Source organism: Molossus molossus, unplaced genomic scaffold, assembly GCF_014108415.1.
Source record: "Molossus molossus isolate mMolMol1 unplaced genomic scaffold, mMolMol1.p scaffold_m16_p_9, whole genome shotgun sequence".
In the NCBI taxonomy this organism is placed as follows: domain Eukaryota; kingdom Metazoa; phylum Chordata; class Mammalia; order Chiroptera; family Molossidae; genus Molossus; species Molossus molossus.
In genome coordinates, this window is record NW_023425403.1 from 3,444,689 (window position 1) to 3,585,420 (window position 140,732).

Here is a 140,732-nt window from a genome sequence, read left to right on the forward strand (position 1 = left end):
TGTCGAGTCCTAAATACCCCGTTACCATGTAAATTAGCATATTCACAGGTCCCAGAAATGCCATGGACACCTGGCGGGGGGGGGGGTGTTATCATTCCATCCACCACACTCAGCATTGCTCCTCTTCGAAAACTTTTCATTTTTCCACATAAATTTTAGAAGGCATTTGTCGAGGTCCTACTCTACTCAGCTCTCCTCCTCCTTGGCACCTCAAGGTGCCCTAAAAAATACCCAGTTAGACTTTTATTGAATATGTATTAAAGGCATAGCATGTGGCTGGGTATTTTATACCTCCTAACAATCAATGATGAAAACCAAATTTCCATGTATCATGTCAGAGGAATTACTTTTCCTTCTATATAAAGAAAATATTAAATGGTTTCATTATCATCATTATCATTATCAACTCTATTACTGATATGTGATGGTTAGTTAGTGTTCTAGACATGTCAGCTTTTTAAAACATTTGTTATTGTTGAAAGTATTACAGATGTCCTCCTTTTCGCCCCACTGACCACCTCCCCCGGCCTTCATTGCAGTGTTGTGTGTCCATGGGTTGTGCATATGTGCATGTCAGTTCTTTGGTTCAGTTCTTCCCACCTCCCCGCTCTGAGATTCGTGTCTGTTCCATGCCCGGTTCAAATCTATTTTGTAGTTGTAAACTTGCGTTCTTTTTCTTAAAAGGGTTCTCACTCCACCAGCTGAAAAGTTCCAGGCCCCACAGAACCTGCTTCCATTCCAGCAGTAGCTGCCACCGATGCCACCTGTTTACAGCCTGAACCTTAGCAAGCCTTCCTCGAGACCCCTCCCCCTTCCTCCTCCACCCCTGCTCTGACTCCTGAGACACCCTGCAGCCATCTCTTGCAAAAGGTCAGCTTTGCTTCCTTTTCTTGTCAGTTCTGAACTGCCTGTTACAGGTCCATCACCCCTCCCCACCCCAGCCCTCAGTCAGGGCCCCATCTGCCTTGACCTTCAGCTCCGACACACAGCACTGTGTGGGCGGGATACACAACAGGCGCCGATTTGAATCAGCACTTTTTGTAAAACCTCGACACACGCAGGACGTCCACCGCCAGGCCCTGCCTCCTCTCAGTCACGACGTCAGTCCTTTCTGGACATTTGCGTACAGGATATTGCTTTAGTTTTCACGGAAAGGGGGCGATGGCCTGTACTGCCCAGCAGCGTGCCTCTGCCACCTGAGTCTGCAGAGCGGACAGCGCGCCTGATCCGCGTGCTCCCTTCCCACGCTGCACAGTGTCCTGTGCCACCTCCCGGACGTGGGTGACCGTCCTGCTGCTCAGGCCCTCTTAAGTAGCCTTACTGACCAAAGGCTTTACATCTGTGCGCTTCCAGTCAATTCTGCCCAATTTTCCTCCAGAAAGGCTGCATGTAGGAATTCACCTCCTGCCGTCCACACGTGGTCACTGTCGAAGTCTCAGTCCATCACCTCCTGCCGGAGGCCTAGTGCCGGCCTCCAGGCTGCTCCCAGTCTGTTCTCCACACAGCCTACAAGAACCAGTTTTTCTTTTTTTTAAAAAAACTAAGTTAATCACATCACTTCCCTCCTTAAACCTTTTAGTAGCTTCCCAGGACCTTTGAGATGAAGTCTGGTCACTTACATGTCCCCTAAGACCCTGCTGTCATCTGCTTCTTGCCTGTTTCCTTTTCCAACCCAACCCCGTGACCTTGGTCTCCTCCTCACTCACTTTCTCTGCTGCAGTCTCCAAACTGGGCCACGGGGATCCCTGAAAATCAGTGACAGTGTAGTCATGAGAAGTTTTAAGGGACCCAGTCTTCTGGTGCTGAACTTTCCTGAAGCTGACCTGCTGTGAGCCTCCTTGGAGACCAGACCCCCTTGCATTTGGCCCCGCCCACTGGGCCCACCCCAAATCTTACCATATTGTACTGCAGCGGGGTGGAAAGGTGTAACAACCTTGAAGACTCGGAAAGATAATTAGACAATTTATTTAAAATAAGACACCATTAAGACAGGCATTTCATGTAAAACTTTACCTTTATTTACAGTAGTTACACATCAGATTTCGTGACATATGTTGATTAAATTATACTGCTAACAGTAGTAATAGCCCAATCCAGCAGAATTTCAACTCTTAGAACCTTGATGAAAGTCTGATCAAGGAAAGACTTTGAAGCTAAAAAGATATTCCATTAAGACCAATTCTGCGAATGAAAATGTTTTCAAAAAGAAAAAGGACCAATGTAAAATTCTAATTGGTAAAAATCTTGAGTATTTTTAAATGGCTGATTGTGGGTATTACATCACTATGGTATTTAGAACCCATGGGGTCCATGTAAAAGATTTCTGTCACCATTTTCTTTTAAAAATGTCATTTACAACTCATCAGAACTTACTTCTTTTAATTTTAGATACTGACTTAAAAGTGTGTGCAGGAAGTACACAGCCTTCTTTTCGGGGGCATCTGAATGAAAAATAAAACTGTGCGGCCCAGTGCAGTGCTCCCCAGGGGCTTCTCAACACCTCAAGCCCTTCAGGTAGGCTGTCCTCACCTGACCCTCCCCGCTCCCTCTCCCCTCCAGCCTTGCTCACACCACCCTTAAAGCTGCATCTCAAGTGTCACTCTTTGTCCCCAAAGCCAATGAGATCTCCTTAGTATGTTCCACTGCACCACGACTCCTTCTCATAAGTGCCCACAAGGAACTCCTTGCGGAGTGTAAGCACCGGGAAAGCCCAGATGGAGTCCGCCTTCCGTTACATCCGAGCGCCAGTGCATGCAGGCTGGTTAGTTGTGCTCCTTAAATGACCGCTGTGTAGAGGGGCGGGACAGGAAGTCAGCGTGCAAAGGTTAAAGCTGTGCATGGTAAGGAGGTGGAGGCAGAGGGTGTGCAGCTTCAGAGCGGGTAGAGACAGGAAGGGAGGGTGACTGCGGAGGAGCCCAGGGGATAACTGAGTAGGCAGGGACCTGTCTGCATATAACAGGATGAGAGACTTCAGTTCTCTGTCTCCCTACCAAGACAACGCACAAAAGTTCACAACCCGCTCTGCATGTTTAGGGCCTGCAACACCCTGATTGCTCCTATCTGATTCTTCTTGACAAAAAAAGTTAACAACGCAGGCAAATACGGGGGCGAGTCACCGGAAGTCACACACATGCACGGACCTCATCCACACAGAGTGCACCGTGAACGCTGAGCCTGCTTTACCTCTCCATACGCCTTTCCCAGTGCAGGGCTGTCTGGCCTCGACTAGAGCAGCATGAGCACTCTGGCTGCGCGTCACCCACACCCGGGACTTCCCCCTCCAAAGAAACCTGGTTCTCACCAACAGTGCATTACTCCCCTGACGGACATCGCTCTACTGTGTGATGCTTCTGTTGGCACCATCATTGTGCAAACGCTTGTTCCTGGAGAGATCTCCGGCACCTGGCTCTGTCCTCTAAGATCACCACCTGTCAATCCTGTTACACTCAGTATAGAGAGTCAAGGAATGTTGCCACCATCCTGGCCCTGATCAGAATTTTCCACTGAAATGCCTTCTTGCGTAAAGCTATCCTATAAGCTTCCATTAAGAAAAAAATGTTTTCACTTAAAGCCCTTGCCATTCTTTTTTTTCTTTATATTTTATTTTCTTTATTGATTTTAGAGAGAGGGAGAGGGGGAGAGAGAGATAGAAACATTGATGGGAGAGAACATTGATTGGCTGCCTCCTGCATGCCCCACACTGGGGATCAGGCTCACAACCTGGGCATGTGCCCTGATGGGGAATTGGACCAGCGACCTCTTGGTGCATGGGTAAATGCTCAACCACTAAGCCACACCAGATGGGCTGGCATTCTTTTAAAATGTGACTTTCTCACCCTGGCTTGTGATGCTCAATGGTTAGAGCGTCATCCCTTTGACTGAAGGGTCTTGGGTTCAATTCCTGGTCAAGGGCATGTATTTTGGTTGCATACTTCAACCTCCAGCCACGGTCAAGAGTGCATGTGGGAGGCAACCAATCAATGTGTCCCTCTCACTTCGATGTTTCTCTCTCTTCCTCCCTCCCACTCTCTCTAAAATCAATGGAAAAATATCCTCAGGTGAAGATTTAAAAAAGTGCAATTATCTCTGGACAGGGTTACATATTAAACCACATTTCCTGTGGTCCAAGGACAGGAGAAGTAGTCAAAGCCCCTGGATCTGTTTTCACATCAATAAAACAGCAGCCCAGCTCTGGCAGGTGTTGTTCAGTGGCTAGAGTGTCCCCCGAGCACCCAAGGGTCTCGGGTTTGATTCCTGGCCAAGGGCACATACTTGGGTTGCAGGTTTGATCCCCAGCCCTGGTCGGGTGCATGCGGGAGGCAACCAATCAAAGTGTCTCACACAGATGCTTCTTCTTTTCTCTCTCTCTCTTCCCCTACCCACCTTCCACTGTCTCTAAAAATAAATGAAAAAACAAAACAAAACTTGGTGAGGATTAACAACAAGAATAGCAGCTCTGCCAACTGAGGTTTTTGTGAAGGGCACAGAAGTTATCTGAGCACCTTATGTACTCCATGTGCACACGCAAAGCACTTTGCTACACAAAAACTAAGGCTCCTTATAAGAAAATCAGAAAAGTCCAAGAGCCAGGTACTTGGGAAGTGGAGCAAGGTGCATGGGAAAAGGGCTGACCACCAGGGTGGGAAAAGGCTGTCCCGCCTGTGTAAGCCTGTCACAATCATCGCTGCTGCGGTGGAAGAAGGGCCTAATTCTGCACCACCCTAGTGGCCAGACGGTGACTGGCCGCCGTCTGAGGGCGGCGGGCGGCCGGTCGGGGCGGAAGGAGCCGGGCGAAGACGGCGCGCGGAGCCGGGAGGATGCTGCTGTCACCGGTGCTCCACAGGCACTCCATGCGCACCTGCCAGGGAGAGAGGACAGAACCAGGAGGGAGAGGGTGGGAGCCACCTTGAAAAGGAAGTAACCTAGCAGCTAGGCCTGCCTGGCAGACGACCCGGGGCGCGAGATTTGATAGCGCTTGTCTCGCCCTATGGGAACTCCTGTGAGTCTATGCGGTCCTTCCCGCAGGGAGCCTGACAAATACTGTGAATGCCCGAGTCCCCTCCTAACTGGGGACGGCTCGTCTGCGGAACAGTAGAGGTACAGCGCGCACCTGTGCACTCCGATCAGGGGGCGTCTCGGTTTCGTGCGCATCACCGGCCCACAGAGCATGCAAGCTGGAGGTAAGCGTTCCTTCAAGCCAACCCGTGCCCAGGCTCCGACCGAGGGCACTGCCAGGCCCCTCCTCTGGCCCGCACCCACCTTCACCTCGCTCAGCAAACCGGCCGCCACTTGCGGTTCGCGGCTGCAGCCAGACCCAGCTTTGGAGCATGCGCAGAGGCCAGAGCCGGCGGTCCCCGAGCCCCCACGGCTGTTGCGCTTCAACCGTTAGCCGCACTCGACCAATCAAGAGTCGTGTTGTTGCCGAGGAGCCCCGCCCCCGACGGGGGGACCATGGAAACGGGCAGCCAATCAGGAGTCTTGTTGTTGCGCGGAGCCCCGCCCCCGGCAGGGGCACAGGGTGACGGGATAGGGTCATGGGGTGTGAGCGCTCCTGAGCAAGCCAGCCCGGAGGGCCGCGGCGTCCCCTTGCCCCGCGGCCGCGAGCAGCACGCCCGGCCCCGCACTCGCCCGTCCGCCAGCCCGCTCCCCCTCGGCGGCGGCGCGGCCCATGCGGCTGGGGGCGGTGGCCCGAGCGGGCGCGGGCTGGGCGTCTCAGGTGCGGCCGGCGGCCCGCGGAGGTGAGGGGGCGGTGGCGGGGCCGGGCCCGGCGCGGTGATTGGCCGCCGTCCGAGGGCAGCGGGCGCCGGCCGGGGCGGGAGGAGCCGGGCGCAGTCGGCGCGCCGAGCCGGGAGGATGCTGCTGTCACTGGTGCTCCACATGTACTCCATGCGCTCCGTGCTGCCGGCCGCCGTGCTGCTGGGCACGGCCCCCACCTACGTGCTGGTCTGGGGGGCCTGGCGGCTGCTGTCCGCCCTCCTGCCCGCGCGCTTCTACCAGGCGGTGGACGACCGGCTCTACTGCATGTACCAGAGCATGGTGCTCTTCTTCTTCGAGCACTACACCGGGGTGCAGGTGAGGCTGCGCGCCCCGCCGCACCTGCCGCCCTCGCCTGGGCCCGGGGCGCGGGCGCCGCCGGCAACGGGAGGGTCGTTAGTCCCGCCCCGCAGAGCCGCCCCGGGACGTGTGCTGCTCGCGCGTCCTCCCCGCGGGGCAGCGGCGGGCTCACTCCGGGTCCGGCCCCGCGCTGCCTTGCAGGGACCGCGGCACCTCTGGGAGGCGGCGGCAGCCGAGCGCTGAGCCGCACGTGGGGCCCCCCCGAGCGCCCCTCTGCCCCTCGGGGAGCCCGGCGTCCGCGTGCTTGGCGAAGTGGGTGCTGCTGCTGGAAGTAGGGCGAGCAGTTGACAGTTTTTGGCGTTTGGTGAAAGAAGGTGGTGCTGGTGAAACTCAAAAGTGCGCTTTCACAAATCCGAGACCTTCTGAAACAGATCGTCACTGTTTGGACAAGAAGCCCAACTTTGTTCCGCTCCTTCCCCAGTCTAAGTGAGGGCCGGGCGAGGAAATGGATACATTTGTTACTGAAGAAGCCCTGCCTTAGATAAAATTGTTGCCAACTTTGACTAGGCTGAAATGTGTGGCTAATCTGTTTTTTTTTTTTTTTTGGTCTGATTACTTTGTTCCTTTTTCTATAGAGATTGGATTTGTAGATTCAATTGTAAAACAAAAGTAGAAGGGCCTCCTCACTTTATTTAGTTCTTTGACGTGTCATACAAAAACAACAATTGGGAATTTTTCTTTTATCTCCCAATTTGAAAAAAAAAAAGAGCTTCATTCTTGGTTATTTAGTTACTCCTCTTTTGGTTTGGTGGCGGAAGGGAATAGGATGGCATTGTTTTGTCTTTTTGACATTGCTCCCCCCCCCCTTTTTTTTTTCATCAGAGCAGTTGTGTTCACCCTAGTGTCAGTCACTCAGCTACTATTTTGACTTATAGAGCTGCTGTTGATTTCCTGATGACTTGAGTTTGCCCCAGTTGGAGGTTGTTTTTTGGGCGGAGAGAATTAGAAGAGACCAGGGTCTCCATTTAAACCAGTATCACTGTTTACTAGGAGAGAAAGATAGCTCTTCCAGAAACTGATTTCCTGATAGTTGGCTTTTAAAGTGGGCCTCATTTAAAATTTTCACTGATGTAGACCTATCACCCCCCCCCCCCACCGCCCTGTGCTCTTCACATTCATCCAAATGTATAGTTTTATCGTGATTAAGTGTTTAATTTCACATCATATGACAGCTAGCCTGGACTCAGAATGTATTATAAAGTCAGTTACCTCTTAGAAAAATAATTCTACCTGTGCTGGGTTATTTTATTTTTGTTCAAAGAATGTAACAATTCCATGCACTATAATGTACAAGGTACCATTGAAGTACTTTGTGTTATGTAAGTTTTTCATTTTAAAAAATAATTGTAAAATTTCACAATGTTTCTGAAATTGTGTATCTTACCCCATGTCCTGTTCATTATAGACCTCCAGTTTTATTTTTGAGTTCTCAGCACATGGTGTGTGTGTGTGTGTGTGTGTGTGTGTTTAATTTAAAAGTTTGAATTATATTTGAAGGCCATCAGATATCCTTTTATAAATGTGGGTCCCTTGATGGAGTTTTTAATAATCCTAGAACTCATTGCCCACTGATCACTAAATACAGGTTATGAACATTTAATAAAAATGTAGGTCCAAGGGTTTCTTGTCCATGCATTATTCTTTGGCAAGGAGGTATTTGCTGGTTAGTAACAGAACAGGGTATTTTTGCGGGAAGAAGGGGGTCCTTTTTCTGGAATTTGAGGTTCCTAGGTAGACAATGCTATTTTCTAATATTTCTAATGGTTTTCTTTAAGATTAAGTCAATAGAGGAAAAAAATAGCTGTTTTTAAAGATGAACCCAAAGGAAAAGGATTTATAAGAATGGATATTCTGTCACCTTATTTTTACTTAACAGTTTTCATCAGTGACTTTGTCATTGCAAAGTTTCTATTAAAATTTAAACTTGTGTCTTGACCGGTGTGGCTCAGTTGGTTGGGCATTGTCCCTTGCACTGAAAGATTGCTGGTTCGATTCCTGGTCAGGGCACATGCTCAGGATGCAGGCTTGATCTCCAGTGGGTGGTATGTAGGAGGCAGCCAATCCATGTTTCACTCTCACATCAGTGGTTCTCTCTCTCTCTCTCTCTCTCTCTCTCTCTCTCTCTCTCTCTCTCCCCCTCTCTCTCCCTCTCTCCCCCTTTCCCTTCCTCTATCTCTAAAATCAATAAAAAGTCTTTTATTTATTTATTTATTTTTAATTAGCTTGTTTTTCTTGTTTTGCTAAGGGACCTCTTTTTGTTTTGTTTTGTTTTTTAACTTGAATTGTTCATCAGCTTTCATTTGTAAGGCCCGTGATGATTCTTTTTGTTCCATATAAAAGAATCATTAAATTATATACATTACAGAAGTTTTTTCAAATTAGATTATTTTTGAAATGACATTTTAATGCTTTTAAATTCTAAGTTTAAAAACTATGCTTCATAATAGTTGTGAGACAGTATTTTCTTATGCATGAAATTCTTAAGCTGAAGACAACAAGTAGGTTCATGAAGTTCATGATCTGTGCTTGGCAGGTAAACCTTCTTCCAACAAGTATACTTAGATATTCCACTGGATTCTAGGTAAACATTCTGTTCTTCTCAAACATTCTTTCCTAATTCACTACTTTATTTTCATATGCATGCACCTTTGAGACAGGAAAACATTTCAACCACTATTACTAAAATCACTGTTTATAACCTACTCTTCAGGTTTTCCTAGAATCTCATTAGTGCTGAAACCAGCTGCATACCTTCTTCACTGTTTATTCCTTTGGGATTTTAAACGTTTATCTCTATGTTAATCTGAGATCCACTGACAGAACACCTTTTCACTGTTTGAGGGAGCACTGATTTGAGTAAGCAATTGTATGAAGTTCCTGTGGCTGCCATAATAAAGCACGTCAAATTTAGTAGCTTAAAACAATAGAAATGTGTCCTTTTCCAGTTCTGAGGCCAGATGTTGGGAACCAAGGTGTTTGTTGGCCTGCACTCCCGCTGGAGGCTCTAGAGGTCAGTCCTGGCCTCGTCTCTTCCAGCTCCTAGTGGCCGCTGGCCTTCCCTGGCTTGTGGCCACGTCGCTGCACTCTGCCTCTGTGGCCACCTGTCCCCTCTGTCTGTCTCAGCTCTTCCTCTCTTTTGTAAGGACACTTGTCGTGGGGTATAGGACCCACCCAGACACTCTGGGGTGATCTCCCCAACTCAGAATCTTGACAATATGCACAGACTTGTTTTCCAAATAAGGTCACTGTCACAGGTTCTGCACTTAGTCTGGGGACACGGCTTTTTGAGTCATCATTGAAACCACCACCAGAAAAACTCCTGAGTTCTGCTTAGTCAGTGTTTTGTTGTTTCTTCGTTTAACTTTGCCCCATGTCTTTGGGTATTTTGAAGCATTCTGCTCTCTACCTTCTTTAACATGCTAAATAAAGTAAAGGGAGCCTGGGTCTATATGCCAAAGTTACTTTTAAAATAATTTCCCATAAGTTTTACTGTCCAATTTTCATATATATCTTCACATATTCCTAAAATAGAGCATTTGAATAATCTTATTTTCAGAACCACTCTTTATTCTGTATAATAATAACCAATTTATTATTCATGGGTTCTTTGAATTCTTAATTGATTTTTACATTACCATCTTGTGATAGCTCACCCCCCCAAATAAATAAATCAAAAACAAATTGAAAACCTGATAAATTGGAGGTAATATAACTTCTAAACTAGACTTTATTGTATACAACATGGGGAATACATTGGCATTTGGTTATGTTCGCCACTGTAAAACCCAGATGAGGTACGGGGATGTGTGATGTTGGGGACCCCGAAAGAAAAGGGGCCACATGGCTGTCCTGGAGCTGGAGGATAGCGAGGACTTGTGGACGTGAGGAAGGAGCCGGAGTGCTGGGGGAGGAAGTGGCCGGGGCTCCGGCAGGAGCAGTGGCAACTTGATTAGTGTAACCTGGAGCTGAGGTGAACCGGACCCAAGGGTGTCTGTTCTGCATTTCTACCCTAATGCTGAGACCATGGTATGAATGGTACTCGGAGGAGTCCAGCTAGCTAATGACAAATCTTTTTAACATGTTTGAGCTGATAAAAGTTCATGTAAGTTTTTCTTAAATGTCAGAATTCTTTAAAAAAATTTTTGCCCTTTCCCCTTCTTCCAATAGCATACACTAAAAACTGATCATTGAGCCCTGGTCTGTGGGTTCAGTGGTTAGAGCGATGGCCCAGGGACCGAAGGGTCCTGGGTTTTATTCTCTGTCAAGGGCATATACCTGGGTTGCAGGTTCAGTCCCCAGTCCTGGCTGGGGTCCTGTGGGAGGCAACCAGTCGATATGTCTCTCACAGTGATGTCTCTCTGTCTTTCTGTCCTTTCCCTCCCTTCCACTCTCTCTAAAAATAAATGGAAAAATATCCTCAGGTGAGGATTAACAAAACGAAACAAACAAAAACCCCCTGATCATTGATATTTGCAAGCCAAAAATATCTAGTGATGTGATAGATGTCTTCTCATCAACACCTAATACAGATTTTTTTAAATTTTAAGAAATCCTTTTTTAAAAAATTGATTTCTTAGAGAAAGAGGTAGGGAGATAGAGAGGTAGAACATCGATGTGAGAGACACATTGATCTGCCTCCTGCATGCCCCCCACTGAGGATCGAGCCTGCAACCCAGGCACGTGCTCTGACCCACACCAGCTAGGCCCCAATACAGATTTTAGTTACCATTTTTTTGCTTGAATTTGTTTGAATTTGCTTTAAAATATATTTTACTCTGATGGCTTTGCTTGCCAATTCTCTCTTCTCCAAATGCTAACATATACATTATAAGAGTAAAATGTGAAATTTGATATAAAATAAATGACATTTTCTACGGACCTACTTTGAGTGTAAAGTAGCAGAAGGGAGTTCTATGTACAGAATTTATTTTCCCTTTCATAAACTTGTCTAATTTTGTGGGACTGAATACACTGAGAGTTGACTCTTGTTAAATGGAATTAGAAGTTAATTTTCCTGTACTATTTTCTTATTATACTATGGTTTCTTAAACAGGGTTGATAGTAATAGTCCAAAACTAAATAGTAACTTCTGACTAAGGACTCCCTAGAACCTGCTCTTCATTCATTCATTCATTCAGTAACGGAGTGGGCGCCTCATCCCAGGCACTGTGTTGGATACTTCGGGACGTGGGAAAAAACGGGTAAGGCCCCTGCCCTTATGGAGCTCACCTCCAGTGGGACAGGACACAGCAAGAAAATGATAATGTTCTGTGCTCTTGAAGGCGCTCAGTTCAGTGGTGGAGGATGGGGGTGGGGGAGCTTCCTCAGCAAGGGACACTTGCCTGGAGTTCTGAGAAAGAACCAGTTTGGAAAGTGTTATGGTCATCCAGGGGCAGGGAGAGAGTGAGTGAGAAGAAAACGAACGAAAGAATCCCAGGTCCGTGGAGCCCACAGGGCTTTGTGACTGAATGGGAGGGAGAGGGAGAGGCTGGGGTAACAGCGTTTAGCAAGTGCAGCCTGCACACATTGCTCTTTCTGTGAGTCGGTCCACTCTGCAAGGTGCACCGTCCTTCCCGCTGGACAGCTGAGAGAAGGAGACGCCAGTAGCTCACGTTTCCAGTGGTCTGCAGGGCGCTGTCCAGGGCAGCCTGGCTTCAGGGCCAGTGTTCCGAAGGTGCAGTGCTAGATGGTGAGGTTATATCTGCTGAAATGAGGTCTTGTCTCTCAAGGCCTTATACTAGGAGAAGCGTGGGCAATCAAGATAGAAGATAACACTGAAACTGGAGTGTTTGTGTTTATTACCTTGTGACACAGAGACTGCCTGGGCTGTTCACACTGCCCATGGTTAGGAGCTGCTTGGACGCGTTGCTCTCAGCGGGGGGAAGTGGCATGGTGTGCTGAGGGCAGGGAGGCTCTTAGCCGATGATGGAAGGAATGTGAAGACTCGACCCTGCCCCGGCCAGATCTTCCATTCAGTGGTCACTCCACCCCACCGGCTGCTTCCTCCCAGCCTCCCCTACACCCTGCCCCCAAAGTACCAACACAGGCTCAGCAGCGTGCCTTCGGACTGCTTTTTCCCTCCACTGCCTCCCAGCTCAGGCCCCCGTCTCTCCTCATCTGTCATGATCTCAGCCCATGGCAATGTCAGGATCACTTGTATGTGACATTAACATATGTTTTCCCTTCTATAAGACTGTAACCCCTTGGAGGCGGCAGTAAAGGGGAGAATGACTTGACTTGATTTTTTCCCTTGTAGCAAAAGGGCAGAGCAGCCTGCAGGGGATTCTGGTCTGTGTTTGTGGAAATGTAGGTGAATATCCTTTTTAACGGTGGGGTTTTGAATGGCCTCAATAGTTGACAAGTTTTAATCTAACAGGGTCCATAGGTGTAATGAGTCTGGTTACATTCTTTACTTAAAGGAGGGAGAAACAAGAACTCCACCCTCAGAAGTAAGACAAAGGAATAAGGTCAGAGGCCTTATAAAAGCAGGAGGGAATTCTGGGACAGCCAGCAAGACAGAGAAACCTTTGTTTACTTGCCAATAAAAGTTTGTACTTTTTGCAGTTTTTGAGCCTATGCAATGCTCTCGGATTTTTTGTGTCTCCTCTGAGTCTCTGCAGGGGCTAGCCCTGAACATCCCAAGTAAGCAAGTGTCGCTTGGGTAGTTTAGGAGGCTTGTGTGTGTGTGTGTGTGAGAGAGAGAGAGAGAATTTGGAAGACAACTCTACTCTGTCCTGTCTCCAGTTGGGAATTCCAGGAGCATAAAGAAATGAGGGGGTGATACCTGGAAAGGAGACCGTGGTGAGTGCTAAGCACATGCTGGGCACTGGCATTTTGTTTGATAAAGTAGTCTCCTATCCCCAAATAACACACACTTAGCAGTATAGCAAGAAGTCAGTTAAAAGACACCCTGTCTAGTGAGATAAGTTACAAAATAAAGAAACGGACACAGAGCTGAGGGAGACGGAGGGAAGGCAGCTGCCTGTCCCCCCGGGAGGAGGTCTGCGCCTGCTCGCAGGTGGGGGGGCAGCTGGGCTGGGGCGGGCGTGGGCTCGTGGCACCAAGGCCTTGCTTCGCTCCTGCTCTCGATTTGTACTCTAGGAAAAGTTCTTTATGTCGGTTTTAGTTCTATCTCACAAGTTTCGTATCTCTTTTGGTGAGTGTTCAAAGTGAAAAAAAATCTATAAGCTTCTAGTACACAAGATGCCTTCTCATTTGACACTTTTCATTTGGGGTTATGGCAGAGAATAGTTCTGTAACATTTGAAACAGTTTTGAATCTTGATGTGAGAAACCTGGTGTAATGGCTACTTCTCTGCCACACTGTGTCAGCTTGAATAAGTCAACTTCCCAACTTCTGCACTTACCCTGCAACGGAATACTTGTCACGTAATCTTGAAGACTGACTGAGATGGTGCATGAAGCTGCCCAGCTCAATGACTGGTCCATCACAGATGCTCAGAAAAGACCCCTGTGCAGTAAGGACAGTGCCGAGAGAGACATGACGGAAATGTCAGGAAGCTTTGTGGTCTGTAAGGTCATTTAAATGTTGCATGATAATTACTTTTGCACACTGATATTAGACAGTGACTGTGTTTGCCTTTTGATCTTGTTTCAGAGGGCATGAATTGTTTCAAATTGGACAGAAAAAGATGATAGTTTTGTGGGTTTTATGGTAGAAACCTGGTACTGGGTAACTAGCGGTATATTCACTGGCATAAAAACATATTGAAAATATATTTAAAATAATTATGAACATAGAGTATAAATTATATACGCAGTCTTATTCAAACTGAAATTCTTTGTAGCTGCATTTCTACTTAATCAGAGACCTTTTCTGTAGGAAGAGACTTTTTCTTATTTATTAATCACTTAACCTAGTTTTGAATTTAAAATTTCACTTTATTGGACACGAATAACCATAGCAGTTTGTACTGTCTTGGCTGGCTCTGATGTTCCAGACATCAGCTTGTCTCATGGTATTACCACAGCCCTCGGAGGAGGGTACGATTAGCACAGTCTTTTAACAGGTGAGGAAGCGAGTGTGGCGAGGTTAGTCCTTCTTCTCAAGTTCACATGGTAAGGTGATGGGCTAGGTTTCAAGTTCAGGCTGTTGGCAGAGAAGGCTCCAGCCCCATCCAGTCAGCTAGACACCGTGGAAACTAGACTGTGTGACAGTCTCTCTTTATTGCCGTCCGCTGAAATTACAGAGTGTCCTTCCCGAAAATGTAACGTCCGAGTCTTATAGAGGGACAAAATCAGAATAGTCTCTTGCCTGTGAGATGCTTGTCATCCTTGCTCTGCATTTTGAGTTGTGCCATAGTTTTGAATAAGGAGTTTGTGTTGAATAAAATTTGTGGTCTCACTGTATCCCAGACACAACAGACCCCCCACCTTGGCAGAAGCCCCTCTCCATGACTTGAGTGTGGGCAGGGCCTGCCCAGGGCTCCCCCGTGTGCCAACAGGTGGGCTGACCTGCAGGCATCTGCAGGTCAGGATGCTCAGAGTGGGCTCTTCTCCCCATGTCCCCTGCCAGCCACGGTCCTGGCTGACAGACACCCAGATGGCCACCCCAGAGACCCTGGTCTCAGGTTTGCTGCTTCCTCCTCACTTGGCCCCGTCCTCACCTATGCAAGTGCCTGCTGAAAAGAAATTCAAGTGGAGTGTTTTAGGGCCTGTGCCCAGTGACTGTGGATCACAGTGTAGAGGAGGGAGCACTCCCCTACCCTGGGGTTTGGTGTCGGGCCTGTGCTCAGTGGCTGTAGGTTACAGTGTAGAGGAGGGAGCACTCCCCTACCCTGGGGTTTGGTGTCGGGCTGTGCTCAGGGACTGTAGGTTACAGTGTAGAGGAGGGAGCACTCCCCTACCCTGGGGTTTGGTGTCGGGCTGTGCTCAGGGCTGTAGGTTACAGTGTAGAGGAGGGAGCACTCCCCTACCCTGGGGTTTGGTGTCGGTCTGTGCTCAGGGACTGTAGGTTACAGTGTAGAGGAGGGAGCACTCCCCTACCCTGGGGTTTGGTGTCGGGCTGTGCTCAGAGACTAGGTTACAGTGTAGAGGAGGGAGCACTCCCCTACCCTGGGGTTTGGTGTCGGGCTGTGCTCAGGGACTGTAGGTTACAGTGTAGAGGAGGGAGCACTCCCCTACCCTGGGGTTTGGTGTCGGTCTGTGCTCAGGGACTGTAGGTTACAGTGTAGAGGAGGGAGCACTCCCCTACCCTGGGGTTTGGTGTCGGGCTGTGCTCAGGGACTGTCGGTTACAGTGTAGAGGAGGGAGCACTCCCCTACCCTGGGGTTTGGTGTCGGGCCTGTGCTCAGTGGCTGTAGGTTACAGTGTAGAGGAGGGAGCACTCCCCTACCCTGGGGTTTGGTGTCGGGCTGTGCTCAGGGACTGTAGGTTACAGTGTAGAGGAGGGAGCACTCCCCTACCCTGGGGTTTGGTGTCGGTCTGTGCTCAGGGACTGTAGGTTACAGTGTAGAGGAGGGAGCACTCCCCTACCCTGGGGTTTGGTGTCGGTCTGTGCTCAGGGACTGTAGGTTACAGTGTAGAGGAGGGAGCACTCCCCTACCCTGGGGTTTGGTGTCGGTCTGTGCTCAGGGACTGTAGGTTACAGTGTAGAGGAGGGAGCACTCCCCTACCCTGGGGTTTGGTGTCGGGCTGTGCTCAGGGACTGTCGGTTACAGTGTAGAGGAGGGAGCACTCCCCTACCCTGGGGTTTGGTGTCAGGCTGTGCTCAGGGACTGTAGGTTACAGTGTAGAGGAGGGAGCACTCCCCTACCCTGGGGTTTGGTGTCGGGCTGTGCTCAGGGACTGTCGGTTACAGTGTAGAGGAGGGAGCACTCCCCTACCCTGGGGTTTGGTGTCGGGCCTGCACATTAACCGGGCAAAAGCCGGATCACCAGGAGAGAAGTCGTACAGATGTTACTGCTGGTAAGGTTTTTACGTGCACTGGGACCCTCACAGAAAAGAGGGGAAACCTGAAGGTTTGATGCTCCCAGTGTCCAGGCCGGGGACCCCACTGCTTCCATTGCTGTTCCTCTGTGCACGGACATCCCTCCTCCACCCATGTTGAAATCACAGGAGCACAGCTCCTGTCCTGCAGGGTATAGTTCTTTAAAATAGAGTGTGCTCCATTTCCATAGCATTGGCTTGGGGCCTCGGCACACTCCCTGGGGGCGCACCTGCCTCTTCCCTGCCCTGCGGCTCTCGGCTCTCGAAGGAAGGTGCCGCTCACATTAGGTCACCGCAGTCAGTAAATGCTTGTATTTATCGCAGGAGAAAGTCATTGTGTTTTGCTTTATGACCGTTGACCTGACCTACACTAGCTACTTTGTAAACACATGCCATTGGGCACCTTTGAGACTAAGCGGAAGCTAATTTTTGTTAATCGTGTTGGAAATAATCATGACATCGTGTGTTTGTCAGTTTTTGACATTGTCCTATTTTGTATTTTATAGCAGCGCATGCTTTAAAATATTAAAGTGTTGTTTATTTTTGTTTTATCTTTTAGATATTGCTATATGGAGATTTGCCAAAAAATAAAGAAAATGTAATATATTTAGCAAATCATCAAAGCACAGGTTTGTATCTCATTTGCATGAATCTTGGGCTTTTCTACAGAAAATAGATGGGCATTCAAAGTTATGTTCTTACATATTTAAATGAAGATTTTTTTTGTTGTTGTTATTGTTGAAACATGAATTTTTAATGCAGATACTGTTCGTGACCTTGTATTTTTGTAATTTTACTATGAATTTTCCTGTTCTTATCTTTTCCCTTGGATGGGTATAAATAAGCTATTTTCTTTCTTTTTTCCCCTATTTCTTTGACCAGTTCTTTAAATGGTCTGTGCATTCTTCCTTTGGTAAGATACGTTTCTGGAAGTGGGATAGGCGAGCCACAGTGTGTAGACATTTTAAACTGCAGAAATGTGTGAGCCTTCCCCCTCAAGACGCAGCACTAGTTTCTGGCATCTGCAGTTCCTTTTGCCTCTTCGAATGTTTTGGTTTAATTACAGCGTGTTTTTCTGTCAGAGGAGTCAGAAGCCTGGTCTCTAAGAAAGTGCAGTGTGTACTTTAAATTAGGTCAAGGTACTTTTAAACTTACTTTGTAATAATTACAGATTTACAAGAATTTGCAAAAGTAGTACATCGAGTTCCATGATTCCTTCACCAAGTGTCCCCCACTGTTGGCATCTTCTAGAACTATGTACAGTATCAAAACCAGACATTCACGTGGGTTAAAGTACTTTTTAGTTCTCCAAATAGTTCAGTTAAAAAAAAAATCCCATTTCACATTATTTTCAAACCTGTGATTGCTTTTGATGTACAATTCCTAAATTTCATTTTTACTCTAAAAAATATAGTGCCCAGAAGCTGAAAGCTAAAAACAACCTGACCAGTGATAACACCTGAGTAGAAAGTCCCTTCATCTTTCTCCTGTCAACTGCGTCTCTTCTCTTCGTGACTTAGGTGCTTTTGTTTCCACCTCTGCTCTAGATAAGGTAAAGAAAGTGAGAGAAGGTCACATGCATCTTTCTCACTGTGGCTTATCAACGATCTCATTCAGTTTTATAGGACAGAAGTTGAGCCTACCAAGGGTGCTAGGAATCTCAATGTGTCTGCGTACTGCGTGGACTGGCCATCCTGGCTGGCCCAGAGGACTTGACTTCACTACATCTGACTTGAGCAAAGCCGCCAGCCCTGTGGGTCGGTCTGCTTCCAGCTCTGGCCTCTGACGGAGCCTCATTTCAGCCTATATTTGGCCTGTTTCTCCTGGCGAGTCGGGATTTTTACTGCTAACATGGTCTTGCTCTTCCTGTGCTGCTGCCGGTGGCATGTTTCTGCCGCGGTTCCATCGTCTAAGTGGAGAGGATTTGGGGGTCCAGGGTGGACATGGCTCATTTAACTGATAGAGTTCTCTTTCTGTTTAGCAGGATTCTCTCTTAAAATTCCTCGTCTGAGCTCCCTGCCAACTTGCCTGGTTCCAGGTTTGGTGGGGCCGTGCTCTGTCCAGAGGCGCTGGCAGCAGTGCAGTGGGCAATGACGGTGCCGCCGTAGCAGCCACCACTGCCTTCGTGTGCTCACTGCGCTGGCCTTGGTGTGCACCCTCCAGACTGAGGGCTTCTGGGGGAGCATCGGGAAGAAACTGATTTGTTTTTTCTTGGTTAATCCTCACGCATTGATTTTTAGAAGGAGTGGAAGAGGGCAGGGAGGGAGAGAGAGAGAGAGAGAAACATTGGTGTGAGAGAGACATGTCAATTGACTGCCTCCTACATGGGCCCTGACTGGGGCCAGGGGTTGAACCTGTAACCCAGTTACCTGCCCTTGATGGGGAATTGAACCCAAGACCCTTCAGTGCACAGGCCAACTCTCTAACCACCTGCCAGGGCAGAAACCAGATTTTTAAAATTCTTCTTGTGTTTGGAACTGGAAGGCGTCATGGGATATACGAGCTGCCCAGTCAGCCGCCCTGGGGAGGTCGCATTTCTCAGCACCCAGCGGCCGGGCCCCACCCCACCCTCCCCTCCTGCTGAGGCCCTGCCTTTCTAGGACCAGGGCCACGCACTCGGCCACTGGCATTGGGAGGGATACTTTTTAGATGCCTTTTTGCAAACCATAACTTAGGAGCACAAGTAGGTAGTGAGTTTGGATTACTTCAGGGGTACAGGCGCCAGCCAGATACAGGGTTTGGCAGAAGTAGGTTTACAGGTGTGAGTATACAGAACACAGTTTGTTCCTCTATTTATTATTTGCCATATGAACAACTGTCAACTTACTTTTGCCTTACCCTGTATGATAGAAGATTTGGAGCCTTTTCCCAGGGGAAAAAATGGGCGCATAAAAATTTGCATATAGTTTTAGTTTCCAGAGGCCCCTCCAGCTTACCCCTGGTCTTGGGTCATTGGCCTGTGTGTCTAGGTACCTTTATTAAACCCGGCTGAGATATTAGGAGTTAAAACTGAGCATCTAAAAATGTAAGTAGCAGAAAGATCATTTCAAGGACTGCTGTTCAGCTCAGACTTTCTAGTTCATCTTCTACTGGGCCAGCCAGAATGCACAAGTCTCTTCTTTGCCTGACCTTTAAAGAATTGAAAGTTTCATGCATCTCTCTCCTCCCTCATTTTCACTTGATATATCGTTTCTATCTCTGATTCTAGTCTCTGTTACCTTATTTCTGTCCAGAGTCAGTGAGGATATAGTAGCTGTTCCTTCCTCCCAGCCTTCTTTAACTATCTGCTTTGGACTCTACTTACCTTGCTAACCTTATGAAATGCTCCCTTTTCTTGGTTTAGGTGACATTTTTCTTGACTAAGAACATGTATGGTGAGTAGATCGTCATAAAAAGGTGTGGGCTTTGGGGTCAGAGGGGCCCTGGCTCATACACTGTTCTACAGCAGGCTGTGTGATAGTGGGCAAATTACTTAACTTCTCTGAGCCTCAGTGGTAAGGCATGAGGAAGAGCTTCTGATCGGGACTTTTAGGCAGTGCACACAGCTGGCTCATAGCTGCACAGAGTCCTGGCTCATGGGGCACTTTGCAATAGGAGTGACGGTGATGGGGTGTGACCCACGAGCATGGTGCTGGCTCCGCGCCAGCCCAGCGTGGCCACCCCTCCTGAGATGGGGAAGGAGAGAGAAACATTGATGTGAGAGTAAAACATCGGTCGGCTGCCCCTGCACACCCCAGACCGAGGATCAAGCCCACGTGTGCCCTGATGGGGATCGCACTGGCCACCTTGATGAAATGATGCTAGAGTAGTGGTCACTGTTACTGTAAGGGTGATGTAGTACCTCGCATTGTCATTGCCTCGGCCATGTCTAGTATCTCCTATCTGAAACCTCGCTGGAGGGAAACAGAAAAAGTGAAAAATGTTTGAGGAGTAAAAATTGATGGCACAGCCCTGGCCAGTGTGGCTCAGTTGGTTGGAGCATTGTCCCGTGCTCCAAAGGGTCGTGGGTTCAATTCCTAGTCAGGGTACACACCCAGGTTGCAGGTTTGATCCTGGTTGGGGTGCATACCGGTGGCAACCAATCGATGTTTCTCTCTCACATCAATGTTTCTCTTTCCCCACTCCCTTCCCTTCTCTCTAAAGAAATTAATAAAAACATATCCTGGGGTGAGGATTAAAAAAAAAAATGATAGCACAAAGCATGTGTCTTATGACTACTTAAGTTAATTCTTAAAAATTTTTTTACTAAAATTTTCAAAACATTAAGGGCATAGCCCAGGACAGTCCATGTTTAAAAATTTGCACTTTCTCTTTAAAGTGTTTGGATTGTGCACCCCGGACCATAATAAAACCATGCAGGTTTCAGTATAAAAATGCATTGTAAAAATATCTCCAGACTTTCACAATAATTGTTGCAGAAAAAGATGCCAAATTGTGTTTCCAGCCTTGTGCCCTCAGATGTGTTCTGGGGACACCTGAGCCTGGAAACCACATGCGGTTCTCCTAGCTCATTCACTTGTTTCACGTCAGGTGCAGTTTCCAAGACGTGATTAGAAAGAATCATCAGTGGCTGTTTAGTTGGTGTAAAGTAGAGGGAAGGGGACAGGAAGGCACACACTTTAGAGAAGTGACAGTTGTTGAGTTCCCAAGGACACAGTGTGGTATTGATCATTGGCTACACGGGAAGTCTTCCCTATTTAAACGGAACCATCATCACTTTTGTATATGTGATCATTGTGATTCTTAAGTCATCATGGAAGAGTTAACTTGCAAATGATAAAAAAGATTGAAAAGAGATATTTACAATAATCGATATAGTACTTTCCCCAGAGGGGCGACTCTTAGTGTTTGGATTGGCTGAGTCCTCCTCAACGGTTGAGAGTTCATCATCCTGTGAGTGTGGCAACCACCTCCTTTGGTGAAACTTTCTCGACACTCCTTTAACTTCTCAGCTTTTATTTCCTACAGGTTTTTGTTTTGTATTTTTTAAAACACTTCCCTTCTAATTCACTTCTTTGTACACGTGTACCCCTAGGACTCGGTCCCTTTCATATATCCCGTCCTTCAGTTCATTTGTAGACACTAGAAAAGTCTCCCTCGCAATTAGTTTTTATCCTTTTCATTCTTCTCTGGAGATAGGGTAGTTCACAGCCTCTTACTTTCAAGTCCAGGTCTCTTGGGGTCTTTGAGACCTTTACCACCTGCCTTCTTTATGTCATTTCGTTTCCTCTTAGTCCCTTACCGCGCCTCCCCTGTTCGCCGCCTGCAGCCCTGCTGGATCCAGGTTTCTCGCCAGGCGGGTCCCTGCTCAGAACGTCTCTGCAAGATCAGTCAGCAATTTCTTTCTTTCGACAAGCTTTTGTCGGTATGAACTCACGCAGCCCTTTAGTAGCACCGTGTCTATCAGTGAGGGTTGTTAGCAGCCCGGTACACGTCCTTGGGTTGTGCGCATCTGCCTGGCACAGTTGTAGCTGCGTGAGATCCTTGGTTCGAATGCTCCTGTCACCTCCGGTTGTGTCTGGAACCTCACTGTCGAGTGTCCCTGTCTTCTGTCGAACACATCAGCATGTACAGAATATTGGTTGTCCTTCAGTTTCATCGAACCATTGTTTTGCTTATCATTTTGTCATGTTTTCTAGGCTCAGAATCAGAGAAGCTTACTTCACCCCGTTCACCCTGCTTGGGGATTGCTTTGTAGCCTTTGCATTTCGCTCATGAAATAAAAGCCTTTCAAGAAATGTAAAAACAACAACAACCCTAAATAACAACAAAAACAAACTTAAAAGCTCAGAATTTATATTTTTTAAATGTCTCACTTTGATTTAAAATAATTTTAAAATTCTCATCATATTTTCCAAGCGTGTTCCTTACAGAATGTGCTGAGAGCCGTTTGTTTCTGAGGGGCTCTGCGGTCACCTGTGGGTGGTCCACGCACTGACAGCTCTGTCTCCGCAGTGGACTGGATCGTGGCCGACATCCTGGCCGTCCGGCAGGGCGCCCTGGGGCACGTGCGCTACGTGCTGAAGGACGGGCTCAAGTGGCTGCCCCTGTACGGCTGCTACTTTTCCCAGGTAACTCCCCAGCTTCTCAAACTGGCGTGCGCGATATGAACATACAGGTCGGGGTGGTTTCTGTGAGTTTAGTAGTTTTTCCTAAATTGAAGTAATTTCATTTTAGATCTTCAGTGGTGTATATTTATATACATGTCTGATTATCCAAAGAGTTAAATAGCAAAAATGCAAATGAACAAAAATCAAACAAATAGGAAAAATTAACAGCATAGAATTTGATAGACAATTCCCTTAAGAAGCTAATAATAAAAGTAATTATGGACTGTAGGATATAAAAAAAGTTTTATATGTAAAGTACTTAGCATGAGTGCCAAGTACATGATAAATGTTCAACATATATTATTTTCCAAAATGCTGTTTAGAACTACATAGGAGCCTTCAGGTCATGAAACACTGTATAACAGGCTCTGTCATACTCAGAAGGGCTTGGGGGCCGGGGTATGTGGGAAATAGCTGTACCTTCCACTCAGTTTTACAGTTAAGTTGTTCTGTTTGTTTGAATGTTTTTATTTATTGATTTGAGAAAGAGAGAGAAACAGCGACTTGCTGTTCCCCTTATTGATGCATCATTGGTTGAGTCTTGTATGTGCCCTGACCAGGGATCGAACCCATAACCTTAACATATTAGGTCGATGCTCTAACCCACTGAGCTGCCCAGCCGGGACTGCAGTTAACTCCAAACTGTAAAAAGTAGCCTGTATCCATAAAAGGATTACTAGCACGTTTCTATGTTTTTTCTGAATAAATGATCTAATAATATTTTAAGACTGAAGTATAAAGTTTGTCTGGAAGACATGCTTGTTAATACGACCTTAATAGTAGATTAAAGAAGAAAAGCTGAAGTTACAGTTTGAGCTTTAGAATATGTAAACCTGGAAGTCGGCTCAGGCATGGAAGGACGCTGGCCCCCCCAGGCTGTGCACCGCCCTGGTCGGGGTGTGTGGAGCGGCGGGCTTGGACACTCGCTTCCTCCTCCCTCCCTTCCGGAGGCTTTGAACGAGTCAAATTCATACACATTGTGATGAAAAGTATCCGAAAGTACTGGGTTCATATAAAAGAGGAAATAGATTACTAAGAGGTAGACTTGTTGTTGTTGTTATTAATCCTCACCCAAGGATATTTTCCATTGATTTTTAGAGAGAGTGGAAGGGAGGGAGAGAGAGAAACATCAGTGTGAGAGACACATTGATTGTTGCCTCCTGCAGGACCCTGACCAGGAAAAATATGAATAGATTCTATAATATTTTAGAAATCTAAAGGAATACGAAGTCATGGCACCTTTTAAAATAAAAACAGTTGCCCAGCCGGTGTGGCTCAGCGGTTGAGCGTCGACCCTGCACCAAGAGGTCGCCGGTTCAATTCCCAGTCAGGGCACATGCCCAGGTTGGGGGCCTGATCCCCAGTGGAGGCGGGGCACGCAGGAGGCGGCCAGTCGATGTTCTCTCTCATCGATGTTTCTATCTCTCCCTCTCCTCCTCTCTCTAAAAATCAATAAAAAAAGAAAAATAAAATAAAACAAAAAGACAGTTTATACCCGAAGTTCCCAGTCTCAATTTCCCTTCTTCCTTCATTTTCATTTTATCAGGAGCCTTTCTTTCTCGGGATCTTTTGACCTTCTCAACCCTAAGAAAGGCTGGGTTCTCAAAAAAAAAAAAAAAAAAAAAAAAGTCAGTTTTATGAAGTAGTTGAAACCAGCCCTAAACATTCCGAGCCCCTGGAAAGATTCTTGATTTGGAGGGTGGGTAGGATTCTAACCTTTGAAGCAGTGGTCTGGGGAGTGTCTGCAAAGAGTAGCCTGGGGGTTGTGGGTCTTCCCTTGAGAACACTGAAGTCTCACGGTTAACCTCAGAGGTGTTTTAGCTGATCCACTTTACTGAACCTCAGGTCAAACTTCAGGTTCATTCTGGAGGTTCCTAAAGCTCACTGGGGCTTCAGCCAGGGTTACTTTGTATCCTGACTTATACTTGACTGACTGCAAAGTGCAACATCATGCCCCAGAACTGTCCTTGAGTGTTTGCCTGGACAGACACACCTGTCCTTTGTTTCCCTGGAGAGGGCGGGACCCAGTGTGGATGTGCGCTCCATCCCCCAGACTCCTGGCCCTGCGCTGGGCTGGGCTGGGCTGGCGTTCTGTGAACTACACTCACACACGCTCAATTTGCTTCTCCAGTCATAAGGGTGCTCTGGCCACTTACCTGCTCAAAACTGTGTTTTCCAACGGCACCAAGTCCCAATTCCCTTGCCTGTCATGGTTCACCATGACCTCTCTCCCGCTAGCCTGCTTTTCTCGCCTGCATCTGTTGCGCACCTCTGCCTCCTCCACGCTGCTCCGCCTCCCATCGGTGCCCTTGGAGGCCCAGGGTGGACCATCACGAACCCTTCCCGAGCCTGCTGGCCCTGCCCTGTCTTCCGTCCTGCTTTTCCTCGGGGCTGTCTTTATTAAACAAAACGCTCCTCACATCCTCTTTGTGTCGCACGGTGTCACGTGCCACCCCCTACTCAGGACGTTTCTCAGAGGATGATTCCTGGTCCTCACTTCGGCATCTTGCAGATATCTTTGCATTAGGATAGGCTTTAATAAGCAAGTCAGATGCAGGGAAGAAGTGCTGTGAAATGACAGACCTAATGGCCTGAGAGCTTGGGGATGGTTTACACGGAGGTATGTGCGTTCTGTGGCTTTGAGTTCTAACCTGAGTGAGCTCCCATCAGCCTCTCTGTTGGGTCAGCAGTGGCAGAACGTTTGCAGGGCACTGGAGTTTCTCCTCTGTGCTGAGGCGGGCCGTTCATGTGGCAGGGGCCCCGCCAGAATCGAAGGCCGCCCCGCTTCCTCCCCTCCGTCCACTGTCCCCTGCTTCTGTCCTTCCCTTCCACTCCTGTTCTTCGTCGAGACGAAATCAGATTCAGCCGGTCCATTTATTTTACAGATGAGTTCGACTTAGCACAGAGGAAAGCAAAAAATAAAAATGCTGACCTGATGCAGTTTCAGTAAAGTGCCGTAATGAAGTGTAATTAGGTTATTACCTGAATTTTTATGCAGTAGCCTGCAAGACTGCCATGCCGGATACACAGCCTGGGGTGCTGCCCAGCAGAATCATATTTCCCGCCGGGCTGGAGGCTGGAAGCCCCATCGGGGTGTGGGCAGGGCTGGTTCCTCCTGAGGCCTCTCCTCTCCTTGCTGTTGGCCACCACCTCCCTGTGTCTCCACTCTGCGACTCGTGTCTGTGTCCTCGTCACCTCTCTTAGCAGGCACTGGTCCTGCTGGGGTGGGCCCATCTTCAGGACCTCATTTAACCTGACTGTCTTCCCCGGGGAGCCCATGTCCACATACTGCCACACTGCAGGGGGGACTTAAACATAAGAGTTTGGGGGAGCACAGTTCAGTCCACAGCAGTGCTATATAACATCTATAGTTGGGCTAGTTTGTAACATCCCTAGAGATCATAAGTGTTGACATTGTTATGACACTTTGTAGTGATTCTATAATTAGCAGAAAAATTGAGAACTAAGCTATGTCTGTGATGAGGTGTTGATTTTAAAATGTATTTCTAAGAAAGAAAGCATTTTTATTTTAACTGCCAACAAAAGTAAATGTGTACTTTCCAATACAACATGCAGTTTTATTTGAATTCTGTTGTAACTTAGGAGAATTTTCAGCTAATGTTCTGTAGATGGTACTATCTGAATGTGTTAAACACAGTTCATTTCCTAAAACGTCCACCTGTTCTGCACCCTGGGGGGTGAAGTGACCGTGCGGGCGGGCGGGGTGGAGCAGTAACCTCTCCGCTGTTTGTCCGGCAGCACGGAGGCATCTACGTCAAGAGGAGCGCCCGCTTCGACCAGGAGGCCATGCGGAGGAAGCTGCAGAGCTACGTGAGCGCGGGAACCCCAGTAAGACGCGCTCGAGTGCCCTCTGCCCGGCAGCCCTTGTTCAGTTCAGAGCTTAATTCGAAGTTAGGAGTTGTTTAGAAAGTGTCCTATCCCGTGTGCAATGAATAATTCAGAGTTGGCTGCGGCAACACAAACCCTCCAGTGTAGGTGAGCGCTTCTTCCGGGCGTCCGAAGGCCGCTGCGGCCGGGTCTGGGCAGCCTCAGCAGGGACCTTGCGCGGAGGGGCTGCAGGCCCCAGGCTGTAACCTTAGCCTCCGCCACCTCAGCGCTGCTCCCCGTCTTCAGTGCCAGGGGCATTCTAGAAGAGACAGCTGTTTTCTGTCTGTGAGTATGCGCTTAGACTTCTTGTTTCTAGTCAGTTATTTGAAAAGTCAAAAATAGTATCAGTACCTACAAACAAAGAATCATTCCTCATAAATATTACTTTATAAAACTTTGCTCCTCCCAAAGAATCTCAGTGTTCTCCGAGAAGGACACTGATAGCCCCAGGGCCGTCGCCCCTGCTCCCCTGCAGAACAGGACCTGGTGACCCTCCGCCTCCGCCACCAGCACCTGCGTGGTGAGGGCTCTTGTAGCTTAGCACCCCCGCCCCCAGCCCAGGACTTCCCTGTCTTCCCCTCTCCTCCCTCTTCACCTTCCTCTCTCCTGTCCCTGTCCCCTCTTCCTCTCTCTAGGGCTCCGGGTGGCAGCCAGAGCACATGTTTGAGGGAAGCTGCCCCACAGTCAGCTGGCCAAGCGCCCTGACGGTCAGCTCTTATTTACAACCTTCTCTAGTTGTCACTGTGGCTGCCCGTAGCCTCGGCTCTGAGCGGCAGCTGCAGGCACGAGTGTTCTGCTGCTGTGGGGCGGGAACAGTGGCCCTTACCGTTCTGTATCCTAAGTGAAAGCGTCTCCTGTTTTTTGTTTAAAAATTCAAATGCTTGGAATAATTTTGTATTTACAAAATCCAAACGGAAAAGCCGCCTATGGAAAAGGAGAAAATATTTGTAAACCACACATCCTGTAGGGTGTTAAATTCCAAAATATATGGGAAGCCACGCAGTTCATTAGCAAGAAAACAAATCACCCAGCAATGGGCGCGGCTTGAAGAGCTGTTCTCCAGGGAGCTGCAGGAAGGCCCCAGGCACATGGAAGGCCCTCCTTGTCATTGCAACCACTCTGGGGTGCACCTCATACTGTTGGAAGGGCTGTCCTCACAGGCAGAGCACGGCAGGTGCTGCTGAGGCTGAGAAAGGGGCCCTTAGATCAACTGTCAGTGGGGGTAGAAATGGGTGAGGTCATTATGGAGAACAATGGAGGGGCAGCAAAAGATGAAACTAGAACTACCATGTGATCCAGGAATACACTTCTGGGTGTATATCCCGACATACACGTATCCCCAAAGGAGCTGTGTGAAGGCCAACAGGTACATAGTCATAAATATATATATATATGAATCAGACTACTATCCTGAAGGGCTGTCTGCATGCTCGTGTTCATTGCAGCAATATCCACAGCTACCAAGACATGGAGACCTGTGTCCACCAGTAGATGAGTGGATACAGGAAGTATATGTGTCCACATATATGTGCATACAGAAAGTATGGTATATGTCCATGTACAGGGGAATATTTTTCAACCTCAAAAGAGGGGGATATCCTGGCATGTGTGATGACGGACAGGAAACATTTTTACTTGTGGAGGTGTTACTGGTGGGGGTGCCTGGTGTGCAGCCCGCTGCAGGTACCGAAGTGCAGAGGTGGACGCTTCCGCTGTGGCACACACCCGGCAGACCACCAGCGCAGTCCAGGTGATGAACACGTGTCGCCCACCTCCAAAGTCTGCATCTCTGTGTCTGTCCTGTCCCAAGGCAACCAGGGATCTGCTTCTGTCACTATAGACTAGTTTGTATTTCCTAGAACTTTATATGAATGGAACCATGCAGCTCGCACTCCTTCTTGGGGAGTGGGTCTGGCTTCTTGCACTTAGATAATGATTTTGAGGTTCGTCCATGTGATCGTGTGGACCAGTAGTTTGTTTCTTTCCACAGTCGAGCACCGTGTTGCGAGTGGATGCACCACAGCTGGTCCCAGAGTGGGTAGTTGGATGTTGACTTGCCTTCCCATACTCATGACAGTGTCTTGAAGAACAACAGTTTATAGTTTTCCTCCAGTGTATTGATTTTTCTCACGTGATTTCTGCTTTGTGTGTCCTAATTTAGAAGTCTTTGCTAAACTCATGGTTATGGGACTTTCTCCTGTTCGCTTCTGGAAGGTTTATAGGTTTAGCTTTACATTGAGGCCTGTCCTCTGTTTTGAGTTAATTTTCATGATACGTGGTATGTTTAAAAAGGTTGATGGAAGTCTTATTTCTTATTTTCTCTTGACTGCCAAACATGTTGGTGTAGTTTTTGTAACTCAGTTCTAGAATTAGGAGGCTTTCACCGTGCAGTTTTACTGTTTCTGTTTCCACTTTCCCAAGCAGGTAAATGTAAAAGCAGCTCGATACTCTGCTTTATTTACAAGGACATGATTTTCGTTTTGAAGTGGCTTCTAAGTCAAATCATTTACTGTATTTTAAGGAAGCTCTGTAAAATAATAGTGTGAGTTTTGAAATGTAAACACTGCCTTTTATATTGTGTAAATTTACATATTTATATATGAATTTTCACAAATAAGATGTAATGGAGACATAGATGTCTAAAATTTGCATATCTTTTAAAGTCATTTTGCAGAACTTGGGGTGGGAAACTCTTATGAGCTAATGGAGGCACCTATGAGTCAGCATTTCATGGCTAGATTTTCATTTAATAAATATTAATAGGTAATTAGAAACATTAGATTCTTGATGACTGAGCTACCAGTGACTGTAGGACTGCATTTTAAATATAGTCTGTGTTATATTAAGACTTACATACATTTTTGCATTTGGTGGTTCTGCTTGAAATGAAGGTCATACGTAACTGTATTTACATTTTCCCCACCATAGGAAATAGTTTCTTAGCATTAGTAGGGGTAATGTCGGTAAGTTAGCAACAGAGTTCACACCAAACAAACCAGACTTTTTTTATGCTTCACAGATGTATCTTGTGATTTTCCCAGAGGGAACCAGGTATAACCCAGAACTAACAAAGGTCATTTCAGCTAGTCAGACATTTGCTGCTAAAGAAGGTGAGTAAAAGTTTGGCTTTTTGATAAAATCATCTTTAAAGATAATCGCCTTTTAAATTTCTGCTTTACAACAATTGACACGAGTGAACATACTTTTCCTTGAATGAACGTATGTGTTACCTCTGAGGAAATGAAGTTTCTTCTCATTAGTGCATGCACGTGTCATCACATCCCTGGGAGAGAAAAGTCAGAGGCTACAGCACCTGGTTTGGTGCCCCGGGCTCTGGTGAAGGCTGTGTTGGCGCATGGCTGTGTGATGGACCAGTCTGTGCAGTGCGGCTGCGTGTGGTGGAGACGGCTTATCATCTGCCGGTTGACAGGCCTGGATGGGGATCCACATTGTGACCCTGCGTAGCTCTCTGGGCTGCAGGCTCATGTTACTGAGCTCAGTTTCCTTATCTCTTAAAAATACGTACTTCGTGGGTGTGTGTCAATCTCTTTAAGAATGAAGGAGAGCCCTGGCTGGTTTGGCTTAGCAGTTAGAGCATCGGCCCACGGACCGGAGAGTCCCGGGTTCGGTTCCCACTAAGGGCACGTACCTCGGTTGCAGTTTGTCCCCAGTCCTGGTTGGGGTCAGTGGGTGGCAACCAGTCGATGTGTCCCTCTCACATCGATGTTTCTCTTTGTCTTTCCCTCTCGCTCTGTCTGAAGATGAATGCAAAAATGTCCTCAGGTGAGGATAAAAAAAAAGAAAGAAAAAGAATGAAGGAGTTACACAACATGCAAAGTGTCTATTGGAGAATATTACACAAAATTGGTTCACAGTACTTGGGAGCTATTTTATGTCCCTGGTAATGAGAATGTTCTTAACATCCACGTTTTAGAAAGTTGGATGACTAACATGCTAGTGAGCTGCTCAGTCTGCCTGCACTGGGAGGCCGACACAGCAGTGGCTCTGCGTGTTCTCGGGTGAGTCAGCGTGACATCCACAGCGGTCAGTGGGACTGCTGAGCCGGCGCCCCGCCGACCACACGTGCAGTCTGTGCCGCCCAGGAGAGCTCGCTGCGGTGACGATAGTTCTCTCTCTCTGCTCCGGCCAGCGTGGGCACCCCTGCCCAAGGGGCCAGTGAGCATCAAAATGTGGCTAGTGTGTCGGAGATCTGTTTTTAATTTTATTTATTTTTAGTTAATTGATTGTGATCTGATGTGACTCCACCTAAGAATTTAGTGACTGCAAACAGTAACAGCCATGAACTTGTTTCCAGTTCTGCACCTTGGGCAGAGCTGAGCAGAGACCAGGGCTTACTTAGCTCAGGTCTGTTCCCCGGGGTTAGCTGTAAGCCCTCATTTCACTGCATTTAGGTGGGACCTTGCTTGGGGCTAGAAAGTCCTAGGTGACTGTACTCAGATGTCAGACAGTACTTAGATTGAGAACTAAGTCACTCAATCTGTGACTTTACCACTGTACTCGGGTTGGCTGTATCGGCTGGGAGCACGAGGCCTCTCTCTTCCTCTTTGGTGTATACTTACGGTGTTTATCAAGCGTGACTCTTGTGCCAGGGTGGTCCTAGATGGACATTGCCACTAGCTTTGGGCTGCGTCCCTCACACGTGCTTTTATGTAACCTTAGACAGTTACTTTATTTCTTTTGCTCCTTTTCCTTGTTTGTAAACCAGGGCATATATGTCTTCCATAGGGGTTTTGGGAGGGTCATGACAATGTCTGTAAGAAGCAGAGGTGGAGGCCGACTGAATGCATGTTCTGCGCCCTTTATAGGGGGCTTGAGCATCCTCGGGCTTGGGTACCTTCAGGTGTCCTGGAGCCCACTCCTTGCAATACAGAGGGATGACTGGGGTTTTCAAGGAGTCAAAAGTTACATGGAGATTTCGACTGTGGGGGCCGGGAGGGGGGGGTGGTTGGCACCTCTAATCTGTGTTATTCAAGGGTTAACCGTATGTACTATGTGTGTGATGTTTGTGTGTTCCTATATAAATATTGGCATACTTTTTTCAGTTGAGTAAAACAAGTGTTTATATGCAGATAGATTCATTCCATGTGCTCTGTTTGTTCAGTGTCATAATTCCAGCCCGAGTCTGCAGCCCTGCGTCTGTTACCCCAGACCGGGCGGCGGACACAGAAGGCTCTCCGGCAGCTTCTGCAGTCTGGCCCTGACATCTCAGTCACCGTCACTGGCCGGCCAGGCTCTGCCAGGGCTGCCTCTTGGCTCAGAGGCTGCCTCCGGTGTCCTCAGGTGGCCCTGCTGTGTGTGCGCACAGAGCCACCTCCTCTCTGTGAAGGCCTGCTGGGCCAGGCCCACGCTCTGGCCTCACTGAATCCTGATGGCCTAGATGCCTGGCTCCAGACAGGTCGCAGGGGCTGGGGCCCAGTGAGCCGTGGGGGAGGGGTGGGGAGAGGCTTCAGCCTGCGGCGGGGCCTTACATTGTTTTTCTGTGGGTGAGTATGGTACTAATAGTTCTTAATTCATCACTTTAAAATCAGTTTAAGGTGAATTTGTACCTTTTATTGTTTAATCTCATTAAGTGAGATGCCTGTTTATATGCCAACTAAGAATTATTTATATTTGAAAGTCTACAACAATTCTTTTATTTTTAATCCTTGCCCAAGGACATTTTTGCATTTATCTTCAGATAGAGTGGGAGGTGGGGGGGAGAGACAGAGAGAGAGACATCAGTGTGAGAGAGACACATTGGTTGCCTGTCTCACGACCCCAACCAGGGACTGAACTGCAAATGGTCTTCGTTCTGAGGGCCGACACTAACTGCTGAGCCAACCCCGCCTGGGCCGTCGCAACAGTTTTGTAGTGTGTTTTAAAACAAGTACTTTTAAAATACTAATTCTTAAAATAGTGTAAAAATGATATATATTTTAGCTTTTTAGTCTGGTAAGAACCTAGTCATCTACAATTGATCAAAGTTACCAAAAGGGGAAGAAAATTTTGTCTTATGGATATAATTTGTAACTACTCACTGTTCTTTCTTTATATTCTATAACTGGGAATACTATTAGAAGTATAGCCCTGGCCGGTTTGGCTCAGCAGTTAGAGCATCAGCCTGCACACCAGAGAGTCCCGGGTTCGGTTCCCGCTAAGGGCACGTACCTCGGTTGCAGTTTGTCCCCGGCCCCAGTTGCGGTCGTGTGGGTGGCGACCACTCAATGGGTCTCTCTCACGTCAATGTTTCTCTCTCTCTTCCTCCCTCTCTCCCTCCTGCTTTTTCTGAAGATAAATGCAAAAAAAAAAAGTCCTCGGGTGAGGATAAAAATAAATAAATAAATAAATAAATAAATAAATAAAATGGCAGTCATTAAAAAAAACAAGAAGTATATTTTCTTGTGACTATGAATAGGTAATTATTCCCTCCATATACAAAGGAAATTGATTTGTGAACAGTATATCTAAAAAAGGTGTTTCCTGTTTACTTTCCTCTCAGTCAGAACTAAATGAGATTACTCGAAAATAAAACCAAAAGAGCTTGTTTCTCCTTCTGTTAATTTTTCTTTAAGAAATTGAAACTCATAGCACTTGTTAGACTGTGATGTGTTTTCCTTCTAAACTTGATTAATTTTGCTCCTATAGCACCTTCATTTGATTCTGACTTAAAGAAAAAAGGAAAGCAAACCAAACTAACCCTCTGCATTTAGAGGTTCACAGTCTGGCCCTTCTCTGCACACGCAGGTCGGTGCCGGGGACCACGCCTTAGTGCTCTGGACAGTGGGACCGGCTGGCTCTCCAGGAGTGAGTGTGGGTGTCTGCTGTCTGCCTGCACTCCGAATGTCAAGGCCCTGGTGATGGCTGTTTCCTGGGAGTGTCTTGCTTAAAGATGTTAGGTGCAAAATATGTTGATTCAGTATTCGGGTTGTTATTTAAGATATGTTTGTGTTGCAGTGTTATGGGTTCTTAATATTGTTTACTCCTGAGATTGTCATATTAGTGATTTCTAAATTCCCTTTTTACTTAAACTACATGTTAGTCATTCTTCAGAAAAGACTTATTCACGTTCCCAAATGAATTACAGATTTTGTTTAACTATAGTCTCTGCAGGACAAAATTTAAGATTTTGAGAGGTCTGAAATGGTCTGAAATATAGGTTGTCTTTTTTTTATTTATTTTTATTTATTTTTTTATCTTTATTGTTGAATGTATTACAGATGTTCCTCATTTTCCCCCCATTGACCCCCTTCTCCCCCCCCCCCCCGCCTTTTCCCACTGTTGTCTGTGTCCATTGGTTATGCATATAAGTTCTTTGGTTTATTTCCTCCCACCCCCAACCCCCTTCTCTTTGTGGTTTGTCAGTCTAGCAACCAATTTGTTCTTCTTAATCCCTTCACCCTTTTCACCCATTCCCCCCAACCCCCCTCCCATCTGGCAACCAACAAAATGTTCTCTTTATCTATGAGATTGTTTCTGTTCTGCCTGTTCATTTTGTTTGTAGATTCAGTTGTCGATAGATATGTATTCATTGCCATTTTGTTTGTTCATATATTTTATCTTTTTCTTCAAAAAGACCTTTCAACATTTTATATAGTAACGGTTTGGTGGTGATGAACTCCTTTAGCTTTTTCTTGTCTGGGAAAGTCTTTATATGGCCATCGATTCTAAATGACAGCTTTGCAGGATAGAGTAATCTTGGTTGTAGTTTCTTGCTTTTCATCATTCTGAATATTTCTTGCCACTCCCTTCTGGCCTGCAAAATTTTTTTTGAGAAATCAGCTGACAGCCTTATGGGAACTCCGTTGTAGGTAACTAACTGCTTTTCTCTTGCTGCTTTTAAGATTCTCTCTTTGTCTTGAACCTTTTGCATTTTGATGATGATGTGTCTTGGTGTGGGCCTCTTGGGGTTCATCTTGTTTGGGACTCTCTGCTTCCTGGACTTGTGTGTCTGTTTCCTTCACCAAGTTAGGGAACTTTTCTGCCATTATTGTTTCAAAGAGGTTTTCAATTTCTTGTTCTCTCTCTTCTCCTTCTGGCATCCCCAAGATGCGAGTATTGGCACGCTTGAAGTTGTCCCAGAGGCTCCTTACACTCTCCTCTTTTTTTCTTTTTTTTGATTCTTTTCTCATTTTGCTGTTCTGATTGGGTGTTTTTTGCTTCCTTATATTCCAAATCGATGGTTTGCTTCTTGGTTTTACCTTCTCTACTATTAAATCTGTGTAAATTATTCTTTATTTCAGTTAGTGCCTCCTTCATTTCTGACTGGTCCTTTTTTATGCTCTTGAGGCCCTCACTAAGTTCACTGAGGTTCTCACTAAGTTCATTGAGCATCCTTATAAGCAGTATTTTGAACTCAGCATCTGTTAGGTTTCTTATCTCCATTTCACTTAGTTCTTTTCCTGAAGATTTGTTCTGTTCTTTCATTTGGGACCTGTTTTTTTGTCTCCTCATTTTGGCTGCCTCCCTGTGTTTGTTTCAGTGTACTACTTAATGAGAGGTATGGGGCTCGCTGAGACCAGATGCTGCTTGTTTGAAAGAATTTAGGAAAACCTGAAGCAGGATCCAAGACAGGCCAATCCTATGGTAAAGCCATTGGCAGCAGCTTGGATGGGCCTGAAAGTTGGGTGGGGTGGGGCGGGGCCTCAGGGAATCACCAGGGCGGGGCTACCAGTGTGAGCCAGGTTGCTGGAGTCCCAGATATGGCTTCTGTCTGCTGCCCCAGGGAAGGGCTCACCAAAGGAACAAAGGCCTCCGACAGCACATCTGTCCCAGAGAAAGCCCCCTCTCCAGCCCTCACTCCAGTGCCAAACTGTATGTCTCTGGCGCCCCTCGAGCTGCCTCCCCTCCGAGCTTAGAGGGAGAGAGTCCGATAAGTCTGTGTGCGGGCCCTTTAAGGAGCTGCCTGGGGCTTCAGCCGCCTCAGCCTCCCTGAGCCTAAATTCCCGCTGGTTTTTCCAGCCAGAAGTGATGGGGATTCTCTTCCTGGCACTGGAACCCTGAGCGGGCGCCTGGTGTGGGACGGGGACCCCTCAGTCGTCAGGGAGGACCTTCCCAGCTGAGGTGTCCTCCTGATTTTTATCTGCCACACGTGGGTGTGGGCCCTCCGCCCTTCTACCAGTCTTGATGTGGCTGCTGCTTTAATTCCGTAGTTGTAGGACTTCTGTTCAGCTCGATGTCAGGCGGTTTTGAATGATGGTTGAGCTGTAGTTTAGTTGTAACTTCGATGTGGTTGTGGGAGGACGCGGTACTGTGTATCTCCCCGCCATCCTGACCGGAAGTCATATAGGTTGTCTTCATGAAGCTATTCAACATCAGGTGAGCCAGGCGTATAGTGTGGGCGGCTCATTGTTACATTAGTAAGTCAGGGAAAGGAGATTTTATTTTCAGAAAGGCTGACATGAAACTTGTCATTGAAGAAAACGGCGGCAAAGCATTTAGTGAGGAGACCTTCCACCTAATGTGTAAAGACAATACCTTAATAGTGTTTGAAGATGAATAGTAGTGCAAACATATAGGTACAATGTACAATGGAGTATAATAGTATTATCTGAAAATAATATGGTAGGTACATGGTCTTTCTGTAATTTTCTAAGGTTTTTTTTTGTTGTTGTTAAGTGGCCCGCTGTTTTAACTCCAGCAGCCCTGTCAAGGAGTGCCCTGTCCCCTCTCGACTTCCCCTGGCAGTTCCTTCTCCACCACCGTCCGGCTGCGGTTGCCCCTGTGCTGTCAGGTGTCTGTCCGTCTGCGCGGTGGTCTGTGGAGTCTGGAGAGCGCCCGCTCCTGGTGAGGCTCCGAGTCCACCTCCCGGGCCTGGATTACTCTCGAGTCAGTGGAGACAGACAAGAATCATCTTGGAGGGCCACACTCACACCTTATGCTCCCGGACTAGAAGGAGGAGGGTGTGGGGGGAGACAGCCTTCATGCGCTGTGGTGACACTCTGGGAGCCCCCTTCCCACACGCCCGGCTCTCCCTCAGTGTGACCTGCGGCTGTGTGCATCCCTCCTCCTTCTCTTCCTCCTGCCTCAGTGTGACCTGCAGCTGTGTGCATCCCTCCTCCTCCTCCTCCTGCCTCTCCCTCAGTGTGACCTGCAGCTGTGTGCATCCCTCCTCCTCCTCCTCCTGCCTCTCCCTCAGTGTGACCTGCGCTGTGTGCATCCCTCCTCCTCCTCCTCCTCCTGCCTCTCCCTCAGTGTGACCTGCGGCTGTGTGCATCCCTCCTCCTCCTCCTCCTCCTGCCTCTCCCTCAGTGTGACCTGCGGCTGTGTGCATCCCTCCTCCTCCTCCTCCTCCTGCCTCTCCCTCAGTGTGACCTGCGGCTGTGTGCATCCCTCCTCCTCCTCCTCCTCCTGCCTCTCCCTCAGTGTGACCTGTGCTGTGTGCATCCCTCCTCCTCCTCCTCCTCCTGCCTCTCCCTCAGTGTGACCTGCGCTGTGTGCATCCCTCCTCCTCTTCCTCCTGCTTCTGTAGTGTGGTTTCCACAGGAGCTGGGGCCGGTCTCCTCCTCCGGGGGACAGCAGCAGGGAGCGATGCAGTGGGTCGGGCTGTTGAGGGGAAGGTAGGGCACTTGCCACACACTCGTGCTGTGGACGCAGCGTGTGTGCAGTGGTTTTGAGAGCTGGGTGGTGCCCGAGGCCATTGCCATAGTGTTTGCTTGCTGAGCTGTACTAAGGTCATGACACGGTGGTTTATTCCTCCTGTCTTTACACCCTCCTTTCAGCTGCCCTTGTGTGAATTCTTTTCTTTAATCCTCATCCGAGGACATTTTTGCATTTATCTTTAGATAGAGCGGGAGGGAGAGAGGGAGAAAGAAAGAGAAGCATGGATGTGAGAGGTCACGTTGACTGGCTGCCACCCATACGACCCCAGCCGGGGCCGGAGACAAACGGCGACCGAAGGTACGCGCCCTCAGCGGAACCGAACCCAGGACTCTCCGGACCGCAGGCCGACGCTCTAACTGCGGAGCCGCCAGGGCCCTTTTGTGAATTCTCCATCTGCTCAAGCCGTGGTCTAACTTCTAAATTCTCTAAATGGTGCCTGACCCACAGCATCAGCCGTATCTGGGAGCCTGGCTGATGGATTCTCAGGACACGCCCCCAAACCCCGGGTGAGCTCAGCCTCCACCTGCTCCTGACGCGCCCTGGGGTCAGCACCGCGCCTGCGAGAGACGCGTCATGTGATCCGCAGGTTAGGCGGCCAGTTTTGTGTTTCCAGCAGAACCTATGGGCATAATATCGGATGGTAAACCTTCATTTTATACTCAAGTTTCATTAAGAAAAAGAACAAAAGGCCCCGGCCTGGTAGCTCTGGGCTTGTGGGTTTGACCCCCGTCTGGGCCGGCGCGCAGGGTCCGCCGCTGGCCGCGGGAGCGTGGAGCCCAGCGCTGGCGGGAGCCGTGGTCGGAGGAGCTGCCGAGTTCCGCACCCACAGCGCCGAGCCGGAGGGGGGGAGGCTCCCACCGCTCTGGGAGCTTCCACGTAGGGCTTCCGCACTTTACTCTCTCAGTTTGTGAAGTGTTTCATTTTAATTAATTTTTCTTAGACTCATCTCAGATATTTTGCTTCGGGTGCCTGATAAAAGGGATGCGAAGTGTCGTGCTCAGCTTCCTCCTGAACTGCCATCTGAACCCCTGGGGTGTTTGCTCCCAGCAGCCAGCACGGTCTCACACCCTTGAACCCTAAACTCAGAACATGGGGGTTTGCTGACACATCTGTAATGGCCAACCAAACACCTGGGATTCTCGTGTTTTGTGCAAATACACTTTTTCTCAGGTTACTCTAAGCCTTGGAGGATGAATAGACCATGTGCTAATAAACGCACACAGGAAAAAATGTCTGTTTTCTCACCACACACATCCACACCTCACTTAATCCCCTCGGGCGTCACTCCGCTCCGCTGAAGACACGAGCTCAGGTTGCGGGTGACCCCGTTGCCCAGGTAGTCACGTCTCAGGGCTGGGCCTTCAGTGCGTCCGCGAGTGTGCTCCCCCGTCTGCCTCCTGTGCCGGTCCTGGTGTCCTCGCTCCTCTCCGGCTGTGTGGTCTGGAGCTGGGGGGTAGATGGGGGGGGCAGGGGCGCAGGAGACGGGCGGCCTGGTGGTCTCCGGCAGCTGGAGGTCCTGTGCCTGCTCAGCGCAAGACGTGGTGGTGTGTGCACAGATCGGAGTGTCTCACTCTCGTCGCCTGCTGGTTTTCCCAACCTCGACTGCAACACCTTTGTGAGAAATAGTGCCTTTTTGTCTCTCTATCTTCCTCACCTAATTAGATTCAACTGACTAATTGTTCTTACTGAATACCACAGGGTGACTCTGTGGGACTTTGGACTTAAAATGGGGTGAACTTTCGCTCTGCTGTACACCAGCAACAAATACAGAGTGATGCAAAGCAGCTGGGCAAACCCCAGCAGCGAAGAGGGCGTGTCCGCTAATTTCATTGGCAGGTGGATGTTTCCCAGCCGGGCACACTGTTCAGATTTCTGTTAAGTCTGTGGATACATTGAGCGGCTTCTGCCCTGGGGCCTGGGCGGGCTCTGTGGTGTGGGGACCTCCGCTGCCCCTCACCACTCTGCATCTCACAGGCTCTCCTCTTCTGAGTCTCCCTGGAGGGGTGCACGTCCGAGCTGTTTCCCAGTCGGTTTCCGTGTCGGTGCAGTGAGCGGTCTGTCCGGGGGGGGGGGGGGGGGGGGGGGGGGCAGCAGGAGACCGGCAGGGCAGGTTCTCGGCACTCGGAGAAGCACTGATGACTGTGTGATTCACTATTAAATTACATATTTCTCAGATAACGAAGATTTTTTAAAAGCTTTAAATAATGTATACGCACACATAATATCAACTGTGCCCATGGGAATCGGAATCCTGTGTTCAGACTGCACTTGCCCACCGCGGCATTCGTGCGCAGTTAGTGAACGTCCGGCAGCGCAGGCCCGGGGAGCAGCCGCCGTCCGTCCGCCGGGCAGGGGCAAGGACACGTGCTGTCTGCAGCGAGGCGTCACTCAGCTCGACGGGGGCGCCGAGGTGGCCGCAGCGCGGGAGAACTCGAACTGTTAGCTACGTGGAAGGCTGGCCACGAAGGCCCACTGTGTTCTGTATGGGTCCATTTACGTGACGTGTTGGTAGCAGACAGATCCACAGAGACCAAGTAGGCCGTGGAGGCAGGGAAGGGGCGGGGGAGGGGTGCCGGCCGCCGGGGTGCGGTGTGGGCGATGCAGGGGCTGGAGCGCTGGCCGCACAGCTCTTCGCACCAGGACCGCCGGGGTGCGGTGTGGGCGATGCAGGGGCTGGAGCGCTGGCCGCACAGCTCTTCGCACCAGGACCGACAGGGGGCGGTGTCGGCGATGCAGGGGCTGGAGCGCTGGCCGCACAGCTCTTCGCACCAGGACCGCCAGGGGGCGGTGTCGGCGGTGCAGGGGCTGGAGCGCTGGCCGCACGGCTCTTCGCACCAGGACCGCCAGGGGGCGGTGTCGGCGACGCAGGGGCTGGAGCGCTGGCCGCACGGCTCTTCGCACCAGGACCTCCGGGGTGCGGTGTCGGCGATGCAGGGGCTGGAGCGCTGGCCGCACAGCTCTTCGCTCCAGGACCGCCAGGGGGCGGTGTCGGCGACGCAGGGGCTGGAGCGCTGGCCGCACAGCTCTTCGCTCCAGGACCGCCAGGGGGCGGTGTCGGCGACGCAGGGGCTGGAGCGCTGGCCGCACAGCTCTTCGCTCCAGGACCGCCAGGGGGCGGTGTCGGTGACGCAGGGGCTGGAGCGCTGGCTGCACAGCTCTTCGCACCAGGACCACGGAGCTGCAGACTTCAGATGGGAAATTTCACGGGATGTGAATTACATCTCAGTTTTTAAAGTGCACCAAGAACTGGATTCTTGGTTCACCCAGGATTTCACTGTGTGCACTGCACCCCTCTTCCCACAGCGGGGTCAGCTAGGAGACTGAGCGCATAGAAACGGGGCGAGAGTCACGGACTCGGACTGGGGAACACACTGAGCTGTGCTGTGGGACCAGCGCCGTGGCCCGGGCGCCGCGTGCTCTGCTCCGGAGGGGAGGTGACGGCCGCGGGCCCTGGGCCGCGAGCTCCGCCAGGGCCACCGTGTCGCGCAGGTGGATGTCCTGGTTCAGGCGTGTGAGAGCACTTTCCAAACCTCCGGTCCCGTGGGCTCCAGAGGGTGGCCGTGGCAGCCTGTCTGTGCCCGTGGACCTGGGGAGCGGCACAGGCCCTGCGCGCAGTGTCGAGTCGGCCACGACCACACTGAACCCACTTCTCTTCCAGGCCTGGCAGTGCTGAGACACGTGCTGACGCCACGGGTGAAGGCCACGCACGTCGCCTTTGATTCTATGAAGAATCACTTAGATGCGATTTACGATGTTACAGTGGCGTTTGAAGGCACAGTGGACGACAACGGGCAGCGAAGAGAAGCGCCGTCCATGCTCGGTGAGTGTGTTTTAATTAGTCGTGTATCTGTGAATGTGTGATTCACGTTTTAAAAACAGCTGGGTGGCCCAACCCGTGTGGCTCAGTGGTTGAGCGTCGACCCTGCACCAAGAGGTCGCTGGTTCGATTCCCGGTCAGGGCACGTGCCCAAGTTGTGGGCCCGATCCCCAGTGGGGGGCGTGCAGGAGGCGGCCAGTCGATGTTCCCTCTCATCAATGTTTCCATTTCTCTCTCCTTCTCCCTTCCTCTCTCTCCAAAATCAATAAAGAATTTTTTTTAAAAAAACAGCAAAGTGGACTCTACCTCATTATACTTACCTGATATATTTTCCAAGCGTCATGTATTTCCGAGTATTTTTTATTCATCTGTAACAGCTTAAATGTCATTGTCCCCTCTAAGTTTGGCATTTCTCAGCTGCCACTTTAATCCTTTGGTCTTGCCCACTGTCACTCCTCAGCTTCCCCCCGGAGGCCGGTGAGAAGGGGGCTCCAGCAGGGGGGACGGGGCGGGGGCCTCCCCCAGGATGGACCGGCCCCGCCCACAAGGACAGGTGGTGTGACCTTGCTTTCAACATGCTAGGTGTTAAGGACCTCTGTGCTATTATCTATGTGAATGTCAATTATAACAAGTAGAAAATAGAATTTTAAGTGAGCAAAATATTTTAGTTAAACAGCCAAAGACGCTCCTGCTGGGGAAGCTGGACAGGGGAGCGGCGAGCAGGGCGCGTGCGGGCCGCCATCCCTTCCTTCCGAAGTGTCGCTGGAGCTGTGGCGAGGCAGCGCGGGGCCTGCGCTCCACCTTGGCGGCTCCCGTCCCGGCTGGGTCCCGCACTGCCTCCGGGTCTCTGACAGCAGGCGCAGCAGGGAGCACAGAGAGGGCGGCCGAGGGGCCTGCTCCGTCCGTGCTGGCTCTCACGGGGCCTTTCACACGGACCGGGTGGGGCTGAAGGTTCTCTGCCCACCTAAGCGGAATGTCTGCAGCGGCCCGCGGCACATGGGCACGGTGCAGAGTGCATGAGGGGCGTGCTGCCCCGTCTCCTGCCCGTGCTGCCCACTCCCTGACCCCGTGGACGGTGGGTTCCCAGGTAGGGGTATGATTGTGCTCTCCTGTCCTTTTCTGATGACAAAGCCTTGGCCAGTTTACTCAGCGGTTAGAGCCTCAGCCCGCGGACCAGAGAGTCCTGGGTTCAGTTTCTGCTGAGGGCATGTACCTCGGTTGCAGTTTGTCCCTGCCCCGGTTGGGGTTGTGTTGGTGGCAGCCAGTCGATGTGTCTCTCTCACATTGTTTCTGTCTTCCTCCTTCCGTCCTTCCCGCTCTATCTAAAGATAAATGCAAAAGTGTCCTCAGGTGAGGATTAAAAAAAAAAAGGGCAGCTAAAAATCAGTCTTTTTTTTTTTACCCATCAAAGGAGTCATTGACCTGTTTTTACATTTGAGAACATACATGACTTTAATTCAACAATATTGTCATTAGTTTATGAAACATGGTTTAAAAAATAGGTTTAAACATGTTTTCACTGTTTATGAAACCAAGTAGAATTCTCATAATGACCTTGGTGAACTGCTCTCGTTGCGTCACCCTCCGAGGCCTGGTGTCACCCTCCAGGGCGTGAGAGCTCAGTGGTTGGCAGTGTCCGCAGGGTGGATGCCCACCTCTGTGTCCTGAGGTCCAAGGGCTCAGTTCCAGTCCTGCACCGGGCCCTCACCTGTCCCCTCCACTGTGCTGCCAGGGGCCTGGTGCCCACGATGAGGCCGCAGCCTGCGCCTCCGGCGCCCTGGGGGTGGAAGGCTGTGTGGCGAGCCCCGTGCCGTGGAGCCTGCCACGGAGCCGCTCTCCAGCTCCCAGCCTTTCCCTGCCCTCTGAGTCCAGGCCCCTCCAGCCGCGCTGCCCTCCAGCCAGAGGAGGGCCTGGAGGGACCTGTCCCAGCCCAGCCCCACCTCCCCTGCGGCAGCCGCCCTCCTCAGCAGCTGGCAGTGGCCTGTCTTCAGTGCAGACCATCCCTGTCTGAGAAGGTGGCTCTTCTAACTCCACATCCCGAAGCAGGTAGAAATAAAATGCATAATTCCAGTCCATGAAGGATAACTGTTTCTGCAAGGAAAGATGCACCAGCGTGGAATCAGAAGACTGAGGACAGACTGGGGAAATATTTGCACCTCAGACTGCAGAAAAAGGCGATTTCCTTGATGTGTAGATGCCCCTAAGGTCGGCCACGAAGATGACCCACGGCTCCGGGTGAGATGGGCACAGGCTAAGGACAGGCAGGTCACTGGAGCAGCGTCCAACCACGTTCGCAATGAGAAAAAGCAAATTAATTTACAGTGAGATACCATGTTTTTACTATCAGATTGGCTCCTAGAAACAGACCCAGCAGGTGAGATTCAAGTGTACAGGCACCTTTGTGCGTTGCTGTTAGGAACGCGATACCCAGAGTCTCTGCAGAGTCGTTTTGGCGACGTCACCACAGACACCCTCCGCCCGTCCCCACTGCGGGGCGTTGCTCTGCAGACACCTGTGCACCTGAGAGCATGTCTGCTTTTTGGGTGCTGATCAGCTGAGGTACATTCTAGGGCTCGCACAGAAAAGTCAGCGCTGGAAAAATTTACCTCAATTAGACCGCTTCCTATGTGCCCTGAATATTATGGGGTAATTTGTGCTCACGCAAAATGACACATGCCCCCAGTAAACAGTTGTTACGAGCACGGATGCCAGAGCTTCACTGCAGGACGGGTCGGTGTCCCGAACCTGTGTCTGTGGTGGTGGAACCTCCCGACCGGCTCTGGGGGGCTTGTGGCCTCTGGCTGGAAGCCTGGCCTCAGGCACGGCGGACACGGCCCCTCCGCCTGCAGCACGGCCCGGCCCTCTGGCCTGTCGTCGTCCCTCCGGGGAGAGCAGCGCCCCTGCATTGCCTCGGGGGGGCAGTGGGGTGATGTGCACACAGGTGTGGTGAGCCCCAGAGAGCTGGTCAGGTTCGGGGAAGGCCTCACAGCCCACGAGGGCGGGGCCCTCCCGCACGGTCTCCCTCCCGCACGGGTCTCCTGGGCCCACCGGCGGCATTGCCGACACTGGGCGCCGGCCCAGCTTCCCGTCTCCCACACAGGTGTGGGACGAGCCCAGTGGCACCGGGACTTCGTGAGGATGGACCTGCTGAGGGGCTGGGGTGAGCAGGCGGAGCAGGAAGGTGGTGTTGGGTCTGCTTGTTTCTGAAGCGGCAGCAGACCTACGCGGGCAGGCAGGGACAGAGATGGGGGAGGCTGGCCCGTCTCAGAGTGCTGGGCACGCCCCTCGGCTGCCGGCGCCTGGACACCGGCCCTGCCCCGGCCCACACGGGCTCGGACCCAGGCCACCAGCTCTCTGCCGCCCCTCCGAACCCAGGCCCAGTTCTGCTGCTGAAAGTACTTCTTAAGCAGTTTGATTCATTAAATGAAAGATAGAACTTGGGGAAAATTAAGACCAAAATATTGAAAAATAAATCTCTGTTGCGGTATTCTGGCACGTTTGTCTTCAAGGCCAGTTTTCTCCTAAAAGTGAACAAAAACAAGATAGTTTGTGATGCCTGAAATGTCACTGAGGGTCGACAGCTGTGGAGAGTGCGGCTTCGCAAAGGAGGGACGCGTGGGTCCAAAGACCAGAGGCTGCTTAGGATGAGCGCCAAGCCCGCGGCTGTGGGACACAGTCCCCACTGATCAGAGCCGGCTCTGAACACATTTCGACTTGAGATACAAGGTCTCAGCCTCCTACTCGCTGCCCGCAGGGAACTTGGTCTTCTTGGGAATGTGCCCAGGCCTCCGAGGTTTCAGACACACTCTCGCTTTCCTCAGGCCACCTGGCCTGGCCCCGTGCAGCACAGGCTGAGGAAGGGCTGCTGCTCGGACGTGCGTGTGTCCCAGGGACTGGCCCTGTGAGGGCTCGTGCTCCGGGTGGGCTCCAGCCAGGGCCAGAGGCGTGGGCCAGCCCGGGGCCGGCGGAGTCCGCAGAGGGAGCGGGGCCTCCTCCCACGCCTGCTGCAGCCGCCTCGCGGTCAGGCACAGGAGGCTCCGCGCGGGCTCAGGGCCGGCACCCAGGTGACTGAGTGCCTAGGTGTGCCTGGCGCCTTGCCAGAGTGAACCCGGCACACCCCATCCCCACCTTGTGCCCCGAAGTCTGGTGAAGGCAGCAGTGACCGTGCAGCAGGGATGGGCTCGGGAACGGGGCTGGGGGTCTCAGGAAATGCTTGGTGGGTGGATGGTGGCCGCATTTGGGGACCCCTCCGAGGGTGGGGATGCACTTGCAGCAGAGTCCAGCCTCCTTCCTGCTCCTGGCCGGCTGCAGGAGTCGGGCTGTTGCAGGGAAGGTCACACTGGTCTCTTGGGCTGCCTTGACGTGCCACAGAGGTGGGTGCGGAAACCGGAACCCCTCCCCCGGCTGGGAACCCCAACCACCGGTCATAGTCTCTATTCTGACTTTTGGTGGTGGTTAAGAAATCTCTGCTTTTCCATTTTTAAACTTCTTTTTGCCTTGTTTTCATTGTTATTTTATATAACCATAAGTTCTAAAATCAAACATGAAATGTTTTTGGTTTCTGTTAGAATTTCTCTGCAAAGAGTGTCCGAAAGTCCACATCCACGTGGAGCGCATCGAGAAGAGCGGGGTCCCGCAGGAGCAGGCGCACATGCAGCGCTGGCTGCACGAGCGCTTCGTGCTGAAGGACAGGTGAGGGCGCTCGGCGGGTCCCGCTCACCCCGCCCCGGGATGGAGGTCCGGTCTGTTAGCTCAGGGGCGCTGTTCGTGTCCTCACCCGAGGACGCTTGCATTATCTTCAGATAGAGCGGGAGGGGGAGAGGGAGGAAGAGAGAGAAACATCGACGTGAGAGGGACACATTGAGCAGCTGCCACCCACTGACCCCAACCAGGGCCGGGGACAAACTGCGACCGAGGTACGTGCCCTTAGCGGGAACCGAACCCGGGTCTCTCTGGTCCTTGGGCCAACGCTCTAACCGCTGAGCCAGACCGGCCAGGGCTGAGACGTGCTTCTCATAAAGCAGGTCAGGCCTGATTCTGCACACGTCTGTCCGTGTGTCAACCTTTACTGATCCACGGCCCTGTGAAGTAAGTTGGGAGGGGCAGCTTGTCCATTTTCTTTTGCAGTATTTCCAAAACTCCGTGGTAAGATATAAAATTGAACAAAAAAACATAAGATACTGTCATGTGCCCCAGCTCTGCTGCCCCAGCTCAGGGCAGGGTGGGTTTGGGGAACTGGCTGTGGTGAGGGCATGGGGTGAGGGGCTGGGGCAGGGTGTCTGCAGTGCCCTGGGGATGACCCTGGATTCTGTGGAAAGAAGGAAGGGGCAGGTGACATTTTCCAGAGCAAAATGGCTCTTTGCTGTTAGTGTTGTGGGGTTGACCTTGTGTTTGTCCATGCGGAGGACATGGAACAGACCAGAGCGCTGAGCATGGCGAGGTACCTGGGGAGGGCCAGGTGTGGGGGTGCCTCTCGGGCGAGGCACGGCGTAGAGAGGTTGGACAGGGCGTGGGCCCACTTAGGGACGGACGGCAGCAGGAGCGGGTCTCAGCGTCTGAAGGCAGGACTTTCAGGGTTCCCCCCAGGGAGCAGGGGCGGGCTCGGCTCTGCTGTGGCATTAGAAACGGGGCTTCCTGGGGTGAGTCATCAGGGCTCAGTGTATTTGCTGCTTGTTCTGCTGTCTGGGGGGAGTTTGATCCTTCCTGACGGGTGTCCTGTTTTATGAACAATATATTTTAAAATCTACGTTTTTGTCTTCTTTTTGGATCCCTCCGTTAGTTATAGGATGCACCATTTATAAAGGCCACATTGAAAAGTATGTTCTGCCCTGGCCAGTGGTAGAGCATCAGCCCTCAGACCGAAGGTCGGGGGTTCAATTCCCAGTCAAAGGCTCATATGGATTCAGTTCCTGGCCCTGGTTGGGTCTGCGGGAGGCAACCAGTCAGTGTATCTCTCTGACATCGCTGTCTCCCTCCCTCGTCCTTCTACTCGAGCTAAAAACAATCAACGGAAAAAATTTCCTCCAGTGAGGATTCACAACGATAACAAAAAAACACAAAGAAAAGTGTGTTTTTTTAAAGACTTTAAAAATACTTTTGGAATTGTTTATGCTCAGAAATGTTACCCAAGGGTTTCTCCCTCCTCATGGGCTCTCCCTGGGCTGCCTCTGCCCCTGTGCCTGCTGCAGCCCAGCGGAGGTCCCCTGAGCCTGCGGGTCCGCTCCCCCTGGAGGTGATTTCAAAGCACGTTAGCCCTCGTGTAGGGCACTCCACGTGCTACGTCTGCAGCCCAGTGTGCACGGCGCTTCATGAGCCTGGCCACACACTCGGGTGATGGAAAGATGTCAAAGCAAGTCTCTATGTTTTGAAATGAAGATCGGTTCTCAGGAAAAAGCCTGAACATAGGTTTACTGTGTTCTGTGTTGTGGGTGTTTGTCCATATTCAGGGCGGGTCGTCCCCAGGGAATGGCTTGTGAGGCGGAAGGACTTTCCCGTCTGCACTGCCACGTCTGTGACGTTTATGTCGAGTGTGTTCTGCGATCGCAACTGTACATTGTAAAAGTAAGACGAGGAACACATTGACGATCCTATTTTTTCCTTTGGCTGCTGTTCTAATGCCGTGGAGCACGGCCGTGTGGGTACTGCCGCTCCGTTCTGACCCCTGGTGCAGGGGGCTGCAGGGACGGGGCCAGTGGGGCGGTGGGGCGGGTCTCGGCAACACTCGACAGTGCAGTTCGTGAAACAAAACACCCACCACAGGCCGAAACCACGCATGACGCGTCACACACTGCCCATCAAGCACGCCTCGGAGCTGCAGGCCCCCTGTCTTGGGTCCCCTCTTCGTCGCTTCCCAGGGACCTGCCACTTCCTGGCACCTAGTAGGTGCCCGACAGGTATTTGTTGGATTAAAGTATGGAAACGTCTAAACTGAAACTTAAAACTTTTCCCCATTCTGGCCGTAGGTTGCTTATAGAATTCTATGATTCACTGGATCCGGAAAGAAGAAACAAATTTCCTGGGAAAAGTGTTAATTCTAAACTAAGTCTCAAGAAGACTTTGCCATCACTACTGGTCCTAGGAGGGTTGACTGCGGGCATGCTGGTGACCGAGGCCGGCAGGAAGCTGTATGTGAAGACCTGGCTCTACGGGACCCTGGTCGGCTGCCTGTGGGTCAGCGTCCGAGCGTGAGGCCTCCAGGCGCCGCCCAGTGCGGCAGTGCCGTCAGCTGTCTCCCGGGGCTGACGCGAGTGTAAATAAAGCTTGTTGGTGAACACTGGATACAATAGAATTTCTCTCAGCCCGCGTGCAGGTGGTCTGGGTGCCCACGGCTCCCGGCCGGAGCCCCAGCTGCGGAGCAGAGCCTGCGGGGAGCTGCTGCCGGCGCCGTCTGCACGTGTGGCCTGCCTTCCGGCAGTGTCGGGTGGTGCCTGTCGCTGCCTGTGGTCTGCACGTGTGGCCTGCCTTCCGGTAGTGTCGGGTGGTGCCTGTCGCTGCCTGTGGTCTGCACGTGTGGCCTGCCTTCCGGCAGTGTCGGGTGGCTCTGTCGCTGCCTGTGGTCTGCACGTGTGGCCTGCCTTCCGGGCAGTGTCGGGTGGTGCCTGTCGCTGCCTGTGGTCTGCACGTGTGGCCTGCCTTCCGGCAGTGTCGGGGTGGCTCTGTCGCTGCCTGTGGTCTGCACGTGTGGCCTGCCTTCCGGCAGTGTCGGGTGGCTCTGTCGCTGCCTGTGGTCTGCACGTGTGGCCTGCCTCCCGGCAGTGCCGGGGTGGCTCTGTCGCTGCCTGTGGTCTGCACGTGTGGCCTGCCTTCCGGGCAGTGTCGGGTGGTGCCTGTCGCTGCCTGTGGTCTGCACGTGTGGCCTGCCTTCCGGTAGTGTCGGGTGGTGCCTGTCGCTGCCTGTGGTCTGCACGTGTGGCCTGCTTTCCGGGCAGTGCCGGGGTGGCTCTGTCGCTGCCTGTGGTCTGCACGTGTGGCCTGCCTTCCGGCAGTGTCGGGTGGCTCTGTCGCTGCCTGTGGTCTGCACGTGTGGCCTGCCTTCCGGCAGTGTCGGGGTGGCTCTGTCGCTGCCTGTGGTCTGCACGTGTGGCCTGCCTTCCGGCAGTGTCGGGTGGTGCCTGTCGCTGCCTGTGGTCTGCACGTGTGGCCTGCCTTCCGGCAGTGTCGGGGTGGCTCTGTCGCTGCCTGTGGTCTGCACGTGTGGCCTCGCAGCTGTGCTCAAGGCGGCCCTGGCGGTGCACCTCACGCTCATTACTTTCACCCTCACAACCTGATGCACCAGACACTTGCCGCCGAAGTGCTGAGCATCTCGCCCACGTGACCTCTCTGTGTCCTTTCTTCAAGTCCATGAGCGAACTCGCACTTGGTGGAGAGGAGGAAGGCGCCCGGCGTGCTCGGGGTGGCAGCTCCGACCCCCCGCGTGCGCACATTTCACTCCCTCCGGACTTGAACGAACTTACGCCTGGTAGTGATGCAAACCGCCTACTTGCACACCCTGTGCTCCATGCAAAGGAACCACATACAAAGTGCGAGAATCAGGTGTCACTAAACCACGACCCGGTTCTTGTAGCAGAACTTGACTTTGCCCAGCATCGTGAAGTTTCCGCTGCTCAGCACCTCGCCACCCCTGTGCCATACGTCCTTGCAAACCTTAAGCCTCCTCTCACTCCTTCGTTTCAGGATGGCCACTTGCACCTTAGTGGCCCTGTCCGCCCACACTGGGTGATGGGGCCTTCAGACCCCCGCCTGGCGTGCTGGCCCGTGCCTTCCTGCCGCCACTCTGGGGTGCAGCAAAGCATTCACTCCCGAAATCATTCTGATGTCACGTGGTCGACCTTCACTGTGTGCGTCCTGTGGGTGGCCGGCCAGGGGGTGCTCTGTGGCTTGCACGGTGGACGTGCGGGGAGAGCTGTGTGGTTGTGGTGTCTGGCTTCAAGCCAGGAAAACCGAGACTCGGTCCACCAGGCGAACTCACTCGCCCATGAGTGTGATGGGTGCACAGTTCCTCCACCATCCGATCGAGACTGTTTCCAGCACCAACCGCACACGGGTCACGGCACAGTGTGCCCCGGGGGAGAGGACTTTTCTCACGTGCAATCTGCTCTGTGTCCGCATCGGTGACTCGACTGCCTGCTGGTCCTTCAAGGTCACAGTGTGCTTCCCGCTGACGTTGTTCCGAACGGCACCGTCGCTTCAGCTGGAGCACGCGATGGCCTCGCGGCGGGCTGGACGCAGCCGCTACGGCAGTCCAGGGGCTCTGCAGAGCCAGAGGGAGCCCTGCCGAGCGTGCCTGCGTGTGCACGCCGTTCGTGTGCACGCGCTCCCACGGGAAACCACGCCTGCTCCGGACGGCGTGCCGTGATGCTTCTGAAAAGTGTTCTCATACCAAATTGCAGTTTTCTCTTACCTGTAAAGTGAAATTTAGATAAATTATATGTCTTTGTTACATGTGTTTTTTTTAAAGTCCTAAAGTTAGACCCTGCTTCTAATTAGGGCAAAATAATTGTAAGTTGAGTAATTTACTTTGAATATAATGGATATGCTCTAAATTTCAATTTTAAGAAGCAATGCCATTAGAATTATATTGATTATAACTGATTTTTAAGACGGCAAAGTGAATTGCATAAGATCACTTGAAAATCATGTTTTTTTATGACTATACTTATATTCTTCTCACAATGGGTCTATAAAACATTTGTTTAAAAATTTGTATCAAAATATTTGGAAAATTAGAAACTCCTTTTTAACGTGTGTTCATACGACTTGAATTATTATTTTCTAAAATTAAGAGCCCCCCCCCCCCGCGTGTGAGTCCTGTCGTGATGTCATTCAAGCTGCTGGTGTACCTTGGGCTGCAGCGCGGTCGCCGCCTCGCTTCCTCGGTGAGGACGCTGCCGACGTGCTCATTCTGTTCCAGACGAGGGCGTGTCTGGACGGAAGCAAAGCAAAATAAAACCATTCGCCGTCTCTGGTGTCTGTGCTATTTAACTTTTTTTTTTTTATCCTCACCCGAGGATATTTTTTCCATTTTTTGTACAGATAGAGTGGGAGGGAGAGAGAGGAAGGGAGAGAGGGTGAGAAACATCGACGTGAAGGGACACATCGAGTGGCTGCCACCCGCACGACCAACCAGGGCCGGGGACAAGCTGTAACCGAAGTACGTGCCCTTAGCGGGAACCGAACCCGGGCCTCTCCGGACCGCAGGCCGACGCTCTAACCGCTGAGCCAAACTGGCCAGGGCTATTTAACATTTTTTGACCCCAAAGTTTTCATCAGTCTCCCATTACACGAAGTGGGTTTGCTGGCTGGCCCTGCACTCTGGACACACAAGACCATAATGCTGCTAAAGTGCTGAGCAAGTTACAAAAGACATGAAACACTCCAAACGGAAGCAGTATATTAGTTGGGTTACATACATTCATGTATTTTGTAAGATGTGTGGCAAGAACGAACCCCTCGACAGTTCTTCAGTCCCTGGGATGTCTCCCTGCCGCGGGGCAGGTGCCTGGAATTGGCAGGCGCCCCTCGGACTAATCCCGGGCCACGCACAGTGAGGATCGCCCCAGAGTCTCATTTCCAGGGCGCTCTCCTTAGTGTGGTGCCCCCTGGATGACTGCACGTCATTTTCCCTTTGTGACGTGACATGGTTTAAAATTACATTTGCTGAATAGGTCTATGTCAGTAAAGTGATCTATAGATTGACCATCAAAAAAATAAAAATGAGCCCAGCCAGTAACACTGATTGAGCGTCGACCCTGCACCCAGAGGGCGCCGGTTTGATTCCCGGTCAGGGCACATGCCCAGGTTGTGGGCCCGATCCCCAGTGGGGGGCATGCAGGAGGCGGCCAGTCGATGTTCTCTCTCATCGGTGTTTCTCTCTCTCTAAAATCAATAAAGGGAAATAAAATAAATAAATAAAAGTGAAGTGTATAGAAAGTTTTCCCATCAAGTGTGGACAGTGCCTCCCAGATGTGTGCCAGACTCACCTCTGGGACGATGGAGACGTGTGCCCCAGCAGCATTTCCTGTCACCCCTGCAGGTGTCCAGTCAAAACGAGAGCTAACCTTGATCGTGTTTGTTCTGTAGGAATTGTATGGGAAAGGTCTTGGCTCTGTTCCAGAGACCACCATGTACAGTAAGTTACATTATCTGTGCTTATAAGGGGGGCTAGGGGAGCAGCTTTTATTAGGAGTTACACGGACTTTTAGATCAAAGATCAGCTAATGGAATATTGTGTTACTGTTTAGCATAATTGGCATTAAAAACAGGTGAACTTAACCTAACACCCAGGCATTAGGGTGAAAATTAGTACTTGGTCCCAAGTATTGATATTTGGCAACATTCAGATATTTGACGTTATATAGATTGACCATCCATGTAATTGACTGAATCTGAAGCTTTTTGTTTATACATTTGGGGCGCTGTGTACACAGTCACTAGTTTATTGCAGTCTGGAGGAGTTATGACTTGACACTACCCCTAAGGTCTATTTGACGTTGACCGTCGTTCGGGTGATACAGTAAATGCACTACTTGTACCAACTGTGGAGTCCTTGGGGTGGTCACGCATGAGGTCGAAGAGACAGATACCTGGTCACTGTCCTGAGCGGCAAAGAGAAGCTGTCCAGCCAGCCGCTCCAGACAGCTCGGCTCCCTGCGCTGTGCTGAACACCCGGCGCGCCAGGCAGTCACAGAGGTCTGTGGATGGTGACGAGACGGGTCACTTCTCTCATCCAAGTCAGCAGCTTCAGGATCGCCCACGGGACATGTAAGAGACGTTCCACAACTTGGTGTCTGAGAAAGAGGAACAAGAAGATGCTGCTGATGTCCTGCGTGTCCAGCGGGAGAGACTGCTAGTCGTCTGCCTCCTCGCGGTGGGCACGGTCGTTCCGGGTCCGTCTCCCTCCTCGCGGTGGGCACGGTCGCTCAGGGTCTGTCTCCTCGCGGTGGGCACGGTCGCTCAGGGTCCGTCTGCCTCCTCGCGGTGGGCACGGTCGTTCCGGGTCCGTCTCCCTCCTCGCGGTGGGCACGGTCGTTCCGGGTCCGTCTCCCTCCTCGCGGTGGGCACGGTCGCTCAGGGTCCGTCTCCCTCCTCGCGGTGGGCACGGTCGTTCCGGGTCCGTCTCCCTCCTCGCGGTGGGCACGGTCGCTCCGGGTCCGTCTCCCTCCTCGCGGTGGGCACGGTCGCTCAGGGTCTGTCTCCTCGCGGTGGGCACGGTCGCTCAGGGTCCGTTCTGAGACTTGCCAAGGCTGCAGTGCCCCCTGTGTGCTGGGCAGTGTGCTGACCTCCAGGTGGTGTCTCGTCGAGCCCTCAGAGTAGACCCTGCTGGAGGAGCTTGGAGTGACCGGGAGGGACCGAGAGCGACGAGCCTGCAGGCAGACAGGTGTCCAGTCTGGCTCTGCCCCTTGCATTTCACCTCAGGCAAGTTATTTGAAGCGTCTGTGTCCCTGTTTTCTCACCACTGAAACAGCTGAGAGACTCGTGTTGACCTCAGGGCCACGGAGGACTCGGAGCCAAGCACATGAGCAGCACTGTCTGGAGGGGGGACGGAGCAGGTGCTGGATGCCCCTCGTTCTCAGACCTCTCCCCTGCTCCCTGCGTGACAGAGAGGGAACTGAGGCTCGGAGAGAGGGGACAAAAGGCGCAGTCACACAGCTAGTTCTGGTAGCTGGACAAGCTCGCCTGCCCCCGTGTCACAGCCGTCCTGCCGCGTGGCCGACCACGGCAGTGCCTTGCCCAGCGGGCGGTGCTCACGGTCATCCTAGTCCTGGTCACGATCTTCCCACCTTTCGTAAAGTCTCACGGTCTGTCCTCGCCACCTCCACTCGGACCGTGAGGGCTGAGGAGGTGCTGTCCCCCAAGGGTGGCACAGCCCTCCCGTGGGTGCGCGGTGAGGTGTGGCGGCAGAGCTGAAGGTCTCATGGCGTGGAGTCTAGTCGTGTTGGAAACGGTCCCACGGAAGGTCCCTCGCAGGGGCAGGCCCACACGGTGAAGCCGTCTGTGCTGTGCGCCCCAGGACAGTCCCTGTCTGCAGAAGGAGGAGATGGGTACTGAGCCACAGAGCCAATGCCATGATGGTTGTCCAAGTGCATCCTTATACAAAGTCCAACCCAAACGGGAGAGACCGTCATTCTTCCTAAACCACTTCCGCTTCGCTCGCCGTGTAAACAGCTGCCCTGTTTCCATAGGAGCCCACACACCTGATTGCCAGGACGAGTTATTAGTAACACTGCTGTTATTCTCTGCCATCCTGGCTCACCCTGACCCATGCATGCTGGGCCGCTGTTGGCGGGTCGCAGATCAGTTTGGTAAGGCCGCGTATCGGGGTTCGCTTGCTCACGACAGTCTGTTCTCTTCGCTCCCCTGCAGCCGTCTTTGTACGGTCTTTGGAAGTTTGTTGCAGGTGTGATGGCAGAGGAGATTGTGCCCCCGCCACCCCCATCTCCCCCCCGTCCCAGCGTCTTATCACTGGCCAGGACGGAAAAGGCCAGAAACCACTGTCGGAGATCACTGCCCGTCTGAGTAGGAGAAAGGGATGGAGGAAGAACTGAGTTTGAAAGGAAGAGCCTCCCCTCGTACGAGGCAGGTGAGGAGGACAACTGGAGGAGCCCATCCGGCTGGGAGGCTCGGGGGGGGGGGGGGGCTGGCAGGGGCCTGGAACCTCGGGATGTCCGGAACCCCCTGGGATTTGCCTTGGCTCATCTGGGCTGACTCGGTTTGGTCTGAATGGTGGTAGTTGAAGTCCGACCTTCTAGTCCAAAGTCAGGCCGAAGGGCCAGCAGCACAGCAATGGCCTTACAGCTCTCTGGGGTTGTGACGGAGTTACCGTCCCCACGGATCTCAAAACCGCAGCCAGCGTGGATGTGCGAGGTGCCCAGCTAACGCGGTCATTGCTGGAGGTGCCCACTTGGGGTGTAAAGAAAGCTGGGTGAAGAGCCCAGCAAAACCCGAGCCAAGCCAGGAAAGGGGTCCCGCCGGCCTCCTGGAAGGGCTGGCGACTGCAGCCTGTCGGACGTGGTCACCACACCACGCCCTCGCTCAGGCTCGGTACACGCCTGACACTCAGCCGGGAGCTGCTCCTGCCGCCTCCCTTGTCGGCCTGTGCCTGCGGGAGGTGACTGTCACCTGGACCCAGAGAGAGGTGCTGACCCACTCGGGTGAGCTGGAGGGGGCACATCAGGGCCGCACACTGACCACACTGGGCTCAGGGTGGTGGCTTTCTGTTCAGGCGGCGGAAGCAGGTGGTTCAGGATTCATTCTATTCGTTTCTAGTTTATTCGGGAGGCCTGGCTGGGGCACCCCAGAGCCAGGCTGCTGGGGTTCACGGCCTCCTGCTTTTTGCCAACGGAGTGACCTCAGGCCGTTTCTCATCTCCGTGCCTCAGTTTCCTTAATCATAAAAGCAACGATAAGAACGGTACCTGCCTCACAGGGGGGTTGTGAGGGTGAAATAAAAATCTGTGTGACGCCCCTAGGGCTGCCCGCCCCACTGTAAGCGGGGTGTTAGCGGGCGTTGTTTCTAGGCGACAAGCCGGTGCCTGTGCCCAGGGTGGCCAGGCTACGGAGGATTCCCCACACTGGTGCCGTGTCCCGTAGATCACCCCGATCCTGCCCGTGTGCAGAGGCGGCTTCTGCGTCGAACTAGCGCTGACATCCTGTTTGCTTCAGCGTGCGCTGTGTCGGTCTAGTTTGGCGCATGACGTCGTGAAATGAGATAAAGTCTATTAAGAAAGCAACACCAAACATTGTATCCCTTGCCTCGGGGGCCAATGCGTCTACTTTTTGCCTGCATTTTCTGTATTTCTGCCCCTCTCTAGACAGTGAGGTGAGCAAAGGATTTTAGATTGGAGAAAACCCAGCGCGAAGCCTTCCTCCATGTGACTTTGTCCCTGGCAGCTCCCACCGGGACACCGGCCGTGTTTCTGGCTACCCCCCCCCCCCCCGCCCGTGCCACTTTGTTTCCTGACCCACTGTATGGCTGCCGGTTGGCTCTGACCTGACACGAAACTGCAGTGGGACGTCCGCTGAACGTGGCCTCCAGGCAGGGCAGGCGCAGAGACTCGGACGGTCAGGAGGCAGGAGCTGGGGTCCGGTGCCAACCACGCGGTGGTGCGTCCCTCCGTCGGCCGCAGTCAGTTACTGCTACGTGGTGCTGCGGTTCCAGCCGGCTTTGGAAATAAGTGTTGCATCTGCTTGTAATGAGGAGAGAGACGTTATTACTTCTGTCTTCCCTCCCTTCTTCCCAAAGCAGGTGACAGGGAGGGACTGTGTGCAGCCCAGTGTGTCTCTGGGGGCTTCAGATGACAAATACTCGCAGCAGGACACTTCTTCACCAGGTGGCAGTTCGTTCCAGGAAGTGCAGAGGGAACTAGACTCACTCCCGAGGTGTTCAAGGAACACCTGTCATCTAGGAAATCATGTTGGCCCCTCGGGCGGGACTAACCGTTACACATTAGATACATTTGTAAATAGCTCAACGCAGCAGCACCATCCCCAGGGTGAGAGTTAAACCTGGAGCGAGTCAGGCACACCTGGCTCACTTGGCAGGTGCAGAAAGGGCGGCGATGACTGAGATGTCACAGGTGGAGGTGAGAACCTGGCCTCTTCGTCCTCCGCCAGTTTGAACTGAAGTCACACGGATGTGACGGTTGTAAGGAGTCTAGTACGTATAAAATAATCGAGGATGAATGAATTAGACTCCAGACAGGTGAAATATATAGGTGTCCATACATGTGTATGAAAACATATAATTTACCATCGATGGTGAGGATTTCTCAGTGATGCTGACTTCCGGTCTTCACATCCTTAGTGTTGACTCCGGGACCGAGGCGACCTCTCCTTGAGTCCCTCACCTCCGCACATGCCCGGGTGCCAAGTCTCGACATCGCGTGGAAATGACCTACGTGCACATCCATGACCTGTGTGCTCGACAAGGGCGGCACCGGGCGTTTAGTGACAGTGTTTTGACAAACACGGTGGACAGAGTTCTCGCAGCGTCGGCCGTGTCCCTAGTCAGAGGGAAGCTCCCCGCAGGAGGGCCGCCCCCGCTCGGTTCCGATCTAGACCAAGGTCCGAGCACCTGGGTCCTGCTTTCCTTCTCGCAACCACTCGGTCAGCTAGACGGGGCCCCGATGCCCTGCATGGAGTGCTCGGATCCCGGCGCCCCAAAGCAGAGCTGGTCTGGCGGGGCCTGGCTTCTGTGCCTAAGCCACAGAGAGGGATGGAACAGTCTGGGCCAGGCCAGAACCCCGCCCCCTGCTGGGAGGCGGGCTTTCCGGTCTCCCCCACCCGCTGTGGAAGTCACCACAGTGCTGCTGAGTGGCCAGAGAGCAGCTCTGCCCAGTGGCTGGAACCCGGGGACTCACCCAGCCGGGCGGGCGGGAGCCTGTTTCCCTGGGGATGCGGCTTTGCAGAGAGGCTGTGGGATGGAGGGACAGGCCCATGCCAGGCAGGGGGCAGCCACCAAAACGTGGCAGCTGCCATACGGTAAAGGTTGGGGAGGTCGCTTAGGTGACGGCTTGGCCCATGGCAGGTGCTCAGCGCTGTCTTCGGGGTCCAGGTCCCGGGTCTCTGTCAAATCTGTGGGGTCCGCCCATCGACGGAGGTGGTGCTTTTGCTGGGGAAGCCAGTGATCAACAGGGGAACTAGGAAAAGATGGAGCAAGTTACCTGTTTCAAACTTGGGGAGAGGGCGGATCCGTCTCCGATGGCATCCGAGTCTGGTCCCGTGGCTGCTAGGCCAGAACGGGGATCTTGGCCTTGCTGGTTGCACCCCAGGACAGAGAAGCTGCCGCTGAGAAACTATAGCCGGAGTGGCCACCCTGTGGGACGCAGTGCCAGGGCGGTGCATTGTCATCTCCATTAGGCCTGGGGAGCTCACCCCGCAGGAGGGAGCAAGCACCCCTGAACTGCTGGTGGGACCCCAAAGCCCATGCCTTACCTCGGTGTTATCGTTGCCCCGTATTCTTGAGAACAAACCTGGTGGAGAGCTGGCCCTTCCGTTCCAAAGGTAGCCCAGGGTTGAGGGTAAAAGGAGCCTCTTTCTGGGGAAGCCACACCCTGTCAGAGAAGAGGTCTCGCGAATAGCTGGGGAGCCGGGACAGGGGTAGAAATGGCGAAGGAAGGAGACTTGATGTGGGGCAGTGAACACAACACAATATGCAGATGATGGCTCACAGAACTGTACACCCGAAACCCATGTAGTCTCATCAACCAGTGCCACCTCAACAAATCCAATTAAAAAGGAGAACACAGATGGGCAGAAGCAACACCTTTGGTTTCCAAGTTAAATGTCACTTTGAAGCCTGCCTCCATAACCCACGGGGGCGGTGGTGCGTCCATCGAACTTGGGGCGAAAAGCAGGGAATTCAAGTCGAGCCTGTGCCTAGGTCAGTGAGCAGAAACCCTTTGCCGCCCCCTGGTGGCCACTCCAGGAGGGGCGGACCTGTGGTGAGAAATCACCAGGAGGGTCACCTTGCATCCCCTGCCCAGATGGCTCCAGAGGTACCCGGAGCCGAAGGGACTGTCAGCAGCATCTTCTGTCCCTGCTCCCACCCTGGGGATGGCCTTTGTGGGTCTATGTGTCTGCATGTCCACTACCCCCACTCCTTGCGGGTCCAACCCCCCTGCCGGTGGGCGGCTGCCCCTCCTGGCCAGGTCCCCTTCCCGGGCCCACTGTTTACAGTTCACTCAGCACTGGGAGCTCGGGCCCCTGCTGCTCCCGGAGCCCTTGTTTCAGTGCACCCCGAAGGGGAGGCGCTGTGGGTGAGTCTTGTCCCCTGGCTCCAGGCAGGGGAGGGGGTGGCCTCCCCGAGGTAGGACAGTGAATGCCCATGGACAGGGCCCTGGATGCCCCAGACACCACACTGCCTGGTCCTCGTGTGAGGGTCAGTGACTCAGATGAGGACATAGAGGCCAGAGTGGGTGGGAGCTGGCGGGGGGCACCTGCTCTGAAAGTGGGCACCCGCACTGACCTGGTGCCAGCCTTCCCGGGCTACAGAGACGAGCTGAGGAGCCCCAGGCCTGGCTGATGGGGGTGGAGCCCCCTCCTGGGACCTGCCGCAGCAGCCGAGGGACAGCAGCCCAGTGAGGGACAGCAGTCGCCCAGCTCCTTCCCACCCTGTGGCTCTGTCCCTGCCCCTGTCCGGGGCTGGGACACCCTGTGGCCTCCCCCACGGCTCAGGGCTGCTGTGACCGAGCTGGAGACGCATCACTGGGCACACATGTCCCCTCCTCAGCAGCCACCATGGTGGGGGCTATTCCCTCATTTTTCAGGGGAAAAGATGAGACTTGCCCTCAGTCACCCCCCTTGGGAGAGTTGGGGACCTTCTGAGGGCAAAGCCCAGGCCCTCTGGCCACACCTGGCACCCCTGTCCGCTGTCCTCACTCACTCTGTCACTGCGAGGGACCGGAGAGGAAGCGGGGCTCCCTGTGCAGGGACACCCCATGCTCTTGCTCTTCGAGAGCTGTCAGGACCCCGGAAGGGTCCACGGGGAGCACTGGAACCTCGTGTGTCAGCCCCTGAGGGCCGAGGCTACAGCCCCTCCCCCTCTCGTCCCTCCCACCCCAGCGTGTGGGTGCCTTGTTGGCCCTAGAATCCCAGGACAGTTGTGGGGTGAATCACGTGACTCCGGATTCCTGTGTCGAAGCCTAAGCCCCATGGTGTCGGTGCTGGGGGGGCCTCTGGAGGTGAGTGGGCTGGAGGCGGTCATGAGCCCAGGGGTGTCCCCGAGGAGGAGAGGAGCGTCATCCTCCCCACTGTGAGGACAGCAGCAGGGGGGGGGGGGGCGTCTGTAAACCCCGGCCCCAGCCGGTGCGGGTCGGCCGCCGCCTTCGTCTGACTTGTAGCCTCAGCCCAGCGCGCTGTCCTCCCGGCCTGGCTGTGGCGTGGGCGGCTGCCGCGGGGGCGGGGGGTGGGAGGGTGTCTCCCACGAGGCCAGCACCCGGGCCTGACCACGAAGGGTCCCGCCAGCAGGACGCCCTGCGGCTGGTCACTGAAACGTAGGGCTCATTTCCCTGCGGAGGCCGAAGAAGTGGGAGACCCGAGGGCTGAGGGGAGGTCACCCCGCTTCGAGCGGAGGCCATTCTCGGGGGTCACGGTCGCAGCCCAGCCTCCCAGGCTTCCTGTTTTCCTGGGACACGCTTCCTGCGTCCTGAGGACGACGGCAGAGGATGTCAGCGTCGCCGAGCCGCTGGCCAGCTTGGCTCTGCCCCCCACCCCCAGGCCGGTGGTCGGGCAGCGTGCCCAGCAGCCAGTGTCTGCGGGACGAGGTGCCAGGGGCGAGCGCGCTGCCCATCGGGAGAGGCGCCCGCAGCGGCACCAACGGATTTACGACCGGCCTCGTCCACCCTGCAGGGCTGTCCGGTGGGGGGCGCCCTGCCGAGTGGCAGAGGCAGGGACACAGGTGTCCTGGGGCGGGGGTGGAGCAGTTGGCTTCCGAGAAGGTTCCGGGCAGCAGGGGGCACTTGGCTCTGGGGTGTCCAGTGGAATGAGCTGTTCCCGAGTTTTAGGGGCTCTGGCTGGGGATGCCCCATTCCACATCCACTCGTCGCCTTCCGGGGGATCTCTGATGGCTCCCACTGGGTGTGTTCCGGCGTCCGTGGCCCAGTGACTGCTTCGGCTCCATACTTCCCCAGAGCAGCCCCCAGGTTTAGTCCGTTGTGTTTGGCTGTTTCCTGTTCCTTTTGAAAGTCTTGGCGAGGTCCCCCCTCCCTTCCCCTTTCTCTTTCCTGAGCTGCCCCAGCTAATGGGGGTGGGGGTGGCCTCTCTCCAGGGGCGAGGGCCGGGGAGGGGGGCACCATCTAACGACCAGTGGAGGGGCAGTTGACTTAGGCCACTGAAGGCAAGACGTGCCCCGGAATAATAGCTCCTGCTCCGCCGCTTACGGTGACTTTGCAGGTAAAGATGGACAGGACCCACAGTGACAGCAGAACGTGGGCTCAGGGGGCGCCGGCACCAAGGAGAAGGAATTGTCACCACCCGGTGGCCGCCCAGGTCTTCATTCCATCCTGGTTGACAAGAGGACTGTGAGGGGCAGGCCCTGGAGTGGCCAAGGGGACCTGTGTCCTCCGCACCACTGTCTGCCCCAGCCGGCCTGACGCTTCCGGAACGGCCGCTGTCCAAGGCCCCCCGCGGGGAACGGCTCTGCGGCCGCTCAGTTGTCCACCCACCATGGCCCACAGGAGGGGGAGGATGGGCTGAGTGTGCCCGCTCTCCAGAGACTGAGTCCGTAAGTCTGAGAGGACCCTCGAAACGTGCTTGGTTAGCCACTCGCTGGACGATTCTGACCCAGGTGGTGAATGGACATGGGAATGAGGCCCATTGAGGATGCGAATGTCTCCAAATGGTAAACCCCAGCCCACAGAGGATCACCTGCGTGCTGTTGGCCAGCCTCCAGCTAGGGCACAAGCATGGTCTTTGGGAGCCTGGTTGTTGCTGGGCTGGCAGACTGGGGTCACCCTGCATAGACAGGTCCGCTCTGCCTTTGGGTACGGGCGTCCGTGCGAACACAGCGCAGGGCAGGAGGTCCCGAGGGCCTCGCCGGGAGCCTGGCCTCGGAGTCTGCGGATGTCAGACCCTGGACACGAGGAAACAGCCCTCCTCAGAGCTACATGGATGTTTACGAGTATTATCTGAAGACAGTGTAACTCACTGGAAGAAGTCCTAGGACATCCATGTGAATTTTTCTGTGAATGGGAAACTATCATCTTTAGGCTAAAAAAAGAACCATGTTATTAAAAAAAAAAAAAACTTTCCCCAAATGCAAACAAGCAAATGAGCTCAAGGAAATGGGGAGCTGTGGGGAGCGGTGGGGAGCGGTGGGGAGCGGTGGGGAGTGGTGGGGAGTGGTGGGGAGCGATGGGGAGCTGTGGGGAGCTGTTAACTCGCTCAGCCTCCCCCGGGACGGGCGGAAGCCCACGGCCCAACAGCCATCGGAGAGCCCGTCCCCCGCCGCCCGAATCATGCGGCTGCTTTTCCATCTGCCCTGGGATGTCTGCAACACCCCGAGCATGGTTCCCACTGGCCACCGGCCAATCGGACGCCTGTGACTGGGTGACCGCTTTCTTTCCACATGGAAAAACCGCGTTTGATGGGAGAAATCACGGCCGCGGAGCCCTCTGCATCTCATGATGGTCAAAAGCATTTCCTCGTTCCTGTCCCCAGAGAGCGGCCACCAGAAGGCACAGCCCCGATGGAAACTGGCATCTGACCTAACCAGAACTTCCGGGCGGCCGGTCAGCTCCAGCTGCGGCTCTGTCCGTGCAGACTGCTCAGGCCCAGGGCTGCAGCCGGGGGTGACCGGCCCGCGTCTGGTCCCACGTCCTGGGGGCTCTTTACAAACTGCGCGTCTCAAGAAGGGTCTTCCTGTGTCAACGAGGTCGCGGGAGCTAACAAGGGATAAGCCCCACGGACGTGCAGCTCTCCTGGCTTGTTGCAGAAGTCAGTTGTAGCGGGAAAGGCAAGGCCGACACCGCGTAAGGCTGTGATGGCAGGGAGAGGGGGACCCGTAAGAGCGAACGCAGGGACGTTTGTGGTGCAGGGCAAACACCTTCCGTGCACTCGATGAGAGAGGGCAGCCCAGGCTGCACGGTGCGTGGGTGCGGGAGTCCGTCTCCTTCCCAGAGGCTGCTGGAACAGTCTCTGAAACCTCAGATGTTTGTTACTGTTTCAGAAGGGCCCCCCCAACATACGCTATTATGGATTGTACCATATGCACTGGGAGGAAGTAGACATCCTGCAAGACCAGGGATGGAGGGTGGGCCAACGGCAGCCAGGCACAGACCAGACCGGGAAGGAGGGGCTGGCGCCCATGACTGGGTACAAGTGGCCGCCTGACGCGGACCCACCATACTGGGAGGGAGCGAACAGCCCATGGGATCCTGGAGCCGGGATGTTAACATGCCAGGAGCACCCGGAGACGCAGCTGCTGGTCTGTGGGGAACACCTGCCTGGTCCCGCACACAGCTGCTCTGCCTCGCGATCTTGGGAAGCGAGGACAGTGGCTGACCTTCCGAAGGCGCCTTCCGCTGGCCCTTTGCACGTCTGTTCCTTGGCGCTTTAAGACTCAGCAATACGCTCTGGTTCTAGTCACTGTGACAAGTGAATTCCAAACAGCTTTTGTTTTAAGGCAATCAGACATTGTCTCCACTTACAAATGTACATTCAATATCTGGCACCAGGAGGAGGTGCAGTTTTGAGGAATGGGGGAGCAGAGTGTTTTTTCTTTGTTTTGCTAGGATGAGGCTGACATGATGGATGTCATGACGGGGTGTCATGACGGGGTGTCATGACGGGTGTCATGATGGGGTGGGATGACCGCCTTGCCCTCCCACCCCACTGCTCTGTGGCTCCACCATGCGGCAGGGAAGCTGGGAAGCAGAGAGCTTCCCGCAGAGCCGGATGGAGGGTCTGACAGCTATGGGCTCAGAGGCTGTAACATGAAAGCTTTGAAAGTCCCTGGTGAAGACCCTGCAGGAACGTCAGAGTCTAACTTCTGAGAGTTGAAAGCTGCTTTTTTGTGAGGCCGAGCGGGACTAATGAGGGGATGCAGCGGCGGGTAGCGCAGTGGCGGGTAGCGCGGGTGGGTAGCGCAGGGCGGGTAGCGCGGGTGGGTCGCAGTGGCGGGTAGCGCGGGTGGGTAGCGCAGGGCGGGTAGCGCGGGTGGGTAGCGCGGGTGCGTGGGTCGCAGTGGCGGGTAGCGCGGGTGGGTAGCGCAGTGGCGGGTAGCGCGGGCGGGTAGCGCGGGTGGGTAGCGCAGTGGCGGGTAGCGCGGGCGGGTAGCGCGGGTGCGTGGGTCGCAGTGGCGGGTAGCGCAGCGGCGGGTAACTCGGGTGGGTCGCAGCGGCGTAGCGTGGGTGGGTCGCAGCGGCGGGTAGCGCAGGGGCGGGTAGCACAGGGCGGGTAGCGCGGGTGGATAGCGCGGGCGGGTAGCACAGGGCGGGTAGCGCGGGCGGGTAGCACGGGCGGGTAGCACGGGGGGTCGCAGTGGCGGGTAGCGCCGGGCGGGTAGCGCAGGGTGGGTAGCGCGGGGCTGGTAGCGGCAGGGTGGGTAGCGCAGGGCGGGTAGCGCGGGGGGGTAGCGCGGGCGGGTCGCAGTGGCGGGTAGCGCAGGGGCGGGTAGCGCAGGGCGGGTAGCGCGGGCGGGTAGCACGGGTGGGTATAGCGCAGGGCGGGTAGCGCAGGGGGGTAGCGCAGTGGCGGGTAGCGCAGGGGCTGGTAGCGCAGGGTGGGTAGCGCGGGTGGGTAGCACAGGGCGGGTAGTGCGGGTGGGTACGCAGGGCGGGTAGCGCGGGCGGGTAGCGCGGGCGGGGTAGCGCAGGGGCGGGTAGCACGGGGCGGGTAGCGCGGGCGGGTAGCTCAGGGCGGGTAGCGCAGGGTGGCGGGTGGAGTGGGGCGGTGAGGGCGGCGGGTAGCTCAGGGCGGGTAGCGCGGGTGGGGTAGCGCAGGTGCGGGTAGACAGGGCGGGTAGCGCGGGTGGGTAGCGCAGGGCGGGTAGCGCAGGGGGGTAGCGCGGGTGGGTACGCAGGGGCGGGTAGCACAGGGCGGGTAGCGCGGGTGGATAGCGCGGGCGGGTAGCACAGGGTGGGTAGCGCGGGCGGGTAGCACGGGCGGGTAGCACGTGTGGGTAGCGCAGGGCGTGTAGCGCAGGGCGGGTAGGCAGGGGCGGGTAGCGCATGGGCGGTTAGCGCAGGGTGGTGCGCAGGGCGGGTCGTAGGAGCAGGGGCAGTAGCGCAGGGGTAGCGCAGGGCGGTAGCGCAGTGGCGGGTAGCGCAGGGCGGGTAGCACGGGCGGGTAGCACGGGTGGGTCGCAGTGGCGGGTAGCGCAGGGGCGGGTAGCGCAGGGCGGGTCGCAGTGGCTGGTAGCACAGTGGCTGGTAGCACAGGGCGGGTAGCGCGGGCGGGTAGCGCAGGGGCGGGTAGCGCGGGTGGGTAGCGCGGGGCGGGTAGCGCAGGGGCGGGTAGCGCGGGTGGGTAGCACAGGGCGGGTAGCGCGGGCGGGTAGCGCAGGGCGGGTAGCGCAGGGGCGGGTAGCGCGGGTGGGTAGCGCAGGGCGGGTAGCGCAGTGGCGGGTAGCGCGGGGGGGTAGCGCGGGGCGGGTAGCGCAGGGGCGGGTAGCACAGGGCGGGTAGCGCGGGCGGGTAGCGCGGGTGGGTAGCGCAGGGCGGGTAGCGCAGGAGTGGGTAGCGCGGGCGGGTAGCAGCGGCGGGTAGCACAGGGTGGGTAGCGCAGCGGGCGGTAACCGAAGGCTGGTGAGGAGGTTCTGACCGCATGTATCTGTCACGGACGCAGTCACCGTCTGTGTGCGACGTCAGTGGCAGGAATCACTTCCTTACTGTCGTGCGGCCACCACCACCACCATCTGGAACATTTTCATCGCTCCAAACTGAAACTGTCCCCATGAAACACTAACGCCCTTCCCTTGTCCCCTGGCCCCCAGCTCCTTCTACTTTCTGCGTCTCAGAGTCCGATGACTCGGGTCCTCGGATCCGAGGCCTCATGCAGTGCTATGTCCTTCCGTGGCTGGCGTTAGCCTAATGCCTCGGGTTCATCGTGTTGGAGCAGGGTCTGAAGGTCCTTCCTTTTTAAAGCTCACTACGATTCCACGGTGTGGCCAGCTCACCTTGTTTGTCCTTCATCCGTGAATGGACCCTTGGGTCTCACACATCTTTTTTTTTTGTATTTGTATTGAGGAAGGGAGAGACAGAGAGAGAAACATCGATGGGAGAGAGAGACACTAATCAGCTGCCTCCTGCACGCCCCCTACTGGCGATCAAGCCTACAACCCGGGCATGTGCCCCAACCGGGAATTGAACCATCAACCTTTTGTCGTGTTCTTAGTTGTTGGTGCATGGGATGACATCCAGCCAACGGAGCCACACGGGCGGGGCTGCTGCCCTTCGCCCCCACTCCCTGCCTGCACACCCCAGTGTGCTTCACCCTTTTCATAAAACATCCTGGACCGTTAGTTACCGAAGCTGCCATTTACAGACAATCTTTTCTTCCTTAAAAATTACTTGAAGTCGCCCTGGCCGGTTTGGCTCAGCGGTTAGAGCGTCGGCCTGCGGTCCTGAGAGACCCGGGTTTGGTTCCTGCTAAGGGTGCGTACCTCGGTTGCAGTTTGTCCCCAGCCCTGGTTGGTCATGCGGGTGGCAGCCACTTGATGTGTCCCTTTCACGTCGATGTTTCTCTCTCTCTCTCCCTCCCGCTCTACCTGAACAAAAAATGGAAAAATGTCCTCGGGTGAGGATAAAAAAAAAAAAAATTACTTGAAGTCATGGAACTAAAAACAGAACAAAGCAAGGGACTGATCCACGCAGCGTCCGTGCCTGGGCTCTCGGTGGCAGCGGTGGATGCAGGCGGGGTGACGACCCAGCTCCGGGCAGAGCGGCGGCCTCGCCCGGTGACTGCCCTGTCACACACCCTCCTCAGTGACGCTGGGAAATCTTCTCCAGCTAGTAGTTTTCCACGTCGGCCTTGAGGTGAGGGGCAGATGGCAGGAATCACGGGCTAACTTGGCTGAGGTTCACCTAGTTCTGTTTCAGGAAGTGACCCTGTTTTGTTTTGTTTTTTCCTCAAGAGGCTGAACGCTACCGCCCCGTGCGCACTGGTAGGTGGAGCTGGGAGGCTGCAGGGACTCTCCCTCCTCATCTGGCTCTGTCTCAGCTGAGCCCCAGGATCCCCATGCGAGGCCAGGCTCAGGGACCTCTGCAGGTGGGGTCCCGGGATCACCCTCCACTCTCAGCCCCAGCCAGGGGCCTCTGGGCTCCCAAGTGACCACTGCCTGTGCCCTGGCTGGCCCTGTGCACCTGCCGGGCCCTGGGCGTCCTCGGCTCCCTCCCTCTCATCTCCTGTTTCTCAGTTTGACCTCCAGGCTCCTGGGCAGTGTTGGGCCACTAGAGGTCTAGCCCTTCCCCCACCCAAGGTGGGAGCCAGGACCCCACGGAGAGAGTGCTGTGTCCCTGGGCCAGGCCGGCAGGAAGTCTCCCCACAGGGCAGCCCACACTTCCTTTTCCTTAATTACACCCATTACTCCCACTTAACGACCCGTGCCAGGCCAGTTCCACCTTCCTGCTGTTTACACCTCTCAGATGTCTGTGAGCTGCGATCACATTCCTTTCCCTCCGGGTCCCAGTTTAGTGACATTCGCAGACTCGCTGGCCCAGCCTTTCCCAGGGGCGGGCATCTCAAGGCACGTCCCCCTGGAAGGGAACTGGAGGCTGATGCCCGCAGGAGGGTACCGTGCAGACCTGGGCACATGACTGTCCTCAAACCGGACTCTGGCACGTGGTCCTTACCTGGCGTGAGCAGGTGACTGCACTACGGCAGCCTCGGCCTCCTCTGTTCAGCACAGACTTGGTGTCCGGATTACACCGCTTTAAGGCTAATTATAGTGCGGGTGTGGGTCCCCAGTTCATCTCGGGTCCTCTGGCTGGGACCTGCCTGGTCATCCTTACTGCCCTATCCTCGCCCAGAGCACAGGGTGCAGAGAGGTCCGCTGCGCAGATGGCGGACAGAGCAGGGCCGGACCTGTGTCCTGCTGCCCCCACTTCCACGCAGGGAGCGTGGGACCTGCCGAGAGCAGAGCATGAGGCTGTGGTAGCCTCACCCGCCCCGGGCTCTCCCCTCCACAGGACAGGTGGGTGGTCTGCGGGGCCCTGGGGGTCCGGGGCTCCTGTCTGCCCCCAGCCTGTCAGCATCCCCAGTGCCAAATGCCGTCCTGGGGTCACCTGTCTTCCACGAGCAGACAGGAATGGAAGGACCCGTCTGTGGCTTTCCTTCTGGGATGTGTGTGAGGGGCCAGCCATGGAGAGAACTTTCCTGAGGTCCCCTGACTGATAAGAACTGGTGTGTGTGAGAGGTGACCTGTGGGCACTGTGAAATGATGGCCACGGTCAAGCTAATGAACACATCCGTCACCGCAGGGACAGTTCCCTCCGGAAGGGGGAGGACGTGTAGGTCGACTCTCCCGGCAGATGTGAGGTGCGCGGCACAGTGGGGCTAGCTGGGGTCACCACGCTGCTCATCGGTCCCCAGGACTCGTTCATCTTCTGGCTGGAAGTTTTCTCCTTTGACCAAGTGCTCCCCAGCTCCCGCACCCCAGCCCTGGCTCCTGAGTTCCGCTTCTTTAGACTCCATGAGTGAGTGAGATCGCACAGTATTTGTCTTTCTGGGTCTGGATTATTTCACTCGGAGTTTTCACGACGGAGTCAGTCCCTGGCTGCTGGTTTGGCTGAAGGTGTTGGCTCCGAGCTGGGGCTGAGCAGGGCTGCCCTGGCCCGTCCCCAAAGTGCTGGCGACTGAGAGGGGTCTGGGGGGGCTGCCCTGCTCCCGTGCTCCCCTCCTGCGCCCTCTGCCTCCCCAGCCCCCACGCTGACCCCTTCAGTCCAGGGAAAGTTCAAGGGCATTCAGCGTCCCCTGGGAAGGGACTTGGGACCCCGCTCTGTGCGCAGCGGGTGGGAGCGGAGCAGTTTGGGCTTCGTCTGACCCACCTCTTGCAGCTGTGTGTCAAGTGCCGGTCACCGTGGGGGACTCGGCTCCTCGTGTGGACTCGGGGTACTGCTGCCGTTTCGGGGAGGACCCGGTGAGGCAATGTGCCTGTGAAGCAGAGACTCTGTCAGCAGTACTGCTGTTCAGTTAAAAAGCACATGATAGTAACAAGAATAACGGAGGTTACTTCTCAGCCTGCCTGGCGATATGGGCATTTTTTTTCTGCCTTTGAAATAACAGAATCAGAAGTCAGGAGAGAATCAGCGACCTTCTCTTAAGGCTTATATTTCTTTAAAAATGTTGTATGGCCTGGCCGATGTGGCTCAGTGGTTAAGCGTCGACCCTGCACCAAGAGGTCACTGGTTCGATTCCCGGTCAGGGCATGTGCCCAGGTTGTGGGCCTGATCCCCAGTGGAGGGCGTGCAGGAGGTGGCCAATTGATGTTCTCTCTCATCGATGTTTCTATCTCTCTCCCTCTCCCTTCCTCTCTCTCTAAAATCAATAAAGAAAAGAAGTTGTACTGAAATCCATACAGTATACATTTCCCCTTTCCCCCATGTCTAAGTGGGCCGTTGAGGGCTCCGCACCCATCACCCTGTCCAGGAGAAACCGTCCCTGGGAGGGACATCTGGTTGTCCCGCCTGCTCTTCCCTGGACTTCCCCAGAGCCCCCACGGTGACCATGCCCACCGGCCCACGAGGTAGGTTTCCAGTTTTCCACGCTCTTCCGTGTCCAGGCCCCGACGACCTGACTGAGCTCCCCAGCCCTTTGCAGGGACAGTAGCCACACCGCGTGCACCTGCTGCTTTGCAGGTGGGCACAGGGCAGGCGCACCCTGCCGGGCATGCAGGGGGCCAGGACACCTCTGAGCTGCACACACACCTACCCCAGAGCCCAGCACCTGCTGCTCCCTCCGTCCCCTCCACCGCTCGGCGCCAGCACGCGTCAGCTCCTTCCTGGTTCCGGCCGACGCCTCTCTTCCTGAACCTGCCAGCTTCGGCAGGGCTGTCCCAGCAGCTGCTGGACCCCCACCAGGACACTGGCAAAGGCCGCAGGTCCCACGGAGACCTTTAGACTGGGGACACGGTGAGACATTGAGCCCTAAAGGCCAAGCCCCCCTGCAGAGAGAGACGATGGATTAGAGACCCGAGTACACAGGTCCACGGAGGGGACAGTCCGGTGTGCCCAGCGGGGCCCCTGCACGATGGTGTATCAGTACCTTCAGGCCGGCGCCTGGGTGGGGGAGGGGGGAAGATGAGCTGAAACCCACCCAAACGGGGGCCTTCGTGACTTGTGGGAGGGGCCGGGGAGCGCCTGCTGTGGCATCGACCACGTGACGCACAGGGAGGCGGGGACACGGAGCAGAGTGACCTGCGGGCTCCGTCCTCGCGGAACTGACACCTAGAGGGACCAAGCCCGTGTCCAGCAGGGCTCCTGAGGCCCGGCTGGCAGCGCCCACGCGTGTTCAGCATCTGGCCGCTGGGAGCTGGGTGCGGAGGAAGCTGGAGCCCGGTCAGGCCACGGGGACAGCGTGTGTCCCCCCGACCCACCCCGTCCCGGCCCTGCGGCCTCCATCGGGAGGGCGAGCTCTCTGCAGCGGTCCCTCGGGGCCGAGGTTGCTCCCGGGGCTGGGACACTGTCCTCCGAGTGTGGCAGCTGGAAACGGCCCAGCGAGGGCGGAGGGGGGCCTGCCAAGCCCGTGTGGTTCCCGTCCTGCCAGGCTGCCCCAGTGCCCCGTGAGGTCCCGCAGGACAGCTGTCCCGGGCCCCAGGACTCTCAGAAGGACGGGGCGCCCCCGCCTCTGGGCTCTTGCTAAGTACACACGACGCCTGTGGCACTTTTCTGGGCACAGCCTGTGAGACGGGTCTGTGCTCAGGGGGCATTTTCCTCGACCCAGCAGCAAAACACAGCTGCCTGGAGGGCAGGAAACAAACGTTGCGGACTCAGGAGAGGCTAGAGGGTGGGGGATGGGGGTCTGGAAGCAGAAACCCTGGGGCCCAGGCCCGGGAGGAGCGGCGGGTGCAGGCGCCTTTGCGTCCTGGTCCCACGGGAGCCTCCGGCCCGTCGGCCTCGGTACCGGCACCCTCTCCCCTGCACACGGTGTGCTCCGCCGCCGCGAGCCCCCTGGGCGTGTCCACGGGTTTCTGTGCTGGTTTCAAAGCGCCCTGACCCCGACCCTGGGGGGAGTGTTTCCTAAGTCCAGGGCATCTGTTTGTTTTGTTTCTTGAACAGACTTTGTTTTTTTAAAGCAGTTTTAGGTTTCACAGCGAAACCGAGGGGAAGGAGCAGACGTTTCCCACATCCCCTGCCTCCCACAGGCCCAGCCTCCCGGCCACCAGCGTCCCTTCCAGCTGGGACTTTTGTCACCACTGACGAACCTGCTCTGGCACATCATCACCACCCAGAGTCCACAGGTGACAGCAGGGCCACTCGTCGTGTTGTCCAGTCTGTGGATCTGGGTCCATGTGTCGTGACATGTGTCCATCATCACGGCATCACACAGAGGAGGGTCACTGCCTGGAAACCCCTGGGCCCCGCCGCCCCTCCCCCCCGCCCCGGCCACCACTGATCTGTCTCCTGTCCCCACGGTTCTGCCGTCTCCAGGGTGTCATAGGCCTGGACTCGCACAGTGTGTAGGCTTCTCAGGTTGGCTTCTTGCACTTAGAAACACGCATTCTGGCCCTGGCCAGTTTGGCTCAACGGTTAGAGCGTCAACCTGCGGTCTGGAGAGACCCGAGTTCGATTCCCGCTAAGGGCACGTACTTCGGTTGCAGTTTGTCCCCGGCCCTGGTTGGTCATGTGGGTGGCAGCCACTCGATGTGTCCCTTCACGTCGATGTTTCTCTCTCTCTCCCTCCCACTCTATCTGTACAAAAAATGGAAAAATATCCTCGGGTGAGGATAAAAAAAAAAAAAGAAAGAAACACGCATTCTGGTCCCCGCATGGCTTTCCTTGCGAGCTCATTTCGTTTCAGCTGAATGATGTTCCGCCGTCTGGACGGACCACAGTTTATCCGTCGCCTCCTGAAGGCATCTTGGTTGCTTCCCAAAGAGCCCATCTGCTTCTGAGTCCTGGCCGTGACGCACGGAGCCGCTGTGCCCACCAGTGTGCAGGCTCTGCAGGGACCCCGTTTCCGCCTCCTCGGAATGAACACCCGGAGCGCGATCGCCGGGCGATGGCGGGGCAGGCTCGTTGGTCGGAGGGCCGCCTGTCTCCCGGTGGCCGCGCCCGCGTGAGCTCCTGCTGCTCCAGGTTCCCGTCCTCCAGCCCGAGGTGTGGCCAGGGCTCGGGTTCAGGAGGCCTGCCAGCTGTGCAGTGCTCTGGTGCTGGGTCAGTTTGCCGTTCCCCGAAGACACGAGACGGGAGCACCTTTTCAGCGCCTCTTCGCCACAAGGGCCTCTTTCCCACACAGGGACAGTGTCCCGCAGGACCCGAGTCCTGGCCCTGCTCTCAAGCTCCCTGTTCCTGAATTTGGGCAGAGGGCCCCCGAGAGCAGAGCCCGTGTCTCCCGTCTGCTCCCCAAGCTCGCTCCGAGTCCGGCCCTGAAGAGGCTGGCACGGCGCGGGAAGGGCCCCGTCCACTGGTGCGATCACCGCCCGGGGCCTCGGGCTCCTCATCTGTGACATGGGGGGAGACACCGGGCCCTCTTTCCCACAGGGGTTTCAAGTAGCAAATGTGCTGACATCCAGAAAGGAGCACAGACCTGGTGTGTGGGAAATACGTGGACAAGAGGAGTGGATGGAGCCGATTCTTGATGAGCGAAGATTCCACCTGCATCTTGGGGGGATGACCCAAGTCCATGACTCCGGGGCCGCTGAGCTCCTTCTGTGGTCCCGGGAACACGAGGCCCAGGAACCAGGGTCCTTCTTGCTTTACTTTATTAGGGGTATTCTCCCCCCTGAAGTGGGTGCCTGCGGTGTGGGGGCAATGGGTAGTGAAAGTGAAAAGAAACTGACCCCCCCATGGTGGCCGTTCAATAAACTCCAAACTCCCAAAGTATTTATTTGGCTGGGAAAACAGTTGCAATCGAAGAATCATAGTCAGAGATGAAGAGAAGGTACCTCACTCTGGGACTGCGCCCCCGAGTCACGCCGCGACCTCGGCAGAGCGGTGGCGGCGGAAGCCCAGTTCCCCAGCCTGGCCTCCTCCTCGCACTGAACGCGGACAATTGACGGAGCGCTGGACGCGGCCCAGGCCAGACCTCGTTTCGGACGCTTCCTGTCCACTTCACCAGCACAAACAGCTATTCTGGGTTTGGGCTGTTTTCCAAGTTGGGTTACATGATGATAAACAAGTCTTTTTTGGGTGAGCGAAATTTTAACTGGTCACTTCGCAAAACACAATTAAAAAAAGATTATTTGGAGAAACGATTAAGTGGAAATGTTGGAGACAAAGAATCGCATGTGGTTGTAGAAATGTTTTGCACCGGGTCCTGTTTACTCTTTGGCACCGGGCAAAACCCCCGTTTTGGACGAGTAATTAAAGTGTTTCCCATACAGTTCGGGACTTTCTCATATAGACTATCGATAATTATCTATCTTCCTTTGAGGATAAAAATGGAACGTGAAAAGTTCAAGAAATCAATTAGCGGGCTTGAAGCTGCAGAGAAATTCAGGGTAAAGTTCACGACTAATCCTCCCAAAGTAAATCAACACACGACGGAGAAGTAAATTAATCCAGAAAGACAAAATGAAGGGATGGTTCCCATGCAACCTCATAAATTTCCTGCTTGATGCATTTCAAATCTCTGATTTCTAATAAAATTCTCATGAGAACACAGGATTGCTCCATAGAAGCCCCCGCGCTCCCCGTGAGAACTGGCTGGCTTGTGAGGGCACGAGGGTTCACGGCTGTGGTTTATTTATTAAAAATTTCTCAGTAAATATATCATGGTCCACTGATTGTGGGGAGGCCGTGTATCATTTCTGCTGTCCCCAAGTATGAAGAAAAACAAGGAGAAGCACGTCAAAAGTCTGAACCAGAAAAAAAACTGTAACCTTTTTTTTTTCTTTCTTTCTTTTTTCCTGAAGACAGTTCTATGTGAGCTGCTTCTTGCCTTTACCTTCGGTCCCAAAAGACCTTGTAGGAGTTTCCCATTGGCCGAGTGACGGTCTGGACACGCCAGCCAGATGGCTGACAGGGAGCCTCCAAAGATGCAGGGTGTCGGCTCGGTGTCCCTTGTCCCCGCGTGGGGTCCGCCCTCCGGGGTGCACCGAGCAGGCAAAGGCGGCCGGGGGGACAGTGCAAGTTTTGAGGGATTGCAGATGTCCCAGAGAACAGATGTGTCTTACATGCCGCCCCGAGGCCACGAGTCCGTGGCTTGCTCTCCTCTCCACATGTGCCTCCCACCCAGACACATGACGTTCACTGACGGCGTCTTTAATCTGTGCCGAATATTTGTGGGTCCATGCACAGTCCTGCAGTGCGGGCTGTAACCATCACCCCGCTGTAGGGAGAAGGGGAGTTCACGCCGAGGGTTTGTGGCCCCCACAAGGGACGGAGCAGGGGCTCAAACCCTCAAAGGCAGATGGAGTCCAATGCTGACTGAGCAGCGGACCAGGGTTGGGGGAGATGCCCCCCAGGGAACCGTGAACTTGGAGGCCTTCTCAGGTCTGGTCTTGCTCACCCAGGACCCTCTTGCAACAAACCCACAGGTGCAGCCCAAACATCGGCAGAGCACCTGGAAGGGGTTAAAAATCATGCTGACGTCACAGACCGGCAGCCCCTGGCTGTCACCCCGAGCCCAGGAAGGAGACCCCCCCCCCCCCGACCTGGCCCTCTGTCCCCAGCAGTTGTTGCAAAGCCTGGCACAGACAGGTGCTCAATGAAACGTGTCAGTGGTAAGAATAGGTTTTGGTTTGTGGCTGAGACGCATAAAGTTAAAAAGAAATTTTAAATAGACTATTTTTTTCTTAGAGCAGTTTTAGGTTCACAGGAAAATTGAGGGAAAGGACAGAGATATTCCATATGCTCCCGGCCCCCTAAACTCCCCTACTAACAACGCCCCCCTGGACGGTGCATTAGTTACGGCTGATGCCCTACATCCTCACGTCATCGTCTCCAGGGTCCACAGTGTATGTGATGGTTCAGTCTTGCTACTCTCTGTGGACAAACGTACAGTGACATGTGTCCATCATTGTATCACACAGACTAGTTCCACTGCCTGAAAAACGCCCTGGGCTCTGCCTGCTCGTCCTTCTCCCAGAGGGTAGCCTGGTCTTTCTGCTGCGTCCACAGCTCTGCCTTCCGCAGAGTGTCTCAGGGTTGCGAATGTCACAGGGCTGCGTATGCCGCCTTTTCGGATTGACTTCTTTTGCGTGGAAACATGCATCTAGGTTCCTCCCTGTCTTTTCGTGGCTTTAGTTCGTTCCTTTCTGGGGCTGAAGCATAGCCCATGGTCTGAGCAGAGCACACTTTTCACCCCATAGGAAAGAAAAGCACTTTCTGGCCCATGGAACGTGGACCGAACTGGGTCCTGGGGACACCACAGCCCCAGTGGCGCATTTCGGAATCTACTGTCCCCGGAAAGACACAGAAAATGGCATTAAAAAAAAAAAAGGAGCCCTGGCCTATTTGGCTCAGCGGTTGGAGCGCCGGCCTGTGGAGCAGAGAGTCTCGGGTTCGGTTCCCGCTAGGGGCATGTACCAAAAAAAAAAAAAAAAAAAAAGACAAGAGCAAGGGGAGCCTGATTCATGGGACCCCATCATAAACGCGTCCATTTGGTCCCATAACATGCGGGTGACACGCCGGATCGGCCAGTCCCAGGGGTGTGCGCTTCTGAGGCGTGGACCCTGCCTGCAGACAGGAGGACGCTGGCCTCTGTCCATGCACACCCGTGGTGCCCTATGGGGAGCCCACAGCCGCCTTTGGGCCCCTAATTACCTCCGTAACCCCAAGCCCCCGGCTTCAGCGAGGGCCATCGGCTCTGCGCTGGGAAAACGCAGAAGGTGCTGCTCTGCTAGCCTTCGGCAGGGCCCGAACTACAGTCCCCACGGTGTTCGCGTGTATGACCCACAGCAGTGAATTGAGCACCCGCCACCCAAACTTAGCCGAATAGGAGATGGAGCCTTCCAGTGGGGCACCGGCGGCGGGGCTGCCGGAGGGGCAAGAGCGCCACCTACCGGCCGGCAGGGCGCGGCGCGGCAGGGTTCCTGGAGCATCAGCTCCACGGGCCAAGGCCGCCCTGGAGGATGCTGACTCCAGTCCGCCGCCGCAGATACCCCGCGGCCCTGAAGGGAGCACCAGTCAGGGCGCCGCCGGTCTCTGCAGAACCCACCCTGTGCAGCTTCGATCCGGGCTACAGACCATCACGAGCTAAGTGGGAGAAGGAGGTAGTGGGCCATGTATTTCAAACCCAAGTCATAACTACGCCGCATTGAGCTGTCGGCCGGCAGGTGCTGGGAATCAGTGACGCGTAGTCCTGACGGTTGTCATAGCCGCGCCGGACTCAACGTGGACCTGGGTGCGCCTAACTCCGTCCCTGGGTCGCCACAGGACTGCCCGGCTGCTGGGGAAGCAGTTTGACCTCCAAGTTCCCCAACTGCGGAGGATGGGAGTGGGGTCCGACCCTCTCCCTGAACGTCTCCCTCATTCACAGAACGGAGCCCTCCCTCCCTCTTCCTATGATCCGAGAGGGGGAAAGACGGAGGCTGTGTGTCCAGACTTCCCAAAGGGCCATTTCATCGCCTGGGGACCCTACAAGCCCCCGAGAAGGGTCTCTGTCCTCATCCCGCAGGATGAGGTATTGGCCTTCATGCCCAACAAAGCGACTGAGACCATGGCCGCTTGCCCCCAAATGGTTTGTAGCCCTGGAACAGTGACAGGCAGATGTGTGAGTAGAACCAAGCGACACCCCCAGGAGGAGCCAGGATGTGGGGGGAGTCAGGACCCAGAGCGGGCTCCAGGAGTATCCCTTCTTCCGTGGTCCCAGGAACTCTGGGCCCCTTGGGCTCTGGAGGGCAGCTGGGGGCGGGGGACACAAACAGAGGGCCCTTGTTGTGCAGTGACTGGCTCACAGCCCCTGCCTTTGTGGCCATGGGCCAGGACCCCATACCCTAGCCGCTTCCAGCGCCCCCGATTGACCGCAAAGGAATGCTGAGGCCCAGAAGTGACTTGTGCCATCACAGGAACAGCTGGAGAAAGTCAGAAGCCAGGTCCTAACTGCCACCCTGCATACGGCCACACTCAAAGGCACAGTGAGCAGAAGCTCCCTTCTTCCCTGGCTGACCACACGTCAGGTATAAGTCTCTGTTCTTGTATCAAACACTCCGCCTTCTAAAGTGAGTTAGGGACAAAGCGTCGCCTTTAAACCCAACATTTTGGGGTTTTTATGACAGCCTCCGTGATCCTGGCCCATTGTGTTTTGTTTGCTTGCGTTTTCTTCACTTGATCTTAGCCAAAAGGCCGAGAAGCGATGCTTGTGTTTTCTTAATTGCAGCTTAAAGAACACCCTAAGAACAAAAATCCATATTGTTTATTCCGCTCCGGACCTCGCCGTCCCCTCCCCCACCCCAGCCTTGCCAATTTGCAAAGACCAGAAAATTCCCCAGCAGGCTGGAAACCTGTCCGTGGCGGACCCCAGCTGGAAAGCATCGAGCTCCACCAGGATTTAGACCCATTTATAATGGAAACCCTGACGGGCCATGCGGTAATTATAGTTTTGCCATAATGAATGTTTCTGTGTGGTCAAAGTCATGGGTTTTTCCAGGGTATTTTTCCATGGGAGATTCCTCCCTGAGAGATCTTAATTTAAAATCTGGATTGTAGCTTCGACTTCAGAGTTGGGGTCTTTCCTGGCACCGTGGGGCTGACAGCTGACGAGGGTGTTGACTTTGGTGGTCAGGACTAGCAAGGGGCCGATCAGTCAGATTGATTTTTGAAAGATTGGTAGGGTGGGGGGTGGGAGTGGGGGGTAGCAGCTATTTTGGGGACTCGCATCTCTCCCAGATGTGTGACCCCGGAGTATTTCCGCTGCTCACTGGCTTGGTGGCTACAGCAAGTAGGGAAAGTGAGTACCACGAACGGGGATGAGGTGACGGCCATCCTGTCGGGCCTGGGACTCTGCTTTTAGCCCTGATAGCTCAGGTTCCTGCAACCCTCCCCGTGCTGGGGAGGCCAGGAGAGCTGGTCATCCTAAATGCTCTGGAAAATGGAATCAAATCTACTTGATTTTATTAGGATATTTTTATTGTTGATAGTATTACAGATGTCCCCCCTTCCCCGCTGCGTCCCTCCCCCCAGGCCCCGCCCCACCCCAGGCCTTCACCACAGTATTGTCTGTATCCGTGGGCGATGCACATACGATCCTTGGCTAATCTCGTCACCTTTGTGTACCAGCTCCCCCCCTTCCCTCTGAGGTCTGTCAGCCTGCTCCATGTACCCATGCCTCTGGTCCTACGTTGTCCGTCAGTTTACTTTGTTCATTAGATTCTGCGCATAGGTGAGATCATGGGACACTTGTCTTTATTTTAAAGACAGCGACCAGATGGTGTAAGGAGAGAATCTCGCTTGGTGCTGGAAAGACCGCTGTGCCATTAGCACTCAGCTGGAGAACCGACGCAGCGAGGACCCAGGAGAAATGTGAGCCCCTGGAGCCTGGCATTGCAGGAGGCACCGCAAATCCACGCCAGCCGCCAGCCGCTGCCGGCCTAACGAGCGGGGTTAACTGCCCTCTGGGCTTCTGGGGGCACGAGCAGATGAGGCCTTTCAGGCCTGTGGGTGCTCTCGGAGGCTGCTGCCCAGGGTCCCGCTTCTCCAAGCGTGTCCCACAGGCCCTGGGCGCTCTGCCAACACCCCTCTCTGCCAGAAGGAACTCGGAGACTGACTTGGGGAGTTGGGGTCCCCCTCTGCTCGAGGGCCTCCCTTTCTGGACCTTCTCTTAGGTAGGTGCTGCCAAGAGGTCGCGACCAGTGGTCCTTGAGCCAGGCCTCGCCAGGGCCCACAGCTGGAGACAGCCCACCCGAGGAGGTGCGGTCGCCGTGGAAACACGGATGGAAATGCACCCGGCTTCCTGCGGGGCGGGGACAGCGGGCGCCCTGCGGGGGGGGGGGGGGCGGCCTGGAGTCCACGCCTGCGCAGCCTGCAGTGCCAGGGCCCCTCGGCGCCCCCTTCCTGCGTCGTGGGGAGCCCCGTGGGAGGAGAGGGAAGTGAGACCCTCAGCCGCACGGAGCTGCAGCTGGTGTGGCAGCGGACGCAGGTCAGTGTCTGCGGAGTGACACCGCGGCCAAGTTCTGGTGGCAGCCCTCACGGGGCGCGGGACATGGAGAGGCCATTCGTTATTTCTTTTCATTATTTTAGAGAGAAGGAGGGTGACAGAGAGAGAGGAAGGGAGAGAGAGAAAGGTCGATTTGTCCACTTATTCGTGCACGTCGGTGGATTTTTGTATGAACCCTGACCGGGGATGGAACCCGAAACCTTGGGGTATGGGCAGGACGCTCGGAACACTGCGCTCCCCGCCAGGGCCTGAGGGGCCAGTCTCTGGGCCCCCTAACAGCAAGCCGGGTCTCTGTTAGCGCCTGCGGTGTCCTCTGTATTTCTGGAGTGAGGAACGGCGGGGACGGTAGCCCGACCGACGGCTGCAGGTGTGGAAAACTCCAGCTGCCCCGGGTCGACCTCCACCTTCCCGGATACACAGGCCTTCTGTCAGGATGCACCTGGCCTGGGCCGTGTCCCCGAACTTCACGGGGTGAAGCCCCGAAGTGACGGTGTTAGGAGGTGGCTAGGGTCAGAGGAGGTCATGAGGGTGGATCCGCAGGATGGGGTTAGTGCCCTTGTAAGTGCCCTGGCCTTGCGGCTCAGTGGGCTGGGCATCGTCCCATACACAGAGGGGCCATGGGTTCGACTCCCAGTCAGGGCACACACCTGGGTTGTGCGCTTGGTCCCCGGACGGGCACACACAGGAGGCAGCTGATCCATGTTTCTCTCTCTCTCTCCCATCCACTCTCTGTAAGGTCAGTAAGCGCACTTTCGGGTGAGGATTAAGGAGGAAAAAAAAGAGAAGAGACCAGAGAGCTTCACTCCTGTCTCCTCATCACCAAGGACACAGGTGGCCGTCTGCACGCCAGAGGTGGGCCGTCACCAGGAACTGAGCCTCCGGCCCCTGGACCTCGGGCTGCCCAGCCTCCAGAGCGCTTTAGGCCACCAGGCAGTGTTCTGTGACAGCAGCCGGCCAGGACTGAGACGCACCAGCGCTGAAGGTCACGGCGGAAGCTCGTGCCGGGCACTGTTCCGAGCTCGGTTGACATCTGCAGCCCGAGGTTAGGAGGGCAAAGAACTGCGGGGTGCAAGCCTGGGCCGGGGGGAGGTGGGGGAGACCCCAGAGGCAGTGCTTGAGTTGAGCCTTGGCAGACAGAGGGGTGGGGGGTAGGGGCCTATGGGAATCAGGGAGAGGGCAGGGGGAGACGGGTGGGGAGGGAGCAGTAAGCTATAACAACACAGCGAGTCACCGCAGGTGATCTGTTTTGTTGGCAAACTCTCTCCCTTGCACTGACCTGTTGTAGCAAAAGTTCTCGGCCACTGTCGCTGCCTTCAGTTGGCTCAGGTGGCTGGCAACCCAACATGGAGCTGATGGCCGGAGAAGTCGCCCTCAGCCAGCTAAGAAGGAAGGCTTGAGAAGGGATGGAGATTCTGACCCACACTTACAGGGAAGCATCAGGAAGAGACCGAGCGAGACGGGAAAGGGCCATTCCTGTTGAGAGAGCTTAGATCACAGGTAGAATCTCCCACGAAAGGGAGGAGAGCAGAACCCGGGCGCAGCGGAAATGGTGTCAGGTCAGCGGTGGAGAACAGGAGCCTGGCCGAGACCTGCTGTGGGCCCGAGGAAACAGGGCTGTGCATGCCACCGAAAACCACCCGCTAGGCTCTGACCAAGAGACCAGGGAGTCTCAGAGTGACATCTGCATGGGCAGTGAGGCGATGATCAGAAGCAGACGTGTCTCACCCACTTCCAGAAAGCCTTGCGTCATCTCACATGACTGTCCTGACAACACGGTTAGGGTACATCTTTATAAAGAGATTTACAATCGCCAGAGTCAGGAGACGCCAGCTGTAACAAGAACCCAGACTAAACTAGGACTCTGGGTTTTACCTCGGTTTCGTAGAAGCCACAACAAAAACTCACATGGGGTCACAGAGTTCGGAAAAGGCAGTTTTGAGGGGAAGCTTCTCCCTCCTCCCACGCCGAGTTAGAGAATGTCTCCGAGGCGTGTGTGGCGTGTGTTCTATGGTCAGAGACACAATACAATCATTTTTCAGAGGGGTGTGATGCTCCGAGGATGTGGGTGTCAAAAGTGGGACCCCGCCTGTCCAGACACCCAGGGACTAGCTTGATTTGCTGGCCTGTTCTCTCCTCTCGCCGCGACTCTGTCACATGACGAAACGCGGCTCCGTCTGCCTTCCCTCCCAGCTGCAGTCCCCGAGGACGGACGCGGACTTGGGGTGGATGTGAGGCTGGGCTTCTCGGCAGGCCTCAGGCTCACCTTTGACAGTGACCTCCGACCAGCCGTGGCAGGGGGACCCGGGTCCCTCACGGGCTCCTGTGGCTCCCCACTCTCTGAGCCGCCCAGCGATCTGCCAGGGAACTCTGTGCCGGGACGGAATCTTCCGGCTGGGCCGGGGCCGAGGATCGGGCTGATGCTGGCCTGGAGATGGGGAGGGCTCAGTGGCCGGCCGGGGTGAGGATCGGGCTGATGCTGGCCTGGAGATGGGGAGGGTTCAGTGGCCGGCCGGGGTGAGGATCGGGCTGATGCTGGCCTGGAGATGGGGAGGGCTCAGTGGCCGGCCGGGCCGAGGATCGGGCTGATGCTGGCCTGGAGATGGGGAGGGCTCAGTGGCCGGCCGGGGTGAGGATCGGGCTGATGCTGGCCGTGGAGATGGGGAGGGCTCAGTGGCCGGCCGGGCCGAGGATCAGGCTGATGCTGGCCTGGAGATGGGGAGGGCTCAGTGGCCGGCCGGGGTGAGGATCGGGCTGATGCTGGCCTGGAGATGGGGAGGGCTCAGTGGCCGGCCGGGCCGAGGATCAGGCTGATGCTGGCCTGGAGATGGGGAGGGTTCAGTGGCCGGCCGGGGTGAGGATCGGGCTGATGCTGGCCTGGAGATGGGGAGGGCTCAGTGGCCGGCCGGGCCGAGGATCAGGCTGATGCTGGCCGTGGAGATGGGGAGGGTTCAGTGGCCGGCCGGGGTGAGGATCGGGCTGATGCTGGCCGTGGTGATGGGGAAGGGCTCAGTGGCCGGCGGGGCGAGGCGGGCTGATGCTGGCCGTGGTGATGGGGAGGGCTCAGTGGCCGGCCGGGCCGAGGATCGGGCTGATGCTGGCCGTGGTGATGGGGAAGGGCTCAGTGGCCGGCCGGGCCGAGGATTGGGCTGATGCTGGCCGTGGTGATGGGAAAGGGCTCAGTGGCCGGCCGGGCCGAGGATCGGGCTGATGCTGGCCGTGGTGATGGGAAAGGGCTCAGTGGCCGGCCGGGCCGAGGATCGGGCTGATGCTGGCCGTGGTGATGGGGAGGGCTCAGTGGCCGGCCGGGGTGAGGGTCGGGCTGATGCTGGCCGTGGTGATGGGGAAGGGCTCAGTGGCCGGCCGGGCCGAGGATCGGGCTGATGCTGGCCGTGGTGATGGGGAAGGGCTCAGTGGCCGGCCGGGCCGAGGATCGGGCTGATGCTGGCCGTGGTGATGGGAGGGCTCAGTGGCCGGCCGGGGTGAGGGTCGGGCTGATGCTGGCCGTGGTGATGGGGAGGGCTCAGTGGCCGGCCGGGGTGAGGGTCGGGCTGATGCTGGCCGTGGTGATGGGGAGGGCTCAGTGGCCGGCCGGGGTGAGGATCGGGCTGATGCTGGCCGTGGTGATGGGAGGGCTCAGTGGCCGGCCGGGCCGAGGATCGGGCTGATGCTGGCCGTGGTGATGGGGAGGGCTCAGTGGCCGGCCGGGCCGAGGATCGGGCTGATGCTGGCCGTGGTGATGGGAGGGCTCAGTGGCCGGCCGGGCCGAGGATCGGGCTGATGCTGGCCGTGGTGATGGGGAGGGCTCAGTGGCCGGCCGGGGAGGGGCGGGCCAGGCAGGCCTGCCCTTTCCCAATGTCTGCGGAGTCGCCTGCCCACCTTCTCGGTGTGGGGAGGTGTCCCCTTCGGCCGTGGTGCTGAAGTACAGGGAGGAGCTCTCCTGTCCGCCGCCTCCTTTCAGCTGCCCGCCTGCACCTCCTTCTTGCACCCTAGAAACGGAACCCGCTCCCCCCTCCCGGCTGCCCTCCTGCCCTCTGCACAGGAGCTCTGTCATGATGATCACCGTCAAAAGACATGTAACTCGAGGTCTCCAGCCAGTCGGCCCCTGCTTTCGAGTCACCTTGAAACTCAGAGCCTCTCTCTGAGGTCAGGGGGTCGCCAGGTGCCAAGGGGGGCTCTTGCTGGGGCAACAGCGGCTTCTCCTGCTGGTTGTCATGTTGGCTCAGGCCCCAGGGAGGGGGACACAAGCAGCCAGGTGGGTCTCCAAAGGCCGCATTGACCTTAGACGCGTTTCCTGTTTTCAGGGCAAGTTTCACTAGCAGCCAGTGGTGGTGGCTGCAGAGAGTCCCCCCAGCCGCCTGGCTTTCCAGCCCAGCCTCCGGGGGGCCGCACTGCAGGCTGGGGGGCTTCCCTTGGCTTGTTAGCTCATCACCTTCCCCTGGGCACGTGCCTGGGCTCTCCGGCCTCTCCCCAGCTGGAGCGGTGGCCTGGGGAGCGGACTCCGTCTCTGGGTGGCTGTCCGCTGCAGGGCCACAGGCGTTCCCCACGAAGCGCTCCCGGATGGCCGCGGACTCGGGGTGGAACCGGCTGTAGTGAGCGACCAGCGAGGCACAGCCTGCAGGAGGAGGCGGAAGAACACCAGGTCACGTCCCTCGGGGTGCAGCCCCTCCCCGTGGCTTGCAGAGTTCCCGGCTCTGGAGTGCTGAGTAGAATCATACAATTTGGGATCCGAACAGGGCTGCTGTTGGAGCATCAGGAAGGGATATTTGGGGGGAATTTGCACTGGCTCCAGCTTCCATGAGCGGCAAATGTGTCTGAACTTAATGTAATAACAAACCTTAAATTCTAAATTCTGGAGGGCGGCTCCAACTGGGTTCTCCGGGTGTGTGTGTGTGTTCCTGTGCGCACATGTTGTGTATGAGAATGGTAGAAATAAACATTTTACTTTCAAATAACTGGATCGAATATTCAGAATCCAACCATTGCCACAGGGGTGGACGGACTCCCAAGCTGGAGGGGGGAGGCAAGGAATAACCTCAACAACAAACAAGGTCAAACACCGCCATCGAAACCCCCAGATCAAGAATTTCCATGAGCAGAACAACACTTCCTCTGTGCATAAACATCTTAATCGCATTGTGTCAGGTTAATTTATTTTGATCAGAAGTGTTGACTACGGTAGTAGCTTTAACAGTGCATTCCAGCAACCTCCCCCGTTATTTCCAGTTTCCTGTTGGACCGAGTGCCCGGGTGCAGGGCACGCGTTATAAACAGCATGAAACCTGAGATGGCTTGGGGGAAGCTTTGGAGGGGCCAGAAGGAGCCCGACCGGACCCCCGGCCTCGTCTCCGGGAACTGTCACGAGGGGGTGAGGGTGGGAGGCGGCCAAGGCTCAAGCCGGGGACGGAGGCTGAGTCCCTCCATGACAGGGTTAGCAGTGCAGTGGGCACTGACCGAGTCATCTCTACATATTGTTCTGAACCCTGCCGATCAGCCGCTGAAGGAGACACTGTCACCCTTTCACAAGGAGCCACCCAAGGGGCACTCAGGTCCTGATCACATAGCCCCAGTACAGATTCAGACTCCCCCCGAGGCCATGACCGTCAAGGGGGTCACGGTGGCAGCCCCCCGCTGGCATGCAGTAGGCACTCAATAAATGCAAGGGAGCTCAGGGTGACAGGCAGAGCTGCTGACAGAGCCTGCTCCCCTGTAGCTGTGATCCGCTCACCACCTTCCCGCTGAAGAGGACCCCGACCGCGTGGGAGTCGGTCAGGCAGCTCCCGGTGAGGGAAGACCACAGGGTGACTGGGAGCCCCTCTGGCCGCGCTGAGCAGGTGCTGACCCTCCCAGGTCGCACTCCCCGAACCGGGCCACACGCCGAGCGCCCCGGTGGGAAGCTGGGCGTGGGGCACGGTTGAGGAAGGGTGCCGGGCATGCACTTCCGAGTCGGGAGGGCAAATCCGGGAAGCAGCCAGGAGGACGTCTCCCCCCCCCCTTGCCGTGTTCACAGGACTCAGTGATGTCTCCCGAGGACGGGACAGCCCAAAGGAGGGGGCAGGCTTCCAGCTGCCCCCTGCCCCCCGGAGGACTGTTCCGGGTGTGCCAGGAGCACCCAACCTGTGCCACGCGTGTGAGCACAGCCGGCACACCTGGTCACTCTCTCCGTGTCCTGTCCTCCCTCTCCGTCCCTCCCTCCCTTCTTCCCTTCACCTGTGCACCATTTTGAAAGGGTTCCCTCTTTACTGCTGGGGTGGGGAGGGAGGGGACGAGAAGGCCCCCTGGGTCTTACCAATCAGAAATCCCGACAAGACTCCTGCCACGGTCCACAGGCTGGTCCGCGACGCCCCCTGGAGGAAGTCAGTGGCGAGCAGCAGCAGGACACTGTTCTCCAGCAGCATAATCTGGGGGACAGAAGGGGGTCACCTCCTGGTCTGTTCTCCAGCAGCATAATCTGGGGGACAGAAGGGGGTCACCTCCTGGTCAGAAGCCTGTGGCCTCGGGGACACGCCCGTCCACAGTTCTGCAGTGCAGGAGGAGGCCTGGGGCCCAGGGGGGCTCCCCCGGGGACGGAGCCCTACTGGAAACACGGTCAGGGTCCGAGAGCGTCTCTGCACAGGGGGCTGGTCCCTGTCTCCAGTGCAGCTCATTACAATGTCTGCACAATCACAGACGCTCAGGAGGCGGAAGGACGAGCCCACCGGATGAGTGGCTCCCCTGGATGAGTCAGGAGGGGCTGAGAGGAGACTTCATCTCCTCCTTCTATATTCCATGCTCGTGTTAACTGTATGCAGGCACTACTCCTAGCACAGTAACTGAGAGCATCTGCAGGGCTCATGGTGCCAGCCCATTCCAGCAAGCTTGGGTCAGACTTTCAGAACAAACTAGAGAAAATCCTTTTCCAAGAATCTGCCTGTTTCAAGGTGCATTTGGTCTGCGGCCACTAGGGGGCAGCAGGGGAAGCAGTGCTTGCCGCTGAACCCCAGAGCCTACTGGGTGACCCAGTGGGGCGGCTGGTTCAAAGTCTTTGTCCCTCCCACCAGGCGGCTTACTAACTTGGAAAGTAATTTTCAACTATAAAATACATTTCTTAAAATAATTAAACTAGACCTTGTTCAAAGATGGTATGTTGAAATACGGTGTAAGAGATATTTAAAAAAATTAAATAGTAATGCCGTTGTGCTAAGGGTCTTGGAAAATTTCGCGTGGTCATTCATGGACATCATTTGAACTCTAGAAGACTCCGACAAACAGAGAATAAAAACGTTATTAGGAGCTACTTAACAGCCCTAAGAATGCCCCTTCTCTCTCTCTGGTAGCTTTGATCTGGGGCCATGTTTTCTTTTCTTTTATTTTTTTATCCTCACCCGAGGATATTTTTCCATTTTTTGTACAGATAGAGCGGGAGGGAGAGAGAGGAAGGGAGAGAGAGTGAGAAACATCGATGTGAAGGGACACATCGAGTGGCTGCCACCTGCACGACCAACCAGGGCCGGGGACAAACTGCAACCGAGGTACATGCCCTTAGCGGGAACCGAACCCGGGTCTCTCCAGACCACAGGCCGACGCTCTAACCGCTGAGCCAAACTGGCCAGGGCTGGGGCCATGTTTTCTATGATCTTAGCAAATAATGGAAATTTTAAGCAGCCATTAAAAACCAGAGCTGCTCTAAGCAGCCACCAGGCCCGTCTTCCTTAGAAGGTGGATTCTAAGGGTGGTCTTTTTGCTTTTGACGCCCCTCCCCCCCGCCCCCAGAAGGCAGTAACTCTTTCTTTGCTAACACAACACAATTTACCCCAAAGGCATAACTTTCTGTTGAGGTCTCTCCTCCAAGGAAGTGCCCATTAGGGAATGGAACGTCCGTGAAAGGACCGGGTGACAGGGCAGGCGTCCTGGGCCGGCCGGGGCAGTGTCACCCGCCAGCCGGGTGACCCTGGGTGTGCCTCTCCACCTCTGTGAGTCCACCGCCCCAGCCCTAGGGGGACGGTCATAGCCCCACAGCTCGGGCTGTGACGAGGTTAAGGGAGCCCGAGTCAAACGGGGAAGGGCAGAGGGACGCATCTGCCGGGGTTCCGCCTGCAGACTCCACTGGGGACTAAGGTAGTGTCTAGGGTCTGTGCTTCCCAGTGAATCACCCTTACCCCAGGGGCCTAGTGATGAAGACAGCCCGAAGCAAGGAAGGGTTTGCTTCCCTTCCCCGTGTAACGGCCTCTAAAACTCCGGGAGGGGGGAGGGGCAGAGGAATGATAGCGACCAACATGACAGGCAGAGCGGCAGGTGCATCACGTCTCCTTACTGTTCCTGTCGATCAGGGCACACGCGGGCGCTGGCGGCCGGGAAACTGCTCCAGCCAATGGCGATAAAAGTAAGTCGCGCCCTGGCCGGTGTGGTTCAGCGGTTAGAGCGTCGACCTGTGGTCCGGAGAGACCCGGGTTCGGTTCCCGCGAAGGGCATGTACCTCGGTTGCAGTTTGTCCCCGGCCCTGGTTGGTCGTGCGGGTGGCAGCCACTCGATGTGTCCCTTTCACGTCGATGTTTCTCTCTCTCTCTCTTCCTCTCTCTCCCTCCCACTCTACCTGAACAAAAAATGGAAAAATGTCCTCGGGTGAGGGTAAAAAAAAAAAAGTAAGTCACCACTGTGTTGACGCGCACGCGTGTGGGCGGTACCCGCAGGGGTGTCACTCCTCCCGCGTTCAGATGTGGAAACAGGCTTCCGAGGCTCTGCAGCTGGCCCAGTGTCACATGTCCCCCTCGGTCTGTCCGGCCCTGATGGGGTCACTGAGCTCTAGGGGGCTCTCCTGAAACGGGGTAACCACGCCGCTCACCCCCCACCCCCGCAAGCCTCTTCGTCTTTTATCAGCATTAATGGTCACTACTTGTGGGCTAGTTTGTGCCAAGCCGTGTGTTAGTTATTTAATCTTCACAGGGACCCTGAAAAGGTGGGGTTCCTACGACTGTCGCAGGGATGCTGCGTGTAGCCTTGACCCCAAAGTGTGGGAGAGAAACAGGTGCAGAGAAACATTCTTGGCCACACCCACTGCTAAGTCATTGTCGGGGCTGGGGTCCACGCAGGGTGTCCGACCCGATGCCCGCACCCGAGGCTGCCCTTCTCCCCTTTGCTGGGTGTAGCCCAACCTCCACCGTGTGCTCAGAAGCAGCCTGGTCCGCAAGGGGCCGCATACCAGCGTCCTGCCCGCGGGCTTCCGACATTGTTCCTGTTCCAGCATCTGTCCACACTCTGCCTTTCCCTTTTGGTTATGGGGTATAAATAGGGTCTCCAGTACCGGACAAGAAACAGCCCAAGGACAGACACGACGTCACCTTCCGATCCTTGCCCCCGTCGAGGTCCATGGCTGGGACCCAAGAACTGAGCCAGCGGACAAGGACGTGGTAGGACTGCGATGATATTGATCAGGTGGGCTGGCGTGCGGACGGGCGGGGGACATCAGCAAACACCCCGTTCTGGCTCTGGTGGCCACGCGGGCATCACAGGGCCCCGGGCACTGCTTGCGGAGGCCAGCACCCTTGCAGGTTCCCCTAGCGCGGAGCTATCCCTTCTCAGACAGGTGTGCAGCACAGGTGCCCAGTGCGCACACGCTCTGTGCACGCAGCGGGAGAAGCAAGGACCGAAGAAACCCGTGCCCACCACTTGCCAGGTAGAAGGTCACCGTCCTGCTTCTGGAAGGGCCGTCCCAGAAGTTGAGGTAGCAGAGGACGTACACGGCCCCCACGAGCAGGTCGAAGAGTCTCCAGTGGCAGGTGCTGTCGACGATGTCACTCTGCTGGGCCACGAGCCAGAGTGTCATCACCAGCCAGTGGGCACCTGGAGAGCGGCTGAAGTCAGGGTCCGGGCGGGGAGGTGGGGATGGGCAGGGGCCAGGACAGGGAAGCCGGGGCCTCGACCCCTCCTCTCTGATCCAGCTACGCCCGCCTCAGCTTTGGGGAGGAGAGGTCAACCCGAAATAGTGCCCCAGGGGCCTCCCTGTGAATCCAGACACCTGCCGTCCTGCTACACCTGTGTGAGGCCGCCTGGACCCAGCCAGCCCCAGAACCGGGGTTGATGAGTGTAAGGGGTTATTTCAAGGCACCAGGTCCTGGGCGGTTCGTTATGCAGCACGGGGCCCGGGCTCGGCTTACCTGCGACCCCAGACCCCAGGCGTGATGAGCTCTGAAGAACATGCCCGTCCTCCAGAGCTGCTGGCAGAAGAGGGCGGCCCATGGCACGGAGAGGTGACCCGGCTTCACGGAACCCACGGCACAAGCATAGCACACCAGGGCCCAGGACAGCACGCACCAGGAGCACAGGGCGCTCACCCCTGCGGGGGGGGACAGCAGTGTTTGTGGGACGTGCATCGTCTCACTGCAGCCTGGCCTCACCAGGGCACCCACACCTGCACCAGGGCACCCACACCTGCACAGGGCACCCACACCTGCACCGGGCACCCACTCCTGCACCGGGCACCCACACCTGCACCGGGGTACCCACACCTGCACCGGGCACCCACACCTGCACCAGGGCACCCACACCTGCACAGGGCACCCACACCTGCACCAGGGCATCCACACCTGGACAGCGGCTAACCACCCAGCAGACATGTGTCCGCGCAGCAAGGGCAAGGAGAGGTCTCCTCTGCGTAAGGCAGTGGGGAAGTGAGCTGGGCTCTCCCTCTGGGGACGGTGCCCCAGTCACGGACCCTCTCGGCCCCCATCTGCTCTGTTTATGGCAAAGCAGATCCTCAGGGCTCTGAACATGGTGGCCCATCCCAGATGCTCTTCATGTCCCACCCGCTGAAGGAGGTTTGGTCAGAGAGAGGGGCCGGGCACAGAACGTGCGGGCCTTCGAGCAAGGACAGTGAGTCATGACCTCCAAGCATCTAACGTAGGCGCCTACGCATGTGGACACGGCGAAGGAGAGAAGAGAAGGAGGTGAAGAGGGAGAAGGGAGAGCGATCCAGAGAAACGAGAGAGGAGCCGCCTGTGCCGGTGATTGCGGGCTGGGCCGGGGCGGGCTGGGCCGGGGCGGGCTGCCCACAGGCTCTCCAGGGGCTGGCCTCCGCTTTGCTGACTCAGGGGAACAGGTGCACTGAGCTTGCTGAGAAGCAGCGTGGGGGACCTCCCCTGGGTGTTTCGGGGTATTGACTGTCTACAGTTTCTATCAGGTGGACTGAGCCTGTGACGGGAGCCACGCCCCTGTGAGCCCATCCCCCAGTGAAAGCCGGTGCCAGCATCACCTGTGCTGGCCAGGCTGGGCTGCCCTCATTCTGCAAGCAGGGGCCGTCTGAGATTGTGGGGTGTGACTAGATGGGGCATTCGCTTCTGTCCCCCTTGAGCAATCAGAGTCGGCGCTCGGTGGCTGAGCTCACTCACCGGGCACCGCGTCTGTGAAGTCCGAGGCCAGGAAGACGCAGGTGTGAAGCAGCAGGTGGGCCCCGTCTGCAGCTGGGCTTCCAGGAGGCGCAGAGCTGACAGGTCGGCCTCCAGGAGCAGCTGCAGGCCCGGGCGGGGGCTGCCGCTTCCTTCCACAGGGCGGTCACGGTGACATCCCAGTGCCTGGGGGAGGGGAGGGTGCCGGTGCAGAGCCTGACTGTGCCCGCTTGCCCGGGACACCCCCTTTTTCTGGCTGCTTGTTGGGACCTGTAGCATTGCCGAGGATCCCTGCTCTGGGACCCCAGACGGGAGATGCTGCACAGGTGACCCTGCTCAGCCCACCTGAGGGACGGGAGAGGGTGGCGGGCCGGGAGCCCAGACCAGACAGGTTTCTGGGGGCTCCTTCTGAGCCAGGCAAGCTTTGGAGCTAACCCCGACCTGCGCCCCATCCCAGAACCTCGAGTTGGGAATTAATGCGCTCAGAAAATGCTTGTCGCCAGGTACCAGGTCGTCATCGCCAGGAGGGGGACAGAAAGCTCGTCCTGGTTCTCACAGCATGGAGGACTCTGTGCGTCTCTCCCTGGGACAGACGCAGAGCAGATCAGGGGAGATGGGGGGACTGCAAGAGACCCAGGTGGCCACCAGCAGCGTGAATGGGTCTCCATCGAGAAACAGAGAGCCCGATGTAGCCCCATTTCCGAGGACGGCTCTGGGTCAGGGGGCCGGAGCGTCCCCAGAGCCCAGAGGCAGACTTGTGGCTTCTCTCAGGTGACTGCGCACCTCTCCCTTTGAGCAGATGTTTGCTCAGAAAACGCTGACTCATTGTTTCAGCAGTCTGTCCTTGAGGTCACAGACTTGATGACTAAAACAAACCAGGTGGTCCCCGGAGAGACCTGCGCCCTTAGTGGTATTCTTACCAGGCTGGGCGGAGGCCAGGGGTAGGCATGGCGGGTAGTGCCTCTAATCCTTTGAGAGTCCGCTAGCCAGTCAGCTCTTTTCAGAGGATTTGCACAGGTTGAACACAAAGGCCCATCATTAGTCAAAACTGCTGTGGCTGAAAAATGTACTTTGGGTGCCATTAGGGATCTAGGGCTCCAGCTCTGAGGGACCCATGAAGTTTGGGGTGCTTGTTTGATGTCTCTTGTAGGAGCCCTCTCTGCCTCCAGCCTGAGTCTCCTCTGGGAGGAATTACAGGTGGATTGCAGGTGAGCCTGCTGGCACCGGGCCGATCCAGGCTGCTTTTTTTATGGAAAAATCTGGCCCTGGCTCCCACAGGACCTCTTCCTGCCACGAGGTCTGATGGGTGGTCGGCAGCCTGGCTGCGCTGACTGGTCGGCGGTCAGGGCTGTGCCCACTTCGCTAAGGTACTAGAGGTGGAAACTGACTTAAGCAACCCACTTTCTATGGCCGGAAAAGGCTCCACTAAGAATGGACACACCAGTAAGAGAATTTGGCTCAAGTCAAGAGAAGGCTTTGGAAGGGTCACAGCTGCCCCGGGAAGGAAGGCGCCCCCTGCTGACCGAGTGCTCAGGGACAGGCAGGCGGGAAGAGGGGGTGCCAGCGGCAGAGCAGGGGTTCTGCTGGTGGCTCCGAGCACCCCGACTCCAGCTGTCAGGCCCCCACAGGTGGGACGGGAGCGCACGGAAGAGCCCGCCCACGGCACGCAGTCACGAGGCTCACCGCTTCCACACGCCCAGCCGGAGGGGTGCAGCGCCGCCAACCAGAGATCCCCTCCATGTCCGTCGGCGCGGGACCACAGGTAGCTCAGGCCCTGGACCAAGAAGCCAGGCAGCAGCACAGCGAGGGCCAGCCACCCCCAGAGCAGCTGTCCGGACGTGAAGTAGTAGACCGTGGCGCAGAGGCCTGGGGGCTGAGGGAATGGTGGCGTGAGCCCGGACACCAGCACCGTGTCCCCACCCGGGGACCCAGCCTGGGAGGCCGCAGCGCCGGCGGGCGGGCAAGGTGTGTGGTTGAGTGAAGGCACCTGGGCACCGGAAGGATCGGACACCAGGGACGTGTGAGGGGCTGCTGGACGGCACAGGACACACATGGAAAACATCCCTGGCACCTGGTACGTGCTCAGACCTCCCCTCTGGGGACTGCTATGCCTTTCATTTTTCAGGGAGGTAGGTGGAGGCAAAGCGAGGTTAGGGTCTGTGCCCCCCCGCCCCCGCAGTGGGGGGTGCTTGTGTGTCTGGCACTGGCAGGCCCAGGGACTCAGCCGTCCTCTCCTGTGGCCAGGGCTGGGGTTCTGACACCAGGGTTTACAACGGGCACAGAACACCGGGCTGGGGCAGACAGAACGACCCTTGATGCCAGTGGAATGGGGGGAAGGGTGGGGGGTGGAGTGAGCAAGGGCAGTCAGGGTCCCCGCACAGTCTGTGGAGGAGGGATGCTGAGGCCCAGGCGGCGCCGGAGGGGACGTCTCTTGGGCTGGCCGGTGCTGAGACCAGAGGGTCCCGTCCTGCTTTGGCCTAGCGGGGCCTGGATGCGGGGCTGGATGCGGGGCCATTGGAGTGGATCTCGAGTCTCACTCGGGCTCCTCCCGGTGCACCTTTGAAACAGTGCGGCAGGGGCACCCTGAGCGGACCAGAGAGACAAAGGTTCAAACAAGGGTCCCCACTAACCCCGAGGCAGTAACTGGCTCCCAGGGGTGAAGTGCAGAGCCCGCGCCCGCGGGAACCCCAGCCGTGTACGTGCTGGGGAGGGAGGGGCGTCGCCCTGAGGGTCCCGAGGCTGTGGCCAGTGAAGGCGCCCCTCCTCCCTGCTCGGGACCTGGCGGGGCAGGACTACCTGCCGGGAGCCCAGCGGAAGTGGGCGGAGACTGGACCCCCTCCGGCACCGAAGGAGTTACACATTCAAACTAGAAAGGCGCTGAAAGTGTTGTGATCGGGCCTCGCCTCTGCTGGCAGGGACCCGGCGCCCCAGGGACCGGGGTGTCCCCAGCAGGCTGCGGCCCGTTCTAACCCTGAGGCAGAGTCGCAGACCCCAGGGCGGCGCGGGCGCCGATCCTCGTCCCACCGGACCTCGCCTTGGCCCGCAAGCAGCCCGAGACCCCCAGGCCCGCCGGCGCGGTGTGGGCGCAGGGCTCACCGGGCCGGTCTTCAGCCCATGTGGAACCAGCAGCACTTTGCTGAGTCCAGGAGGCCTTTCTGGAGGGAGGGGCGGATCGTGTGTCAGGGCTTCGCGGGAGGACCAGGCACCCGCCTGTGTGTGTGTGTGGGGGGCGGCGCGCCTCCGCCGGAGGATCTCACATTTGCAGGGGGACCATGCACTGGCGGGGGAATGGGTCTCCTGCGCCGGGGATCATGCATCATGGGGCGGGGGGGGGATCAGACATCCACGGGGGTATCATGCATCTGCGGGGGGAATGGTGCTTCCACGGGTGGGGGTGTCCTATGCTCGGGAGATCAAGCACATGAGGTGAGGCGATCACGCATCCACGGGAGGATCGTGCATCCGCGGGGTCAGCTCAGGACTGGGGGGCTTGCTCAGCCGGCGGGGGTGCACCGGCGCTCAGTGCTGGGCTCAGGCCGGGCAGAGGCGGAGGGGTCGGGGTGTTGGAGGGGTGAGTTCGGCAGGCGCCCAGCCTGGGCTGCCCGGCGCTTACGCGCGCTCTGCTCGGCCGCCAGCAGCAGGGCGGGGAGCCCCAGGGGCCCCGCGTGCATCCTCGCAGCCTCGCCACCGCTGCCGCCGCCGCCGCCTCGCCCCTTCCCCGCCCCGTCCCTTCCCGGCCCGTCCCCGCCCCGCCCCTTCCCCGCCCCGCCCCGCCCCGCCCCCGCCGGCGCCCAGGTCGCGGAGGTTTCCGGCCAAGACCCGACTGCTGGGGCGTTTAGACCGGAGCCCTGAGGCGCAGCGTTGGGCTCCAGTTTCTCCCAAGTTGCCAGTGGGTCCTCTGAAATCTTACAGGGTGCCAATTGGTTCTCCCTCTGCATCTCCCTCAAATCCACCCCACCTCTAGATGGGCTGAGGGGTAACGAAGATTCCAATGTGCAAGGAATAGCCGCCGGAAAACAGTCTTCCCGGAGGTTGTGTGTCCTGCGCGGTGCACATGTGCAGTGTGGGCACACACATGCATGTAGAGTGTAGGAACTTGTATTTAGGCATGGTGAAGGTGATGATGACGGGCCCAGGGTCCAACCCCTGAAGCAGGCCATCAGCCAAACTAGTTTCCTTTTTATTTTGGGGGTGTTTTCCAGCCGCCACCCCCAGGCAAGGGCCTTTGCCACTTCTCCTAGGATCTGGTGTGCTGGTCACATGGTCTAATTAGGTGGAATAGTCACCTTTTCCCTACAAACACCCTGCTGTCGAAAAATCGCAGTAGAAGAACTTTTTTTTGTGTTTTTTGTTTTTTTTTAATTTATTTTTTTGTTACAGATATTTTACCTTTTTACCCCATTGGCACCCCCCCACCCCCCCTCCACCCTTTCCCCGGCTTAGTTGTCCATGTCCATTGGTCATGCATACATGCATATAAGTTCTGTGGTTTATCTCTTCCCACCCCCCCACCCCCTATCCCCTCTTCTGAGGGATGTCAGTCTGTGCCCTACTTCCATGTGTCTGGGTCTACTGTATTCCTCAGACTGTTATGTTCATTATATTCCGTATATAAGTGAGATCATGTGGTATTTGTCTTTTTCTGCTTGGCTTCTTTCACTTAGGATAATACTTTCCAGGTCCCTCCATGTCGTCTCAAAGGATAAGAGATCTTTCTTTCTTACCGCTGCATAGTACACCATTGTGTAGATGTACCACAGCTTTTTGATCCATTCGTCTACTGGTGGACACTTGGGCTGTTTCCAGATCTTAGCTATTGTAAATAGTGCTGCTATGAACATGGGGGTACATATATTCTTCCTGATTGGTGTTTCAGGCTTCTTAGGGTATATTCCCAGCAGTGGGATCACTGGGTCAAAGGGAAGTTCAATTTTTAATTTTTTGAGGTACCACCATATTGTTTTCCATAGCGGCTGCACCAGTCTGCATTCCCACCAGTAGTGTATTAGAGTCCCCTTTTCTCCACACCCTCGCCAACACTTGTTGTTTGATGATTTGTTGATGACGGCCATTCTGACAGGTGTGAGGTGATACCTCATTGTTGTTTTAATTTGCATCTCTCTGATGATTAGTGATGTTGAGCATTTCTTCATATGTCTCTTGGCCATTTGTATGTCCTGTTTGGAGAGGTGTCTATTCAGCTCCTCTGCCCATTTTTTAATTGGGTTCTTTGTCTTCCTTTTGTGGAGTTGTATGAGCACTCTATATATATTGGAAATTAACCCCTTATCTGATACATCATTGGCAATGATGTTCTCCCATACAGTGGGTTGCCTTTCCATTTTGATGATTGTTTCTTTTGCTGTGCAGAAGCTTTTTAGTTTGATGTAGTCCCATGTGTTCATTTTCTCCTTTATTTCTGTTGCCTTAGGTGATGTATCAGTGAAAATTCTGCTCCGTATGATGTCCGAAATTTTGTTGCCTACATTTTCTTCTAGAATTTTTATGGATTCACGGGTCACATTTAAGTCTTTTATCCATTTTGCGTTTATTTTTGTGTATGGTGTAAGTTGATGGTCTAGTTTCATTTTTTTGCATGTTGCTGTCCAATTTTCCCAACACCATTTATTAAAGAGTCTGTCTTTACTCCACTGTATGCTCTTGCCGCCTTTGTCAAATATTAATTGAGCGTATTGCCTTGGGTCCATTTCTGGGTTTTCAGTTCTGTTCCACTGGTCTATATGCCTGTTCTTATGCCAGTACCAGGCTGTTTTGGTTACAGTCGCTTTGTAGTATAACCTGATATCTGGTATTGTGATCCCACCTACTTTGCTCTTCTTTTTCAAGATTGCTGTGGCTATTCGGGGTCTTTTTTGGTTCCATATGAACTTTTGAAGTATTTGTTCTAGTTCTATGAAATATGTCGTTGGTATTTTGATGGGGATTGCATTGAATCTATAGATTGCTTTGGGTAGTATGGACATTTTAATGATGTTAATTCTTCCAATCCATGAACAGGGTATGTGCTTCCACTTTTTTATATCTTCCTCTATTTCTTTTTTCAATGATCTGTAGTTTTCTGCAAATAGGTCCTTTACTTCTTTGGTTAAGTTTATTCCTAGGTATCGTAATTTTTTTGGAGCGATGGTAAATGGGATTGTTTTTTCCGTTTCTCTTTCTGTGAGTTCATCATTGATGTACAAGAATGCCGTCGATTTCTTGACGTTAATTTTGTATCCTGCTACTTTGCCAAATTCATTTATTAAGTCTAATAGATTTTTGATGGAGTCTTTAGGGTTTTCTATGTATAATATCATGTCATCTGCAAATAATGACAGTTCACTTCCTCCTTTCCAATTTGGATCCCTTTTATTTTTTCTTCATGTCTGATTGCTGTGGCTAAGACTTCCAGTACAATGTTAAATAAGAGTGGCGAAAGTGGACATCCCTGTCTTGTTCCTGTTCTTAATGGAAATGTTTTTAGTTTCTGTCCATTGAGTATGATGTTGGCTGTAGGTCTTTCATATATGGCCTTTATTATGTCGAGATATGATCCCTCTATTCCCACATTGCTGAGCGTTTTTATCAGAAATGGATGCTGGATTTTGTCGAATGCTTTTTCAGCATCTATTGATATGATCATGTGGTTTTTATTCTTCATTTTGTTTATGTGGTGTATCACGTTTATTGATTTGCGAATATTGTACCAGCCTTGCATCCCTGGAATGAATCCCACTTGGTCATGGTGAATAATTTTTTTGATGTATTTCTGGACCCGATTTGCTAATATTTTGTTCAGGATTTTGGCGTCTATGTTCATCAGGGATATTGGCCTGTGGTTTTCTTTCTTCGTAGTGTCTTTTCTGGTTTGGAATTAGAATTATGCTGGCCTCATAGAACGTGTTTGGAAGTCTTCCTTCTTCTTGAATTTTTTGAAATAGTTTGAGGAGAATGGGTGTTAGTTCTTTTTTGAATGTTCGGTAAAACTCCCCCGTGAAACCATCTGGGCCTGGGCTTTTGTTTGCTGGGAGAGTCTTGATTACCTCTTCAATTTCCTTAGTTGTTATTGGTCTGTTCAAGTTTTCTATCTCTTCCGGGAATAGTTTTGGGAGACTGTGTGTTTCTAGAAATTTGTCCATTTCTCTTAGATTGTCGAATTTGTTACCATATAGTTGTTCATAGTAGTTGTTAATGATCTTTTGTATTTCCGTGGTGTTGGTTGTTACTTCTCCTCTTTCATTTCTGATTTTGTGTATTTGGGTTCTCTCTCTTTGTTTCTTGGTGAGTCTAGCTAAGGGTCCATCAATCTTGTTTATCTTTTCGAAAAACCAGCTCTTTGTTTCATTGATCCTTTGAATTGTTTTTTTGGTCTCTATGTCATTTATTTCTGCTCTGATCTTTACTATTTCCTTCCTTCTACTTGCTCTGGGGTTTTCTTTTTGTTTGCTTTCTAATTCTTTAAGTTGTGAGGTTAGACAGTCAATTAGAAATTTTTCTTGTTTTTTGAGGTAGGCCTGTAGTGCTATGAACTTCCCTCTCAGAACTGCTTTCGCTGCATCCCATAGATTTTGTGTTGTTGTGTGTTCATTTCATTGGTTTCCAGGAAGTTTTTAATTTCTTCCTTGATCTCCTCGGTGACCCATTCATTGTTTAATAACATGCTATTTAGCCTCCATGTGTTGAAATGTCTTTGCATGTTCTTGTTGCAATTGATTTCTAGTTTCATGCCATTGTGATCTGAGAAGATGCTTGATATGATTTCAATCTTCTTGAACTTGTAGAGATTTAGTTTGTGTCCTATCATGTGGTCTATCTTTGAGAAGGTCCCATGTGCACTTGAGAAGAATGTGTATTCTGTAGTTTTGGGGTGTAATTCTCTGTAGATATCTATTAAATCCATTTGGTCTAGTGCTTCATTTAGAGTCTCTGTTTCCTTGCTAATTTTTGCCTAGAGGATCTATCCAGTGCTGTCAACGGGGTGTTGAAGTCCCCTGCTATGATTGTATTGTTGTCGATTTCTCCTTGGAAGTCCTCCAGAAGATTTTTAATATATTTTGGTGCTCCTATATTGGGTGCATATATGTTTATCAAGGTTATATCTTCCTGTTGGATAGATCCTTTCAATATTATGTAGTGGCCGTCTTTGTCTCTAGTTATGGTCTTCATTTTGAAATCTATTTTATGAGATATGAGAATTGCTACCCCAGCTTTTTTTTTGCTTTCCATTTGCTTGGAAAATTTTTTTCCATCCCTTCACTTTCAACCTATGTGAGTCTTTTGTTGAGAGGTGGGTCTCTTGTAAACAACATATAGATGAGTCATGCTTTCTTATCCAATCAGCTACTCTGTGTCTCTTTATGGGAGCATTCAATCCATTAACGTTTAAGGTGATTATTGATATGTACTTATTTATTGCCATTTTTGTTTAGTGTGGTTCTATTTTTCTTCCCATTTCTACTGCTAATTACAGCAGTCCTTTTAACATTTCTTGCAGTGCTGGTTTGGTGCTAATGTATTCCCTTAGCTTTTTTTGTCTGGGAAGCTCTTTATTTGATCTTCTATTTTGAATGATAGCCTTGCTGGGTAGAGTAGTCTTGGATTCAGATTCTTGTTTTTCATGACTTTGATTACTTCATGCCATTGTCTTCTGGCCTGTAGTGTTTCTTGTGAGAAGTCAGCTGAGAGCCTTATGGGGTTCCCTTTGTAGGTAACCTGTTGCTTATCTCTTGCTGCTTTTAGGATTCTCTCTTTGTCTTTAATTTGTGGCATTTTAATTACTATGTGTCTTGGTGTGGGCCTGTTTGGGTTCTTCTTACTTGGGACTCTCTGTGCTTCTTGAACTTGAATGCCTTCTTCCTTCACCAAATTAGGGAAGTTTTCTCTCACTATTTTTTTGAATATATTCTCTATCCCTTGCTCCTTTTCTTCTTCTTCGGGGACTCCTATGATGCGAATATTATTACGTTTCCAGTTGTCCCATAGTTCTCTTAAGCTGTCTTCCTGTTTTTTAATAGTTTTTTCCTTTTGTTTTTCTGATTGGTTGATTTTTTCTACCCTGTCTTCTAATTCACTGATCCGGTCCTCAGCTTCCCCTACTCTGCTTTTTAAACCTTCCAATGTGTTTTTCATTTCGGATATGTCATTTTTTATCTCTTCTTGTTGGTTTTTAATTTCCATTTGGCTTATTTTCAGTGTTTCTATGTCCTTACTCATGCTGTTCAGCTTCCTCAAGATCATGGCTCTGAATTCTAGCTCTGTTAACATGCCTAATTGCTCCACATTGATCTCATCTTCGGTGGAGGTGTCTTGCTCTTTCATTTGGCTTCTGTTTCTGTGTTTCACCATTTTGGCTATCACTGTGGGCTTTGGAGCCTGTCAAGTTCTCCCTGTGGGTGTTGGTGTTCTGCTGTTTGTGGCTCCCTCTCCTGTGTTTAGATGAGCGAGGGAGGACCCACGTTGAACACCACTGTCAAGTCTTACTTTCCTGGTTAAAGTTGCCAGCCCAGGAAACGTACTGTTATCCTCTAGTTTTTTGCCTGGAGGCTAGCAGTCAGGGTTAATTGATGAGTTTTGGGTTGTCAGTTGATTGAAAAACTCCCTCTGGTGCTCAGCCAAGGGGCTTTCCCGAGGGTGGGGCAGATGCTGGTTGTTAATGAGCCTCAATTAGCACTTCAATGGCCCACAGGGTGGGGTTGGATCTCCGAGGGAGGGGCTGCTGCCTCTCCTCAGAGCCCTGGGAGGGAGCAATGTGGCCCCCGTCCTGAGTGGCTGCACTCAGCCAAAGCTCTGAGCGCCCTCCAAACCCCGAGTGTCCAGACTCAGTTCCAGTCCAGTCCGCCCTCCCTCTGCCGGAGCCCAAGGTGAGTGGCTGTGGCTGTTTCAGCCTCTGTCCCGGCTGCGCTGCGGGGCCGCCTGGGAGTGTGACCCGAGGGCGCTGCTCCCAGCTGAGGCCGCTGCCGAGCTGCCCACCGTGGGCTCCCAGCCCCGTCTCGCGCCTTCGCAGTCCTACTGGATGGAGTCAGTGTCCCTCGTTGTCTGGTCCTCCAAGCTGCTTTTCTGTTGCTTTTTCCCGTCGATTTGTCTGTGTTATAGTTGTAATTCCAGTTTGGTTCTGGGAGACGGTCTGTGCAGCTCCGTTCACGCCGCCGCCGTTTTTTAGATCTCCGCAGTAGAAGAACTTAAGTCTCCTGCAGGGAAAGATGAGAGCAGACTAATGAGGGGGAGCCTGTAACACTGTTATGATTCTTTTCCACACACCAAAATAAAACCGACATCTTCGGTTCTTTCCTGCAGTTTGAATGTGATTCTTCTAAAAAGCTTCCTATTGTTGAAGGTGATATTTATTCTGGGAGGCTTCACCCTCCCCTCCGTGCACCCAGTTTTCCACAGACTTTTCCATGTTATCTCTGGTTTTTCGGTGGATTCTGCTCTAGGACCCCGCTCTAAAATACAGATGATCGAAACCCCTGTCAACCTTCCGAGTCCCTTCCCTCTAGACCGACAGGTAGGGGTGCAGCTTCCGGGTCGGGGTTTCCATTCCTTCAACTCCATTTCCCTCCACCTCTGTGTCAAAGTTCCCGCTTGCCTACCTCAACCTCCCTCTTTGTTGACCTCCAGCCCCCCGATCCCGCTTTTCTGGTCGCCCTGCAAAGGGAGTTGGTTGCAATGGTACATATTCAGAGCAGGACTCTCATCTACTAGAAAAACAGTATGACATTGAACTGGCGCCGGAAGCCTCTCTCTGTGCTGCCCCCACGCGGCATTCGGAACCAGCGCCCGCGAGGGTCCTGACTGCACGGATGTTCGGATCTGCACGTGCAGCCTCCCACTGTGCCCAGGGCGTCGGCCACGCACTCAGGTGGGAAGGGCTCAGTTCCTGCTCTGAGGTCAGGCAGAGATGTCGTCAACCTGTCGTTTTCAGAGTTTGCAGCTGGACCAGCCTGGGGGCTCGCTGCAGACGTCAGCCCTGTCTGCTCCTGGGCCGCAAGCTTGGGGTCTAGACAGCTGGTGACAGCCCAGCGAGGGGAGCCAGGGGCCGGGTCCTGGGAGGGGAAATCACGCACGCACACACACATGCATGCACGCACACATACACGCACATACATGCACACACGCGCGCACGCACACGCACGCACACACACACACGCACGCACGCACGCACCCTAACTTTGGATTTTCTGTCCCCTAGTAGCGGCCGAGGCAGCATCTTCATCACCCCAGGAGCTGCATCACCCCAGGAGCTGGTCTGGCGGCGGGGTTGGGGTTGGTCCGAATCCTTGAGCACCTGTCTCACCCGAGGGCTTTCTGGATTCAACCTTTGGGGCCATTTGTAAACCCCCCCTTTGGGCTTGCCTGTCCCAGTACCAGCAGAAGACCCGGGCAAGGGGCTCTTGCCAGGGTCCCCACTGTAGGGGTCTCCTCTCTGGCCAGATCCATGTCCCCTCTCCCCGTTGGGTCATTCTGTAGGTTCCTTGTCCCCAGACCTTCTTGCGACCTAGGTCTGACCCTGAGAGGAGAGCACGGTGTCCCCGTGTGGGAGGGAGCCCAGGAGACAGAGGGTGACAGAGGGACTAGAGTGTGGGGAGTGGCCCAGGGGTCCCAGGAGACAGAGGGTGACAGAGGGGCTGGAGTGTGGGGAGTGGCCCAGGGGTCCCAGGAGACAGAGGGACTAGAGTGTGGGGAGTGGCCCAGGGGTCCTAGGCTTCGCCTGGCACCCGGTTGGCGTGGAAGTATGTCTGTTCCGGGAGGCGGCAGGGCGGTTTTTCAGCAGTGACCAGGAACTGTTCCCGGTTGGTGACCGCAGGGGAGTCTGCAGTATGTGTGTAGGCGCAGAGATGCCCTGGGACGTGACTCACCTGGGCCGGGGCGGGGCGGGGCGCCCTGCCCACACCTGCACTGGGCACAGCTCTCCTAAACTCCTGGGCCTTCCGAAGCTCCGCCCTCAGGTCCTTGGCGGTCTTCCTGCCATCAGACGCCAGGCTCTCCTGGACAGCCAGCCTTCACTCTCCTGGTTCATCTGCTCTCACTCAGCCCTGTGCCCGTCCGGAGAGGCGGACATCGCCCCCGTCTCCCTGGGACACTGTCCTCAGGGAAGACACAGGTTGAGGCTTCTCCTCGCTTGTTCCCATAACAAACAAGCCCCATGACAACGCCCTCGGAGGAGGAGAGGGAAGGAGGGAGTTGGCGAGACCCCCTGCTGCGGCCTTCACGCCGGGCTTGCTGGACGGACCAGCGGGAATCTATCAACACCCGCAGCGGGGCTGCCTTTCTCGGGGTCCAAGGTGTGGAGGGAGCGTGACTTGGGACGCCCTCGTCTGATCCCCAGGGGTTCCTGCTGACCTTCCAGTTCTGCGGCTGCGGCTCTGCTGGGTGAGACGCGCGGTCACCTGAGGGCAAGGGTTGCATGTCCGGAGGGCCTAGGATTCCAAGGACGGGCGGTAGGTTGGGTTGTCGACTGCTTCTAAATACAGTGTATTGATGCGGAAGTTGGGGTGCAGGAAGTCCAGCCATCGAAATGATAGTTGGCTGCACTCGCAGGTCCTGACGTGTACCTGTGGGAAGAGGTGGCCCGTCAGGTGTCCAGCTCCGCCCCCAGCTTCCACGAGCAAAGCATGCCCGTGCTGGCCACTGTCCACGAAGCACGCACCCGGAATGAGGGCACGTGGGCGGACCTGAACCCAGCCCACAGCTGGGCACAGAGGTCACCAGGCCAACGTGCAGACAGACCCCCGGCTGAGAAACGGGCACCTGTGGCCTTAAGAAGCCGAGATGGGAGGGTGCTTGTTGTTGCAGTAAAAGGTGGTCACTGGTCCCACGGCCGTCGTCCCCCCGTCCGCCTTCACGGGGTCTTCCCTCTGTAAGTGCCTGTCTCTGCGTCTAAGCTTCCTCTTCAGAAGGGACTTCACCTCTTCCCTTTACACAGCCTCGGCCACTCTGAGTTAAGGCCCACCCTAACGACCTCATTTTACTTCTCTGCAGACGCCAGGCTGAGAAACGCAGGCATCAGAAAAGAAAATGCATGACTATTCTAAGAAAAGAAGATTATTGTCAAATCAGCCCTCCGCACACTTAAGACATGCAAGAGGTTAACCACTGAGAACTGACCAATGACAGTCCCCGCCTGTGGCTTCCCTGGGACAGCGATGTGAACTGACGACACAGGTAAAGTGCTGGGCAATGGCTGGGTGAGCTGGAGCTATATTGTGTCTGTGTGGACGAAAAGGGGCCACCTGCTAACCTGACAAACTCGGGGACACCTGCGTGGTGGCCTGGTGAACTCAAAGACCTCAAGTCACCTCAAAGGACCGTCTGAAATGAAAACCTTTTAACTAAAAGCAGCTTATGCAGGTAGCCATGTCCTGGGCCGGCATCTTCCCTGACAAAGGTCGTCTTTACCTAAACTGAGTCTGTCCACTGTCTTTTCACATCTACAACATACCTTTGGAGCGTCAGAGTAATTTCCCTTCTCCCGGACCCCTCAAAGCACAGGCACTGCTCTGCGGAGACCACACAGCCCCTCACTGTTACTGAGTTCATTGTACACGGTTAACCATCCTGTACCCACCTGTGTGAAAGACGTAGGTGTCTACCATGTTACTTTTCATCCAATCCTGGAGGTCTCCCCCTTTGCATTCTCCCGCCTCCTCATCTGTCACCAGTGGGTTTCATGTAACTCACTTGACTCTTCTCTCTTGATTATCTGTATAAAAGAAGGTGCCAAACCGCCACCCTCGGCAGCATTCTCTCAATCCATTGAGGTTTTGCTTCTCGGCAGTTGTCGACAGTTTTGGCTCAAATAAACTCACAAAAATTCTTTACAAGTTTGAATGTTTCTTTCTTTCTTTTTTTTTTAATCTTCACCTGAGGACATTTTTCCATTTTTTGTTCAGACAGAGCGGGAAGGAGAGAGAGAGAAACATCAACGTGAAAGGGACACATTGAGCGGCTGCCACCTGCACGACCCAACCAGGGCCGGGGACAAACTGCAACCGAGGTACGTGCCCTTAGCGGGAACCGAACCCGGGTCTCTCCGGACCGCAGGCCGACGCTCTAACTGCGGAGTCAAACCGGCCAGGGCGGAAGTTTGAATGTTTCTTACGCTGACATTTGTAATTTGAAATATGGAGTGAGGGGGCCTGGAGAAGAGCCTCCGGCGTTTCCCCTACAAACCCTTACGCTCCCTTGAGCATTAACCCCTGGAGGTAACTCTAGGCCTCCCCCGAGTGCCGGCTCCAGGCCCAGAAAAGCAGGGAGGCCGGGCTGGGGAGCCGTGGCTGACGGCAGGGCCCGCTGCATTGGCTAACGACCCCCGGCCCTGGTGCTGACCCGTCAGCGGGACCACGACCCTGAGGGATCACACTGGAAAGCTGATGAATATTCTATCAAAATACTCTGCCGAGACTTCCAGATAAAACCCTCAAGACGAAGCCCCCAGCTATCCGTTCTTTCTCTCTCCTGAGCACCAGGCACCTTCCCCACCCCTTCCCCGGGGTCTCCCCTGCACCTGCCTCTGCCTTTCTCCCAGGCGTGATTGCTTTGCCTTTCTTTCTCCTGCGCTCCAAGGCCCTTCTTCCGCCTCCGTAGCTTGTTTCCGGAGCCCATGCAGCCCAGCAGGCTCACTTCTTCCACACCTCACTTCTTCTACCCCTGTGACTTTCACAATAAACTTTTGCTTGAAAATAAAATAAATAAATAAAAATATGGAGTTGCTTGACCCTGAAGCTGGAGGCTCAGGTCACCCAGGGAGGGTTCAGATTGCCCAGTTAAATCTACCCCAACAAAACAAACGAGAGCATGTTGTGGGATGGCCATTGGATTAAATATTATGGAATCAGGAATTGTATTCATGAAGTCAAATTACTAATGGCATTTTTTCAGATATATATGCCCTATAAAATGAGAAGCAGGACAAAGCACATCTACTCTGTAAAAATACACATAAAAGGAAAATACACTGTTAATGTTGATTTCTCTGGGTCATGTGATTACCAGTGTTTGTTTCTTTACATTCTTTATTATATATTTTTTAGTTTCTAACACTATTTCTATGGTCAGCAAACTTAAAAAAGAAAAGATAAAATGTAAAAAAAATATTTAATTCACAATCGGGAAAAAGCCAAAACAAAGCTTACATACAATTCCTGTAAAGACTCTTGTCAGTGAATACACAAGACTTCTGTAGAGAGACTGAAAATGTTCGTGAAAGATGCAAGCAATGCTGATTCCACAGGAAGGCAAGTCATTTCTACAGGAAGACTGAGTGTTGTAAGATGACCTTTTTTCCAAAATTAATGCATGGATTAATCAAAGAAAGAAAATTGGAACTTAAAAAGAAGACTCCGAACGTAGCTGAAAAAATGAGCAAATGAGAATTGCCAACTAATTGTTGAGTAAAGAGAGCATTTAGGGGAGACTTGTCCTCCTTAGTTAAAGGCCTGGGGGGGGGGGGGGAGCTGAGCCAAGAGAAAAATCCAAAGGGTGGACCTCATGTTCTAGCAGAATCTTTGGACCCGGTGAGGGATGACAGGTTTGGTCAACAGCACTACGCCTAGCCAGGCAATCTCTGAAGATCAAAGCCTCCAAGAAAAACATTAAATTTTGTATTTTCATTTTGATTATAATCTGCACGTTATTATACCCTGATTTCAGTCCATGCAGATTTATTCATTTATTCGTGTATTTGACGAGAGCTCATCAAAAGCTGCCACGCGGGGGCGCTGTGTAATGGACAATGAGCCTTTTCTTCTCTAGAAGCTGTCCAGGCTAAATCTGAGCACCGATAAATGACTTCAGTTTCTGAATTTGCGTCGAGTTTCTAATCCTCTGGTGCTTGGAAATTCCCAGAGTGATTTCACTGGGTTGGACTGGCGCGTCTCACTGCCAAAACGATAGAAAACAGCCAGTCCCCTGAAAACCAATACGTTGACTGCATGCCTTGATGCATTTGCTCAATATGGATGTCACATCATCAATCTTCTGAATGAAAGAATTTTTCAAAAGTTCTAGTTGCACCATGTCTTCATCACATTAACTTCGCTGCTACAATCCACCCCCATGTCTGGTTTACACTTCAACCAGGAACGCGTCAAAGGCCCAATTGCATATGTCGGCATGGGAGGTGGCCTCCATGTTTGCAGGTTATGCTTGCCTTTACCCCTACTTTTGTTCTTGCACTCGTGTCTGACCTAACACCCACCCCCCTGTCGTGGTGCCTGACCTGTCACCGTCCCCTAGTCCCGCTGCTCCCTTTACCTCTGGTGGTGAAAGGGATCTGCTGAATTGTTTGAGACACAATCTAAAGCTGTAGGGAAATAGATCACTAGGAAACATGTATCCCGAGAGTTGGTTTTGGAAAATCAGATAATGCAGAATTGATCATTCAGAGATTTGGTTTTGAAATACTGATGAAGTCCGAGAGCCAGGAAGACGCTATTGGCAGGTGGAGCCCTTGTTACGCCTCTTTGCCACTAGATGGCGCGCGGAGACGGTGAAGCGCTCGGGGACCAGGCAGACCTGCCCTTCAACTGACCCTATGTAAAGGGCCTGAACTCGCCGTCTCCGTGTTAACTGGTGCTGTGCAGGCGGTCACTCGAGACTGCAGTGTCCGGTAATGATGAAGCCTGAGACCTAGGGCTTCCTCCATGCCAGCCCGGCCGGTGTGGCTCAGTGGTTGAGCGTGGACCCTGCACCAGGAGGTCACCGGTTTGATTCCCGGTCAGGACACATGCCCAGTTGTGGGCCTGGTCCCCAGTGCGGGGTGTGCAGGAGGCGGCCATCGATGTCCTCTCATCGATGTTTCGATCTCTCCCTCTCCCTTCCTCTCTCTCAAATCAACTTTTAAAGAAAGCATCGTGTCAACAAGAATTGCAAAGGCTATTCACAGTCAGCGTTCATGGGAAGGGCCGGCGGGCGCCGCGGCAGACGAGTCACCGCCAGTGGTCAGGAACAGCCTCGTCTTCCTCGCAGGGTCTTCCCTCCTGCCGGTGGGACAGCTCTTTATTGGCAGGTGTAGAGAAGGAGAAAGGACTTAAAGAGATTCCCATCGAAACACACGGGAATGGCTTCATTTTGTAGAACAGGCTCGAATTCAGAGATGTCAAGAGCTTCCCTTTAAGGGTTGTCACTGCACAGGAAAGCAGAGAAGGGTAGTCCACTGTGTGCAGCCCCCAGCCCCCCATCTGCAGTGAGCCCCCTCCTGGACCTGGGGCAGAGGGCCGGGCACCCGCAGTCTGGGAGGAGCCACTGCTCAGAGCTGCTCCCCACCAGCGTGAGAGGGTGCGTGTGAGCCTGTGGTCAGGGGGCTCGCAAAGCCCCTGCGACCATCCCTTCGCTGGGTAGATGCTCAGTCGCTACGTTGCTCATAAGAAGAATGATTGTGGAAATGATGAGGCCACAGCCTAGAGTTCATGCCCTTCCTCTCCCTCACTCTCTCTCCCTTCCTCCCTTTCTTCCTCTTTCTCTTTTCTTTTCCCTTCAGAATGACTTCCTTACCTTTCCTCACATGTTGCAAAATGAATGAATCACAGGTGGTTTCAAATACCAGGTTAGTCTGGGCTGCTTCATGCACCGCTACTGTTTCCCCTCAGAGTCTCCATTTCACACCTTCCGCGCGACGGCCGTGCTCTCCGAACCCGGGGGCCCGCCGTCCTGTGTGCGGCCAGGGCCAGCCTCTGGCGGCCGCGCTGCCACCGGGCCCCTCCCCGTGGGGCTGCAGACATTTATGTGTCCCCCTCCCCCTTCCCTTGAGTTGCAAAGTGACATTTCCGTGTGAGGCCCACTGGGTTTGGCCGGATAGCGCTCAGGCTGCGCTGGGACACAGGGGGGGAGGCTGAGTGGGGTGGGGTGACGGCGGGTGGTCTAAGCACCCACTGTTTTGCTACCAAGGATCTGAACATTCCTGGTGGGAAGACTGTGTAAATGGCTGGACATAGGCCACTGAGGTACTGTCACCCGGGCACCTGCTGAAGGGAGGGTCTCAGCAGGGGGCGCTGGTGCCGCTGGAGGGGCCAGTGCGCAGACACGGAGCCTGGACGACGCCCGTGCCGGAGATGGGGCCGGCTGAGCCCCAGAGCGCCGTCTGGAGAACCAGCAAGCACAGCCCTCCAGAGGGTGGACTCAGGGACAACCCAGAGGAAGTGTCCGCTCAATCAGAACAGCGCTTGCGGGACACCCAGTGGGGCGGAAACCCTGCTGACCTGGTTAAGGGGGTTCTTCTCAGGGAGCAAATGCTAAGCACCCCTCATCTCTCCCAAAGGACTAAATATGAAGAAGGAAGAGGGGCCAATGGGGTACCCCTCTCCCCGGCCCTCTGCTCACCGAGCGAAGTCCCGGGAGCATTTGGTGGCTGATTACCGTGGCCGCCACGGTTGTCAGGGAGGAGGAGTGAGAGGCTGAGGGTTTTAAGGAACTTGTCCGAGGAATCACGCAGGAGGGGTGGGTGGCTCCCAGCAGGGTCCCCTCACCTTCACCCCTGTTTCCAAAGTCTCAGGTCCACCGGTGATGGGTCCGCCCGAGCCCCCCCCTGTCGTGGACGGAGGCTCTTCAACGCACAGAAGCCGAACAGCCAGCCTGTCAGCACCGCGGGCAGGTGAGGTGCCGGGGGGACCCTGAGCCGGTGGAGAACAGCCAGCCTGTCAGCACCGCGGGCAGGTGAGGTGCCGGGGGGACCCTGAGCCGGTGGAGAACAGGGAGGGAGCTGCCGCCCCCCGAGTTCCCATGGCCTCGCGTGTCAGGGGCTGGGCGAGGTCAGTGCTCCCCACACATTACCTCCCTGAGTCCCCACATCATTCCGGGGTTCAGGGAGGGTAAGGCGCTTGTCCAAAGGCCCTGGTCGGTGTGACCCGGAATCAGCACGCGGTCCCTCCACCACCTGCATGTCCGTGTGACCTGCGCTGGCGGTGTGTCCTGGGTGCGGGCAGCAGACGTCCTGGTGGCCGGAGAGGGCGGATCTCAGGGCGATGAACACCCCGAGCACAAAGCGAAGCAGATGATGAAAACAAGGAATGTGGCACCGGGGCAAACCGGGCCCGAGAGTGTGGTGGAGACAGAGGCAGGGACAGTCTTTGGGGGCGAATGTGGTGACAGGGCGGCCCCCCAGATGACTGCTGTCCGCAGGTAGGTTTCGGATGCCTGGATAGGTTTCGGGTGACAGGAAGGCCCCACCCACACAGCACCTGGTTGTCACAGAGCGGAGCTGCTGGCCCGTGTCTAAGCCCCAAACGCGGACTCTGGTGCCGGCCAGCGCCTGGCAGCCACTCAGCCTGTGTCTTGGGCACCGGGGACACGGCCAAGCTGGGGGAGGGGCTCCCATGGTGTCTGGTGTGTTTGCACGTCCCGAGCTCGTTTTCTTGCCAGAAAGGGAAACACACCAACACAGCGTGTCCCTGCACGGCTCAGAGGGGGAAGCTCCGTCAGTGTGTCTGGAAGGTGACGCATGGCTGAGGTCTGTCCTCCGGGTCGTGGGCCAAGAGGCCACAGTCTGCCGTGGGTAAAGCAAGCCGCCCTTTGTGGGTCAGAGAGAGCCTGCGGGTAGGTGGGCCAGGTGCTGTCTCGCTGGGCATGCTCCGAGCTCTGTCACTGTCTGTGGAGCGGACAACACAGCACGTCACTTCAGGTATCGACACTTCGATGCGCAGCTTTAACTGCCGGGTTTTCTCCTCCAACACCTGCCCCACCGTAGCCACACCTAACAGTTCATCACACGCCTTTGCTGCTGCCCAGCCCGCGCTAACCGGTCTGACCGTCTCCGAGGTTTCCCTTTGCAAGCGGTCTGCCGCATGCAGGATGCCGACCAGGCCTGCAGGGGTCGCTCGGCCTCCGCCCCCTCCTCCTCTTTCTTTTCCTCGTGCCGCTGGGAAGGGAGGCCACCTGTCCTGTGGGCGCCTCAGGCTCCGGGTTTGACCCACCACTTCCCTGAGATGTTGCTTTACTTGTTTCTCTAACTTCTGTGTTTTCTGCAAAGTGTTAGATCCAGAGACGGAATTAGGTTCAAGTGCAGCGGCTCTTGGCCGGAATATGTCAGAGTCGGTCCTGGGTACACCCCCCGGGAGACTATCAGCGTCTGGGGTCTCACTGTTAGCGAGGGCAGCTTGGTCACTGAGCTCAGCTGGTGTCGGCCCCTGAACCCTCTACCTTCAAATTCCCCGCCAAGCTTTCCACTGAAGGGTTTCATTTTTTAAAAATATGTTTTTATAATTTTTTTTTAGAGAGAGAGGAAGGGGAAGAGAGATAGAAACATCAATGAGAGAGAACATCCATTGGCCGCCTCCTGCACGCCCCCCACTGGGGATTGGACCCACAACCTGGGCATGTGCCCTGACCGGGAATCGAACCAGCGACCTCTTGGTGCAGGGTCGACGCTCAACCACTGAGCCACACCCGCCGGGCTCCATCGAAGGGTTTTTAAAGAAATCCACGGACAACTGTTTGAGGGCCGTGATTTCATCCAGGGATTTTCTCATTCTGCCTCCCCTGCTTTATTTATCAGCTGGAGAATTTCCACAAAGAGCTGTTTCCTTCCTGTTACTGGGCTGGATGCACAGTTTGGCCCAGCAAGGCAGGCAAACTAAGTGATTCATCTTTCCTCCGCTTCACCGATGTCCAGAGCTTACGGCTGGGGCCCCAACGGACCCGCGGTCGACGGCCTCGTTTCTACGTGTCGCTGTGAACGTGCGCATTTTGACACATGCAGTGTTTCAGTGGACGGCAGCGGTCTCCACCTGACACGATGAAACGTTGCACCCTGCCCGTGGAACCCCTCCAGCTGGGAGCCCACGTTCTTCGGACGCGGCCCCAGTGTGCGACGGCGCCCCTACGTCCCAGCACGGCGAGGTGTCCAGGCTCAGCGGGCACGGGCCAGGCTGCAGGCCTGGAACCTGCTGTCTCCAAGCACCAGCTCTTTCTCGTGGGCGCGGGACCGAGGCCCCTGCGCCGGGGCTGCCTGCCTGTCGCTGTGCTTTCAGGGCGGAACCCAGAAACACACGCTCTTTGTTTAGACTTAAAAGCCGCGACTTTGTAGCAATTGTTCCAATTCGAATGTAAGATTGGAGGATTTTATTTTATTTTTTGTTGATCCTCACCCAAGGATATTTTTCCATTGACTTTTTTAGATAGAGTGGAAGGAAGAGAGGGAGGGAGGGAGGAGAGAGAGAGAGAGAGAGAGAGAGAGAGAGAACGAAACATCTATGTGAGAGAGAGACATCGATCGGTTGCTTCCCGAATGACCCGGACGGGGGCCAGGGACCAAACCTGAAACCCAGGTACATGCCCTTGACTGGAATCAAACCTGAGACCCTTCAGGCCTTGGGATGCTCTAACCACTGGCCAGCGCTGAGATCGGAGGATTTCGGTGACGCTTTCGTCATATCCGAATGTCCTGACGCTGAGGTCTTGGTCCAAGCATTTCCACCGCACTCCGCGGGAAGGCCCGACGCACGTCTGGCGGACGGAGCACAGGCGGCGCCCACGCGCCCTCCACAGGCACCGGCTGCGACGGGTCTGCAGAGCGGTTGGGCCTTGAGCAGTCTGAGGGTTGCTGGGGGCACCGTGACCTTTGGGTCCTAACCCTCAGCACGGCCTCCTGGGAGCCACATGCCCGGGGCAGCCCTTGTGGAGGCCACGGGTCAGGGTCTCTGATTCCAGGGCCCGGCAGCCAGTCCTCATGGCCCTCCTGCTGCGTAGCCCAAGGCAAAGGGGGCGGGTTCCCGTATCAGAAGCCCTCGGGCAACGGAGGGCCCTCATCTGGGCCCAGGAAGGCCTGGCTGACAAGAGGTTGCCTCGCCTCTGCCCTGAGGGGTCTCGGTGGCCCTCACGGGGTGACTGTTGATTTGAATTTGGAAGGAAAGTTTGTAAATGAGGTTGTTGCCCCCAGAGACCAAAATGGACCCAAAGATGTCAGGCTTATGTGTCCCTGATAAGTGTCCAGTGACTCTCCTTGGAGGAGGGTGTCATCCGGGCTGTACCTGGGCTCCTGGCGCAGGGCAGGGCTCTGTGATGCCGCCCGCAGGGACCGTGTGGACAGGGGCTGGGGCCGTGGCGGGCCGGAGAGGGCAAGCCGCCGCCAGAGGCCTTTGAGCTGGGCCCTGGACAGAACGCATCGGCCAAATCCGTAGGAGCGAAGCATCACGGGCGGTGGGTTGGGGCGAGTTAGTGATTTTAATAACACGCGTGTTGGGTGCGGGGGCCGGATGGACGGGCCAGTCTCAGGGATGTGCTAGTCCTTCACTCTGTCCAGATTGAACAAGACTGGCCGTCAAAGGGATCAGTCGCCCCTTTATTAGTTACATTTTATATACGTGTTGGTGCTTGATTCACCTTACAAATTAGCTATTTATCTGGGGGTCCATGAGGTCCCACTTTGTAAGTGTTACCAGCTCTCCTCTGCTCGGGACAGGCAGGCACCTGACCCCCGTGCGCCTGGGTGGCTGTCCCTCCACCTGGTGGAGATTTGTGATAGTTTAATTAGGCAGCCTCCTCCCACTGGGGTACTGGGAGTCAGGACTGGACGGAGGAGGGACCCGGCGTCTTAAAGGACCAGAGCCACAGTCCCGGATGGGCGGCCTGGCGGAACCCAAAGGGGCCACGCACTGTGCACAGGAGCACAGGCTGGTCTGCAGGGCAAGGGGACCTTCCAGACACTAGAGTCCCGGACAGCCCACCGGCCATCCAGGTCGCAGGGGCGTCTCCCAGGTCCCCACTCCCCTGTCACCGTGCTGCTATTCTTATTGCCCGGTGTCCGTGTTCCTTCCGGAGATGGTCAGCCGGGTGTGGCCACCGAGGAGAGGCTCAGGGAACAGGGTCTATCACGCCCAGGTCCTGGGCGGGCCCGTGGGGTGACGCCAGGGGTGGGGAGGCAGGAGGCAGGAGCGAGGGGAAGGTGTCGGCTGCTGCTCTGTGGGGGTTCCCCAGGGGAAGACGAGGCGGGTGACTGAGCTCGGCTGACACACTGCAGAGATGGCAGTGGTCCTCACCGGTCATTTGATGTTGGACCGGAGTAGCCAGGTCCACAGGGCCCGAGCTGGCCCCCAGCACCCTCACCAACTGTAAGCTGGGCCCGCCGGCCTCCGCGCCGAAGGCAGCCTCTGAGGGGACCGTGCCTTCGAAGGGCAGCCTCGCAGAAGTCCACCCGGGACACTTCCCTTGCAGTGGTCGGTGTGCGTGGTGACCACAGGGCACGTGGCCCATCCAGTAACTCCCCCGCGACGCCGCAGTGATGGAGGGCTGGCCCTTCCCCTGAGCGGGCACTGTCTTAGGGACCGTGAACTCGGCCTTGTCAGCACGCAGGGTGAAGCGGGTTCACACAGCTCTGCGCAGGCCCCTGTGGGGGGCAGGTGACACCCTCCGTGTCAGCCTGACGGAAGGAGGCTGGTGGTGACGGGGTGGAGGTGTGTCCTGGGGGACGGGGTTGTTACATAATTGGAGGCCGTCCTCGGGGAGAAGGGAGGTCCTTTGATGGCGCTGCTTAAGGGACGAGTGAGAAGCTGCTGGGGCCTCGTCCTGGGAGGACGGGTCGGCCAGGGCGGGGGGCTCCGTGAGCTGCAGAGTGAAGGACAGAAGGCGTGGGGGGCGGGGCAGGAGAGAGGACGACAGTCACATCTGCTCGGTCCCTTTTACAACTTGTGGTGAGGGAATGACATGAGCCCTGGGCCCAGATGTCACCGGGATGAGAAGGGGCGCAAACAGTCTTTCTGGTTCCGAGCCGGGTCCCGAGGACAGCGCCGTTGATGTCACACCGTGGTCCTGAGATAGGCAGTGACATCATGTGGCTGGGGACTTATAAAAAGATGCTTCTGGTCACTTGACTTGCCCCTGGCAAGCCAGGCCAAGTAACCACACCCTTGTAAGTCGAAAGGACCCTGTAAGCAGTGTGTGAGCTGCAGACAGAGGGGTGGGCTTTCCTGCCTCGGGAACAGGTCCTGGGAGCCCCATGCTGGCCTGGGGGGGCAGCCCAGCTGGGAATCTACTTCTAACTCAGTCCACAGGTCGATAGCAGCCTGAGCTTCCTCTCAGCACAGAGCGGTCCCGGAGGGTTTCTTAGTGTCTGTCATCATTTATTTTTATTCAAATAATTTTTATTCATTTGATTTAAGGATGTTTTCCAATTACAGTTGGCATTTGGCATTGTCTTGTGTTAGTTTCAGGGGTACAGCACAGTGGTTAGACAATCCCGTACGTTACGACGCGTCCCTCCCGGTGTTCCCAGCACCCGTCTGGCACCGTGCACGGATTTCTCGGCGTTTCCAGGGCAGGGAGAGGCCTGGACACGTGGTCACAGAAACCGCAGGGTGTCGACGTGTCCCCGAGCATGCCCGCGTACCTGCACTGCCTGTCTGCCTTCTCCTCACAAAAGAGGGGTGCCCCGTCTCACCCGACGCTGCGGGCCAGGGAAAACGGTCTTTCTGTTGTCGGCTTTCCTTCTAGCCTGGCCAGGCGGAGAGCACGGACGGCGTGGCCGACGGGGAGGCGGCAGCTGCTTCGTCGGCAGGGCATCTCTTGGGAGAAAGGGTGGACGACCCAGTGCGCCCACCACGAGGCGTCGCGGGCGGGTTGGGGCAGAGGGCAAGCCGTGCTGGGGTGGGCACAGCAGGTGCTTTGGAGACATGTGACTAGGTCCCGTGACTGCGGTCTGGGTGGGAGCCCAGCCCCGAGGCCTGGAGGGAGACATGGAAGAGGAACCGCTATGGTTGTGCAGGGCCCTCAAGCGCGAAGCTTGGCCCGGGCCCAGGCAGCCGCCACCCTGAATTTGGGGTGAGATCCTGCTGGGCCCGGCGGGTCCTAAAGCCGTGTGGTCTCTCACTCGTCATGTATGTGTTCTTGGTTGCATGGGGATCCTCTGCGTTGCTCACATGTTGGTTTGGTAATAAAATGAGGAGGGGGTGACGTCGCTCCGGCCCTCGTCCTCAGCTCCCAGGCCTGCTGCCTGGCCCGTCTGCCTTCTCACCACCATGCTTCCTAACCTCTTCCAAAAGGAGACACAAGAATCATTTTGGTCCGACGGAAGGATGTTTACAAAAAGGGTTTTCTTTGGGTAAAACGGCCTCACAAATCATTCACGTGGCTCCGTCTCCCCCGAGGCTCCCTGCTCAGATGCAGCACTTGGCTTTCCCGCGGTAGCAGAAGCCTTCGGCCTTGGTGTAGAGTGGGCACGGGGAGAAGTTGCAGGTCCCTCCCTTCTTGGCGCAGAGGTATTCTGGGTACTTGTGGAATAGATCCGTAAGAAGGGCGGCACCTGCAGGGAGGGAAGAGAAGGCTTCAGACGCGTGGCTTGCAGCCAGCACGACTTGAGGACATGAGGGGAAGCAGGACGAAGACTGCTTTGCAAACACTGTCCAGTGTCCTCTCCCAAGAACTGGGCCCTGACTTGCCCTCTGGGGCTGTTCATGAAGGGGCTTTTGAAGAGCGCTCTTCGTCTGAGGTCTGTGCCCTCCGTCTGAGGTCTATGCCCTCCGTGCCCCTTGTCTGAGGTCTGTGCCCCCTGTCTGAGGTCTGTGCCCCCCGTCTGAGGTCTGTGCCCCCCGTCTGAGGTCTGTGCCCCCCGTCTGAGATCTGTGCCCTCCGTCTGAGGTCTGTGCCCTCCGTCTGAGGTCTGTGCCCTCCGTCTGAGGTCTGTGCCCTCCGTCTGAGGTCTGTGCCCTCCGTCTGAGGTCGGTGCCCTCCGTCTGAGGTCGGTGCCCCCCGTCTGAGGTCGGTGCCCTCCGTCTGAGGTCGGTGCCCCCCCGTCTGAGGTCTATATCCTCCGTCTGAGGTCGGTGCCCCCCGCCTGAGGTCGGTGCCCCCCGTCTGAGGTCAGTGCCCCCCGTCTGAGGTCTGTGCCCGCTGTGGCCAAGCCAAAGCTGGTGATGAACAGCAGGGCTCTGAGTGGGGTTTTCTTCTCCCCGAGAGCTGTAAGCTGCAGAACATTCTAGTTAGTTCCCCAAAGGGTTCCTCTGCCGCCCACTGTTGCCCAGCACACATCCTCTGTCCCACAGATATTGTCTCTTTTTAACAACCCTCACTGAGGATACGTTTTCAGTGATTCTAGAGAGGAGAGAGGGAGAAGGAGAGAAAAACATCAGTTGGCTGCTTCTTGGGCGTGTCCTGACGGGATGGAACCCGAAACCTAGGTATGTGCCCTGACTGGAAACTGAACCTGCCACCTTTCAGTGTCCCGATGACACTCCAACCAACTGAGCCACCTGGCCAGGGCTGCTTGTGTCTTTAAAAAAATTCACACATTTTAATTTCCATTTTCAGCATTCATTGTTCCCAATTCAGCCAGCTTTGGACAACTGATTACTTTATTCACCATTAGCATTCTATATAGTTTAAGATATATTAATTCACACTTGTTTATAAACCTATTAATACAGTGATTTTTTATGGGAGTTTTCGGTTCGTGCACGCTCTTTACGTCCACGTGTAAGTGTCTTTCTAACCTCTAGAGCGCATCCTGGACGCTCGGCACCCACACTGTCTGCTCTGCCTGGTGTCCCAGCTGAAGGCCGGTGTCCCGCGTCCCTACCGCCTGCTGCCGTGATCTGCAGTCCTGGAAATGCTGGCTACTCCACACAGCTTCACTGTTTTCTTCCTCTCTTTCTCTCTCCCTTCCTTCCTCCCTTCCTTCCTTTCTTCCTTCCTCCCTCCCTTTCTCCCTTCCTTCCTCCCTTCCTTCCTCCCTTCCTTCCTCCCTCCCTTTCTCCCTTCCTCCTCCCTCCCTCCCTCCCTCCCTCCCTCCCTTCCTTCCTTCCTTCCTTCCTTCCCTTCCTTCCTCCCTTCCTTCCTTCCTCCCTTCCTCTTCCCTCCCTTTCTCCCTTCCTCCTCCCTCCCTTCCTCCCTTCCTTCCTCCCTCCCTTTCTCCCTTCCTCCTCCCTTCCTTCTTCCTTCCTCCTCCCTTCCTTCTTCCTTCCTTCTTTCCTTTCTTCCTCTCTTTCTCTCTCCCTTCCTTCCTCCCTCCCTCCCTTTCCTCCCTTCCTCCTCCCTCCCTTCCTCCTCCCTTCCTCCCTCCCTCCCTCCCTCCCTTTCTCCCTTCCTCCTCCCTTCCTTCCTCCCTCCCTTTCTCCCTTCCTCCTCCCTTCCTTCTTCCTTCCTCCTCCCTTCCTTCTTCCTTCCTTCTTCCTTCCTTCTTTCCTTTCTTCCTCCCTTTCTCTCTCCCGTCCTTCCTCCCTCCTCCCTCCCCTCCCGTTCTCCCTTCCTCCTCCCTTCCTTCTTCCTTCCTCCTCCCTTCCTTCTTCCTTCCTTCTTTCCTTTCTTCCTCTCTTTCTCTCTCCCTTCCTTCCTCCCTCCCTCCCTCCCTCCCTTTCTCCCTTCCTCCTCCCTTCCTTCCTCCCTCCTTTGCTCCTTCCTCCTCCCTTCCTTCTTCCTTCCTCCTCCCTTCCTTCTTCCTTCCTTCTTCCTTCCTTCTTTCCTTTCTTCCTCTCTTTCTCTCTCCCTTCCTTCCTCCCTCCCTCCCTTTCTCCCTTCCTCCTCCCTCCCTTCCTCCCTCCCTTTCTCCCTTCCTCCTCCCTTCCTTCTTCCTTCCTCTTTCCTTTCTTCCTCTCTTTCTCTCTCCCTTCCTTCCTTCCTAAGAGCAAAAGGATAACATATTTATTTATTTTCTATTGGAGTTATTGGGTGACATTGGTTAATACAAAGATATAGGTTTCAGGTGTACGATTCTACCTGACACCTGTGTACTGTATTGCGCTCATTGTTGCTTCAGCTGGACTTCGGTGTGCCCCCCCCACCCCAGTATGCACAGAGCCTCCCCATCAGGCCGCCGGAGGACTGGGCACTGGCTGTGTGAGGTGGAGAACAAAGCGGACCCGCAGTAGCCCTGGCGAGTGCCTCTCCAGCCATTGCTCTGCACTGGGGGGTATTATGGAGGGACTTGTGCCTCTCCCTGAATTCATGTGTTGAAGTCCTAACCAGACAGGACCTCAGATGTGACGGGACCTTTAGAGAGGTGACTAAGGTTAAATGAGGCCATGTGAGTTGTCCCCCGTCCAATGCGACTGGTGTTCTTATAAGAAGAGGAGAGCTGGACACACAGAGACCCGAGGGCCCCGAGCCCACGGCGGGGAGGCCTCATGAGCGCAGCGAAGGTGGGCGTCTGCCAGCCAGGGAGGGAGGTCTCAGGAGAAACCGCCCTGCATACACCCTGAACCCGCACTTCTAGCCTGCAGAACTACGAGAAACCCCTTTTCTGCTGTTTAAGGGACCCACAGTGTTATTTCGCTACGGCAGCCCCAGCCGACTGATGCAGTAGGCTGTCACCGCCTGGGAAACGGTTCCATCCGATGTCATGGAGCTCTGCTTGTTGGAAAGGTGGTTTTCATACTGACTGAATTGTTCTCTTATTCAGTCCGTCGCCCTGCGGCAGCTACCTCGTCCCACCCAGAACTGTGGGTGTCTGGTGACTAGACATTTGGCAATGTTTGGGGACACTGTTGGCTGTCACAATGTGAGGGTGTGGGAGGTGTCGCAGGCATGCGGTGGGTCGAGGCAGAGATGCTGCTAGGTAGCTTCAGTGCACAGCCGTCCTGACAGTGCCCTGGCCCCAGGGGGCAGCACCGAGGCGGAGGAGCTGCGGCCTGGACCGGTGCTCCTCCACGCGGCCCACACGTTACACCAGCTGGGACGCATGAAACATACTGATCTCATTGTTCTGGGTGGAGCCTATGGACTGGGATTAAAAAAAACTCAGCCTTGGCTGGTTCGCTCAGTGGTTAGAGCACCGGCCTGAGGACCAGAGAGACCCAGTTCGGTTCCCGCTAAGGGCACGTACCTTGCAGTTTGTCCCCGGCCCGAGTTGGAGTCGTGTGGGTGGCAGCCACTCGATGTGTCTCTCTCACGTCGATATTTCTCTCTTTCTCTTCCTCCTTCTCTCCCTCCCGCTCTATCTGAAGATAAATGCAAAAATGTCCTTGGGTGAGGATAAAAACAACAACAACAACAACAAAAACAACTCCTCACATAAATTTAACATGCAGTAAAGGATTGAGGACTTCAGGACCACTGGTGTTCAGAGAACTAACAGCCAGAGAACTAACAGTAAAGAGAACAAGAATTACTGGGTCAGGAGTTGGGCGCAGACAGGAATGCAGGCAAGGGCAGTGTATTCTATTAATATAAAAAATAAAATGATTATGAATTTAAAAAACTGAATGGTAGAAATAGTACTATTTTTTCTATGTATGTACTCAGAAAAATAGAATATTCACTTGAACAAACTTGAAAATTTAGTTGCGATAGAAAAATTCTTAGAAAAATACAATTTACTAAAATAAACAAATGAGAATTAGAAAATGTAAATAGTCCCATAACACTCAAGGAAGTTAAGTCCATAAATACAACTCTAGGCCCACATGGCTTCATCAGAAAATTCTACCAACTAACAAATAAGGAATAGTGTCTATAGTACACAGAAGACCCAAATAAGTGAAAATGCTGTTTAAGCATGAATTATTTTTTAAAAAATTAGTTTTCCCCAAAGTAACCTACAGATTTAACCCAATACCATGCAAATTCTAAGAGATTCTTTCAGGGAAACATGACAGGCAGATCTTAAAACTTCTGTGGAAACTGAAAGGCCAAGAATACCCGAGACCCTCCTGGAGAAGGAGTTAGGAAGACTTACTTTGCTGGATTTCAAGGCTAATTGTGGAGCCACTGTAATTAGACCATGTGGTGAAGACCAAGAGGAGACAAGTATACAATGAAGAATTAAGAACGCAGACAGAGACCCAGCCTGCCCAGGGGAACTGCTGTAGGGTGACCGTGGCTCAGCATAGCGGTGTGGAAAAGGGTCCCCTCCGTAGCTGGTGCTGGGACAATCTGATATTCATATGGGAAAAAACTTCACCCTTAGCTCACCACCCCCCACTATAAACCTAAAGGTAAAAGACAAAATTATAAGCTCACAGAAGACAATAGTGAAGATCTTTTTCACGTCTTTGGGTTAAAATGATTTCAAGAGGCACACAGCACCTCAACCCCCAAGGAAGAGCCACGATACATGTATTAGCCTCATTAAAATAGTGATGAAAACTCTAAGGAAAGTTTTCATGAAGACAGTGAAAAATCAAGGCACAAGGCCGAAAGTATTGATGATGCGTATAACTGACCCAGGCTGTGTATACAGACTGTACCAAGAACTACTACACGTCATTAAGAAAGGACAGATAATTGATAGAAAATATGGGCAGAAGACAAAATATGTCCCACTGGCTAGTGACTACAAATACGCTCAACTTAGTATTTATCAGGGAGACACAAATTAAAACCCCAACAAGATATCACTTCACTGACCAGATGGCTGAAATTAAAAACTGATTGACATTAGCAAGTGTTGGCACGAATACGGAGCAACGGGAACGTCCGTTCCCTGATTGTGAGTGTGATTTAGCGTACACAGCTTTGTCGAACAGTTTGACATTCTCTGTTAAAATCAGATGTAATCATATCCTACAAAGCCACAGTGCCAGGCCCCTCTTGGTCTCCAGCCCCTTGAAACGCACGCATGAAGCAAGCTATATGATTCAGCGTGATAATAACAGAGTGGTACAAGTACAAGGAAGATCGGAAGTTATACCATAAAAGTCAAGCCATGGCTCCCTTGGTGGAGGGAGGAAGCTGTGACCCAGTCAGGAGGAGGGCCCGCTAGGTGCCTGCCAAGTCCTATTTCTTGACTCATCTTGTGGTTACAGGGGTGCTTGTTTCATAATAATTTACTAAGTTATGCATTCTATTTTATGTGCTTTTCCAGATGCATGTTATATTTTACAACTGAAAAAATAAAAAAGTAACAGCTGCTTCTGGAAAGGTCTCAGGCATGGTCCTAGCACTGTGGGCCCCGTGCTAGGTGTGGCTGCCAGCACCCGGCCCCATCCGGGCCCTGCCCCCTTCCGTCCACTCTCTGGGCATAGGAGGAGCCACTCCGACGACAGCCAGCTCCTCTCTGCCCGAGAGCGGGAAGGTCGCTTCCCTGAACTTGGTGCTCCTTCTCGCCTTGGTCCTTGCTAAGCCAGCCCGAGAACTATTCCCAACACGTCACCCGAGGGCTCAGGAGGGCCACGGAGCAGGGGAGGGCCGGAGAGAGAAGGCTCGCTCGTAGGTGAGGGAGGAGCAGGTGGGTGGTCGAGAGGGGCTGCTGGGAGAGCAGGTGCGCGCTTGCTTGCGGCTAAGAGTGACCGTTCAGACCTGTGTTAAAGAGGCCAGTCCCCGCTGGATGGCCAAGAACCCTGCCCAGGTGAAGCTGCCACGTCAACTGTTTTCCTAGTCCGGGGTGACAACCCGTGGTGGGTGAGTGACGGATGGTTGTGGTGAAGTAGCAGGAAACGAACTGGCGAGTTCGTGCCGGTGGGTCACCAGGGGAGAAGACGAGAGCAGGAAGAGCTTTGGGCAGCGAGCCCAGGAGACAATAGCCCCGCGGCGAGGCGGAATGGACGCCTCTCAGCCCGGGAGATCAAGCGTGATGCGCACAGGTCGGGGGGTGGTGGCTCAAGCAGATTCAAGAAGACGTATCGGAAACTCAGGGCGGTCTTTGGTCTTCATCGGAAAGAGCCGGGACAATGAGAGCCTTTCATGACATGGGGCGGGGAGCGCGGTGGCCAGGCTGCTGATAATGCACCTGCGTCCCTGTCACCTGGCCCTGAAGGCTGGCTCTGTACTGCACAGTGGAGCCCCGCGGACCAATGCGCGAAGGGATATTGGAGAGCCCTTGACCACAATATAAATGTCCTTGTTCTAGAAGACCCCCCCCCCCCCCCGGCTGAGGCAGGAGTAAGCTGCCAAGATGATGTGGGTTTGGGGGAAGAGTGAGGCCCAAACTAAACCACAGCTGGGACCCACGCCCCTGTCCCCTCCCGGGACTTCATGGCAGAGCCACCCAGGCCGGGAGGAGGTCAGGACCAGGGCAGGGCTGACGTGACCGGGGAGCGCAGTGTGGGAGGAGCAGACACAGGTGTAGCTGTTCAGGAGCCAAAGAATGCAATCCAGATGTCCGCCGCACCTGCGGCGGGGTTGCGCCCCTGGCGACCAGGACCTGGTGTGGGGAGCACCGTGAGGCTGGTGGAAGGGACGGAGCAGCTCGTCGGAGCCCTCTGTGCCTTGGCCAGGCAGCCAAGGCTGTGTCCCTGGTGAGGGCAAAGAGGTTGCTTGGCAGTCACACCAGGCGAAGGGCTTCCCAGGGGTGTGCCTTCCCTCCCGCTGTGATCACTGAGGTCGAGGCTGCTTGTCAACTTCCAGCAAGTAGCAGAGGCCAGAGAGGATCGCATGTCATTCCTGGGAACCCCGTAAGCTCTCTGGGGACAGAAGCCAACACACGAGCCTCGCCTGCGATGCAGCAGAACTGCACACCAAACCAGCACACGACCAAGACTCCGGGCCCCTTCTGCGGACCAGCAGCCCACGAAGCCGCCGATTCACCGGAGACGCCGGCCGGCTGCGGGTAATCAGCAAGACTTCTCGTTAAGTTCACGAAACTTTCCTCAGTTCCTGTCCACGTTACTCTTTTCTTGTTGTTTGGTTAATCCTTACCCGAGGATATTTTTTTCTATTGGTTTTTAGAGAGTGGGAGGGAGGGTGGGTGGGAGGAGAGAGAGAGAAACATCCATGTGAGAGAGACACACTGATGGGTCATCTCCTGCAGCGGCCCCGAATGGGGCCTGGGATCGGACCTGCAGCCCAGGTTCATGCCCTCAAGCAGGAATCGAACCTGAGGCCCCTCAGTAAGTGGGCCGAGGCTCTAACCAATGAGCCGTACCGGCCAGGGCATGTCTAGATTATTCTTGAGATCAATTTGGTGTCTCTGGAGGACTTCAGGGAGTGAGGGGAAGAATGTGGGGTTCAGAGTCAGAGCCGGATTGGAGGGTACGTTGGCCAGGTATTTGAAGAGTCAGCCTCTCTGAGACTCACTTTTAAAAAACAGTGAGTTTGGCTCAGCGGTTAGAGCGTTGGCCCTCGGACCAATGAGGACGAATGAGTCGCGGTCCGATTCTGGTCCATACCTTGGCTGTGGTTCGTCCCCGGCCCTGGTTGGGCATGCGGGGGCAACCAGTCGATGTTTCTCTCTCTCTCTCTCTCCCTCCCTCCATCCCTTCCTCCTTCTCTAACATAAACGGAAAAATATCCTAAGCTTAGGATTTAAAAAACAAATAAACCAACATGAACACCAAAAGGACTGTCCTCCACTTCTCTGCTTCCTCGGGAAGGCCTCCGGGCTCCCCGAGGGGTCCCTCCCACCGCACCTGAGCCCAGCACCCTGCCGGCGCCAGCTCTCCACCCTGCGACGTCATCAGTGGGGACGCAGTGCGGCTCGGTCCCCCAGCGAAGGCGGAGGGCAGCCCGCGTGGGCCGCGGCAGCGAGGCGCCATGAAGCAGGGCCCCCACCTTGATTTCCGAGGACCCCGGCTGGGTTCCGGGGTTCCTGTCATGTTGACATCATTCTGTCGTCACAGAAATGTGGGCAACTCGTTTTTATCTTTTCTGGAGAGGGATGAACACTGCTGACGAGTGTCGCGGTCTCTGCAGTGACCACGCCTCGCCTTCACCCGGGCGCCCGGACGCCTCGGCTTCCCACCTGGGACCATCCAAGGTGGGCTGAGTGAGCTCCAAGGCCTTTCCAGGGGAGCGGTGGGCTGGTCCCAGGGGGCTCAGGAGAGTCACGGGCGAGGTGGGGCCCAGCGGACCTGGGATCTGCACGGCTCCCTCTCGCGCTGAACTCCGATTGGTGATCACACTGGTCACGCTTCAGGCATCGAGATCCCAAGGGGGCAGCAGTCACCATAGCAACCACCCAACGATGACCACGCTAACAACAGCCCCAGGAAGCACCGGACCCAGTGCCCGGAGTAAAGCAGAGAGGGTGGGAGTCTTGCAGCTGGGCTGGGGGACACTCGTGGGGAGGTGGGGGTCCCCTGCACCCTCCCCGGGGTCCCCTGCACCCTCCCCTCAACAACCATGTCTGGACAACATGTAAAATCCATGGGAGAGATGTGTGTCACATACGGCCTTTTCTGTGGCCCACTTTCAAGACGTGACTATGTCATACAGTGGTAGCAACATAGGTGATGCACCTGCTGAGCCTCCAAAGTGACCAGAGCCCCCCTAGCCTCAGCCTGGAGGTGGCAGTGGTCACAGTTCTCCCCCTTGCAGAGTGGCCTCCCTGAGGTGCCGTCCCCACTCTGAGAACCTGTGGACGGGCAGTCCTCACCGGGGACATGCTGTCACTGCCTTTCAGAGAGAGGGGGGGGAGGGGGAGAGAGGGACGGGGGGAGAGGGAGAGAGAGACAGGGAGAGAGAGAGAGAGAGGGACAGGGAGAGGGGGGGGAGAGAGGGAGAGGGGGAGAGAGGGACGGGGAGAGAGGGAGAGAGAGACAGGGAGAGAGAGATGGAGAGAGAGACAGGAGAGGGGGGAGAGGGAGACAGGGAGAGAGATGGAGAGAGAGACAGGAGACGGGGGAGAGAGGGAGAGGGAGAGAGGGAAGAAGAGGGAGAGATGGAGAGAGAGACAGGAGGGGGAAAGAGAGGGAGAGGGAGAGGGAGAGAGAGACATTGATGTGAGAGAGAAACATGGCTTTGTTGCCTCTGGTATGCGCCCCGACCAGGAACAAACCCGAAACCTAGGTATGCGCCCTGACCGGGACTCGACCCTGTAACCTTTGGTGAACTGGACGATAGCCAGGACTCAGCTAGTGTCTGTAAGGAACGATCAGTATGGTCAGCTGTCCCTGCGTCTCTCTGGAAGCACTTGTGTTTCTACGCTTCGCGCGGGCTGCTGAGCGTCATTCAGAAGTGATCGACTGAAAATAACTCCTCCTGCTAACAGAGTGGGGTTCAGACCCGCTGAGTCTGAACGAACTGCCGGGAGAGACTGTGGCGGCTCCACAGTCCAACACACACGTGCGCACACGGAACCAGGCTGCTAAGACAGCGTGTGCGCCTGTGCGCGGCTTGTGCATGCGCCACAGGACAGACACACTCTTTTGAAAGGACTTGGTTGCACCTCTAAGTTGATTTCCCCACCTGTCCGGTGGGTTCCGGCTGGAAAGGTGAAAGCTCTGTGTTAGAATACCTTCGCCCCCGGTGTGCAGATGGGCACACGGAGGCCTAACGGGAGCGAATGAGTCCTGTCTGTCTGATAAAATGATGGCCAGGAGAAGAGCAAAATCAGGTGTTTCGGAGCGTTTGGGAGCTTGGCTGCACGGGAGCCCTCTGCGCTCGTTTGGCAGAGGAGGAAAGTAACACCCAGAATGTGTGAGTTGCTCAAGGCCTGGAGTGGGTGAGCGACAGGGCTGGGCAACATGTGTCCCGATTCTTCCTGAAGTCCCACCTTCTCTTACATCAGGACTTGGCTGCTTTGACCCAGCAGAGCTGGTGTCTTCGGGCGGAACGTGAATGGGTTCCTCCAGGGAGGTCTCAGACCACCTGTGGGTCTTGACTGCCTGCACCCAGGTGAGTCAAAGGCACAGGTGAGCTGGCCTTTGGGAGGGGTGGGTGGCACCTGCTTGCACCAGGGCAGCTTGGAGGCCCCACCCGGTGACCTGGGCAGAACCTCGGCTGGAAGCCTGCACCTCCCTCAGCAGGGTGGGAAGCTGGTCTCCCTGTGTGAGGCGCCATCCTGCAGGTGGTCAGTGACCCCATACAGGGTCCTTTCTGGATGCCCAAGACCTGATGGGGCTGAGAGGTGCTGGCAGCTGCCTGGCCTGGCCCCACATCCCTGCCAAGGGCAGAGGGCGTGGAGCCCTAGGGGTCACACAGGGAGCAAGACATGAGCTCATCTGTCCTGCAGCCGGGTGGCCCCAGGACCCCGGGACAATCAGCCTGGGTGCGCTCCCCACAGGCTTGTTCCCAGGTGGTCAGGGGGCGGGTAGACCGACCCATGCAGACCGCCGGGGTCAGCAGGTTGCCCACCGTCTGCCACTCGGACACTGAGCCTCAGGACGCTGTCCAGGGCTCCACCCTCAGGACCCACAGGCAGCCATCCTTGTAGCTCACCTAGCGGAGCCCCAGCCCCGGGCCAGAGTGTCCCGGCAGCTCCCACACTCACCTGGCGCCATCTGGGCGAAGAGCAGGCAGAGAGGCAGCAGCAGGATGTAGATCACCCTCATGCTGGCGGCCAGGCGGGGGGGCGGTGGCCGTGGGGAGGCTTCCGCAGGCTGAGCCGACAGGCTTGGGGAGGCTGCAGCACCTCGGGATTTATAGGGTGAGGGTTGCGCAATCACAGGGCCGGATCTGGAGGGCGGTGTCGCAATCCTCGGAGTGAAATTTTACTGAATAACCCCTCGCGTCATTTACCCTGCAGCCTGCCAGTCACGGGGACACATGTTCTCCATCCAGCCGCAGGTGGATTTAGCCTCAGCCTGGAAACCTAGAGCAGGAGCCTCCAGCAGCTTCGTGCCCCTCCCCCAGTTCTGATGGCCTTCCGGGAAGAGGTGGCTCATGCCGAGACCCCCACCCGGGGTGGCTCAGAGAGCCCGTGACAAGTGGCTCCGGGCAGCGGCCGGCCAGGGCTGCCCAGCGGCAAGCAGCCTGCTCCAGCCTCGTTAGCTGGGCCGGGTCCTCAGGACGACCCCACGCCCACCTCTGCCCCGGAGAGACGGTGGCTGTGCGTCTCCAGCCCGCAGGGAGGCAGTTCCGTCGGCTTAGGCTGCTTTCTCGGTCTCTGCTTCTGGGGTGAACGTCCTCCCTGACCGGCCAACACCAGCCTTTCTTTGTCTCTAATTAATATGTCTCTCGTGTCTCTTTTAATCTACAGGCCTCGTCTATCACTTAATTAAAAGAAAATCAAGACCTTACTTTTTACAGCAGTTTTAGATGCAGAACGAAAGTTAGGGGAAGGTATAGAAATTTTCCATGTACCTCCTGCCCCCCTGTGCCCACGCACAGCCCCCCACCGTCCACAGCCCTCAGCAGATGGGACACGTTACAACTGCTGGATCCACACGGACACGTCATCGTTGCCCGGGGTCCACGGTGTGTGTCCGGGCTCACTCTGTGTGTACATTCTGTGGGTTTGGACAAGTGTATAGTGACTTGTGTCCATCAACATGTCACACAGAGTAATTTCATGGCTTGGAAGATCCCTCGTGCTCTGTCTATTCATCCTGTCTTCCTCCCAACCCCTGGCAACCACAGATCTTTTTCCTGTCTCCATAGTTTTGCCTTTTCCAGAAGGTCATGGAGTTGAGAGCGTACAGTGTGCGGCCTTTGTAGATGGGCCTCTTTCACTTAGTCATGTGCACTTGGGGTTCCTTCTTCCCATGATATGACAGCTCATTTCTTTTTAGCTGAATAATATTCTGTTGTGTGGATGGACCCCAGGTTGTTTACCCATTCATTGCTGAGGGCATCTTGGTTGCTTCCAGGTTCTGGCCATGATGAGGAGAGCTGCTGTGAACACCGTGTGCGGGTGTGTGTGTGGACACAGTTCGCGGCTCCTTTGGGTAAACGTCAAGGAGCACAGTCGCTGGACCGTGTGGTGAGAGTATGTTTAGTTTTGTAGGAAGCTGCCCAGCTGCCCTCCAGCGGCCGCACCAACCGCACCTCCCCCGCAGTGAGAGACTTCCCGTGGCTCCGCGTCCTCGTCAGCACTTGGTGGTGTCGGCGTCTGGACTGTGGCCGTTCTGATAGGTGCGTGGTGGTGTCCACTGCTGTTCAGGTGGCACTTCCGGGTGACCTCTGATCTCGAGCATGTCTATATCCAGCCTTTCTTCCCTCCAACTACACCTGCTCTCAGGATGTTTCCAACGAGTTTCTCTGAGCCTGGGCCCCCAGTGTGGCCCCTGGGAGTCAGGAGGCCTGGGTGTCAGACTGGGCTGAGTCTCCCTGAGCCACCGGGGTTAGAACTTCATTCTTTCCACTGCCAACGAGGGTGTCAGCCATTGTCAGAGGACTGCCCAAGTCTTCATCAACTGCACAGATCCAGACAAGCTCATTCGTCGTCGGTGTCCTCTGCGCTTCTGTGAGCCGCTCCCCGCGCCAGGGTGGGTGTGAGCGAGGGCAGCGCTCTGGCTCACGAGCAGAGGGCCTTCCTCGGGGGTACTGGGCTTGAGAGGGTTGGGAGGCTGGGGGGTCATGGAGGGGAGAGAAAGAGACATGGGCTCAAGGGTACCACGAAGCCACGGTCACCCAGACACGGTGGAAGACAGAATGGGCAAGATTTCTGGACGAGGTGACAGGTGATGTCTCATGTCACAGACCAGACAGGTTGCTTCGGGCTCCGCTGACGAGTGGCATGCACGCTTGAGTGTAGGGACCGCCGGTGTCACTGTGGGTGTGAGCCAAGGGTCTGAGCGAACTTGGGGAATCTGTGAGGACGAAGAACAGAAGAGAGGAGAGAAGCGATGTGAGTTGAGGAGACAGCCACTAAACGTTGTGAAATCAAGGCCATGGCTGAAGCTGAACCCCACGCAGAACCTTGGGAACAGGGCAAAAGACAAGCCCGGGACCACCCAGGCCAAGGGTCCCCACGCCCCCATTCAGGGAGCTGCTCCCAGCTGGAGGCACACTCGGAGCCATTCTGACAGGGGCCCCGACGGTCAGTGTGATGCTCCCTTGGGCAGTGTGGGCTTGGGGCAGCGGGTGATGTGCAGGGAGCGGTGAAGGAGGCCGGGGCAGGTGGGCTTGCAGGGTTTGCGCAGGAGGGACCCCGAGGACAGGCTGGGGTCTCAGCGGGCAGGTCCGACGTGTTCCCAGCTTCAGGACTCATCAGCTCAGGTGGGTTGGCGTCAGCTGTGGCAGTGAATGAACTCAGCTGGCGAGTGACATGTTTTTCCTTTTTAAAATCCCACGGAAGACCGGCATTTGAGGGAGTGGGCAGAAACCACGAGAGGGGTATGAGCGGGAGGGTGCGGGACCACTGTCGAGTTCGGGAAGCTTCATCTGAGGACACAGCGTCGCAGGTGTTTGCTGGGCTTGGGTCTGGCGAGCGGCAGGGGCAGGCGGGCCTCCTGCGGGATGGAGAGGAGCCTCAGCGAGGACAGGCGATGGGGTGGGACCCGGGTCACAGTCTTTGCGATGCGAGGAGCCGTCACAGACGCACACAGGGCAGGGAGGGTTTGGGCTTTGTTTTCACGTGGGACAGGATCCCTGTGAATAGAGCAAGGAGGCCCCAATGGGGTGGAGGTGGGCAGGGGCCCGGGGCCCTGAGAGGGAGCGCAGATGGTGAACGGGCTTGGATGAGGGACTGTCCCTGTCCAGGAGGGTCAGCTGTGACGTCAGGCAGGGAGGACGTGGCTGAGGGCAAACAGCTGAACTGCCCTCTCTCAGTGTCAACCCCTCCCAGCCTTGAGGAGAGACCCTCTCCTGCGCGTGACAGAGGGGGCGGAGCGTCTCCGGACAGGGGAGAGGCTCAGGGCTCTGTGGGAAGTGGGGGGACAGCTGAGGGCGTCGGACCAAGTGCTGGGCAGCATCCAGGCCCGGCTGGGCCCGAGGACTGGCGTGTGTCTTGCACCCTTTTCCAGGTTGCTTGGCTCTCAGTGGCGGAAGCAGGGTGCTGGGGACATCGGCCCTGGGGTCCCATTGGCGGGTGTCCCCCGCGGGCCGCCCACAGCCTCCGCCTCCTTTCTGCTCCACTGTGAGTCCCTTAGTCCCGGCACCCAGGACTGGGTCTCCGATCGCACGCTCTTGGCCCCGGGTCCTTGTGTTCGTGCCGGGGCGGGGCGGGGCCCGTGACAGGGTGTCCTCGGCCGGAAGCCCCCATGGCGGGTCCCCAGAGAGCTCTGGATCCTGGGAGCGAGGGTCTCCGCCGCGCCTGGCCCCGCACCGCCACTCAGGAGCATCGGGAAACCAGAGCCTTTTGCCTGCCTGGGAGGATGGGCCCCGCCGAGGGCGGCGTGAGGAGGAGCCTGGCCCCTCGGCTTTGTTTGTGGGGGCGCCGGAGTGCGTGGGTTCAGTGGGGTGCGGGAGGCTGGACAAGGACACAACATGCACGGTGGCGTGGGCACGGCCTCTGGCATCCTGTCCCCGTGCCAGCTGCCATCGGGGACGTCCGGCCGTGCTCAGCTCCCTTCCCTGGGGAGGCCCAGCCTTCGCGGTCTCTCCTCTATGTTCGGAGCCGGTGGCTGGCACCTGTGGGCCGGGCCATCTCTCCTGTCATCGGTTTCCCCATCCATGGGACAGAGAGATGTGGCGCCCTCCTCAGACTGCACAGACTGGCCGAGGGCTTGGCCCTGAACTCCCGCCGCCCCGGGAGTGCAGGGGCTGACGCAGCTGCACCGCCCCACCTCGCAGGCACATCCGCGCCCTTCCTTCCGTGAATATTTAACTGGGGTCAGTCCTCCTCAGGGCGCTCTCGGTTGCATCCCAGCAACGGTTATGCTGTGTGCTGGGCACGGCAGGAGCGAAGAATATCCCCATTCCGTGGGGCCAACGGCTCCTGCCACCTCCTCCGAGAAGCCCTCCCTGACCTCCACCCTGTTCCTAAAACGGCTGAGTACTTCTGAGCAGCTACGTCGCACTGTCCTTCCTGTCACCGTGAGGTCACGTGGTTCAGGACGTGGCTGAGAGAGGGACCCCTCGTTTCTCTCCCAGGACGGCCTCGTGCGCTGAGTAGACGACCAGCCACTGTTTGGGGAAATGGACGCACAGGAGAGGGGAGGGCCGCCGGGGCCTGCACTGCGTCCTCTGGAAAAGCACGAGGTGAAGCCCTAACCCCGACGTGCGTGTATGGAGTTGGGGCCCATGGGGAGGTGACAAAGCTTAGCTGAGGTCGGAGGGTGGGGCCTGAGCCCGTCGGACTGTGCGAAAGGAAGCGAGTGCGACCTCTGCCACAGAGGAGGCGGCCCTGGGCCAGTGCAGAGGCTCCTGACCAGAAACCGCGCCTGCCGCCCCTCGACCTGGGACACCCGGCCTCCAGAGCCGCGAGGAGAGACGTCCTTCTTTTTTTGTATTTTATCCTCACCCGAGGACATTTTTCCATTTTTTATTCAGATAGAGCGGAAAGGAGAGAGAGGAAGAGAGAGAAACATTGATGTGAAAGGGACACATCGAGGGGCCGCCACCCACACGACCCAACCAGGGCCGGGGACAAACTGCAGCCAAGGTACGTGCCCTTAGCGGGAACCGAACCCGGGACTCTGTGGACCGCAGGCCGACGCTCTAACCGCTGAGCCAAACCGGCCAGGGCAGGAGAAATGTCCTTGAAGCTCACGTCTGTGCAGCTACCCCTGCAGCTGTGGGAAGAACAGTGTTGTTCGCACTTGGGGTTGGCCCTTCATGTCCTCCTGGACACCATCACGCCGGGGACTCCATCCCGGCGGCACCCCCCACCTGTTTGATGTCCCCTCTCTAGGGAGCTGCAGCTCACCTTGCACCCATTCTGTTCTGCAGACGCAAGGCCCCGAGCACATCTGGAGGGCAGCGGTCCAGTCCGCGTGGCTTTCTGGAGAATGGCGACCACTGAGCCTCAGGGCAGGCACGCACGGGCCCCTCCCCACCACCACCTGCGTGTGCACGTTCCCAGATGTGCAGGGGAAAGCCAGGCACCTGGTAGAGGAGGGAACCCTGTGCTAGTGGCACCTACCCTGGGGGCCGAGGGCCGGCAGAGAGGAACTCACACCTGCACCCTTTCCTCAATTTTCATTGTCTGATTATTCAGCTCCTGTTTTGCTTTGAGGACGCACCCATCCCAGAAAGAATGGGCACTGTTGCCAACACTTTTCCTTGTCCTCTCCCTTGCACTTGACCTTGAGGACCATTTGTCTAGGTCACATCCCAGGCCAGCCTGTCTCTGGGTCGCCACGCACAGGTCACATGGCCCTTGCTGCCCCGAGGCAGGAGCTGTTTGTGTGGGGTGTTCACTGGAGCATGGGACCAGGGTGGAGAGGGCGGGCAGGTGGCACCTGCGGCGGGGCCCCACCTGCTCAAGTTCAAATGAGACACATTCCTTTCATTGTGTGTTTGAGCCAGTTCCGGGCCTAATGGGGCGCTCTCCCGAGAGTCCGTCTCAGCGCTGTGTGGGGGGCTGGCTCCTCCGTGCCAAGATGCAGGAGAATGAAGGGCACAGGTCGAAGGAGCTCTTCCCCAGGCTGGGCACCGCGCGGGAACTTTCTCTCCTTGCCGGCCTCCAGTCTCCGAACTATGAGGGGCTACTCAGCAAGTTGAATCAACTCGAGTTGGACAGACTGTATTTCAGTTCTGTGCCTCCACCGGGAGGGTCAGCTGGACCTGGCATTTAGCTGCCCTTCTGCTAAGTAGGGAAGATAAGCGGTCACAACCCCAGGGTGTTGGAGGATTTAATATGCTTCCGTCTAGAAGGTCATCGACAAGCAGGGAGTGTGGGGGGGGCCGGTAGGTGCTCATCCCTACTGCTCTCATTTCTCTGCTCTTCACACCACAGGCACCATTGTCTCCGTTTTCCTGGGTGATGCACCTGGACGGGCAGAGAATACAAACGGGGCCTAGTGGTAGGTCCAAATGGAACCCAGGCCCTTTGGGGCACAGTGGCCACTGTCCTGCATGACCTCAGAGACCGGGAGATGTGCACAGGTGGACGCTCACCGAGCCAGAGCCCTTGTCCTGAGTCCTCCCTGCCATCGGCTTTATTCACAGAAACAATACATGTGTCGTGAAAAATAACACTGACGTGAGTCCACAGAAGACGAACGTGACCTTGAGCTCTACTTCCCCGCCCCTGTAGGGCCTGTAACAGGCGGGTTTCTATAGACCCACTGTCACCCACCCTCCATTCTTGTACCATTGTTTCTGTAAATGACGACTTGTACATTCAACATGTAGCTGCAGATGAAGAGCCTGTTTGCTCCAAGCAGTGACTTTCAGCCAGTGGGCCACGCGACTTTCTAAAACATGCAACACCTGCCTATTTAGTCAGCGCACTGACCTCTTTTCCGTCGATTGTCCAATTAAAACACGACAATAGCCATTCAGTGTGAATGAGTCAAAATTATATCTATTCTTTTTGGTAGATTGGCAAAAAATAACTTTTTTGGTGTGCTGCAGATCTTTATAATGAGTGTATGTGCCATGCGATGAAAAAGGTTGAAAATCACTGGCTTAGAGAACTCCGGGAGCTGACCTCAGAGGAAGCGGCTCTCGCCTTCAGGCACTTTGGTGAGATCTGGTCACCTTGGAGGATAGTCAGACCATCGATTGGCCAGCTCCCAGGTGGTTATCAGAGCAGGCAGTGCTGACTGGTACGCAGCACCCCAGTGAGAGCCACACCCCTCCAGTCTCAATCCCTCACCCTGCTCATAAAAAACCCTGCTGCACTGAGATGTTAAGATGGTCTTTGTGCTTTGGCTGGGTAGCTCAGTTGGTTGGAGCATCATTCTGTGCACCAAAAGGTTGTGGGTTTTATTCCCGGCCAGGGCACATACCTGGGTTGCAGATTCCATCCTACTCAGGTGCATATGGGAGGTGGTTGATGGATGGTTCTCCCTCACATTGATGCTTCTCTCTCTCTTTCCCTTCTTCTCTCTCTAAATTTAATAGAAACATGTCCTTGGGTGAGGATTAAAAGAAAGAAAAGATGGTCTTTGTGATGAGAGTCCCCCATCTTCTCAAGCTGCTGTCTCTTGAATAAACCTGCTTTCCTTTCATCAGACCCTATCTCTTGAGTATTGGCTTTTGAGGGGCTGGTAGCTGAACCCAGGTTTGGTATCACCGTGACATTGTCCTGTACATGAATGAAGGCATCTGTGCCAGGAGGTCTGTGCATACATGTCTGTTCACAAAGGCACCCGCCCTTTGCATTTGGACATATTTCAATATCCTCGGGCCACCTTCATTTTTATATTGCATTTGTGGTAGGTCTGCACTCCATCCACAGTGGAGTACTTTTAAAAATACTGTATTTTGAAGTTGCGATAAGATATACATAACAAAATTCACCAATTTAACCCTCTGTCAATGCACAGCCCAGTGGCATCAATACATTCGCATTGCTACAGACTTCTCCACCATCCGTCTCCAGAATTTTCCGTCTTCCAAAGAGAAACACTGCTTACTAAACACTACTTCCCCCTCCCCCAGCCTCTGGCGACCACCATTCTGCCTTCTGTCTCTATGACCCGACGCTGTGGACTCACACAGCGTTTGTCCTTTTGTGACTGGTTTGCTCCCCTCCGCATAATTCTTCTAGGTCGATCCGTGTGGTAGCCCAGGTCGGAATGTCCCGGTTTTGTCAAGGCTGCATGATATTTCCATGCCCTTGGAGGAAACACGAGGTCAGGAGTAATTCTGTAGTTCAGAATAACCTCTCATTACGGACCTCCCTCTCCTCTGTCCATTCACAGCCTCTTTCTGTTCTTAGCGGCGAGTTTCAGGGGTGGCGGAGACACTCGGGAATGGAGGCTCTGACTTTCCACCTCACCCTGTGCGGATGACAGTGCCTCTGATCTCGTTACCAGACCTGCATGTTTGACAGGGCTCCTCCCTGGGACACAAACAAGCTTAGTACAGGTGACACTTATGGTCATGACCCATTAAGTCCCCTCAGGCCACGGCCAGCCGTGCTCGCACACGGGACTCAGGCAGAGCCTGCCGGCGAAGCTGGTGTCTGGCATGAGAGTCCACGTCTCATCGGTCGGCCCGGAACCGCCACATACTGCCCATCAGCACTGGGGCCTCATGACGCCCGAGCCGGAGGGTCGTCAGCCTTACTCGAGAGTTTCTGCGTCTCCGGGAGACTCTAGGGCTCTGCCAAGGGCCAACAGGACCTGAGCAGGACGCCGGCCCTGATCCCATCAGCAGCCTGGATCCATCCGTTGTCTACATCCAGCCTCAGCAATAAGCTTTTGTCTGTTGAAGGGCTTCTGGGAGTTCGGGAAGGAGAAAAACAAATCTAGCCCACGCAGCGGGACGGTTCATAGGAACATCGCGCAGAAGCCACACGCAGAGCGAAGGGACCACAAGGCGAACGGTGAAAGGGGTCATCTGGTTTCACTGACCATGTTCCCACCTCTCCTGGCACCAGGATCTGGCCTCTCCTGTTTGCCCAGAGGGTGTGGCGCTGCCCCGAGCTTGGCCTCTGCTTCCCAGAATCTCAGAACCTGAGGCTGGGCTCTCGGGTCTGGATTGAAGGGGCCCTGCCTGCCTCTCACAGAATTGGAGCGGTGCCCGCCCCAACTGCAGGCCGCCGGGCCGATGTTCAGTATGAGCCGTGCTGAACACGAAGACCGTTGGGAGCATTCCAGAAACTCAAGGCGGTGATTCATTTATCCAGTTCCTTCTGGGTGTGGAGCAGAGGAGTGTTTAGACCTAAAGAAGAAAAACCCGTTCCATGTGGGCTGCTATCAGTTCCCATCAGCAATCCCCCCACCACTGGGGCTGTTCGGGTCCTCTGCACCTGGGGGAGCCTGGGTTGGAGCCACGGGGAGGGTGGCGGCCAGTGCTGACTCAGGTCCCCCTGGCCCTGTGCAGCCTCAGACTAGTCACCAGCTACCTGCCACCCTCGGTTTCCCAGCTGGTAAAAAACAGTACAATGTTTTTTTATTTTTTTATCATTAAACATTTTGAAAAATATTTTTCTTTATTGATTTTAGAGAGAGAAGAAGGGAGAGGGACAGACACAGACGCATCGATGAAAGAGAACATTGACTCGCTGCCTCCTGCACGCCCCCCACTGGATGTTGGGCCCACAATCTGGGCCTGTGTCCTGACCAGGAATCAAACCAGTAACCTCTTGGAGCATGGGTTGATGCACAACCAGTGAGCCACAACGGCCAGGCTAATTTTAAATTTTACTTAAAAAGTATCGTAGGGTAAAATGAACCTCTGGTGTACAGCTCTGTTAATGTGAACACAAGCACAGATTTGTGTGCCCATCACCACCATCAGGGTGTAGAACAGTCCCATCACCTCCCTCCCCCCAAAAATACCTCTCATCACACCTAAGAAATGGAACAGTGATACAATAATCTTATGCAGTTCAAATTCAGTTTTCTAACTATCCCCAAATTTCTTTACAACCTTTTAAGGATCCCAAATCCAAACAGGGTTCACTCACCGCATTTGGGGATCGTCCCTGAATCTTTAATCTCTCTTTAGTCCTTAAAAGTATTTCCCCAACCTCATTTGTCTGTCATGACCTTGACATTTCTGAAGAGCCTAATGGTTTGCATTTATTTTAGGGACCAGCTCCCAGTGTGGGCAGCCCATTGACGTCACCCGGCGCCCTAACAGAATAGCACCCGAGTCGGAATTGCCAAGAGGGAGGCTCTGGAGTCTGTCTTTTTAACACGTTCCCCGAATGACCACAACTCACCCCATGCCACGCGCTCCGAGGCCCCCTCCTCTCACATACGTCTTCGATTTCGCAGGGCACACTTTATTTGAAGTTGAGGTGAACCTTGTAATTGATCGTTAATAATAATGCTATAAAATTATAAATGATAATATGATGATGATGATCACTGAAGTGGTCACATGTCCCCCCCTCCCCTCTCCCCCCAGAGACGTGGATCAAGGACTGTGACTCATGCACTCGGTGGCGTCGTGCAATGCAGCATCTCATTTCCACGTCTGCAGCAGCCTTTGCATCGTTGTTGACCCCTCTCCACAGCAGAAGCAGGCTCCGGCAGGTCAGGCAGGTCATTCTCTGCTGCATGAGTTCAACCAATATTAATAGTAAGGTTCTTCCCTGCGATGCCATGTCGTTAGCTAGTTATTAATAGCAGGAGCGGAGCAAAGGGAAGGCGTGTCATCTGGGCAGCTTCAAGCAAACGGGACGTCTTCCTTGGTGAGATGGAGGGAGATGGGACCTTGGAAACTCAGGGGTTTGATTCCACAGAAACAGAGCTTCCGACAGCACCTCGTCCTCCCGTGTGCATCTCAGAAAATTCCTTGTGTCGTGACATCGCGAGAAGCCCACCCCCGCCAGCAACCGGTGGGACCGGGAGAGCTCCCCACCGATAACACCTATGAGAGTTTTGGGGTGCAGAGATGTACAGAGGCGTAGTCCCTGTCCTTATGGAGCACACGGGCTCATGGGGCACAACTGGGCCCACGGCGGGATCAGAGAGGGGCCCTAGCAGTGGCCTGTGTCGCTGTGGGGGTGAGGAGTGGGCCCACCCCCACTTTAGCTTTATATCCCAGCCCCACACACATCCGAGGACTCAGCAGAGTCACTGCCCTGACAGAGGGTTTACACACTGTATGATCTGCATTTGCCCACTGCATTCACCCAGCGGTGTCCTGGGAGGGCTTCTATCAGTGCTGAGCCCGCCCCCCTGCCCCCCCAGTGATGGGCAAGACTGACCTGCGCTCTCATTCTGAGCATGGCATGCACATGTGAAATCCTTCTGCAAGTGTCACATTCTCGACACGTAGTAGCATTTGTGGGAGAGGAGGCTCCTCGGCCTCATTGCTTGGGCGTTTGAGGCCGAGATGTAAAAGGTGAGCGGAACCGGCGTTCTGGTTAGGACGGGCAGAGGGCATCACAGCCGGGCTGAGGGCTGCGGTGCAGGGGAGAGGTGAGGGCGGCAGGTAAGAAGGGCTCTGTCTCCCTGGCCCAGAGCCCTATAGAATCCGGGACCTTCCTCCATGGCAGTGGGAAAGCATAGAAAGTCCTCTGTGTCTTAAAGTATATATTGTTCTATAACACAAACGCACCATTTCAACCAGTGAGGCCCAGCCCATGCTCCAAACCCACGCGGCACGTACCCAGGAGTGCATTCAGGTGGGGGTGAGGGAGTGCCACCCGCTGTCCTAGCAGCACAGGGCACTGCCTTGACCGGTGGCCGACTCCTGGCTCCCCCTGCTCCGCAGCAAGCCAGGGGATACCTGGACTCTGACCTCAGCCTTGTGTGTGATGGCCGTGTGGCCTCGGCCAGCCGCTGCTGCTTCCCACCCTGGACTTCCTCCCTGCAAATGGCTGCCCGGCAGCTAGACCCTTCTGGAAGGCAGCTCCTCACTGCAGGCATATCTGCACTACAAAGACGTCCCTGCCAGAGAAGGTGTTGTGATCCCTCGGATGAGAAGATGCTTCTCCAAGCCAAGGACCCACAGAGCTGTCGACTCAGCTCATCCCCCAACAACTCTACAGCCGGGGCCCCGCTCTCTCCTTTAGCAGAGGGTGAGGTCGCAGGGGCCAGTGACTTGCTTGAGTGGGAGCGAGCGTGTACCAGGGAGCCATGCACCCTGCTTGGGTGAGGAATCATGCATTTAAGCCATAACTGAGCAGGCCAATGCCTGGAAGAACCCCAAATACTCTTCCCTGTCCTGAAACTACACAGAAAACCCTCCGCTGTTATCTAGAGACATCGAATTTTCCTGGTTTATCTCCCATTGCTCCCCCCGATTCCCATTTATATTTATGCTCTGAGCTCCCCACCTGCTCCCCCCACCCCCAACCCCGTGCCAACCTGCTTTTCCTGCCTTTTATCGCTTTGGGCTACTTACTAGGCCTGGGAGACGCTCTCCTCAGGACACAGGCTGAAATTCCGTCCATCCGTCCAGGGCGGGGGTTTTCTCGACCTCCCAGTGACTGACACTTCCCTCCTTTTGGAGTTTTTACTTCTCCATGGTACTTCCGCTTCTCTGCCGTGAGGGACAGTTGTCTGTCTTTTTGTTGCCTGCATTAGAACAGTTAGTCCCTGAGTTTCATGCAAAGCCCATGATCACCGTCAGCAAATAATGAAAGCCCGGGAGCCGCTCGTTTATTAGAAACGCCTCATCCTTCCATGGTTTCCGTTTGCGCGGACCCGATGCTGATGGGTCAGGTCCGCCCGAGGCCTGCTGCTAGGTGCAGTGCTCCCAAGGAGAAGGAGTGTTCCACTGCCTCTGGCTCGGAGGAAAACATCCCATAAGTACCACTCATTGCTGCTGGATTCCCCCCAACAGCCTTAGGTCTTCCCACCTGAGCCCTCGTCACCGGAGCCCTTTGATCATCGCCTGAGCCGTGTGAGACGAGTCTGGTAGACCCATGATCCCCATTTTCTTAAAACAAAAAGTTTTTTGTTTTTTTTTAGCCTCACCCGAGGACAGTTTTTCCATTTTTAGTTCAGATAGAGTGGGAGGGAGAGAGAGAGAGAGAGAAACATCGACGTGAAAGGGACACATTGAGTGGCTGCCACCCGCACGACCCAACCAGGGCCGGGGACAAACTGCAACCGAGGTACATGCCCTTAGCGGGAACCGAACCCGGGTCTCTCTGGACTGCAGGCCAACACTCTTACCACTGAGCAAATCAGCCAGGGCAAAAATTTTTTTCTTTATTGATTTTAGAGAGAGGAAGGGAGAAGGAGAGAGAGGTAGAAACATCGATGAGAGAGAATATTGATTTTAGAGAGAGGAAGGGAGAAGGAGAGAGAGGTAGAAACATCGATGAGAGAGAACATGGAGTGGCCGCCTCCTGCACGGCCCCCACTGGGGATCAGGCCCACAACCTGGGCACCTGCCCTGACTGGGAACTGAACTGGCGACCCCTCGGTGCGTGAGCTGACACTCAGCCACTGGGCCACAGCAGTCGGGCCCCAGGTCCTCACTTCCTAGATAAGGACACTGAGGGTCAGCAGGTTGGATGGAGGCCCAGCCCTCTGGTTGGTGGCCCAGGGGTCGTCCCACGCGTGGAGGAAGGAGGAGAAGAACAGGTGAAGACAGTGGAGCAGGGCCTGGACCCAGCGAATGGGGAAGAGGCACGGGGCACAGGGAAAGAAGACAGACCCTAAAGGTTAGAGGGAGCAATGCTGTGCATGACAGGTGGCTTCTGGGGTCCCGCCAGGTGGGCAATGTGAAGGCAGTTTTCTCTCGAGTAACGGAGCTCACGCTGCCACAGGTGGCTTCCGGGCCGGCGAGCCCCCCTGTGCTGGCGCCAGGACCTGGGGGGCGGCTGTCGTGGCTCGTGCCCCCACACCGTGCCACCCACCTCCACCTGTGGACTTCAAAATCCAACTTCCTTGAGGAGCGTTCAGCACCGAACCAGTTCTCTTTGTAACACGAGACTGAAGTGTCCAGATGGTACAGGAGCAGCGGGGTCCGCGAGGAAAGGGGCTCACTCTCCCCTGGTAGCCCCACCCTCCCACACGCTTCCTCGCTGTTCGTTATGCCTGTGGAAGGCCGGCTGAGTGCCGACACTGAATGCCAGGTCTCCGTGCCTCAGGGAGTCACGGGGACCGCGTGGGCACGCTGGCTCCGGGCCAGGCTCCAGTCACAGTGCAGCGCTGCGTCTGCCCCACGCGGTCCCCAGCGGCCGCTGCCCCGCTGAGTGCTTTCCAGGAAAACAAACCACAGGCTTCACCCACTCCTTCCTGCGCCTGCTTTCCTGCTCCTTAGGAGCTGTGTTTGGCCCTGGCTGGTGGGGCTCTGTGGTTAGAGCATCAGCCCACTCGCCAAAGGGTCACAGGTTCGATTCCAGTCAAGGGCGTGAACTTGGGCTGCAGGTTCGAGCCCTGGCCCTGAGTCTCTCACATCAATGTCTCTCTCTCTCCCTCCCGCACCCCCCTCCCCTCCACTCTCTAAAAATCAGTGGAGAAAATTTCCTTGGGTGAGGATTAACAGCAACCAGAAAAGGTATTTTTGTACATTAAAATTTTAGAACAACACATGGTGCTATGCATATAAAAGTAACCAAACAGGTACTGAATGGCACAGGTGAGATTTCATTCACTACCACCCCATCCAGGCCCCCTTCCTGTTCCCAGAGGCAAATGCTGTTAGTGCTCGGTGATTTTCTTCTTGGGCTCTAGGCATTTTCCCTGTAAATACGTGTGCCACACATTCACACATGTGCACACATGTTTACGTTTTCTTTCTCTTCTTTTCCTCACACGCATATGCTCACGCAACAATTTGGAACAACTTGCCAAATTGTTCTAGAATCATAGGTAGCTTAAGAAAAAGGGCTTCTGCCCTGGCCAGTTTGGCTCAGCGGTTGGAGCATCGGCCTGCGGTACAGAGAGACCCGGGTTCGGTTCCCGCTAAGGGCACGTACCTCGGTTGCAGTTTGTCCCCGGCCCTGGTTGGTCGTGCGGGTGGCAGCCACTCGATGTGTCCCTTCACGTCGATGTTTCGCTCTCTCTCTCTCTTCCTCTCTCTCCCTTCCACTCTATCTGAATGGAAAAATGTCCTCGGGTGAGGATAAAAAAAAAAAAAAAAAGAAAAAGGGCTTCTTTCAGAAATTAAGAACCAGCAATATTTCAAATAAAGAGTCATTAAAACTGCAGTCAACCTCATCCGTTCATTCAGCCTCATGTTATTAAGTCTTGTTGTTACTGACCTATTGGTTAGCAGACTTATCAAGCCCGTTTTCCTTAGCTCTGCAAATCCTCATGCAGTTCAACGGAAAAATTTAAAAGTTG

General features: G+C 54.9%; 2 protein-coding genes across 2 annotated transcripts; one reads left to right on the forward strand and one right to left on the reverse strand.

The window, feature by feature from the left end:
- Nucleotides 1-5,827: 5,827 nt before the first annotated feature.
- AGPAT5 (1-acylglycerol-3-phosphate O-acyltransferase 5) lies at nt 5,828-48,188 on the forward strand. The gene is made up of 8 exons (XM_036249627.1): nt 5,828-6,072; nt 16,621-16,690; nt 22,017-22,132; nt 25,931-26,020; nt 29,079-29,169; nt 40,317-40,478; nt 45,044-45,167; nt 47,438-48,188. Exons 1-8 carry the CDS (start codon nt 5,854-5,856, stop codon nt 47,661-47,663), a joined length of 1,098 nt encoding a protein of 365 aa, XP_036105520.1. The 5' UTR covers nt 5,828-5,853; the 3' UTR covers nt 47,664-48,188.
- Nucleotides 48,189-78,460: 30,272 nt separating this feature from the next.
- Nucleotides 78,461-93,194, reverse strand: XKR5 (XK related 5). The gene is given in 13 exon segments (XM_036250553.1): nt 78,461-78,670; nt 80,430-80,533; nt 82,043-82,191; nt 82,193-82,778; nt 84,453-84,564; nt 87,813-87,982; nt 88,311-88,475; nt 89,527-89,586; nt 89,589-89,654; nt 89,657-89,709; nt 91,207-91,231; nt 91,234-91,389; nt 93,137-93,194. Coding segments are annotated over 13 exon segments (1,914 nt in total).
- Nucleotides 93,195-140,732: the final 47,538 nt, after the last annotated feature.

Coding starts and splice junctions, on each gene's coding strand:
- AGPAT5 (XM_036249627.1), top strand. CDS start 5,854: ATGCTGCTGTCACTGGTGCTCCACATGTACTCCATGCGCTCCGTGCTG. Junction 29,170..40,316: donor GACATTTGCTGCTAAAGAAG/GTGAGTAAAAGT, acceptor CTTCTCTTCCAG/GCCTGGCAGTGCTGAGACAC. Junction 45,168..47,437: donor CGCTTCGTGCTGAAGGACAG/GTGAGGGCGCTC, acceptor TTCTGGCCGTAG/GTTGCTTATAGAATTCTATG.